The sequence below is a fragment of the Rhinatrema bivittatum genome, chromosome 2 (assembly GCF_901001135.1).
Source record: "Rhinatrema bivittatum chromosome 2, aRhiBiv1.1, whole genome shotgun sequence".
NCBI classification, from domain to species: Eukaryota; Metazoa; Chordata; class Amphibia; order Gymnophiona; family Rhinatrematidae; genus Rhinatrema; species Rhinatrema bivittatum.
Window position 1 is genome coordinate 738,311,894 of NC_042616.1, and position 144,179 is coordinate 738,456,072.

Sequence of the window (144,179 nt, forward strand, 5' to 3'; positions counted from 1 at the left end):
GTGAATTCTACATTTTATAAACAGGTAAAATAAGTAAGTCTTAAACTGGAGATAACAGCAACAGGGCAGCCTATGCAACAGCAACAAGTATGGTAAAAAAAAACAAAGTTATTCTGTAGGGCTGGCCAGATTAGCTGCTGAAGCTGGACAGAGCTAACTGAAAACACATAAGTAAAAACACTCACTAACTCCTGCTTTGAAGTCAGAGTTTAACCCTTTAGAGCCAGCTGCACTCATTACAGCAGCCCATGAGTTGGCAGTATAACAGTAAATAAAGAAACTTTATGCAGAATGAAAGCTTGAACAATAGTATTAGCAAACAGAAACAGAAAAGCTGCTGTGAAAGCAGAACAACAGTGAACAAACAAGAAAACACCTGTTGAGACAGTAGCTTACAATATCACTATGCAAACATCTTAAGAGCATAAGAACAAAAGATATGCCATACTGCGTCAGACCAAGGGTCCATCAAGCCCAGTATCCTGTGTCCAACAGTGGCCAATCTAAGTCAAAAGCACCTGGCAAGTACTCAAACATTAAATAGATCCCAAGCTACTATTTCTTATTGATTAATAGTAGTTTATGGACTTCTCCTCTAGGAACTTATCCAAACTGTTTTTAAACCCAGTTACACTAACTGTTGTAACCACATTCTCTGGCAATGTTTTCCAGTGCTTAACTGTGCATTAAGTGATTAAGAATGTTCTCTGATCAGTTTTAAATGAGCTACTTGCTAACTTCATGGAGTGCCCCCAGTCCTTTTATTATTTGAGAAAGTAAATAACTGATTTACATTAACCCATTCAAGTCTTTTCATGATTTTGTAAACCTCTGTGATATCCCCCCTAAGCCATCTCTTCTCCAAGCTGAACAGCCCTGACCTCTTTAGCCTTTCTTCATGGTGGACCCATTCCATCACCCTTATCATTTTGGTCACGCTTCTCTGTACGTTCTCCAGTGCAACTATGTCTTTTTTGAGATCAGTTACCAGAATTGCACACAATATTCAAGACGTGGGCTCACCATGGAGCAATACAGAGGCATTATGACATCCACCATTTTATTTGCCATTCCCTTCCTAATAATTCCTAACATTCTGTTTGCTTTTTTGTCTGCCACAGCACACTGATCTGACAATGTCAATGTATTAACCATTATAACCCCTATATCTCTCTCCTGGATGTAACTCGTAAGATGGAACCTAACATCATGTAAATACAGTAAGGGTTATTTTTCCCTATATGCATCACCTTACACTTGTCCACATTAAATTCCGTCGGCCATTTGGAAGCCCAGTCCTCCAGTCTCACTAGGTATTCCTGCAATTTATCACAAGCCACTTGAGATTTAACTACTCTGCATAATATTCCCATCATCTCCCAGGAGAGGACTCCAGAGGTCACAGTGAGCGATCCAGGCCTCGAAATCCACAACCCCAGCTTCCAGATGCCTGAAACCTTTGCAGTAGAAGAGGACCGGAAGGCTCACCTGCATACTGTTCCCAGCATCCCCCAGGAGAGGACTCCAGAGGTCATAGTGAGCAATCTAGGCTTCAAAATCTACAGCCCCAGCTTCCAGAAGCCCCAAGCTCTTTGCAGTAGAAGAGGACCGGAAATCTCATCTGCATACCATTCCCAGCATCCACTGGGAGAGGACTACAGCAAACGACCAGACTTCAAACTCCACAGCCCCAGCTTCCAGAGGCCCCGAACCCTTTGCAGTAGAAGAGGACTGGAAGGCTCATCTACATACTGTTCCCAGCATCCCCTGGGAGAGAACTCCAGAGGTCACAGTGAGTGATCCAGGCTTCAAACTTCACAGCCACAGCTTTCAGTGACCCTGAACCCTTTGCGGTAGAAGAGGACTGGAATGCTGATCTGCATACTGTTCTCAGCATCCTCTGGGAGAGGACTCGAGAGGTCACAGTGAGCGTTCCAGGCTTTGAACTCCACAGCCCCAGCTTCCAGAGGCCATGAACCTTTTGCAGTAGAAGAGGACTGAAGGGCTCTTATGGATACTATTCCCAGCATCCCCTGGGAGAGGACTCCAGTGGTCACAGTGAGTGATCCAGGCTTCGAATTCCCCAGCCCCGTCTTCCAGAGGCCCTGACCTCTTCGCAGTAGAAGAGGATTGGAATAACGTGCCATTAGGTGCATAAATCTCAAACCTCTTATTCCTTTGAATGCATATCAACTTATTGGTATTTGAAGAGGATTGGTAATTATAACTTTGGGAAATCTTAGGACTTAAGAAAGTTTGGAGAGAGGTGAAAAAGTGGGATATATTCTGTAGAGTTTGTGTATGTTTGACATAATAAGCAAGCCAGAAGGAGTTAATTTTAGTGTTTGTCTTTCCCTCCCACCCAACCCTATCTCAACCCTTGATTTTTAGGCAAGAGACACTTTCTCATGAAAAATCAATCAGGCTCTTATCTAAATTATACTATTGTACCAGCCCTTATTGAGAGTTTAATCATCCCCTTGTAGGTCACTAGCAGATTAATTAGTGAATACACCTATAAAATTACAGTACTCTAATTCAGACTCCCTTAGCAACCCAAACTTAACTAGGAATGCAACAAAATTAAGAGGAAGGCAGAAGTCCAGCAGTAAGAGGGGGACTTTCCAGTCTTTTACATTGAGTGTCACATGTATGATTTTTTTTATCTGCCAGTGAGAGATTGTATGTCTGCAAGTGGTGGAAAGTGCTCCTGGCTGTCAGAGAATGAATCCCATCTCTGGAGGCTACATTGGCAGACCTGGAGTGTTGCGTCCATCGGTCGCAGATGGCTGTGACCGCTCTGCCTTACTTCTTTTTCTCCCCTTTCACTCTCTTTGGGCAAGATGGCTGCTTCCGGTGCTGAGTGCCAAGGGCCTCGGCGTTTCCAAACCAGCATGGGCTTCCCCATCTGCCATGCTCACTCCCGTGGCCTCCCAGGGCGCGAGCATGCACATCTCCTATGCTCAAATACATGTCATGGTGGGAACCTCGGGGGTGGCCCCACCGCATGACGTCAGTACCTCCAGGTATATCTAGCCTCCGCCTCCGCTACCACTTTGAGTTAGCAAAGACTTCGCTTTGCTACTCTGACTGCTCTAAGCTGCATGCTTAGATGCCACTTTCATGCTAAGGACCTCGCTCCAGTAAGAAGCTCTAGACACCCACTCCTTGGGTGTCTCTTGCTTCCAACTTCCCTTCGGGGTTCCTCACTAAGACAACTGCTCCTCGGGGTTCTTTCTCTCTATTCTTCTTTCAGGATATTGGACCATTGGGTACTCACTCCTCGAGGGCCTATCCACCTTTATATGCTGCACCACGGACCTTCGGTACCACCATTCTACCACCAGGAAGATGCCTTCATTCTGTGAGTACCTCTACGATCCGGCGCTCCAACTCCACCCACCAGCCGCGGCATTACCAGCACTGTGGGCTCCCGCCTATCGTGAACATCTGGGTGAGACTATACTTCCGAGCCTGTTGAGCATACTGGCACTTCGTGGATCAGTGCCTTACCTTCCTGCTTTCACCATCTATCTACAGCAGTACAGTAAAGACTCTATCCATTCTGTGTCTGCTAACTATGTCAGCCTATCGCAGTGGTTCCCCATGGGGCTCCTCCCCGTGGGTGGAGTCATCTCCATTGTGACCAAGGATCAACAATGCCTCAAACACAACATGGATGAGCTGAGGCAGATAGAGAATTACATTGATGACACCTTCAGGGACACAGTAGCCAAGACCCAAATCCAGTCTGGCAGCCCTGGTGCTCCCTTGGATCAGAAAGGTCTCCTGATTGGAGAGAATCACCCTGGTGTAGCGGGAAGTGAGCTTGTAGCAAGGACCTGCTCTCCAGGTGATGTGTTGTCCTCTCACACTGAGGACAAGTCACCCAGGGCTACTTCCCAGGAGGGAGGGTTAAGCTGGCCATCATAGTTGGTTATTTGATTATTAGAAATGTAGATAGCTGGGTGGCTGGTGGACATGAGGGCTGCTTAGTAACTCGCCTACCTGGTGCAAAGGTGGTGGACCTCATGTTTCACCTAGATAGGATTATAGAGAATGCTGGGGAGAAGCCAGCTGTCATGGTACATGTGGACAGCAACAACATAGGAAAATGTGGGAGGGAGGTCCTGGAAGCCAAATTTAGAATTTTAGATAAAAAGCTGAAATCCAGAACCTCTGGGGTGGCATTCTCTGAAATGCTCCCTGTTCCACATGCAGGTTCCAGAGGCAGGTAGAGCTCCAGAGTCTCAATGGGACAGTACTATATCAGGGTACAAATTATACTGCAATGATAAGGGGATCAAGTTGGTGGGGGGTGTGACACTTTATGTCTGGGATGGTATACAGTCCAACAGGATAAAGATCATACAAGAAACTAAATGCTCAGTAGAATCTATATGGGTAGAAATCCCAAGTGTGTTGGGTAAGGGTATATTGATAGACATATTCTACCATCCATCTGGCCAAAATGGTCAGACAGATGATGAAATACTAAGTGAAATCAGTGAAGCTAACCAATTTGGCAGTGCAGTAATAATGGAAGATTTCAATTATCCCAATATTGACTGGGTAAATGAAACATCAGGACATGCTGGAGACTTTAAGTTCCTGGATGGAATAAATGACTGCCTCATGGAGCAATTGGTTTAGGGACAAATGAGAAAGGGAACTATTTTAGATTTAATTTTTAGTGGAACGTAGGATTTGGTGAGAGAGGTAACAGTGGTGGGGCCACTTGGCAATAGTTATCATAACATGATCAAATTTGAACTAATGACTGCAAGAGGGACAATATGTACATCTACAGCTCTAACACTAAATTTAAAAAAAGGGAAACTTTGATAAAATTAGGAAAATAGTTAGAAAAAAAACTGAAAGGTGCAGCTGCAAAGGTTAAAAGTGTGCAACAGGCTTGGACATTGTTTAAAAATACAATCTTAGAAGCTTAGCACAGTCCAAATTTATTCCATGCAGGAAGAAAGATGGGAGGAAGGCAAAACAATTATTGGCATGATTAATAGGTGAGGTGAAAGAGGCTATTTTAGCCAGAAAAAAAATCCTTTATGATGAAGGATCCATCTGAAGAAAGTAGGAAAAAGCATTGTCAAGTTAAGTGTAAAACATTGATAAGGCAGACTAAGAGAGAATTTGAAATAAATTTGGTCATAGAAGCAAAAACTCATAATAAAAACTTTTAAAAATATTTATTTAGATTTTTAGATTCTGCTTTTTGCACTTCAAAGTGTATATCAAAGCAGATTACATTCAGGTTCTATAGGTATTTCTCTATCCCCACAGGATTTACAATCTAATTTTGTACCTGAGTTAATAGAGGGTAAAGTGACTTGCCCAAGGTCATAAGGAGTGACTGTGGGATTTGATCCCTTGTTTCCCTGGATCATAGTGGGCTGCTCTAACCACTAAGTTATTCCTACAAAGCAAGAAACCTATGAGGGAGTCGGTTGGACCATTAGATGACTGAGGGGTTAAAGGGGCTCTTAGGGAAAATAAGGTCATTGCAGAAAGACTAAATTCTTTGCTTCTGTGTTTACTAATGAGGATGTTGGGGAGATAACAGTTCCAGAAATGGTTTTCAAGGATGATGAGTCAGGTGAACTGAACTAAATCACTGTGAACCTGAAGATGACAAACTAAATAGTAGCAAATCACCTGGACCGGATGATATGTACCCCAGAGTTCTGAAGGAACTAAAAAATGAAATGTCAGATCTATTAGTTAAAATTTGTAACCTATAATTAAAATCATACATTGTACCTGAAGACTGGAGGATGGCCAATGTAACCCCAATATTTTAAAAGTGCTCCAGGGGTGATCCAGGAAACTATAGACCAGTGAGCCTGAGTTCAGTGCCAGGAAAAATAGTGGAAAATATTCTAAAGATAAAAATCACAGACATATAGAAAGACATTTATTTATTTTTCTATACCGACATTTGATTTGACATATCACTTCGGTTTACATATAACAGGTTGTCTAAGGCTGGCCTTATAATGACATGATACAGTATAACAGCTTAATTGATTAACTAGCTAAGTATATAAAACTGTTTTATAAGATATTATTACAGTATAACATGCTTATTAGACATGGTTTAATGGAACACAATCAGCATGGATTTACCCAAGGGAAGACTTGTCTCACAAATCTGCTTCATGTTTTGAAAGGGTTAATAAACATGTGAATAAAGGTGAACCAGTAGATGTAGTGTATTTGGATTTTCAGAAAGTGTTTGACAAAGTCCCTCATGAGAGGCTTCTAAGAAAACTAAAATGTCATGGGATAGGAGGCGATGTCCTTTCATGGATTACAAACTGGTTGAAAGACAGGAAACAGAGAGTAGAATTAAATGGCAATTTTCTCAGTGGAAAAGTGTAAATAGTGGAGTGCCTCAGGGATCTGTACTTGGACTGGTGCTTTTCAATATATTTATAAATGATCTACAAAGGAATATGATGAGTGAGATAAAAAAATTTGCAGATGATTCAAAATTATTCAGAGTAGTTAAATCACAGGCGGATTGTGATAAATTGCAGGAGACCTTACGAGACTGGAAGATTGGGCATCCAAAATGGCAGATGAAATTTCATGTGGACAAGTGCAAGGTGATGCAAATAGGGAAAAATAACCCATGCTCTAGTTACACGATGTTAGGTTCCATATTAGCAGCTCCCAGCCAGGAAAAAGATCTAGGCATCATAGTGGACAAAACATTGAAATCGGCTTTTTTGACTCCCATTGTGCTGCAGCAGTCAAAAAAAGAAACAGAATGTTAGGAATTATAAAGAAGAGAATGGTGAATAAAATAGAAAATGTCATAATGCCTCTTTATCACTCCATGGTGAGACCACACCTTGAGTACTGTGTACAATTCTGGTCGCCATATCTCAAAGAAGATATAGTTGCTCTGGAGAAGGTACAGAGAAAGGTGACCAAAATGGTAAAGGGGATAGAACAGCTACCCTATGAGGAAAGGCTAAAGAGGATAGAGCTGCTGAGCTTGAAGAAGAGATGGCTGAGGGGGGATATGATAGAGGTCTTTAAAATCATGAGAGGTCTAGAACAGGTAATAATTCCTAATGTTCTGTTTGCTTTTTTGATCGTCTCAGCACACTGAGCCAATGATTTCAATGTATTATCCATTATGACGCCTAGATCTCTTTCCTGGGTGGTAACTCCTAAGATAGACCCTAACATTGTGTAATTACAGCAAGGGTTATTTTTATTTCTATGCATCACTTTGCACTTGTCCACATTAAATTTTATCTGCCATTTGGATGCCCAATCTTCCAGTCTTGCAAGGTCCTCCTGTAATGTATCACAATCTGCTTGAGATTTAACTACTCTGCATAATTTTGTGTCATTCGCAAATTTAATCACCTAACTTGTCATGCCCCTTTCCAGATCATTTATAAATATATTAAAAAGCACCAATCCAAGTACAGATCCCTGAGGCACTCCACTGTTTACCTTTTTCCAATGTGAAAACTGACCTTTTAATCCTACTCTCTGTTTCATGTCTTTTAACCAGCTTGCAATCTACAAAAGGACATCGCCTCCTATCCCATGACTTTTTAGTTTTCTTAGAAGCCTCTCAAGTGGGACTTTGTCGAGCACCTTCTGAAAATCTAACTTCACCATATCTATTGTTTCACCTTTGTTTTCGAAGGGGTTTATTCACCCCTTCGAAAACATGTAGGAGATTTGTGAGACAAGAGTTCCCTTGGGAAAATTCATGTTGGCTGAGTCCGATCAAACCATGTCTATCTAAATGTTTTGAAATTTTATTCTTTATAACAGTTTCCACGATTTTTCCCAGTACTGAAGTCAGGCTCACTGTCTATAGTTTCCCGGATCACCCCTGGATTCCTTTTTAAATATAGGGATTACATTGGCCATCTTCCATTCTTCAGGTACACCAGATGATTTTAATGATAGGTTACAAACTAATTGAAATAGGTCTGAAATTTCATTTTTTTTGTTCTTTCAGAACCCTGGGGTATATACCATCTGGGCCAGGTGATTTTCTACTCTTCAGTTTGTCAATCAGACCTACCACATTTTCCAGGTTCACTGTGAATTGGGTCAGTTATCTGAATCATCACCCTTGAAAACTTTCTCCGGAATGGATATCTCTCCAACATCCTCTTCAGTAAACACCAAAGCAAAGAAATTGTTTAATCTTTCCATAATGGCCTTATCTTCTCTAAGTGTCCCTTTAACCCCTTGATCATCCAACAGTTCAACTGATTTCCTCACAGGCTTTCTGCTTCGGATATTTTTTAAAACGTTTTTATTGTGAGTTTTTACCTCTATGGCCAACTTTTCAAATTCTCTCTTAGCCTGTCTTATCAATGTCTTACATTTAACTTGTCAATGCTTATGTTTTATCTTCTTCTTCTGATGAATCCTACTTCCAATTTTTGAATGAAGATCTTTAGGTTAAAATAGCCTCTTTTACCTCACCTTTTAACCACACCGGTAATCATTTTGCCTTCCTTCCACATTTCTTAATGCATGGAATACATCTAGACTGTGGTTCTAGGATGGTATTTTTTTTTAAACAATGTCCATACCTGTTGCACACTTTTTACCTTTTGTAGCTGCACCTTTCAATTTTGTTTTTTTAACTATTTTTCTCATTTTATTAAAGTTTTCCTTTTGAAAGTTTAGTGCTACAGCCATGGATCTACTTACTGTCCATCTTCCAGTCATTAATTCAAATTTGATCATGTTATGTTCACTATTGCCAAGCGGCCCCATCACCATTACCTCTCTCACCAAAGCCTGCGCTCCACTGAGATTTAGATCTAAACTTTCTCCCTTTCTCGTCAATTCCTGAGCCAATTGCTTCATAAAACTGTCATAAGAACATAAGAAATTGCCATATTGGGTCAGACCAAGGGTCCATCAAGCCCAGCATCCTGTTTCCAACGGAGGCCAAACCAGGCTACAAGAACCTGGCAATTACCCAAACACTAAGAAGATCCCATGCTACTGATGCAATTAATAGCAGTGGCTATTCCCTAAGTAAACTTGATTAATATTAGTTAATGGACTTCTCCTCCAAGGAACTTATCCAAACCTTTTTTGAACCCAGCTACACTAACTGCACTAACCACATCCTCTGGCAACAAATTCCAGAGCTTTATTGTGCATTGAGTGAAAAAGAATTTTCTCTGATTAGTCTTAAATGTGGAATGTCCCCTAGTCCTTCTATTATTCAAAAGTGTAAATAATCGATTCACATCTACTCGTTCAAGACCTCTCATGATTTTAAAGACCTCTATCATATACCCCCTCATTTTTTTTAATTTTATTTATTTATTTAGAGTTTTTATATACCGGCAATCATGAAACATATCTTGCTGGTTTACATAGAACGGGGGTGCAATAAATACATAGAACTTAAAAACATAGAACCAGAACTGAGGTGACAGAAGGTACAGTTACATTTAACAATGGAGGCCAAACTTGGAGAAGGAAAAAGAGAAGAGAGGATAGAAATGGTTAAACAATGTAAAATTTAAATGTAGTATACAAAATAAATGTTATATACAAATGGTAAGGTGTTTTGGGAGTCATTGGGTTGTGTCCGGAAAAGCTTGCTTGAATAACCAAGTCTTAAGTTTTTTCCTAAAAGTTGGGAGGCAGGGCTCCTGTCTGAGGTCTGTAGGAATGGAATTCCACAGTAGAGGGCCAGCTGTGGAGGTGGCACGATCTCTTAGGGTAATGTGTTTGGTCGTTTTCACTGGGGGAACCAGGAGGGAACCTCTGTAAGCATCTCTGGTAGGTCTAGTAGAGTTATGTACTTGGAGAGGGAATTGGAGATCGAGAGTGGTGAGTTGATGAATAGTTTTATAGGTGATAGTTATGGCTTTATACATGATGCGGAAGTATACGGGTAACCAATGAAGCTCTTTCAGGACTGGTGAAATGTGGTCTCTTTTCCTTGCGCCTGTCAGAATACGGGCAGCTGAATTTTGAACCATCTGTAGTGGTTTGGAGTAGGATGAAGGTAGACCTAGCAATAGGGAATTGCAGTAGTCCAGTTTCGAAAATATGACTGCTTGGATGATCGTTCTGAAATCTTGAGCGTGGAAAAGAGGTCTTATCCTTTTCAGGACCTGGAGTTTATAGAAGCAGTCTTTGGTTGTTTTGTTGATGTGGGCCTTGAAGTTTAGCCGATTATCTATTATCACTCCTAGGTCTCTGGTTTGTGTGGTAGGAAGATTGGTAGGAAGTATACTGTTGTTGGTGTTGTTTTCAGGCGAGATGAGCAGGATCTCAATCTTGGAGGAATTTAAGATGAGGTGTAGACTGTTGAGTAGTTGTTTGATTTTTTGGTGGCATGATTCCCAGTAGACAAGAGTATTAGAGTATGTGTCTTTGATAGGGATGATGATTTGAATATCATCTGCGTATAGGAAAAACTTTAGATTGAGGTCGGTGAGAAGTTGGCATAGAGGGAGAAGGTAAATATTGAATAGAGTCGGAGATAATGAGGAGCCTTGAGGGACTCCTATGGCAGAGTCAAATCTTGAGGATTCCTTGTTTTGGAGTTTGACTTTGTAACCTCTATTGTTGAGAAAGGTTTTAAACCAGGAAAGGACGGTGCCGCAGATTCCTATGGATGACAACTGGTTTAGGAGGATGGCGTGGTTGACAGTGTCGAACGCTGCAGATAGGTCTAGCAAGATCAATAGGAATGAGTTTCCTTTGTCGAGGCCCAATAGGAGATGGTCTGTCAAAGAGATAAGGAGAGATTCTGTGCCTCGATTTTTTCGGAATCCGTGTTGTGGGGCAAAGAGGAGGTTATTGTCTTCGATGTAGTTTGAAAGTTGAGAGTTGACTAGTTTTTCCATGATCTTAGCGATGAATGGGAGGTTAGCTATGGGGCGGAAGTTGTTGGGGTCCTTCGGGTCAAGGTTTGGTTTCTTTAGGAGTGGTGAGATTGAGGCCATTTTGAGATCATCTGGGAAGGATCCTTGGGCTAGAGAGCAGTTGATGATGTTTGTCAATGATGTGGCTATTGAGTCTGGAATAGATAGGAGTAGTTTGGTGGGGATGTGGTCTGCAGGATGAGAAGAAGGTTTCATTCTTCTCAGGATGGTTTGTATCTCAGTGGAAGAGACGGGCTCAAAAGTGTTTAGGCTGGAGTTTGTGATGGACGGGTGTTGATATGTCGGGAGGGCATCCGTTGAATTGGAAGGCAGTTGAGTTAAAAGATTGTTGATTTTATTTTGGAAAAACTGGGCGAGTTCTTCAGCTTTGGATTGTGCCATGTCGCCGGGGATTTGTCGCGGTATGGTTTGAGTGAGGCTGGATACATAAGCGAAGAGGGCTTTAGCATCAAAGACCAGGTTGTGAATCTTAGATGCAAAATAATCTTTTTTTGATTTTGATGTGAGGGCTTTGTATTGGTATAGTGTGGATTTGTATGGTGAAGTCACAAGGAGTTTTACGCCAAGTCGCTTCTTTCTTTCTTAAGCTTTGTTTTAGTTTTCTGAGCTCGTTGGTGAACCAAGGTTGTCTGTTGGAGGCATTGGTGTGAGATTTTTTTGTAGTTGAAGGGCAGAGCTTATTTGCTATATTTTCTGTTATATTGTTCCAGGAGCGAATGGCAGTGTTTGGGTCGGTGAGATCTAATAGAGGGAGCTGTGACTCCAACAGGTTGTTAAGATCATCTGGGGAGCATCGCCTCCTGTAATGGAATGAAGGTGAAGGGATGTTAGGAGTGGTGGTTTCTTTCAAAGCGAAAGAGGTAGAGATAAGAGAGTGGTCCGACCACATCTACTCGTTCAAGACCTCTCATGATTTTAAAGACCTCTATCATATACCCCCTCATGCTAGAGAGATAAAGTTCTATCCAGGAACTTTATCTCTCTAGCATGCCATGATGGTTCACTTACACAGTCAATATTTGGGTAATTGAAATCTCCCATTATTACTACACTACCAGTTTGGTTAGCTTTCCTAATTTCTCTTAGCATTTCACTGTCTGTCTCACCATTTTGGCCAGGTGGACAGTAGTATACTGCTATCACTATAGTCTTCCCCAACACACAAGGGATTTCTACCCATAAAGGTTTGATTGTACATTTAGTCTCATGCAGGATCTTAATCCTGTTGGATTCTATACCATCCTGGACATAATTTGCAGGAAAATTAAAATACAAATGGTAAGGGAATGCAGGGGTGGAAAAATAATTAGAAAGTTTGGCCACTAGCTCAAATTTTTATGAATTAGAATAAAACAATGTTTTCCCTTTATAATTCACATTTTTGCTCTTTTTTTCTATTTCATGTTTTTTGTTTTTTTTTTACCTTTCTTTACTTGCTTCACTTCCTGGATGAACAGAAAAATAGCAACAATCAAAACATTTGTCAGAGTGTCAGCACTGTATTCAATCAATTCCAACTTCTGAGCAATGAAGAAAAGGACACCTGGTAACATTTCAAAGAAAACAGACACATTCTTCACTTTCATTTCATTTATTAGTATTTATTTATTGCCACTAGGGGTGATCTACAATTATAAAATCAACACAATTGCATAATTACAAACAAAATAATCAAATTCTTCACACAAAACCTTGAACAAATTTAACATAAATCCATCTTATAACACTTATCATTACTCTGCTTCTTGCTGGGGTTGGGATGGCTTCCTCAGTCCATTTTCCTCTGCAGGATGTCAGTCATTTATACCCACAGATAAATCAAAAGAAATGGCCAAATGTCCTAACTATGTGCAACAAATGAAATCACCGTGTTATGGATTTTTTTTATCTCATTTTGATGGGCCTCATATGTGGGCATGGATATCAATGCATATTAGCATTCGTCATTTGTGTTCTGACAAATCTGAATTTCTACTTCAAGCTCAACTTCTTACATCCAGATTATTACACCGTGGATATCCAGTATCAATTTTGAAAAAAGCTATGAAATGTGCTTCCAATGCACAACGTGAATGGCTCTTATTAGACAGTTCTCATACTACAGAAGATTTTCCTTTAGTATGTACATTAAGACATTCTTCCAAATCATCTGCAATTGCGTCGAGCATTCGTAACAATTGGCATGTTTTGAAAATTCATTCAGTGTTTGCCGATCCCCCTATAATCGCCTACAGCCATGGCAAAAATTTGAGGGATATGCTCACCCATTCTTTTTTACACCCGGAAGTTTCATCTCAAAGTGATCTACCAGTTGGACATTGACCGTGTAACAAATGTTCATTTTGTGTCAATACCCTATCAGGTCCTACATGGATTGATAATACCGGAAAAATTCATACGGCAAGATCGCATTCAAACTATTCTACCTCTCATGTAATTTACATCATAACTTGCCCTTGCCATAAGATATATGTGGGCAGAACCAAACGTCTGATTCGTATCCGTTTGACTGAACATCAGAGCTGTTTATACACTGGAAAAATTCAAGCACCTGTTGTTCAACACTGCTTACAATATCAGCATTAATTTGTGGATCTGAAATGGCGGGTGATTGATAAAATCTTTATGTCATCACGGGGGGGGGGGGGGGGGAGATCCACAAAACATTCTCAATTTACATGAACAATGATGGATTTTTTATTTAAACAGTATGCAGCCCAATGGTCTTAACATGTACATTGAATGGTACTCAGTCATTTGACCGATGTAATCATATTGCAATTAGAAACTGTAAGACATATGATGTACTGATAAACTATATTTCATTCAACATCATATACACAAGCTGAAAACTATTGTGAAATTGTTTTGGGAAAGAAAGTAGTACCTCATATATCAATTGAGCTTCTCAATATTATCAGAGAATGCTCACAACGGATGTGCAAGCTTGCACAAGTACTATTCACCAGTTAGTTTGTTGACTGTGTGACTGAATCAACCTTGATTTTAATCATTGGTAATTAACCACATTCTATACTTTGCATTTTTTTCTTTTTTCTTTTTTATATATTTTAAGAGACAAGACACTTATTGTTTATGTTGCGTGAGTGGTGACAGCTTTTCACAACACTGGCCTGACCTATATTTTAAGAGACAAGACACATCGTTTATGTAGCGTGCTTGCCATCCATTGGCTGACCTTTAAAAATGGTGCTTGTGCGGTGCCTTTGGTAGAGGAAACACATTACTAGCTGGAAGAAATGCTGCTGACATCACGATACGTTAGTACCACACTCTGTTGACTTGTGATTTATCGTATAATATTGTTTTATCAACATGGGTATTTCAATAATTGCAGATAAATTCGGCCCCTTGAAGAAGGCAGCTGCCGAAACATGGTCTGTGTCGGGATCTGACACCTACAGCCTCTTGACATTGAAAAACAGCGTTTCTTTGCTACAATACAGCTAAGAGCTAAGTAACATCCACTTGAATATGTTACTGCTATATTCTTAAATGTAAAAAATTGATTAACAGTATATCACTAATCGATGGTGAATTCACAAGCACATAAAAATCATTTTTGGTCCTATGATTACATTATTGGCATTAACAGTCTCTGCTAATATGCAGTGATATCCATGCCCACATATGAGGCCCATCAAAATGAGATAAAATATCCGTAACACGGTGATTTCATTTGTTGCACATAATTGGGATGTTTGGCCATTTCTTTTGATTTATCTATGCTTATATGGCTATTATCCCGTTTTAAAACATTTCTGTGAAAGATTTTTTGATTTCTGTGTTTGAATCATTTATACCCACCAGGCTCCCACTTCTTATAAAAAGTGTAGTAATTGTGGGCCCTCAATTTGGCTTCAGTCTGGGCACCTACAGAATGGAAAGTATGAATAATGGAAACCGTGAATGAAAATGAACACAGTCCAAGTAAACTCAGAGAAAATACATTGTCCAAAATTTTATTTATGTATTTATTAACTTTTTTATACCGACATTCGTGGGGCACATCATGCCGGTTTACAATATGACTGCAGGAGGAAAATACAAAAAAACAGGGTGGGGAGAGGGAATAAGCTAAGAAGAGAGAAGAACGAGCGAAGGGGGAAAAGAAGGACAGGAGGAAAATAAATATAGGAACAGAACCAGAGGGGAAGGTACAGTGAAGGGAAGCATCCAATAAGTACTATAACTAATATTGCAAACTATACACTCAGAAAAGACAATATATACACTCAGGGGACAATATATATAGTACTCAGAGAAAACCATATATATAACAATGGAATTTTACAATTGAAGAGGATTAAAAACAACAATTTTTGATATCGATGGGGGAAAGGGTCTAAAAAAGGGGTGGATAATGGAAAATAATACTAAGCTGAGGGATAGGGAAGGTAACAAAGCTGATGGCAAGGGAAGAGAGGGGGGAGAAGGAAAGGGGGGATAAAAAAGGGCATTAAGTACAGCATAGCTGACATAAGAGTCATCAACAGGGGGGGAAAGAGGGGTGGAGTAAGAGGATCTCAGTACAGACATGACAGGGCTCTTGCTCTGGGGGAGAGAGGGTAGTAGAAAAGAATAAGTTGGGTCCGAGTCAGGGTAAGCCAGTTTAAAGAGTCATGTCTTGACCCCTTTCTTGAATTTTCTAGAACATGGTTCTGATCGGAACTCTATTGGCATGGTATTCCAGAGGGTGGGGCCTGCAATAGAAAGGGCTCTTTCTCTGGTGGTGTGCGACTTTGAGGGTGGGGGTGTAGAGAGTTCCTGAAAAAGCGGTTCTAATGGGATGAGTGGAGGAACGAAAGCGTAGCGCATCCTCGAGCCAGGAGTGATTGTGGTTGTGCAAGGAGTTATGAATAATGGTGAGGGTTTTGTATCTGATGCGGGAAGAGATGGGGAGTCAATGGAGGTCCCTGAGAATAGGGGTGATCTGGTTGGCTTTCCGGGTATTTGTTAAGATTCTGGCCATATCATTCTGCAAATTTGTAAGGGTTTAATAGTAGAGAAGGGGAGGCCTAGAAGTAGAGAGTTGCAGTAATCCAATTTTGAAAGTAATGTCGCTTGCAGGACTGTACGGATGTCTTGGGTATGGAGTAAAGGTTTAAGATTTTTGAGGATGTGGAGTTTGAAGAAACCTCCCTTTATAATTGTATTAATGCGATTTTTGAAATTTAATTGGTGGTCTAGTGAGACACACAGATCTCGGACAGAGTAAGGAAGAGCATTTGAAGGGAGGGTAAGGTCGCAGATGGGGGAGGGCTTGTGGTCAGGGTGGTTAGAAATGATGATGAGTTCAGTTTTAGAGGAGTTTAAGGCAAGGTGGAGGTTGGAAAGGAGGGTGTTAATGGAGGCGAGGCAAGTTTCCCAGAACTGGAGGGATTTGTTGAGGGATTCTTGAATGGGGATGAGGATTTGGACGTCATCAGCATATAAGAAAAACTTAAGACCAAGGTCAGAGAAGAGATGACAGAGCGGCAACAGGTAAATATTAAAGAGCGTGGAGGATAGGGAAGAGCCCTGGGGGAACACCCTGGGGGAGGGGGATGTGTGAGGATTCAGAATTTGCAATTCTTACAATGTAGTCTCTATTATTGAGGTAGGAGGTAAACCAGTGAAGGGCTGTGCCTGAGATACCAATCTCAGTTAGGCGAGTAAGAAGGATTTTTTGACTGACGGTGTCAAAGGCAGATGAGATGTCAAGGAGGGCGAGGATAAAGGATTGTCCGTGGTCCATGCCCTTGAGGAGTGAGAGTAAGAGGCCTTCCGTGTTGCGAGACTTACGGAAGCCAAATTGGGAGGGGTGTAGAATATTATGGTCTTCCAAATAGTCGGAGAGTTGGGAGTGGACTACCTTTTCCATAATTTTAGAATGAAGGGGAGATTAGATATAGGACAGTAGTTTGCGGGGTCGTTGGGATCAAGGGTGGGTTTTTTAAGGAGGGGCTTGACAACTGCAAGTTTGAGCAGGCCTGGGACTTTGCCATGGGAGAGGGAGCTGTTAATTATATCGGCAAGGGGTTTCGCAATGGTAGAAGGAATAGAGAGGAGTGTTTTCGTGGGGATGGTGTCAGAGGTGTGGGTAGCGGGTTGGTTTTTTTTTTTTTTTTTTAAATAGTTTCGATTTCCTTGGCAGAAGTTAAATTGAGGGACTCAACTTTGGAGTAGGGGGTTTTTGGGGAGCGGATTGGCTGGAGAGGGGTCAGTGGGGAAGCGTTGTAGGATGTTTGATATTTTATTTTTTAAGTATAGTGCGAGTTCTTCGCATTTACTGTTTGCTTGTTCATCTGTGGCAGGAGGGGGGGGGGTTAGATTTAGTGAGTTCTGCCACATACGAGAATAGTGCTTTTGCATTGAATTGGTAGTCATGGATTTTTGTCGAATAATAGTCACATTTGGCTTGGAGGGTGGAGAGTGTGTAGGCATGCAGCGTGGACTTGTAGACAGCTGTGTGCTTAGGGGAGAGATGTTTGCGCCAGGTTCTCTCTTTGTTTCTAAGGTCATTTTAAAGATTTTTTAAATCAGTGGTGTACCAGGGTTGTTTTTGCTGTTTGAGTGTGGTATATTTCTTTATTGAAGATAGGGCAAAATTCATTGGCTATAGTGGTGAGGAGCTTGTTTCAGGAGGAAAGAGTGGAATCTGGGTTGGTAAGGTCTAGATAGTTAATGGAATTGTCGAAAGAGGTGATAAGATCTTCTGTGGGGCAGGGCTTGCGAAAGGAGAATTTGTTACTATGGGTGGGGGAGGGGGGTAGTGGAAGGGGTTTTTATAGAGAGGAGTACATTGATGAGGAAGTGGTCAGACCATGGGACAGGGATTGTGTCAGGTGAGTCATGGGAGTGTATACAGGAATTGATAAAGATGAGGTCGAGGGTATGACCTGCCTTATGTGTAGGAGCGGTGATAAGTTGCCTGAAACCTAGGGCAAGTAGGGAAGTTAGGAAAATCTCACATGAGGATGTGGTGGGGATAGCATCCACATGGATGTTGAAATCTCCTAGTATGACTGCAGGGATGTCTATATTGAGACTGTCAGATATAAATTCAATAAGAACAGATGGGTCATGTTCCAGTAGGAGGGGCGGCATATATAAGGTAGATTTGAAGCTCTTTGGCTTTGAAAAGGCCAATTTCTAGTTTGTGGGGGGCAATGATGTTTTGTAGTTTGAGTTTGAGGTGTTTTTTAGTGGCAAGGAGGAGGCCACCACCTCTTTTTTTGGGTCTTGGGATGGAGAAAATGTCGTAGGAGTTGGTTTATGAAAACATGGTCTGTGTTCTTGAGCCAAGACTCAGTGACAGCACAGATATCAGGATTGGAGTCAATAAGTAAGTCATGGAGTATGGGAGCTTTTTTTTTTTTTTTAAGAGGGATTGAACATTAAAGAGGGATATGGCTAGGGTAGTGAGGCCCAGAAATTGTGTAAATGGAGAAATCATGATTGGAAGCAGAGATTTTCGCTGAGCAAGGGGGCGGGAGGTAATGTGTATGGGGTTTCTGTAGGAGGGACAGTATATGCGGGGGATGGTATGGGTGTTCATGGGGGTCACTAAAGGGGGCAGATAATGAAGGGGGAGAAAATGAGTAGCTGAGACACTAATGGGCGACATTAAGGGGCACAACAAGGGGCAGGCTCCTTGGTCGCGCCCCTTAGGCGCGCGACACGTGCACATACCAGGGTTTACAGGCATGGCTGGGCCTATTTTAAAATGCGTGCAGCGCGCGCAAGGCCCAGCCACGCGCAAAACCCCAGGTTTTTATGTGCGCGGGCCTTTTAAAATTCAGGCTTAAGTTTAAGAGTTCCATTGGGTAGGGACTTATACCTGAATATTTCTTACCATTGTGCAGTACATATGTGTCCAGCAGTGCTATAAAAATTCCAAATACCAATATATGAACAATAAGGAATGGTATAATTTTTCCTATGTATGAACTGAATTGCTTCTCTTTTCATGTACAAGGTAGTAAACAACATGTATACGTGGGGACTTGGGATATTTTTTGGGTTAAACCAGTCTCAACCTTAGAGAAATACTGATTCAGTAATTTTTATAGGGAAAAACATTTAATTAATTAAAACCAGTCAACATATAGTCAATCTGTTATATTAACTCTTTACAAACATTTTAATTCTAGTCAAGTATTGTGATGTTATTAATGCTAGTCTTTCAAGACAGTGATATATAGTCAGAAATTAAGTTCTCTGCAAAAATGGCCATGACACAACTTTCTGTAGAGGTTGACAATAATAATGCATAACTTGAGCACAAGAGAATGAGGTCAAACATCATTAACCTGAATGTGTGTGAAAAGCGGGAATATGAATTCTTGTTAAATAAAAGATGACATGCTGACATGTTTTGAAAACTAGAGATAATTTGAGGGAAGATAGATGCATTTTGCTCTGGGTCCCCTTTATAATGACATTTGCCTTTGTGCAAAAATGGTTGGATTTTCAAACTTGTGGATTAAAGCATCATATTGCATTGTTGATGCTGCTTAGTGTGTTGAGATGCTGCAATCTAATCTTTTTGGACAGTGACATTCAATAATAGTAACTAAGACAGACTTTGTAATGCAATATGATTCCCTAAAATAAATATCAGCGCCGGTGTTTTATTATCTAGAGTAGACTGACCTCCTTTCTTTAAGAAAGTATCTTACAGAAAATATGTGTACTGATTCCCCATTTTTCTTCTCTAAGAAATCCTTTGGTATAATTCAAACATAATATAACATAGTGATTTAAATTTAAAAAAAAGTAAAGTGATTGCAGAAATGAATAGCCCATCCAGCCTACCCAGTTTAGGGTTGTAACTGCACCTCTGTCTAGGTTACCCCCACACTTTCTGTTTAGGATTGTAGCTCCCTCTCCATGCATGTTACCCTCATTTTCATCCTCGAGATCCTTTGTGTTTATCCCATGTCTTTTTGAATTCTGGTAGTGTTTTTTTCCCACCACCTCCAGTGGGAGGGCATTACAGGTATCCACCACCCTTTCCAGAAAAAAGATTTAATGATGTTGATCCTGAATCTATCCCCCGGGAGCTTCATATCATGCAAGTAACTTGCCTTGAGCTACATTGAAAAGGCATGAGCTAAATACACTAAATAATAATAATAATTCCCTCTTGTTCCAGAACTTACTTTCCATTGAAAATGGTTTGCATCGTATGCATTACTAATATCTTTCAGGTATTTACAAGTCTGTATCATATCCTGTCCTCTCTCCTCTCCTCCATGATATACATTTATAGGTCAGCAAATCTCATTTCATATAGCTTCTGATGTAGGTCCCACCCCATTTTAGTTGCCTTTTTTTTTTGATTACTTCTTATCCTCTGTTTATTCTTTTTGAGATGTGGTATCCAGAACTGAACACAGTATTCCAGGTGAGGCCTCACCAATAACCTGTACAATGGCATGATCACTTCTGTTTTCCATCTATGCAATCCAGCATTCTTCTGGCTCTAGCCACCACCTTGTCAAACTATTTTACTATGTTGAGATCATCTGACTATCATCCCCAGGTTTCTCTCCTGGTCGGTTCACATCAGCTTCTTACCCACCATTTCACAAATGGGCCGATACAGTACAGTGCACTCCGATGGAGCGCACTGTTAACCCGCCATTGGACGCGCATTTTCCCTTACCCCTTATTCAGTAAGGGGCCGAAAACGCGTGTCCAACCCGCCGAACCTAATAGCACCCTCAGCATGCAAATGCATGTTGATGGCCCTAGTAGGTATTCCGTTGCAATTCAGAAAACAAAATGTGCAGCCAAGCCGCACATTCTGCTTTCAGAAATTAGCGCCTACCCAAAGGTAGGCGCTAATTTCTTCGGGCACCGGGAAAGTGCACAGAAAAACAGTAAAAACTGCTTTTCTGTGCACCCTCCGACTTAATATCATGGCGATATTAAGTTGGAGGTCCCGAAGGGTGAAAAAAGGAAAAAAAAATGAAAAAAAATTGAAGTCGGCCCGCGGCTGTCGGGTCGAGAACCGGACGCTCAATTTTGCCGGCGTCCAGTTTCCGAGTCCGTGGCTATCAGCGGGCTCGAGAACCGATGCCGGCAAAATTGAGCGTTGGCTGTCAAACTCGCTGACAGCTGCCTCCTTTTGCCTGTTTCTACCGCCGGGCCTCATTTAAATACAAAATCGCGCTCACAGGCGAGTGGCCCGTGCACGCGCCGGGAGAGTGGGCGTTCGCCCGCTCTCCCACGGACTTTACTCTCCCACGGACTTTACTGTCCTGCGGACTTTACTGAATCGGCCCGATAACTCCTTTGGATTTCTACACCCTAAATGCAAGGCTTAGTATGCTTTGAATCTCAACTGCCAAGCATGCGACCACACCTCATTTTGGCTACTCCCTAAGGTGTGCCCACTTTATTACAGAGTTTAGTACCATCCACAGAAAGACAAGAATTTTCCTTCTATCCCTTCCGCAATATTGCTCACAAAAATATTGGCTTATGCACAAACAAAAGGTTTGTGTACCACAAACAGTGTGTTTGATACTATGATTATTGAACTGCTATTTTCATGCTTTTGACCTCTATACTTTGATATGCAAACTCCTGTATTTTCCTCATGATGCAGCAACTGTGCAAAACACGGCCGTGTTGAGGAAATATATACCTGGAAATTATTTGTGGAATTAAACCTTCATGAATTTTTCTCCAATAAATGGAACATTGTGAAGGACAGTCCAAAAGTCTAAGCACACATTCTTTTTCCTTAGCGATGTCACAAAAATATTGAACAGAACCAGCCCCAGGACTCATCCCTGAGGCACTCCACTAATCACCACTCTTTCCTCAGAACAAATTCCATTTACCAGCACTCTCTGTCATCTATTATTCAACCAGTTTTTAATCCAGTTCTCCACTTTAGAACATATGCCCAGGCTGCTCAGTTTATTCATGAGCCTCCTAGATATAACTGTAGCAAAAACTTTGTTGAAATCCAAGAAAACCACATCCAGTGTGTATCCTTGATCTAATTCCTTTGTCACCCAAATGGAGAAATCAACAGGTTCATTTGTCACAATCCGCCTCTGGTAAAACCATGATGCCTTAAATCCTGCAACCCATTGCATTCTAGATAGTTCACTATTCTTTCCTTCAGAAAAGTCTTCACTCATTTTCCCAGCACCGAGGTAAGACTAAGCAGCCTATAGTTTCCATCCTCCTGTCTACTTCACTTTTATGAACCTTCTCCAGTCCATGGAACCATTGCTATCTCCAAAGATCTAGTAAACAGGTCTTTCAGTGGATCCACCAGACTCTCTCTTGAATTCCTTTCATAATCTAGGATACATACCAGCCAGCCTCATGGCTTTGTCCACTTTCAGTTGTGCTAGTTCCACGCAAACACAATCTTCTGTAAATGGGGTTGTATGCACCCTACTTCTATGTGCACTCTTGCCAAAAACTTGTGGTCCTTGCCTAAAGTCTTCCTCAGCAAATATTGGACAGAAATATTTGTTTAACATTTCTGCTTTATCCTTTTCTCTCTCCTCATATTGTTTCTTGTTATCTTTCATTCTTACTATTTCACCTGTTGTCTTCCTCCTTTTCCTGATATACCTTAAAAATGTCTTGACACTTCTTTATTTCCTTAGCTATATTTTCTTCTGTTTCTGTTTTTGCCATCCTGATTTCTTTCTTTGTTTCTTTCAACATTATCAAATATTCTTCTTGGTGTTGTTCTTTTTGAAAACATTTGTACTGTTTGAATGCTAATCTTTTGCCTTTATTTTTTTTCAGTCACATATTTAGAGAACTAGAAAGGTTTCCTTTTCCTCTTATTTTTTTTTTTTTTTTTTTTTTTTTAGCATTTATTTGTTGCCATTTACATGGCTCCTTTTAGTTTGACTCAGTGTTCTTCCACTACAGACATTCTGGGCTTAATTCTCCCAAATATGGATGTTTGAAAAATGATTGGCTATGGTTATTTGTCTGTGATAATAGCTTTATACTAGCATAAGGGAAAAATGAATGAGCAATGGGGGTAGAAGAGATATGAACGGGGCTTAAGAGGAGGAAGGAGATTAGGTGTAAAAAACAATGACGCATGCTAATGTTTTTATACATTACTGCCATTGTACAATCTGCTGCTTCTCCAACAGAAAAAAGCAAGAACAGGAACAAGGAGTAGAAAATGAGAGCAGTCACAACCCACTTAGCAGCAGCAGCAGAGATAAAATGAGGACTCTTGCTTTATTTTACCTCATCCCCCTCCCAAGTCCCATAGCATACCATAGATGAGAAATGTTTAAACAAACTTGCAAAATTGTTGTCAATTTTCATTTTTAGAATATGTTGCTCTTTGTGATGTGACTGATGAATACATGATTGAACCGAAGATGTGAGCAAGCCCGGATTTAGGCTTAATAATAGAAGAATTAGGGGGCACTCCATGACGTTAGCAAGTAGCACATTTAAAACAAATTGGAGAAAGTTCTTTTTCATGCAATGAACAATTAAGCTCTGGAATTCATTGCCGGAGGACGTGGATAGAGAAGTTATTGTAGCTGGGTTTAAAAAAGGTTTGGATAAGTCCATAAACTACTATTAATCAAGCTGGCTTAGAGAACAGCAACTTTTATTACTGGCATTAGTAGCATGGAAGCTATTTAATGTTTGGGTATGTGCCAAGTAATTGTAAATTGGATTGGCCACTGTTGGAAACAGGATGCTGGACTTGATGGATGGTCAGTTTGACCCAATATGACAACTTTTTATGTTCTTAGGCATAGGTAATGTAGACCACTGACTCTGGAACCACATTTTTGTAGGTGCTGGATTGTTGCTGCTTCTGTCATGCCTTCATCCAGGCTAGCTGCTGCAGCACCATTTGTCTCCTCTATTAGGGGGTCAGCTCCATGGCAGCAGTGGCAGCAGCAACTGGAAATTTAAAAACATTTAGTATGCTGACATGCCCCATAGCACCTTGCCCTCCTCCTTATACACAGGCTAACTGTTACCTTGGAAACCCATGCGAGAGGTGAGGCACCATGAGGCCTTACAGCACATGAGGGAAGCAGGAGACCTCATGCTATATTTTTTTTAAATTTCCAGTTGCTGCTGCTGCTGTCACTGCCATGGAGATGCTATGACTTGAGGTGAGGATGTCCCGAGGAAAGAGGATTTGGGAAGAGGGGATCATCCCCTTCTTCTCTCCTCGCCTCCCATTGTCCTTAGGTGCATGCTATTGTAATCTATCTCTGAATGTAGGAATGAAATAATCAATATGAAAGTGTTCAAGTGTGAAAAACAGTGATTGGAAGGTCAAGGGTGAAAGCAAAATGTAAGGAAAGGAAAGAAAGGCAGAACAGGAAGCAGTGATAATTGTGAGGTAGGGAACATTTAAAGGACAAGAAAGAAGTAGCATTAGGGTGGGAAACATAGAAAAAGTGTAAAGAACACAAGAAAATTACAAGAGGATATTAGTGGTTATGTAAAAAATCGGGGGAAGAAAACAAAAGAATGTAGGGTGAATGGAGCTGATGAGTGAAGGTTGTTTGAGTGAGCAAAGGAGAGGGGAAAAGGAGGGCAGATAAGGTAGAAGAGGTTAACTAATAGGGAGTAGATTAAAGTAGGTATAGGGGAAAGAGGAGGGATGAGAGAAGGACAGTGCCTAGTGTAACCCCTCACCAAGGATGGGAAGGGCCAAATAACACCACCTCTCAGCTGCTTGATTTTGAATGTGCACAACTAAAGGCTCTCCCAGGGATGGGGAGGAGAGCCTGGAGCAGAAAGCAATCAATCAATCAATCAATCAATAAATAAAGGAAACAGAATGTCAAATGATGAGCCATGCATTCAAGGAGTAGGTAGAGAGATGATAGGAATTCTAAAGGAATTCAGGTAGCACAGACACTCAGACAGAGGGAGAATATATAGATAGGGATGGGAACGTCTTCCTGTTTCCTGGTGACTGAGTAATCATTCAGTTTACACCTAGTTCCTTCCTATGATGTCTAAGAGCAGCCCCTGCTCTCCTGGCTCTTCCATGACAAATGGCGATTAAGTTCCAAAGTCAATCATTTTAGATAGTGAAAGAGAACAAGGAGGGCTTGGGCAAGAAAGGGTAAGAGGGAACTATCAAAAAAAAAATATTAGCAGACTCCAAAAAGTTCCTATAGAAATCAAGGAAACTGTGCGTCAGCATTGGCTAACTGAACCAAATTTCCTTCTGCCTGACAACATAAGTTAATCTTCAAAGCATCCTGGAGCCACATAATTTGGAAGATTAATTTTAAGCTTTCCAGCCTAGTGATGGAGTTGACGCTATCCATGAAATCCATACCTATTAAATGGCTGGGACTATTTTTGTGAAACCCATGCACATATCTTGAAATTTCAGTCATATCTGTTATTTGGAAACAGCTGCTTCCTGTAAAAAAAAAAAATGCCCACTGATATTTGTCTCCTTCAGTACAACATTAATTTGGCAGTGGAGATGTAAGTGGTGTGTATTGTTTGGAATTCAACAAATAAAATCCCAAAGTACCTTCATTGTATTTCTGGAATAGGCTACCTAGATGGTTCAATTAACACAAGCACATTTTCCTGGTCTGAGTTTTTATATTTCATTCCAAAACACTGGATGACTAGATGAAAGAGAAATTATCCAAAAAATCTCTCCTTCCTTGCAGCATCTAGAATATCTCCCAACTCCCACAGAGGAGTCAAAAAACCCAGGCATAAATGGTTTACAGTGGGCTCTGATAGAATAAGACCTGTGATTCTGAAACAACCAATTTCCCCACCTTTGAAGGATTCTGTATATACTCCCCAACTCCCACAAAGAAGTCAAACATCCAGTATTCAGAAACCCTGGAATAATTGGATAAGAGTGGGCTCTGGCAGCATAAGGCCTGTTATGAAAAGACACCCTTTCTCCCTGCTGTTACCTTACATAATGCCTTTTTTGCAAAGGAAAATGAAGCAGCCTCAGCAAAAGAATTTAAAGTGATGTCTGAAAAGGAAACAGTCACCCAATGCATCCAGAAACCCTCCTGCAGGATCAAATGTCATAAAAGAAAGCTTCTCATCCTGGCTCAGTCATCAGAGGAACTAATTTGGGAACTCACTTTGATGGAGGGACAACAGTTACATGCCTTCCAAGCTCCTCAGCCAGTAGAATATCAATGAGGTAGTCAAAGCTATTATGAAAGAAAGTAGGGATTCTGATGCCAATGTTCTCATCCATCTGGGGACCAATGACCTCACTAGAAAGAGTATCCATAAAGAACGGAAGGACTTCCAAAATCTAGGGAAAAAGATTAGACACATGGCAATGACTATTACCTATTCATGGAAAGGGAAAGGAAAGGCTATACCATATAGATAATTTCAATTCTTGGATCAAAACCTGGTGTAAATAAAGTGGTTTTGGATACATTGAAGGCTGAGTCCATGTCTGGAACAGTAAAAGGTTATATGGTAGTGAAGGCTTACATTTGTCTGTGACAGGAAGGAAGATGGAAAGTGACAAATTAAGATCCTATGTTATCAGGCATTTAACTAAGAGAGTGGGGGTGACAGGAAGTGGCAAGAGAAATTGACAGATTATCCCCATGAAATACAGGAAGTGGGAAGAAAGAGTAACAAAATCAATCATTTCAAAAAAGCAGAATCAAGGATGTGGTTAGTGCAGTTAGTGTAGCTGGGTTTGGAAAAAGTTTGGATAAGTTCATGGAGGAGAAGTCCTTTTATTTATTTATTTATTTATTTATTTATTTATTTAAACAAATTTATATACCGTTTTCCAGTAAAAATACTGACCAAAGCGGTTTACAACAATAAATAACCTTAAAATTAAAAGGTTAAAAATTTGAGATAAAATAAAACTTAAGGAAATAAATAGGTAGGAATAAAAATACAGGATATTTCATAATCAATAAAAATAATAATGACTAAAACAGAGATTGGCCAGTTTCCGTTAAAAATAAAAAGCAGGAATAAGTAAAAGTAATACTATATAAATCAAACATAATTAGTCTTATTTACTTCAACTAAGATATTTCTAAATCTTTAAAAGCTTCCTGAAAGAGGTAGGTTTTCAAAGCCTTCTTAAAGTCTTTTCGACTGCTTATTAACCTAAGCGGGTCTGGCAATGCGTTCCACAGTATAGGGCCAGCGACCGAGAAAGCTCTGTTCCTAGTCATGCACAACGCCGCATTCTTTACTGAAGGGATTTCCAGCAGATTTTTCCCTGTAGATCTTAATTCTCGTTGTGGTTTGTAGATGTGTAGTGTGAAACACATCCAAGTAGAATCAGTATTATTCAGGAGGGAATGAATTAGCATAATGATTTTATAACAGATTCTTTGTTTGACGGGGAGCCAATGTAATTTGTGTATGACAGGTGAAATGTGTTGTTTCAGTGGGGTACCGGTCAGAAGTCTAGCTGCTGAGTTCAATATCAGTTGCAGAGGCTTAATAGTAGAGTCTGGCAATCCCAGGTATAGACCGTTACAATAGTCTAGACCAGACAGAATCAGTGCTTGAAGCACCGAACGATAATCATGAGAAAAAAGAAGGAGACGTAGTCGTTTGAGGACGTGTAGTTTAAAAAATGAGGTTTTCACCACTTTCGAAATGTGTTGTTTTAGAGATAAGTTAGCATCTACCCACACACCGAGATTACGTGCAAGTTTGGTAACATGAATGGTTTCCTTGCCAACAGATAAACTAGCAGGCGGAGCATCGGTAGGGTTAGATATAAAACTTAAGCATAGAAGTTCTGTTTTCTTTTTATTGAGCTTTAGACGGTTATGAGCCATCCATTGCTCAAGTGTGCTAATGTAGACTTGGATCAAAGAAAAAGTGTCTGCCCAAGAGGACTTATAAGGGACAAATAACTGAATATTGTCAGCGTAAAGTTTGAACTGGACATTCAATGCAGAAAGAATTTGACACAAAGGTAAAAGATAAATATTAAACAATATTGGAGACAGCGAGGAGCCCTGAGGGACGCCTGTTGATTGATCATATTTTTGGGAAGAGAAGGTACCTATGTTAATTTGACAGATACGGTTTGAAAGAAAACTACTGAACCAGCTCAGAACTGTCGATTTAATACCTATAAGTTGTAAAGCAGACAAAAGTAGTTTGTGGTCTAACGTATCAAACGCTGCTGAGATATCTAATAAAATTACCACATAATCCGTATAAGAGTCAAAACCTCTCAAAAAGGTGTCAAAAGAAGATAGTAATAAGGTCTCGGTGGAGTGTCCTTTCCTAAATCCATGCTGATTTGGATGGAGTATGTCATGCTCAGATAGGTACTCTTTAAGTTGGTATAAAGCGACCGATTCCAAAATTTTTGCTAACGAACATAGTGAAGCAATGGGTCTCAGATTAGAAAAATCCATAAATGGGAGTTTTTTATTTTTTAAAATGGGCAATATTGAAGTTTGTTTTAGTAGGTCAGGAAACTTGCCAGTATCCAGAGATTGGTTAATAAGTAAGCATAAGTAGTCCGGATACTTTTCCACAATACTTTTTAGTAAAGTGCCTGAGCAAGGATTTAATGGCGAGTTAGAGACTTTTTGTTTGCCGATGATGTTTTGTATAGATTTTGAAGTGATTGGGTGAAACTCTGACCATTCTGAGATTACTAATTGTTGTTTGTAACTAGGATAAGGTAACATAGCGAATTCCTTGGATATAGATTCTGTTTTGTTTTGAAAAAATTTTGATATTTGATCACATATTTCGTTTGTAATTTTAGGGAGTACATTAGCATGATCAGCAGTTAAGGATTGTACTATATTAAACAGTATAGTTGGGTTGTTATTTGCAGTTGCAATTTGATCAGCATAATATCTTTTCCTTGCTAAATTAACTTCTTTTTGTAACTTTTTAGTGCATTATGAAAGACCCAAAGTGTTTCGGAATTTTTCTGTTTTGACCAGAGACGCTCTTTCTTCCTCAGGGCGGTTTTCATCAACCGTAAGGTATTATTATACCAGGGGAAATTTGCTTTATTGTGAGATTTCTTAAGAGTTATAGTTCTAAAAGGAGCTACAATATCTAACGTCTTTAAGATAGCTGAGTTCCATACTTCAAGAGATTTATCTACATTTTCAGCAAGATCGTGAGGTATGTTCTCAGCAAATGTGTTTAAAAAGGAATCTATTATTATAGGCTTCCTTTTTTTTAAGTTGGTGAACTGTCTCATTCAATGGCTTTTTTTGTAAAATAGTGGTCAAAAAAGAAATAAGATAATGATCTGACCAAGGAACCGGTTGAATAGTTAAGTCTGCCAAAGGTACGTTCAAAAAGGAAGGATTGTAAAAAATTAAATCTAATGTATTACCTTTTTTATGAGTAGGGTCAGTAATAAGTTGGGTCCAACCTAAACCAGCCATAGCATCTAAAAAGGTTGTAGTTGTAGAAGTTATAGAAGAAGGGTCGTTATTTATCTGTAAGTTAAAATCACCTATCAGAATAGTTTCTGTTAGGTTAAGTGACAAAGACGAAATCAATTCTAAAAATTTAGATAGGTATGTGTATAAAGTTTTAGGAGGACAATAAACTAAAATCACATTTAAACTGTTGGTAGATATTATTAAAAATTCAAAGGGATCACTCTCAGATATTAGTTTCCTGATCGGTTTATGAGAGGTTTTAATGAAAGCTAGCACACCCCCACCTCTGCGTTTAGCATGCACTGTTGAAAATGCACAATAATTTGCAGGACAAATACTGTTTACTATAACCGAATCTGATTCTGTAAGCCAAGACTCTGTAATAAGTAAGCAGTCTGGGTTTTTTTCATTCAAGAGGTCCATAAAAATAGGAGACTTCTGCCTAATAGATTGAGCGTTGCAATACAGAAAAGTTAACATTGGCAGTACTACAGTGGGCAATATCGTACTTAAAGAAATGCGTATTAAGGATGATATATAACTGTGTACTTGCCTAGTGTGGCGTTCGTTTTGAAGAGAGGCGTATCTGCCATAGCCTATTACTGTTGGTATCTCCATTCTCCTTCCTCAGTTCACGCACTAACTACGGAACAGGGTAACGGAGCTAACTTAGGAGCTAACGAAGGGGCTAACAAAAGTGCCCCTTTGTTAGCCCCTTCGTCGCGCGACGCCACGGCACGCGACGCTGGAGGTGTCGCCGCGCGTTTATGCAGCACAGGCGTCCCCAGTAGATGACGTAGTGGGTGGGCGGAGCCAACGGGGCTGGCGGCTGTGCAACGCGGGGTCTCTCTTCTCACACTCTCTCTCAGCTTCTCTCGCCTTCGGTGGAGTCGTCAGCTGGATTCCTCGCAGGTAGTCACAGTTCAAAGTATTCCAGAGGTCCTGGCGTGCACCTTCACCCCTCCGGCGTCGCCGCGCGTTTATGCAGCACAGGCGTCCCCAGTAGATGACGTAGTGGGTGGGCGGAGCCAACGGGGCTGGCGGCTGTGCAACGCGGGGTCTCTCTTCTCACACTCTCTCTCGCTTCTCTCGCCTTCGGTGGAGTCGTCAGCTGGATTCCTCGCAGGTAGTCACAGTTCAAAGTATTCCAGAGGTCCTGGCGTGCACCTTCACCCCTCCGGCGGCGCGGGAGTCCTTTAACTGCTATTAATCAAGGTGTCATAGAGAATAGCCACTGCTATTACTGGCATCAGTAGCATGGGATCTATTTAGTGTTTGGGTACTTGCCAGGTACTTGTAGCCTGGATTGGCCACTGTTGGAAACAGGATGCTGGGCTTGATGGACCCTTGGTCTGACCCAGTATAGCAATTTGTAAACCAAGATTGCAGCTGCACCAAGCTGGAACTGAAGAGGAGCTGAGCTGGTGATGCAGGACTAGGATCAAGGCTGAAGACCATAGCAGGCTGGAAACAGAGGTCCAGGCGAAGATGAGGAACCAGACGAAGACTGAAGACAAGGCCCAAACAATGACGAGGAGACAAACGAAGACTGAAGACAAGGTCCAGGATGGAACAAGCTCTCCGAAGACCAGAAACAGGACTCAGGAACAAGGAACTCAGGAATTCTGAACTCTGGAACAAGACTCTAAAACCAAGAGGACTCCAAAGACTTAATCCAGCTAAGATGGACTCAGGATAGACAAGACAACAGGAGACCTGGAACAGATCAAGGACCACAGAAGACCATAAACTGATGACCACAGAAGACCAGGATAAAAGACCAAGAGACCTTGCGAAGGAGGCCCTGAAGAGCCCTTTTATAGGGCAACAGGAGATAACATCATCTAAGGGCATTGCAGACCTTTTCCTCCATGGGCCTAAAGAACAGCACAAGGGAGGAATGTTGGCAGCATTCAGCCACATGGATGACCAGTGGCAACTTACCGTGCCACGGGAGGTGGTAGCATGGGTCTGGTGACATTGTGCCGTTTGCAGGCCTGTCCTGCGAGCGGCACAGCTGACACACAGGATTGCTTCTATGGCCATGTCCCAAAGCAAAGAACATGAAGAAACACTTTCTGAATTATCAAGAAGGCTCTCACATGTTATGTTACTTTGTAGATTGTAAGTTCCAAATAGCAGAGACTGTTAGTCATGTTGTTTATCTGTATAGTGCTGTGTTTGTTTAGTATTGATATAGAAATAATTTGCAGTAGTAATAGGTTTTGTAGTCAATCAGGATAGTAAGACTATAAATCTTTGAGTACTCAGGGGATTTAAAAATAAGACTGAATGAATCAAACCCAGTGTTAAAGAAAGCATCTAATTATTTTAGTTTAGGAGATTCCAAATCTATCTAAATTTCAGAAGAATGTTATGATAATCTTGTAAACTAAAAAACCATCTACTTTTGGAGATCAGGGAAATGTTTTAACTGTTAACCACAACATGGATTAGAATTTGAAGTTCTGCTTTCCTGTGGACCCACATGCAGTCCATTGAATAGATTGACACAATTGTATTGAGGTTGAACTGGAGGAATGTATGGTATAGCCTTCTTTTAGATTTCCTTTGATTGATCTTTAAATGTATTCCATATGAATTTCAACACAATTGCTTTAATAAGTATGCATGAAACTAGAGGTCAATAAACATAAAAAGATGTAATGTGAGATCTTTTTATTGCAGTAACTTAAAATGTTTCTTGACAAACATATGGGAACAAGCAAACCTTGCATCGGGTCAAAACAAATTGAGCAGGTAAGGGCAAAATGAATCATTGATTTAGTCCTGGAGGAATTCTGCGCTCCTGTGGAGCGCAGAATTTGAGCAGAATTAACCCCCCTGCTCAGATTTGCCATTTTCTGAGAGCTCCAATCACCGCCATGACTAAGAAGGGATGTGACCTCTGGGTGTGGAGTCCCAAAGCCCAGTCCACATTCCAGGCACTTAAGGAGGCCTTCTGAACTGGCCCATGTCTCCGCATCCAGACCCGAACCGTCTTTTCATCGTCGAGGTTGAACCGTCCGCCATTGGTGCCAGGGCGGTCCTCAGTCAATACTCCACCAAGGGAACCCTTGTTCCATGTTCCTTCTATTCCCACAAGTTTTCACCTGCAGAATGAAACTACATAATTGGTGATCGTGAACTCCTGGCCGTGAATTTGGCCCTCCAGGAGTGGTGCCCCTGGCTCGAGGGAGCCCAACACAAGTTCACCAGCTACACCGATCATAAGAATTTGGAACATCTGAAAGAGGTTCATCTACTGAACGCAAGACAGGCCCGCTGGGCCCTCTTCTTCTCACGGTTCAACTTTGAACTACGCTACCGCCCGGCCGAGAAGAATCGGATACCCCCGAAACTCCAGCTCATATCATAGATTCTGCTTGCATCTCCATCACAGTTACAATCAACATGCCTGCTGGGAAGACTGTGGTGCCTCGCTGCCTCTGAGAGCGAGTGCTTCACTGTGCCCATTACTCCCGTCTTGCTGACCATCCTGGCTGGGCCCAAACCCTCGAGATGCTCCACAGACACTACTGGTGGGCTACCATGACTAAGGACTCCCGAAACGACGTAGACTCTTGCCCTGTCTATGCTCAACAACAACTGCCTACTGGATGTCCGTGGTGGCTTCTCCATACCCTTCCAGCACCCACAGAACCTTGGACCAGTCTTTCTACAGACTTCATTGTAGAGTTGCCCCCCTCCAAGGGGCATATTGTAATCTGGGTCATAATAGACCGTTTCTCCAAAATGGCCCATTTTGTGCCTTTACCCAGCCTACCCTCGGCTCCTGAACTCACCCGACTCTTCTTTAACTATGTCTTCCATCTCCACGGATTGCCACAAGAGATTATCTCGGACCGTCCTCAGTTCGTGGCAAAGTAGTGGAGATCCCTCTGCATAAAATTCAGTATTACTTTGAAATTGACCTCCACCTACCATCCGCAGGCCAACAGCCAGGCTGAGAGAGCCAATCGCTCCCTGAAGGCCTTCTTCTGGTCCTATGTTAATGACTAAGACAATTGGGTCGATCTCCTCCTATGGGCAGAGTTGTCACAAAACACCCACGTCGCATCTGTCACTTGGACTTCTCTGTTTGTGGTGGTTTTTGGTCGGCAGCCCTGCCTGCCTCTTCCAGTCCCACTCAGCGTACCATCTCCTGCAGCACAGTCCATAGCCCAGACCATCCGCCGGCTATAGGATCAGGTGAAAGAACGCCTCTGTCAGGCAGACGATCGTGCCAAAAGAGTGACCGACACCTACCATCAGGCTGTCCCAGTATTTTTGCCAGGTCAGAAGGTTTGGCTCAGCACACGGCACATCCACCTCTGGTTGCCTTCTCAACGATTGGCCCTGAAGTATGTGGGACCTTTTTCTATCTTACGCTGAGTGGGGGCTGTAACATACCAGCTAAAGCTACCAGCAAGCCTTGGAATTCACAATACATTCCATATATCCCTGCTCAAACCCCTAGTCCTATCTTGGCGGTCTCGGAGACTGCCACCACCCACTCATCTCTCAGCTGAGCCTGAGGCCACCCTCCAGGTCCGGGAGGTCCTGGGCGTTCGCTGCTGAAGAGGTTGTTGGAAGTACCTCCTTTTGTGGGAGGGCTTCGGACCAGAGGAAAACTCATGGGAGCCTTCCCACCACATCCTGGACAACACTCTTCACCAAGCCTTCCATCAACAACACCCTGAGAAGCCTAAGCCGGTAAGGGGGAGGCCTAGTACTGTTGCGTGACCCAGCCACGCTGGTGTCGTGACCGGACCTGCTCACTTCGCGCTTCCCTCCATGAGCTCTGGGCACTCCTCTCTCACCACTGCAGCCAGCTCATGGCGTCCTCTGCACCTTCTCGACTCACCTCCGTCATCGCAGGCCTCATAGTGGAGCTCCCATCGGGGATCTGTGTCCTCGGCGTCCTCAGCCCTACCCCTAGGTGTGCGCGTGGGCCATGCTCCCTCCTTTAAAGGGCCCAGAGTGAGAACCTCAGGCCGGATGCCTCCTGATGATGTCACCTGAGCACCACTTAAAAGGCAAGGTCCTTCCCACAGTTCCTCACCTTGGCAATCGGGTCATCACGTATCGTGAAGCTTGTTGCCATCCTGGATTCCTGCGTTCCTTGATCCTGTGCTTGTTCCAGTGTTCCTGCGTTCCTTGTTACTGTGCTTGTTCCAGTGTTCCTGCGTTCCTGTGCTTCCACTGCTCCTGCGTTTCTGTGGTCCTTCCTGTGTTCCAGTGTCTACATTTCGCTACCCAGGTTGTACTTCCTCAGATTGATACCCGGTACTGACCTCGGCTTGCCTTTGTCCATGTTTGGACCGCTGCCTGGATCTGACCTCTGCTTGATACTGACCATGCTTGGTAGAGATGTGAATCGTGTCCTCGATCGTCTTAACGATCGATTTCGGCTGGGAGTGGGAGGGAATCGTATCGTTGCCGTTTGGGTGTTTAGAATATCGTGAAAATCGTTAAAATCGTGAACCGGCACACTAAAACCCCCTAAAACCCACCCCCGACCCTTTAAATTAAATCCCCCACCCCCAAATGCCTTAAATTACCCTGGGATCCAGCGGCGGTCCATAGCTAAATCGGGGGAAGGGGGAGGGCAGGAAAACCGGCACACTAAATCCCCCTAAAACCCACCCCCGACCCTTTAAATTAAATCCCCCCCCTCCCGAACCCCCCCAAATGCCTTAAAGTACCCTGGGGTCCAGCGGCGGTCCGAAACGGGCTCCTGCTGTTGAAGTGTGTTGTCTTCAGCCGGCGCCATTTTGCAAAATGGCCACTGCAAAATGGCGGCGGCCATAGACCAACACGATTCGACCGCAGGAGGTCGCTTCCGGACCCCCGCTGGACTTTTGGCAAGTCTTGTGGGGGTCAGGAGGCCCCCCCAAGCTGGCCAAAAGTCTCTGGGGGTCCAGCGGGCATCCGGGAGCGATCTCCTGCCGCGAATCGTTTTCCGTACAGATAATGGCGCCGGCCATACGAGTATGGCCGGCGCCATTTTCCGTACGGAAAATGGCGCCGGCAGGAGATCGACTGCAGGAGGTCGTTCAGCGGAGGTCCGGAACCCTCGGCGCCGGCCATACGCGTATGGCCAGCGCCATTATCCGTACGGAAAATGATTTGCGGCAGGAGATCGCTCCCGGACGCCCGCTGGACCCCCAGAGACTTTTGGCCAGCTTGGGGGGGCTTCCTGACCCCCACAAGACTTGCCAAAAGTCCAGCGGGGGTCCGGAAGCGACCTCCTGCGGTCGAATCGTGTTGGTCTATGGCCGCCGCCATTTTGCGGCGGCCATTTTGCAAAATGGCGCCGGCTGAAGACAACACGCTTCAACAGCAGGAGCCCGTTTCGGACCGCCGCTGGACCCCAGGGTACTTTAAGGCATTTGGGGGGGTTCGGGAGGGGGGGGATTTAATTTAAAGGGTCGGGGGTGGGTTTTAGGGGGATTTAGTGTGCCAGTTTTCCTGCCCTCCCCCTTCCCCCGATTTAGCTATGGACCGCCGCTGGATCCCAGGGTAATTTAAGGCATTTGGGGGTGGGGGATTTAATTTAAAGGGTCGGGGGTGGGTTTTAGGGGGTTTTAGTGTGCCGGTTTTCTTGCCCTCCCCCTTCCCCCGATTTACGATTTTTTGACGATAAATCGGGGGAATTGGTATTGTATCGTGGCCCTAACGATTTTTGACAATTTAAAATATATCGGACGATATTTTAAATCATCAAAAAATGATTCACATCCCTAATGCTTGGACTGATACCTGGAACTGACCTCTGCTTGATACTGACCATGCTCGGACTGATACCTGGAACTGACCCTTGCTTTGGCTGACCACCCTCAGATGGATACCCTGGCTTTGACCCTTGCACTCTGCTCAGACATTCTCTTTGCTTCTCCTATGACCACCAGGCCTGCTTGGAGAAGGCCCGGTCACTCATGGCCTTCTCCAAGCTAGACCACTAGGTGCTGCCTATCTTGACCGGAGGACCTTCAGCTCCTGTTCCGTTCCAGTGGTCTCTGGTACTCTCAGTTCCGGTTTAACTTGTCTGTTCTCCACTAGCCACGTACCTTTGCTCTTGGTGGACACACCTCTCCGGGAGACCCTCTGAGGCCCACCTAAGCCCAGGTGGCTGGGAATCCAAGGGCTCAACCCAAGGAGCCCCCGGACTGTTATTGGTGAAGCTCCGGCTAGCCTCGGTCTCCTCGTGTGCTCCGCCTCCTGGTGGCAGGTGCCCTCTGGGAACCCTCAGAGAGCCGTACCAATCCTGCGCCAGGCCAAGGGTCCACCTCCAGCGCAACACTCTCAGGGCAGTGTTGTGGTTGGGATAAGGAAACAATCTACACATGGTAGTTACCAGCCAGATGTAGCCTGCACAAAAAGCATTTGAAAAGTCTGCATCCCCCCTCTTTTTCATGGTCACTTTTGGAAAGGAAAGTATGTTTAAACTGCCTTTGAAAATCTGCAAAACACCCATGGAGTTGACATCTGGGTGGGCTGTTTTGAAAATTACACCCTTTACATCTACTCTGAAAGCTTTAATCATTCTAATTTCAAATGAGTTTAAAATTCAAACTGAATGCATTTCAGAGAAAGTAAAAAGATATGCTGTTATTATATGCCTATACAACATTCCACTGGAGGTTTCAACAGGATCTGTCTGTTTGCCTGTGATGCTCAAAGAAAAGCTGCCTCCCCCTGAGGAGTGGGGCAGTTATAAGAGCCAGTCAGGCAGTCTTCCCATAAAGGGGGTAGAGCAGTGACAACAGCCTCTCGAATGGGGGGCAGAGAGCTGGACAGTTCTAAGAGCCTCTTGGACAGTCATTTGCCTTTCTGCGTCTGGGCCTTCTGCTAGTCTTTAAGAGCCTCTAAGTAGCAAAAGCAGCCTACTGTGAGTGCGCTAGCACGAGACTAGCCAACAGACAAAAAAAAAAAAATATATATTTATTTGGAATTTAAAAAGTTGCAAATTTAATTTTTAATGAACAAATTACAACCCATCATTATTAATGGGCATTTGTGTGAGCATATTAATAAAGAAGAAGAATGGAAACCATGTCAAATTGCTCAGTTCTCTGGTTTTATAGGTCATAAACATTAGCCGGCTATACTAGATGGAATAATTAAATTCAGTTTTCAGAAGTATATTTCCCAAAAATGCACCGGTTCTCTCATAAACTCTGGATGTTTGAAGAAATCTGGCACTGGTTAGTATGAATTCACAAGCATAAAACACAATATTTTATGCATAGGAGCAGAGGAATCAAAATGAAAAAAAGCCAAACAACTTACAGCAAAATGAATATAATATAAATGCAATTATCAGCTATAAAAATATATTGTTTTTTAAACCTTTTTTTAAATTTTTTTTTTACTATTTTTCATGCTATTTTAACATATTGATGTCCCATTGTTTATCGTATGTTTCTTTCTATTGCAACCTTTAGATGAATTGAATTAGTTCTATTGTTAAAGGTTACTCACTTATTTCTTAGTTCTATCATTCCTCTCTTGTATCAGTCTTCCCTCCTCCTTCACTTTCCCTCATGGCCAGCTTATAAATAGCAATTCATTTACCTTGCAGTTTAAGAACAGAAATCACCACAGGCACCTTCGAGATTTGCATCAATCATATGTTTGCCTCACAAAAAGAATCCTTCTGGACAGTAATAGGAGAGAATGGACCAGTGAGGGGAGAATATATTGTACACATTAAGGAAAATACAGAGGTGCTGTATTCTGTCTTTGGATGTACCTTTTTAGTTTATGAAACTATCATCCTATTGGTTATCGGCTTCCTTTTCTAGTTCAGTTTGAGAGTATTTTGGAAGATAGAGACAGTGTCAGAGAGGATTGTTCTATAATCCTAGTGGAATTCTGTGCCAAAAAATTGAAAATGCTGCACATATATTCTGTAAATTCTGCAAATTTATTTAACAAATCATCATCCTAAATTTCAATGCAATCCAGTATTTTCACTTAAATAACAGTACAGAAAACAAAAAGCCTTCACATTTTTCTCACTTAGGGGTAGATTTTAAAAGGCGCGCACGTGCGTCCACGTGAGTGTGGTTCCCAGCACGTGCACATGGACGCATGGATTTTATAACATGCATGTCCGTGTCGATTTTTATGCACATGGACATTTTAAAATTCATCTGTTATTGTTTTCCTTCTGGCAGAAAGCATCAAACTGTATAGAGAATGTTTACATTCTTCATTTGAGAATCAATTAGTCATTTTGTGAGCCCAGCACCACTCACCTTCAGCAACACTAGACTCATCTGCCAGCAGTGGCAGCAGCTGTTGCTGCTGACAGAATAACCACGTTGGTAGATTCTGCTGCAGTTGCTGCACCCATCCAAATTCTTCCCCCTCCCTCTTCCCCATCTTTCCCTCCCTCTCCCTCTCCCTTCCCTCTTCCCCTTACTCCTTCCCTCTCCTCTTTCCTCCCTCTCCCCGACTTCATCCCTCTCTTCTTCTTCCCCTCCCTCTACTCCTTATTCCTCTCACCACTTTCTCCTCCCTCTACTCCTTACCCCTCTTCCCACTTCCCCTCCCTCTCCCCAACTCATTCTACCTCTCCTCACTTCCCTCCCTCCCCTTCACTCTCCCCTCTTTCTTCCCCATCCCTTCCCCCTCTTCTTCCTTTCTCTTTTCCCTTCTCCCTCTCTTCCTCCTCCTTCTTTCCCCTCCTCCCTCTGTCTACCACCCTCTCTCCCCTATGACTATTTCTATTTATTTTCCTTTTCCTTTTGACCATCTCATACATTTACAGTCATTTATTTATGTAAATAAGTGAAAACAAATACTTGCATTCTCTATGCCTGGCTGAAAGAAATCCCAGAAACATTGCAATGGTTAAAAACAGGGAAAGACAGGCTGAGAGAGCTAGCCTCTGTTTTTATTTCATCCATACTTGATTACCTTCTATGGTTCTGAAAGGACAGCAAAAAACAGGTTTCAGCCATGTCAGAAGTCAAAAGAGAAAGGATTTAGCTCCTGTTATTACAGAGGAAGCAGGACCCATAGAAAAAAACAAACAAACCACAAAGAGAGTGCACTGAGAAAGTTGCAGTTGTACCTTTTGAATCAGCTGGGTTTGTAGGGAAGGGAAAAAGGAAGTGACATCAGTACAGAACTCCAATAATATAAATTATTCTGAGAAAAACAGAAACAAGTATTCAAACCAGTGCCAGCCTAGTTGTGAGCAAACATTAAGCAATCCCTTCATATAATTTTTATTTGAAAATGAAGCTTTAAAAAAGTTTTAGAAGATAAAATTGGATGGTGTTTCACAGGAAGCAGTTGGAGACAATACAAATCTATGGGAGGTCAAGGAGCTGCACCATTCAGCTAGCACCACAAGGTTCCGCGTGTCAATAGTTCCCCTGTGACAGACCAATTTGCATAGATGCTGATGTTAGCTGAAGCAGGGGCGGATTGGCCTATCAGGAGATCGGGGATCCCCCGGTGGGCCGGCCGTGCGCGGCCGTGACAGAGACGCGCTCGGCAGACCACATGATGTGTTCTGGGCCAGCCTGGGCGGTGAATACCCAGGCCGGTCGTCCTTGGGAATCCGCCGCTGGTTGCAAGAAAGCTTCATGCTTAGTTTTTTTTGTAAAAAGGCTGTGGAAGAATCAAGGAGCTGTGAGCTGACTGTGATTCAAAAAAGTTTAGTACTATGTTTAACAAAAGTTCTAACTGGATGGTATTAATTGTCAGACTTCTGCCAACTTAAGGAGGTTATAAAGGAATCCAGTAAGAAGTGTTTAAGGATATATTAGCACTATGTGAGGAACTATTTTCTGTTTTGTGACCTCATCCAGGGCAGTAATCCTCCTTGTGGAAATAAAGCCACATACAGAAAGAGACTGGTCTTGTGCAGTGGCAAGTGTTTTTAGCTGGAGCTCTGCCTTGGAACCACAGAAAAAGAAGAAAACCCTGTTTGTTTGAGACAGAAATAGTGGGAACAGAGAGAGAAAAATCTCTCATTGTTAAAGCCCGAGCAAGTCAAAGAGTGGAGGAGATTGTGAAAATAAGAAAATCCACTGTCAAGGAAGAGAAAGGACCAGTAGTTAAGGACAATTGCTTATGCTTTTATTTTATTAGTTAGAATTTCAGTACATGGTAGGTTCCTGTTGCAGACATAATAATGCCATATTGTTAGATTGCCAGAAGATATACAGTGAAAGGCAGATAGTTTCTCTTTTTGATTTTCTTAGTCAGGCCAATAGGTTGTTCCTGCAGTTCCTGGAAGACAACCAAAGAGAAGAGGACCAGAGCCAAACCAGGAGTGCTTCTCTCTCAATCAGCACCACAAGCACCTATTTGGAGCATCAGGGACAATGCACTCTGCATCCTACAGCTCTCACAACAGCCTAGGTCTGACCAGACACTAGTGACATTCACTCAAAAACAAAAGAAATACATAACAGAATTACAGGAAGAAAATGATACTTAATAAGAAAAAATGTTCACAGATACTGCAAGTAGAGAGCAGACCAAAGCCTCAAGTTCAGAGAATACATTGGTGTTAAGTAAAATACAGTATAAAGAACAAGAGTGGATGATATTGTAACTTGCCCAAATAACTGTTTTGAATGCATCTTGCTTTTTTTGAGAGATACTTAGAAGAAAATGCTAATTACTATAGTGACTGGTAAAGATTGTTTTAATGACAGTTCTGATATCTCAATTCCAAAAGATTTAAAGTGAATTGCTTTTACTGATAGAACACAATAGCTGTTGAACCTGGTTTTAACATCATTACCATCTGGTTAAACTTTTTATTTGCATTTCATAATTGTTATCACAATAAAGCTTTTGTTAATTTTAAGCAATTCTTTCCTACATAACATCTTTCTTACTGCCTGCTTCCCCTCCCAACCTCCATGAGCTCCACTGGCTGGGTTGGATTGTCCATTTCTTCTAAATTACCAGGCAGGAAGAGGGCAACGAGTGGAACCCCTTCGACTCCAGTATCATCGACCTACCCCATCACCACTCGGAAACTCGAACCACCGAAGCAGAAGATAGTCTCCTTTTCCATCAGTTGCAGCTAGGAGGCGCTACATTTATTTACCTTTTTCTCACAGTGCAGGAATAATATGCACTGATTGCACTCTACTATTTGTTTCCCAGGCTTCAAGCTGCCTGGTTGTGCCATGTTTGCAAAAGCCCCAGCCCAACTCTTCAGGCAGAGTTTGGTTATAATCAGTGTTGCGCTACCTCCAGCGAGCTTGCCCTGTGCTGCACTGCCTCCTGCAAGCCTGGCCCATTGTTCCAGGGATCGGGGAGCCCTGCAGTTAAGGCCTCTCCTCTTCTGGCAGGCTCGTGGAGCCATTATTGCCACCATCCTGTCTGCGTTTGAGGTCATAGTAACGGTGTGGCCTGGAAGTGAAACCGGTGAAAATCTGAGTGAAGGGGAAAGTGGTGACAGTAAAAATCTGCATGAATGGGGAAATCAGCAGAATTTCTGCATTCTGCAGTAGCACAGAGTTCCCCAGAAGTAATATTTATTATTCTGGTTGAATTTTGGGGCCAGGTTTTTACATTCTTTTGCCACAGTTTTAAACCTTGTTTGTTTGCTAACCTGCTGAGCACAGCTGCAAAAGGTTTTCTTGATTGGCGAATGCTTTAGATGTGTACTTTCTAGCAAAGATTTAGAGGCTGCATGGAGCATGGAGAAAACCAGAATATGATTTGTTTTTAATGTCTATGATGCATTATGTAACTGTTCTAAGAAACCTCACAGAGCTATATTGATGAGTTACCTCATACTCCTGTCTTGCAAAGAAAAGTGTTTTCAAATTGTTTGTTAGGGAAGGATTTTTAGTAGGGGTGTGCATAGATAAACTTTCGGTTTGTTTCATTTTGTTATATTTTCCCCCATTTTTTTGGTTTATTAGATTTTTTTAAAAATGTTCATTTAGTGCACACAATTTTGGTTTAGTGCAACATTTTTTTATTTAGTACACATTATTTGAGTTAGTGCACACAATTTGAGTGGTAGTAGTTCACACTAAATCAAAGTTGTCTGCACTAAACAATATATTTAAAAAAGCACTAAATTTTGTGAATTTTTTAATGGTTTCATTAAGAATTGATATGCAATGAAATAGGCAATGTCATTAAAAATGAAAGCACATCCTTAATTTTCACTTGCTGGAAGCAGAGAGACTTTGGTGCCTTATTTTGAATTGTTTGCAAGCTTGGAGTTAGGGACTCAGACTGACCGGTTTTCCAGCAGATAGTGGGTGGGAGAGAGAGATTCATAGGAGTTCCATTTTATTTGTTCCAAGCTTTAATTTTGGGCTAGTTTTTTATAAGCTTGAAGATCAAGCTTTGTTAATAATAGAAGTCCTCTTCTATAGTCTGCGGGGGAGGGGAACTGCATGTCGGTCAAAATGTCAAGAGGTGCTGAGCTGGCACTATGCTTTTGGTTAAGTAAATTTTCTCCTGCTCCTTCATACATCCAACTCAGTTGGAATCAGGGCTGGGATCTGGCACCGTGAGCCCTCCTTCACAACTACCTAGGGCTTTTTTTTCCCCATAGTTTATGTCCCCTCCACACATTGAAGAGCAATGTGTGGAGGGGAAGGGGGATGAGTAGGTCATTTCCCTCCCACCCCTGATGCAGGGAGGGAGGTGATTGCCTCTCTGTACCTGTAGAATCTGCCAGCCCTCCAGAAGTGATGTCAAAGGTAGTTACACCAATTCACCTGCTCCCCCCAACAAGGACAGCCCTGATCCCCCATAGCTGGGAACTCTCCACTTTTGGCCTGGAGACTGGAATTCTGAAGGAATTGCTGGGTCTCCAGGCCAACACCACAAAACTCTGGGTGAGGCAGAGAAGTGGCATTGCAGGCCCCAGATGAGGAAATCATCTAGGGTCATGCAGGCAGAAAGGAGGAGGAATGTCAGCTGCAAGCAGGTGAGAAGAATAAAGAAGAATCATATAAGTCCGTGTGGCCAGAAGGAAGTGGAGAGGCAGCACTGGCCCACACGGTTGGAGAAAGAGGAGGACTCCTATTGGCAACGCTGGCCTGAAGAAAGAAGATGGTTGATTTGGGTCAGAAGAGAGAGAATGAATGGGCATGTGAGTGTGAAAGAGAGTGAGAGAGTGTTAGAGTGTGCAAGAGGAGTGAATGAGTAAGTGACCATATGTGTGTATGAGAATGGACATGTATGTGTGTGAGACAGTGGAGATGAACATGTGAATATGTTAAAGTGTGTGTGAGTGAAAGAGGAGAAAGTATGTGTGCATACTGTCTGGTGCCCCCTCCCCCCCAACTAATTAATGAAAATTTCAGGGTGATTCAATATCAAATATTCCTAGATATGCTGATCTTCAAAATCAACCCTCTTTCTCTACTTTACTTTAGGCATGTAAAAATTAAAAAAATTGATTTTGTTCATTCATTCATTCATTCATTTTATAGGTTGCAATCATTCATTTGGTTCATTTAAAATGAAAAAATAATTGTAATTTTTTTATTTGTTCATTTGTTTACCATTATAGTAAATGGGTGATGAAATTTGGGCTCCCAAATTGGGATTAACTAATCATTTCTAATGAAGATGGTGGATAACATCATGACAAGGATGAAGGCATGCCATCACATCAAGACTAAGTCAACGTGTTAACAAACCTGCAAACCTGTTGTGTGCCCCGGCTGTGCTAGGGCTGCGACCTGCCCTGCTCACCTACCAGACCCAGCCTCGACTGCTCCCCCGGTCTCTCCCGTGATCATAGCTAGCCATCTGCGCACTCAGGTTCCTAGCTCCTCGGCCTCCTCAACTCTGGACCCAGTTCCCTCCTGCTCCGGTGCTCCGCGTCCCTCATGGCGTGGAGAGGCCCGCGCCATGCTTTCCTGCAGGCGGCCCCTAAGCGCAAGCACAGGGCCGACCTTTAAAGGTACCGTGGTGGGAAACCGCTCTGTGGCGCCCAGCGATGAAGTCACCTGAGCCCTGCATAAAAGGCAGGGCTCAGCCCTCCATTCCTTGCCTTGGCAAGGGTCGTCACATTGTGTGAGCTAGTTGCTGTCCTTGTTCCTGAGTTCCTGTGCTTGTTCCAGTGTTCCCGCATCTGTTCCTGTGTTCCTGTTCTCGTTCCAGTGTTCCTGCGTTGCTCCTGTGTTCCCGTGGCCCTTCCTGTGTTCCAGCGCCTGTTCCTGTGTTCCTTCGTTCCTGAGTTTGTTCCACATTCTGCAATCCAAGTTGTACCTTCTCGGACTGATACTCGGTACTGACGTCTGCTTGCCTCTGACCACGCTTGGACCACTACCTGGAACTGACCTCTGCTTGCCCCTGACCATGCTTGGACTGATACCTGGAACTGACCTCTGCTTGCCATTGACCACGCTCAGACTGATACCTGGAACTGACCCTTACTGTGGCTGATCATCCTCGGATGGATATCCTGGCTTTGACCCTTGCTCTCCATTTGGACACTCTCTTTGCTTCTCCTGAGACCACCAGGCTCACCTGCCTTGACGCTCTCTGCGGCCTTCCTCGAGCTAGATCACTAGGTGCGGTCTACCCTACCCGGAGGACCTTCAGTTTCTGCCTTGTACCCATGGTCTCCGGTACTCTCTGTTCCGGTCTAGCCCGTCTATTCACCGTCAGCCGCGCACCTCTACTTGTGGGCACACCTCTCCATCATCTCTCCGGGAGACCCCCAGAGGCCCATCTAACCCCAGGCAGCCCGGGAATCCAAGGGCTCAACTCGCGGAGCTCCCAGGCCGTTATTGGTGAAGCTCCAGCTTGCCTCTGTCTCCTTGTGTGCTCCGCCGCCTGGCAGCAGGCGCCCTCTGGCCTGCGCCAGGCCAAGGTCAACCTCCAGCGCAACAGGACCCACAATGGGGCAAAACAATAAGAGCAGTGGCAAGAATTCTCCAATACATTGTCAGAGGAGAAAAACAGCAGCAGGAGATCAATTAAGACTACTTACTTAAAAAATGCCTTTTAAGTGATTATTATTTTATATGTTTATGTTGTCTATTGTTCTTTGTACATTCATTATTTTATGAATGTACTTTATTGTAATTTGCATCAAACATTTATTCTGAAGGATGCAGAATATAAGGTCTTTTAAATCAGTGGTTCTCAACCTTTTTTCTGTCAGGACACACCTGAGAGATGACACTCACATGTGTGACATATTGAACACATGACCATCATGGGACTAAATATAAGCATATGCTCTGCACCCACAGGAGTCTCCCGCTTCCTAACAATGGGCGGAGAACAGAACTAAGACATTTCCCTGTACAACTCACCATACAAAAAAGATATTCTGATTCTGGTGTCATCTCAATAACAGCATCACAGATTTCCTTTACTACCAGGTGCACTGTAAAATAATACAAACAAACCCCACTCTGTATGACTATCAAATCTGTCATACCTTAGCAGCACTAACTCCAAGAAATGAAACAACAATAGCCCTACCCATGAAAAGGCAGCAGTTCACCACCAGTGCAATATCATATTGAGAAAATACAACAAATAAGACTGATATAAATACCTACATGCTAGTAAAGTACCTAGTCTGTCACACACATACAGAATACAGACAGTTCTACCTTCACCTAATATGGAATAAAATACCACACTTTACAAATGTGGAAACAAAAAATGGAATGGAAACACCAGGACCTTCTGCATGCAGTGCAAACCTGGAGAATTAGAAACAGAAGTTTCGGACAGTTAAGACAGCCTCAACACCAGGCGTCGCGTGTGGGAATCCAGATAACATCAAGCAGCGCTTCTCACCCCACAGTCATGGGAGGGGAAGTGAAGGAAACAGCTTGATCTTCACCTGGAACTGGAAAGAAGCAGCGGTGTAAGTGCTGCGATCATTAGACCCGCCCCCCCCATGACTTCACTAACATCGGACAGTTAAGACAGCCTCAACACCAGGCGTCGCGTGTGGGAAGCCAGATAACATCAAGCAGCGCTTCTCACCCCACAGTCATGGGAGGGGAAGTGAAGGAAACAGCTTGATCGTCACCTGGAACTGGAAAGAAGCAGCGGTGTAAGTGCTGCGATCATTAGACCCGCCCCCCCATGACGTCACTAACATCGGACAGTTAAGACAGCCTCAACACCAGATGTCGCGCGCCGAAGGGGCGCGACAAAGGGGCTCTCCCTTTTGTGCACCCGTTCGTGCAAACCTTTGTGTATATGTAAAAATTTATTTTTATGTTTCCTTTGTTAACTAAGCTGTTTATTGTATTCGACTAAGGAATTTTTTCCTGCTTTTTCTGTTTCACTGTAAACCGGCATGATTTGCATTTAATGCAAGAATGTCGGTATATAAAAGTTAAAAATAAAATAAATAAATAAATATATTTCCTCCTACACTAAGCAAAGTTCAAATATAGAACAAATGTATATTCTCAAAACTGACATTATGACTCTTATACCCTGTCACTCTCCTTCATGCCCCCATTACCCCTCACTTCTCCCAGCTACTCAATTGTCCCTTCACATGCTCATATCCTTGTCCAACATTTCCAACACCCCCTATCTCTGCAGCCTCTTCCCTGTGCCATCTCTCTCCCCTTCTCAACAGTCCCTGCCCTTCCCTCTCTTTTCCTACCAAGCAGACTCTCCCAAGGCCTTCCTGCCCAGCACATTTCCTTCTTCTCCTGGTTCCCAGCCAGCATAAGCCTTCAGTCCAATCCAAAGTCTCCCTCCTGCTTTACCAACAGCAGATGAGAGCAAGAAGCACTGAGGAGAGGAAGAAGATGAGGCAGCAGCAGTGGAAGTCGGCAATCAATCTATAGAGCACACACATCTCTCCCTCATGATCCTGCTTTCATGTCCAGGCCCCATGTGGTTAGGAGAGCATCAGCAGCAGGAAGATAAAGTTGGTGTCTTGCCGGGCCCATATGAACAGGATTTGGTGATATCTCACTCTGAACTGGGTGAAAGAGAAGGGATTAACATCCCACTGGGCTAGGAAAAGGATAAGGAAGCAAGAGCAGCTTCCTCTCATACTGCTATTAATCAAGTTTACTTAGGGAATAGCCTGTTAGGGCGTCTGGCCGCGAGTGGCCAGCCCCCCCTACCTTATCTACTCCACCGGTGCGGCAGCCTCCTTCCTGCGCTGGGCCGCAGGCGCCGGGCCGCTTGGCGACTGCAGCATCGCTCTCCTGGCCGGCATTGGGGCCTCCCTTGACGCACATGTGCGGGAGGCCACGCTTCTTAAAGGGGCCGTGGCGGAAGAGATAAGCCGGCCCCGGATGATGACGTCTCTGCAGGAGTGGTATTTAAACCCTGCAGCTGCTTCCTTTCTTCACTTTCTCAACAGACTCCCTCTGTTGCTCCTAGGCTGTGTTCCCTGTGCTTCGGTGCTGCTCCTCCGGTGACTCCAGTGTCTCCTGTGTTTCCATGCCTTCAGCGTCTCCGTGCCTCCAGTGCCTCCTGTGTCTCCGTGCCTTCAGGGTCTCCATGCCTCCAGTGCCACCTGCGTCCCCGGGCCTCCAGTCTCTCCTGTGTCTCCGTGCCTTCAGCATCTTCGTGCTTCCAGTGTCTCTGTGTTCCTGTGACCGTCTGTTCATCTCCCCAGGTAGTACCTTCAGACTGTCTCTCTGGTACTGACCTCGGCCTGCCTCTTGACCTCTCTGTTTGCTGCCTGTCCCAATCCTTCTGCCTGGACTTCACTTCATCTCTTTGCTGCCTGCCCCGGACCTTCTGCCTGGACTTCACTTCATCTCTTCGTTGCCTGCCCTGGACATTCGGCCTGGACTCCACGTCGTCTCTTCAAGGAGGTTGGTTCCTATCTTGCTGGGTGAACGCTCCGAGTTCACCCAGCTCTTATGCGTTCATAGGCTATCCGCTCCTCAGAGGGCCGTCCTGCTTGAATTCTCGGAACCAGTCCTTGTGTGTCCTCCTCTCGCCTACGCCACCTCCTGGAGATGAGCCCCCACTGAGGGGATCCTTCGGCGATCAACACCTCTCGCTCCGGCTCAAGGGTCCACAACGATAACAGTTTGCAAAGGCCATGGATCCGGTGGACTTGTCTAGCCTTCAGGCCATTCCAGGCCTGGCTCAATGGCTGCTGCAGCAAAGCAATCCCTGGAGACTTTATCCGTCACAGTAGAACGTCTGGTATCTCGCCTGGATTCCACTGCTGGACACAGGGCAACTGCCCCTCCCCCGGCGGCTGCAGTAGCTTCGACCTCCATGACCCATATGCCTGCTCCATCTCGATTCTCCAGTGAATCTAAGCAGTGCCGAGGCTTTCTGAACCACTGCTTTATAAGGTTCTCACTGCAAGAACAGAAGTTTCCTACTGACCTAGTGAAGGCATCCTTCATCATCTCCCTTCTGGATGGTAAAGCCCTGGCCTGGGCATCTCTGCTTTGGAAACGTGGAGATTTAGGAGACCTACTTCGGTTTGTTCGGACATTCCGTCAAGTGTTCGATGAACTGAGTCGCCAGTCTACTTCCACTTCTAAGCTGCTTAACCTCCGCCAGGGTTCACGCACCCTGGCTGAATTTCGCACCCTGGCATCCGAGCTAGGGTGGCGTGAGGACCTCCTGTGTGGCATCTTCTTGGAGGGCTTATCTCCCCATATAAAGGATGAGTTGGCCACTCGAGAACTCCCAGATGAACTCGAGGAACTCATTAAACTGGCATTAATCATCGACTACAGCAACGTGCTAAAGAATATAAGCCAGGTCATCGCCCTGTTTCCCTGGCTCCCACCTTTTCTCGTCCAGTGGTTGCACCCACAATGTCTGGAGCTTCGCCGGAGTGTCAGGAGGAGCCTATGCAGCTAGGCCGCAGCCAACTGACAATTGAAGAAAAACAGCATCGACGCAGACTCGGCTTATGCCTCTATTGCGGAGACAAAGAACACCTGTTGGCCCAATGTCCTGAATGTCCAGAAAATGGAACAACTCCCCTATGAGGAAAGACTATGAGGAAAGACTATGAGGAAAGACTAAAGAGGTTAGGACTTTTCAGCTTGGAGAGGAGACGACTGAGGGGGGATATGATAGAGGTGTTTAAAATCATGAGAGGTCTAGAACGGGTAGATGTGAATCGGTTATTTACTCTTTCGGATAGTAGAAAGACTAGGGGGCACTCCATGAAGTTAGCATGGGGCACATTTAAAACTAATCAGAGAAAGTTCTTTTTTACTCAACGCACAATTAAACTCTGGAATTTGTTGCCAGAGGATGTGGTTAGTGCAGTTAGTATAGCTGTGTTTAAAAAAAGATTAGATACGTTCTTGGAGGAGAAGTCCATTACCTGCTATTAAGTTCACTTAGAGAATAGCCACTGCCATTAGCAATGGTAACATGGAATAGACTTAGTTTTTGGGTACTTGCCAGGTTCTTATGGCCTGGATTGGCCACTGTTGGAAACAGGATGCTGGGCTTGATGGACCCTTGGTCTGACCCAGTATGGCATTTTCTCATGTTCTTATGTTCTTAAATGCTCGGGCCTAGGTGTCGCAGGAGGGCTGATCCTAGGCTGTATCAATCCCACTCCTTCAATCACCGTTCCCGTTACACTACAATATTTGGGGGGCTCCTTTACCACACTCGCTCTCGTCGTCTCAGGTTCCGGCGGGAACTTTATTCTATTCGAGCTAGTCCACCAATTGCAACTACCCGTGATACCCCATACACCACCGTTATGGATTTCCTCAATCCAAGGAGACCCTCTCCCAGGAAGGGTAAATTACCACACGGCTCCTGTAATACTTTGGACCGGGGTTCTTCACCAAGAGGAAGTATCCTTCTTGATTCTCCAGAAATCCATTCATCCCGTGGTACTAAGGCTTCCCTGGCTACAAAAGCATTCACCCACCATTGACTGGAAAACCCTGCAAATTACAGCCTGGGGGAAGGAATGCTTTTCCACCTGCCTTCGGCCTAGACTGCAACCACAGTTGGTGTTGGCTAGCACCTCACTATCGTTACCACCTCAATATAGTAGCTTCACAGATGTGTTCTCCAAGAAGGAGGCAGAGACCCTTCTGGAGCATCGGTCCTTCGACTGCGCCATCAACTTACTACCCGGTACAACTCTGCCCCGGGGATGGGTGTATCCATTGTCCCTGTCCGAGATGCAGGCAATGTCTAAGTACATAAAGGAAAACCTCGGCCGGGGTTTCATTCGCCCCTCTTCTTCTCCAGCAGGAGCAGGCTTCTTTTTCGTAGCCAAGAAGGACGGTTCTTTAAGACCCTGTATTGATTACAGGGGACTCAACGCTATCACTCGAAAAGACCGTTATCCGCTTCCTCTGATTCCCGAGTTATTGGATCGCCTTCATGGAGCCAAAGTCTTTTCCAACTTGGACCTCCGGGAGGCCTACAATCTTGTCCGAATAAAACTGGGCGATGAAACAGCATTTAATATGCGCGACGGCCATTATGAATATCTCGTAATGCCCTTTGGCCTATGCAATGCACCCGCAGTGTTCCAAAATTTAATGAATGAGATATTCTGGGACATGTTACACAAGGGGGTGATTGTCTACTTCAACGACATCATAATTTTTTCCAAAGACTTGAAGACATATCACATGGACGTTCACTGGGTTCTCCAACGTCTAAGAGAATGTCGTCTATTCGCCAAACTAGAAAAATGCCTCTTTGAACAGGAGTCCTTGCCGTTTTTGGGCTTCATGGTATCTACCTCAGGGTTTCGCATGGACCCAGACAAGTTAACCATCATTCGGGAGTGGCCGCAGCCGGTGGGACTCCGTTCATTGCAAAGGTTTCTTGGCTTTGCCAACTTCTATAGGAATTTCATTCCCCACTATTCACGCATAGTAGCACCCCTAACAGCATTAACCAAGAAGGGGGCCAATTCTAAACAGTGGCCGGAGGAAGCCATCCATGCTTTTCACGAATTGAAAGAGGAATTCCTACAAGAGCCATGTCTTCACCACCCCAGTCCAGCTCGTCCATTCATCGTGGAGGTAGACACCTCGGATCTCACTGTAGGAGCGGTACTCAGCCAATGCTCCCCTCAAGGGACCCTCTTGCCCTGCTCCTGCAAGTTTTCCTCTGCGGAGAACTATGGAATTGGAGATAAGGAGCTGTTAGCCATTAAGATGACCTTTGAAGAATGGAGACAATGGCTTGAGGGGGCACAACACCCTGTGACGGTATATACCGACCATAAGAACCTTGAGTTCCTAAGTTGGGCTCAACGGCTAAATCCGCGCCAGGCCCGGTGGTCACTCTTCTTCAGTCGATTCGACTTTGTGTTATGCTACCGCCCTGCGGATAAGAATACATGGGCAGACGCACTTTCCAGGCTATACGAGGCTGATGATGTACCTGAAACTATCCACTACTTGGATCCTGCCAAGATCCAACTAGCGGCTACCGACATGGTACCACAGGGGAAGACAGTGGTTTCCCTTTGTCAACGATCTAAAGTACTGGCATGGGCGCACAACTCCCTTACTGCTGGGCACCCGGGCAGAGCCCGAACCCTGAACCTACTATCCCGATATTATTGGTGGCCTCGGATGGCTCAAGATGTAAGATCCTACTTGGATTTCTGCCCGACATGCGCATAGCAAAAGCCATTGTCTAGTCGGCCTTAGGGGTTACTCCAACCTCTCCCAGCCCCTCGGGAGCCCTGGATGCACATCTCTACGGATTTTGTGGTCGATCTACCCACCTTCTCTGGTAATCACGTGATCTGGGTTGTGATCGACAGATTTTCCAAGATGGCGCACTTTATTCCCTTATCAAATTTACCTTCAGCCCCAGAGTTGGCAGAACTCTTTACGACACACATATTCTGAAAGCATGGTCTTCCCTTACATATCACTTCTGATCTTGGCCACCAGTTTACGGCCAAGTTCTGGTGGGCCCTCTGCAAGACATTTGGAGTGCATTTGAATTTCACCACGGCCTTCCACCCGCAGGGTAACGGGCAAGCTGAGTGACTTAACCGGGGATTGAAGACCTTCCTTCGTTCTTTTGTAGGAAACCGCCAAGATGATTGGTCTTCCCTCTTGCCTTGGGCGGAGTTTTCCCGTATCTCCCACGTTCATTCTGCTAGGAGTCATCTCCATTTCAGGTGGTTTACGGAAGGCATCCTAAACCTCCACTACCATTATCTCTGTCTGTGCCTTCTCCCACAGCCCAACTTATGGGTGAACAGATGGACAACCTATGGGAGACCACCAATGCCAACTTGATTAAAGCTGCTGACACCACCAAGCGCACATCTGATAAACGCCTCCAGCCAGCCCCTCTCTTTAACTTGGGGGATCAGGTCTGGCTCAGCACCCGCCACATAGCCTTTGGGTTCCATCTATGCTGCTGGCACCAAAATACATCAGTCCTTTTTCAATTTCTGAAAGCTTAGGCCCGATGAACTATCGCCTAAGACTACCCTCCAACCTCCGAATACACAATTCCTTCCACGTGTCTCTGTTAAAACCGTTAGTGCTGTCTTCCTACCATACGGCACCATCTAACCCTCCAGAGATAGCTTCAGATGACGACCCAGTCTACCAAGTCCGGGAGGTCCTGGATATCCAACGACATCATAGATGTTGGGAGTATATAATTTCCTGGGAGGTTTCGGTGATGAGGAGAATTCGTGGGAACCCTCCTCGAACATCTTGGACAAATCTTTGCTTCAGCACTTCCATGGTACACAACCTGAAAAACCTGGCCCTTCTAAGAGGGGGGGGGGGGGGGGTACTGTTAGGGTGTCTGGCCGCAACCGGCCAGCCCCTCTACCTTATCTGCTCCACCGGTGCGGTGGCCTCCTTCCCACACTGGACAATGGGCACCGGGCCACATGGCGACTGCAGCGTCGCTCTCCCGGTTGGCCTCGGGGCCTCCCTTGACATGCGTGTGCGGTGTTGCGTTTGGGCCTGCTCTTCACCCTCGCCCACCCTCTCTACCTCTGTGGTGACTCCCCTCCGGGCCTGATGGACAGCTTGCTGCTGCGGCATCTCCATGCTGCTTCTTTCCGGCGTCCTCAGTACGGCTCAACGCTGCGGATCCGCCATGTTCTTGATGACGTAGGGCACCCGCACATGCTCTGAAGTATGTACCAGCAAGGGCGCGAACCTCAGGGGCATCCCCCAATATTGACGTCATCCGCTTCCAACATAAAAGGTCTTCACTTGCGCTTACGATTTGAGTTAGCAAGGTGGATTGATTGCGGAGATTCATCTGGACCCGCTTCTCTCTACGCAACTCTGCCTCCTCGTACTTACCGGGATACTCGCTCCTCGGGGGCCTTGCTCTCTTTTCTCTATTTCAGATTGCAGATAGGAACCGGTACTCGCTCCTCGAGGGTCCATGTTCCTGAAGACTGAAGATTCTCTACTGCCTAGAAGCTATTACAGATACAGACAATCATGAGTTGCCACCGTTCTCTCAGAGCTTTCCCTGGGACCAGGTACTTGCTCCTCGAGGGCCCAACTCTTTCCAGCTACTGAGCCTCCTTAAGATTCTATGTGACATTATCATCTACTACTGGCTATGTATACAGCATACACTGTCTATTCACTATCTATAGTCTCTCTACAGCTCAGCAACCCTGGGATCACAGTTCCAGTATCTGAGGGACGTTAGCCCTGTCGGGCATACCAGCTCACTACTGCCACCTCTGGTGGTTCTACTACCCTGTCTAATAAAAGAACTATCTGTGTCTGTCTCCATACTCAAGCCTAGCCAGTGGTCCCTCTCAGGATATCCTCTTGGGAGCGCTGTCATCTGCCATCAGCCCAAGGATTCACCTATTTACTACAGTGTGCTCACTCCTTCCATTTCAGGAGCTGAGCATAACAGAGTGCTAGCTCTCATCTATGTCTCCGCCCATCAGAATCAGAACCATAACAGATTGCAACTCAGCATGGAGATTATACAGATTGCCAACTCCTCCCCTCTGGAGGAGCAAACCTCTAACAGATCGCTAACGCCTCCCTCCAGGGGAGCTCACTCATAACAGATTGCTAACTCCTCCCCTCTTGGGGAGAAAACCATAACACGTGGGACTCTCCACCTCTTAAAGGGGCCGTGGCGGAAGAGCTAAGCCAGCCCCGGATGATGACGTCTCTGCAGGAGGGGTATTTAAAACCTGCAGCTGCTTCCTTTCTTTGCTTTTGCAACAGACTCCCTCTGTTGCTCCTAGGCTGCGTTCTCTGTGCTTCGGTGCTGCTCCTCTGGTGCCTCCAGTGTCTCCTGTGTCTCCGTGCCTTCAGCGTCTCTGTGTCTCCAGTGTCTCCTGCGTCTCTGGGGCTCCAGTGTCTCCTGTGTTTCTGTGCCTCCAGCATCTTTGTGCCTCCAGATTCTCTGTGTTCCTGTGACCGTCTGTTTGTCTCTCCAGGTAGTACCTTCAGACTGTCTCTCTGGTACTGACCTCGGCCTGCCTCTTGACCTCTCTGTTCACTGTCTGCCCCCGACCTTCTGCCTGGACTTCATGTCGTCTCTTCGCTGCCTGCCCCGGACCTTCAGCCTGGACTCCACGCCGTCTCTTCGAGGAAGTTGGTTCCTATCTTGCTGAGTGAACGCTCCGAATACCCGGTCCTAGGGGGCTCTTCTGCATTCATAGGCTATACGCTCCTTGGAGGGCCGTCCTGCTTGATTCTTCGGAACCAGTCCTTGTGTGTCCTCTCACCTACGCCAACTCCCGGAGATGAGCCCCACTGAGGGGATCTCTCGGTGATCAACACCTCTCGCTCCGGCTCAAGGGTCCACAATGAAGGTGAAGGAGCTAGCTGTTCATGTTTACTGGATGCTAATATGCTACTAACTAGAGGCACCAAATGCTCTTTAGTAAGTAGTAGTTTAATATTCTGTGATTCAGGGAATCCAGGAGATGATTCTTCTTCTGAATTAGTTTTTGTAAATACAGGCTCTATCTCCTGAGAAGCAATAATAATGAAAAAATCTGGTTTTGGAATCTGCACTCCTGCTCCCTGTGCCTTTTGCTGTTGAAGGGGTAAATAGCAGAAGAAACCAATAACCATAAGAACAGTAAGGGAAGGCAGTTTGATGACAAAATTTAAGAGGGCATGAAACCATTAAAGATAACTGGGTAGGTAAAGCTTGTGTAAAGCATCAGATGTTCAGGGCAAGACCAAGAGTTGGCAAGTATCATAGTGGGAGAGAATTTGGAAAGAAACTCAAAGACAGCTGAAGCAGAGAAGGAAGCACCCTAAGGTACCAAGACTGGCTTGAAGCAGTGGCAGCAGCAGTGAGGCTGAACAATGAAAAACAGAAATGGTAGGAGTAGAGCAATACAGCAAGAAGAGTAACTGAAAACCCTCCAAGGTGTCCTTCAAGGGCTGAGGTAGGAGGAAGAATGACATAAAAAACCCAAGGTACTAGAAGGGGCAAAGCAGTACCTGGAATGGCATGAAGGACCTGATGTGTGGTGCAGCAAGTGTGCAGTGCAATGGATGTCCAGGGCAAGACCAAGAATTAGCAAATACTATAAGGGAAGATGATTTGGAAAGAACCTTCAAGATAGCTGGATCAGCGGAGGAAGCACCCTAATGTACTTCTTTGGCTGAGCTGCTGCATTTTAAGGCACTAAGATTGGCTTGTAGCAGTGGCAGCAGCAGTAGCACTGGAAATTAAAAACAGAAATGGTAGAAGTAGAGCAATGCAGCAAGAAGAATAGTTGAAAATCCCTCAAGGTATACTTTGAGGGCTGAGGCATGAGGAAGAATGGTATCAAAAGCCCAAGGCACTGGGAAGGGAAAAGCAGTACCAGGAGTGGCATGAAGGCCCAATGAGTGGTGCAATAAGCATGCAAAGCAATGGAGGGCCATGGCAAGACCAAACATTGGTAAGTATTAGGGGTGTGCATTCGGATTGACCGCATTAGTAAAACGCAACTCATATTTTTTTTTTACTTAAAAAATTGATTCGACATAAACGATCGGATCGCGATTGTTGAGCCAAAATAAAAATATAAACCCCCTCACCCTCCTTAATCCCCCCCCCCCCCGACTTACCACAACTCCCTGGTGATGGAGCGAGGAGTGAGGACGCCATTTCTGCAATCCTTGGCGAGAAGCATGTGACGTCGGCGGCACGTCGAGTGACGCCGGCGTCACGTGATTCCCGGCTCGTTCGCGCCGGACGGCTCGTTCGGCCCAAAAAGAACTTTTGGCCAGCTTGGGGGGGCCTCCTGACCCCCCCAAGCTGGCCAAAAGTTCTTTTTGGGCCGAACGAGCCGTCCGGCGCGAACGAGCCGGGAATCACGTGGCGCCGCGTCACTCAGACGCGACGTCACGTGATTCCCGGCAAGTTCGCGCCGGACGGCTCGTTCGGCGCGAACAAGCCGGGAATCACGTGACGCCGACGTCACGTGATTCCCGGCAAGTTCGCGCCGGACGGCTCGTTCGGCCCAAAAAGAACTTTTGGCCAGCTTGAGGGGGTCAGGAGGCCCCCCCAAGCTGGCCAAAAGTTCTTTTTGGGCCGAACGAGCCGTCCGGCGCGAACTTGCCGGGAATCACGTGACGTCGCGTCTGAGTGACGCGGCGCCACGTGATTCCCGGCTCGTTCGCGCCGGACGGCTCGTTCGGCCCAAAAAGAACTTTTGGCCAGCTTGGGGGGGTCAGGAGGCCCCCCCAAGCTGGCCAAAAGTTCTTTTTGGGCCGAACGAGCCGTCCGGCGCGAACTTGCCGGGAATCACGTGACGTCGCGTCTGAGTGACGCGGCGCCACGTGATTCCCGGCTCGTTCGCGCCGGACGGCTCGTTCGGCCCAAAAAGAACTTTTGGCCAGCTTGAGGGGGTCAGGAGGCCCCCCCAAGCTGGCCAAAAGTTCTTTTTGGGCCGAACGAGCCGTCCGGCGCGAACTTGCCGGGAATCACGTGACGTCGCGTCTGAGTGACGCGGCGCCACGTGATTCCCGGCTCGTTCGCGCCGGACGGCTCGTTCGGCCCAAAAAGAACTTTTGGCCAGCTTGGGGGGGTCAGGAGGCCCCCCAAGCTGGCCAAAAGTTCTTTTTGGGCCGAACGAGCCGTCCGGCGCGAACTTGCCGGGAATCACGTGACGTCGCGTCTGAGTGACGCGGCGCCACGTGATTCCCGGCTCGTTCGCGCCGGACGGCTCGTTCGGCCCAAAAAGAACTTTTGGCCAGCTTGGGGGGGTCAGGAGGCCCCCCCAAGCTGGCCAAAAGTTCTTTTTGGGCCGAACGAGCCGTCCGGCGCGAACGAGCCGGGAATCACGTGACGCCGCGTCACTCGACGTGCCACCGACGTCACATGCTTCTCGCCAAGGATTGCAGAAATGACGTCCTCACTCCTCGCTCGATCACCAGGGAGTTGTGGTAAGTCTGGGGGGGGGGATTAAGGAGGGTGAGGGGGTTTAATTTTTTTTTTTGCACATATGTACATATACCCAACTCATTGGATTTTTTTTATGTCCATATTGGCCGCAAGTGGGACCCCCTTTCGGACATAAAAAATATGAACATAAAATTTTGCTCTGCACATCCCTAGTAAGTATCATAGGGGAAGGAGAGAACCTCGAAGATAGCAAAAGCAGAGAAGGAAGCACCCTAAGGTATCAAGAATGGCAAATTTATCCAGCACCTCTGCCAGGGGCTCAAGCACAAATGGGGACCAGCCTCATCTCCCAGCAGATGGGATGAGTACAAGGTTGGTGCCTGGCATGCACATGCTCTGGCTTTTGTGACTGTGCTGTCTTCAAAGCATGGGATTATCTCTCTCTTCAACCTGAGGGAGGCCAGGAGGCCCTCAATTTTGTTCTCAGCTGCACTGAGGCCCCCCCTTCCACTGGAGAACAGAGGGTGGACCCCTACCCAGTGCATGGCAACCTGCAGCAGTGTGGGGTACCTGTCCTAGTTGGAGGCATGACTACCTAATTTATCCTACCATTGGCATATGCTTCTGTCAAAGAATAAAGATTGAGCCAGACACATGTTAAGTACATATGGTCGGCACAGTGAAACTGTAAATAGCTCATTAAATCACATTTTTCCATGTGTTACTTAGATAATTGTGGTAATTTCAGAGATAATGCATGCTGATGAATGCTGACTACTAAGACATAGCACAGGCAGTCGAAATCCCAAGGCATAGAGTGTAGAAATGAAAAATAGCACAAAGGCCTAGAGAGGCCAAGACAATAAAGTGGATAACCAGAAAAGAAGTGGTTTGGAGGAAAAACATTTACCTTTTTATTTTTTCACATATTTATTTTAGGCAAAAAATACCCTTGTATAACCAAGAAAGAAACAGAATAGGAGAACTAGGCTAGGATCCTAACTACAAACAACATGGAGGCATCACAACTCCAAAAGTGTCAGATAGGCAGAGTGGCAGCAAGACTCCCAAGGTGGTACTTTGGGACATGGCAGCTAGACATAGTGCAACAAGACCTCCAGTCATTTGCTACTTGCACAGAAATTCTGGAAAGCCCAGCAAAGATAGATTGATTTTCAAAAAGACCAGCTTTTCTTTTAACTCTAGCACCATTGAGACGACATGTTCACTAGGTATGCTGGTTGGTGGGCAGGAAAGATAATGCTTAGCCACCTTTCCTAAATCAGGCCAGACCATAGATTTGTGTGCCCTACATGCCAGTGCATCTGTGTGCATGTCCTTAATAGGCTTTTTGAGATAGCATGTCACATAAACTTTTGATTGGGTCTCCTTTGCTGTGGTGAGGTGAGGGTCTTTCTCGCCAGCTGCTTTAGCTATGGCCTGAGCCAGGAAAGATGGTTCTCTAGGGGCAACATAGGTTTGGTATATTTAGGTAGGAGAGGAAGTATTATCTAACAGGGTGCTTCTCATACCTACACTTCTCTCTAGGGTACCCACTCTTTCCTGAGCTACATCCTTTGCTCTGGTGCTCCTGTTTGCATACCTTGCATGCCAGTTTCTCCTTGGGGCTGGAGGGCAATACTTCCTTTTACCTATGGATCACAAAGTGTGGTAAGCATTTATATTCTTGTTTTCTGTTAGAGGTTTCAGTCTCACTTGCACCTCCTGCTGCATGGAATCCACAAACTGTAGCACATCTGCTTCTCCTCTTGCTCATGGAAATCCTTTAACGTTTCCTCTAGAATAGTTACTATATTATTTATTTGATTTGATTTACATTATATTTTTCTGGTGGTTTCTATAGTATAAATCTGGAAACATTTGAGTATTGTATTGCTTTGCAAATGAAAGGAACAATAGAAAATATCTAACTTTCTTTGGTTTTATTTAAATATGAATTATTTATTCCAACATGAAAAATCATAGGTATTTCCCCCACTTTCCTCATCACCATTCTAGGTCCTCTCCACCCCACAGCTCCATCCTAGATCCTTTACTAGTAACAGATTTTATATGACAAGTGTAAGTGAAGTGGACTCTTGTACTGGGGTTTGGTGCAGCCTAGAGGGTGAACTCCCTAGGCACATGCCACCAGCTCACAGACATGTTCTGGACTGGAACTGGGCTGGAGCTTCACCTATACCAACCCCTTTCCCTGATGGTTGAGCCTTTGGGTCCCAGGGGCCAGCTGGACTTAGGCAATAGCCCCACAGGAAGGGCTGAGGTCTGGGCAGGCAGCAATCAGAGGGTTATCAGGTACAAGCCAAAGGTCAGGCAGGCAGTGAGCAGAGCATATTCCAGGTCACAGAGCAAGGCTCAGAGGCAGGTGGCAAGCAAACAAGTGATCTGTGTCCATAGTGAAGGAATAAGGCAGGCAGCAGGCAAGAGTATAGTCAGTGTCCATAGTGAAGGTCCAAGGTAGGCAGCAGACAAGAGAATGATCATAATCTGAAGCAATGCCAAAGGCAGGAATCAAGCCGAGATGAACAAGGAGACAGAACACAGAAGACCACAGAAAAACTGAATAGACATGATGGGACTACGGGAGCAAGGCAATAGAAGCAGAACCACAATCAAGACAATGGGCAGAAAAAGGGCAGGGCAACTAGCAAGTCAAGGAGAAATGAGGAACAGGGAGCAACATCACTGCTAGGCAGGGGATCCTGATAGTAAGGCATCCATTGTTCTGGGACACAAGTTTAAATAAGGAAGTCATCAGGAGGTGCTGAGGCTGGATTTCTGCCTCGGGACCTTTAACTATCAGCATGGTGCATGCATTCATGCACCTAGGAGGTTCCTTAGCAGGAGCAGCATGGCCACAAGCCCGACATCTTTCTGGCATGCGGAGGTGGAGTTGGTGAGTGCGGCCAGTTGTGGGTCGGCCCTGCGACCAGCCAAATGTTACAAAAAGGACATCAAAATGCAGTCTTATGCTATAAAAACATCACTTACAACAACCAGAAAACTCTGTAAAAAAGAAATTTGTATCCCATATGGTTTTAAGTCTATTGTAATGCATGTTGGGTGTGGGCTTGATCCTCAGAAAGCCATGGGTAAACTAAATTACAATTGCAATATAGAAAACCTCCCATACCTAAATAGAACTAACTGCCAGCAATCAAACAGTAACAGCTCTATGAAAAGGTAATACTGAAAATATTAAACCAGGCCCAAATACACCAATATACTTTCTATTAGTAATACAGAACAATCCAGGATGCTATAGATTTCCTCTGAAAAAACTACTCAGTAGCAAAACAATTTACCTTGATCAGATCTGCAGAACACAGAAAGACCATCACCATATACAGAATAAAGACACCATAAAGTATAAATAGAAATGTGAAGACAAAAACTGAACTGAAAACCGCACCAAGCCAGACTCTGCATGCAGTGCAACAATGGAAAAACAGAAATATCATCAAACAATAAAAGTAAGAAATATAAAACAATCATAATAATAAAACCACACTAATTAAAAGAATATGTCAAAACAGCTGATGAATAGAACATCCAATAAAAAATTTCCCAAACATCAATAAAATATTTGAAAGCAGCAGACACATCAAATAACTTCCAACTATTAAAACTAATAAGGATTTTAAAAAGCCCCCAATCGCCATACTTGTGAACTTTTGTTTTGCAGTCAACCTGTGACTGTCATGGATTAATGGGGGCACAGAAACTTTCTCATCGCTCTCTCTTATATCCACACACTCTAATACACACATTTTCATGCTCTCATATACATATACTCCCTTTCTCACTTGAATACATAATCTTACCCACATACACATGCTTCCTCTCGCACACATATGTGTTCACACATGATCTCTTTCTCAAACACAGATACTTCCTCTCATTCACATGCTCACTCACACATACACATGCTCCCTTTCTCTCTTTCACACACACACACACACACACACACATGCTCTCTCACACATGCTGCCTTTTTCACACATATGCTCTCAAATACATACTCTCTCTGTCACACTCCCTCTCTTTCTCTTTGATCATGTCAGGTTATTCCTCTATTTTCTTCTTGTCTCCATGTCCCTCCATGCATCCTGTGCCATCCCTTCTTGGGCTTACTTACCTTCAAGCTGTATCACAGTCTTTGACTCTGTTTGGCCTGCACAGGCTGAATCTTGGCCTGCCCAACACTGATGAAGACACAGTGTTCATCTCCATTTGTCCTGCACAGGCCAAGTCACACCATCCTCTTGGCCAGTAAAAGCTGATGATGTCAGTCTTACCCTGTGTTAGGCCTATGCAGGTCAAGTGACATAAGAACATAAGGTAATAAGAAATTGCCATGCTGGGTCAGACCAAGGGTCCATCAGGCCCATCATCCTGTCTCCAACAGAGGCCAAACCAGGCCACAAAAACCTGGCAATTACCCAAACACCAAGAAGATCCCATGCTACTGATGCAATTAATAACAGTAGCTTTTCCCTAAGTAAACTTGATTAATAGCAGTTAATGGACTTCTTCTCCAAGAACTTATCCAAACCTTTTTTTGAACCCAGCCATACTAACTGCACTAACCACATCCTCTGGCAACAAATTCCAGAGCTTAATTGTTCATTGAGTGAAAAAGAGTTTTCTCCGATTAGTCTTAAATGTGCTACTTGCTAACTTCATCTTGTTGGCTTGTGTGTGCTGATGACATGGCCACTATAAACAAAAGGAAAAAAAAAACGATTAGTGCTGGTGATTTGCTGAATCCCTTGAGGGCTCTGACCACACCACTGCTTGCTTCTAACCTGAACAATCAGTGAAATTATATTAGAAACTGATTATAGCCTCCAGCATGATTTTTACTAAACCTTATTATTAATAGACTTTCAACAATACCCAGGGCATTGGAAAGAAATTTCCCCCACCTACAGGGAATCCTGGGAGGAGTTATAGTTTCTTGAATAACTGGGTCTTGGACTACAGATTAAATTCCATTATGTGAGGAGTGCCCTGAGATTCTGAAGGAGGATGCCAGCCTACCTACTTTAAACCAATAACCTCCCCCAGAGTTAGGAGTGATCCCAATCACTCCTGTCCCACTGGTGCCATTGATTATAATGGTACCGGCTATTTTCCTTATAACAAAATGATGTGGGGGTACGGGGACTCTCAGGGGACCATGGGGATTTTCACAAAAGTCTGGGGGCCTATAGGGGGTGACAAAAGGGTCTTGGGGGAGGAGGGTTTACAAAATGGGGACCCACTATATTATTTTTAGTAGCAGAAGCATCAAACAAAACAAAAGAAACATGAACATCCATTCATTTTTCTTTTATCTAGGTCTAAAAATGAAAGAAAACAAAATGGAAAATGTTGACATTTCCTATTTCATTTCAAAGGACAGCACATCCCAACTTTATAGAAAATACAGGAAGGATAACTTTCAAACAAATGCGCATGGCAACATATACACGTATATATTACTATGGCGCAAGTATTATATAACCTGCGAATATGATATACTCGAGTTTTTTAAAACACATGTATCTCTACCCTGCAACCTACTTACAGATGTAGGCTTACATGTGAATATATGCAATGCATTGACACCACATATATCAATGCATTGAGTGGATGTACGTTTCTTACCTATTTAAAAATATACGTATGTATATTTTACACACAAAAGTAAAGTAGCACTTACTTGTGTAAGTCCCAATTTACACATGCAAATTGGCCAATTTTAAAACATGTAGGCAGAAATGAAATAAACTAGTTTACCAATTAGCTCACCAGTTCAGTCCTTCATTAGGTCTTTGAGATCTTCCTGGTTCTTCAGCCTGAATTCCCCCAGTTCATACAGATCTCCCACCCAGTCAGTATTACACAATAAACATATTTAATATCACTTAAGACAGATAATTAACAGGTGTAATAAAAAATGAGAGTAAGATGGCAAAGGTATGTGCATAACATCTTTTAAAATAGCAACTTACATGCATAAGTATTGGCCCTGCGCCAAATTGCTCTGACTATCCTTTTTTATGTGCAGATATGGGCATGTGAAAATGAAAATATGCATGCATTTTTTACTTTTATAAAATATGGAATATGCGAGTAGAAGCTACTTACATGCATAGGGGTAGATTTTCAAACCAGCGCACAGGCGTACATGTGCGCGTGCTAGCCGGCGCACACACATGTACGCCTGATTTTATAAAATCGGGGGTAGGTGCAAGCAAGGGGGTGCACACTAGTGCACCTTGTGCGCGCCAATGCCCGCGGGCTTCCCCTAATTCCCTTCTCCCTAACCTAACCTTCCCACCTGTTCCCCTAACCTTTCCCCCCCTAGCCCTACTCTAACCCCCCAAATTTTTATCAAACCTTTTGCACCTACCGGCAGCCTGCCAGCGCACAATCCTCCGACACAGCGGCAAATGGCCGCTGTGTTGGAGGCCTCTGGCCCTGCCTCTGCCCCACCCCCAGACCACCCCGCCCCACCCATGCCTCGCCTCTGGACCACTCCTTTTTGTAAGCCCCAGGACTTAGACACGTCCCGGTGCTTTACGAGCGTTGCCGGGCCTTTATAAAATAGACCCGGCGACGCGCGTAAGGCACTCTACGTGCGTAAAGCTTTTAAAATCCGGCCCATACTGTAAATGCTACTTTTTACATGTGTAAAAGTTCCGAAAATTCACCAAAGGGAGTAAAAATACTAGAGTCCACCTGAATGAGAAACTTAGGAAGCGACCTTTGGCTACAGACGTGAAAACAATCTGCTATCATTTCTTCAAATTACCTATAGGAGAGCAAACCATCGATATAATGGTGCATTCCTTACAGAGTGATAAGATGAAAAGTTTGCCACATTTACACTGTGTATATTTCAATTTTAAACTTCTGTGTTTCCAACAGGAATCAAACTGCAAGGCAAAACTGTAGAGTATTAAGTAAGGCATGCGAATATCTATCCATAGCATGCAAAATAATTATGCTGTCTTCATTGGGAAATATCCTGTTAATTCCCAGTCTCTCTAAGAATGACTTTCTTTGTACCACGCTGGGACAGAACATTTTACAGCTGACAATGGGCTGCAGATGGCTCATCCTCCTACATAATGATGACTTAAATGCTGTGGCACCGAGGTGTTTACATCTCTCTGACAAATTGTCCTAGCTGGAGTTCCTCTTAGCAGACTATCCTTGTGATTGCAGCATAATTTCTAGCTTTTTGAGAATGATTGGTACAGCACTTTGTAACCAGAAGTACAGCAAATGGAACAGAGTGATTATTTTTCTGAAGCATTTCAATCTAACTTCTGAAGAAATTTGGACAGCCATGGGATTTCAAGCACTTGGGGGAACCATTTAGTCTGTCTGAATGTGTTCAGAATGGCTGCCTTGTAAAGAATCTGGCAAGTGGGTTTGTGAAAATGGAACGGAGGTACCAAATTTCAGGTAAAATTGCTTTTGGCTTATCTATTGTATAGATAAGAAGCAATATTCAGTGATGTGCTGGCATTTTTTTTAAGCAAGGGGCTAGGTTTTACTTGGTGAAATATTTTGTTTTCCTAAGTTAATTTAACAACATATCATAACATTTATACTTATATATTGCCTTCCGTCATAAAAAATGAACCCAAAACAGTTTCTAAGAGGCAAAAATTGTAATAAAAATATAATAATCAATATAAAACACCCTCAATATATGGTCTGATCCTATCCCCTCTCTTACTAGTGAATAGGCCAATCACCATTGCAGAAGTAAACGAATAAATACAAGGAGCTACTGAAAGACTCCAAGAATTCCATCTGGCACATCTCTGGTTGTATTACACAATGCCACTTATTTATCTCATGGCGTGCTTTGTTAAGACTATTTGGGCTCTGCGGGGTTTGTGTAAAAAATGCACATAGCTCAGAAGCCTTATGTCTCTCAGGAATGCTAAATAAACCCCCACTACAAGGGATGTTTTAGAATAGATCCTGTTCATAATTGCATAATACATTATCAATTTCTTACAGTATGCATTAGTTTCATTATCCCTCTTTGGAAATACAGTCTCTCTCTCTCTCTTTAAATAATGCTACCAATATTTGAAAGCAGATGGAAGAAGCCTACTGAACATGCTCATATCATAACGTTAACTTGAAAACAGGAAAAATAAAAAAAAACAGGGATTTGCACAGGCAAAAATGTGTGCTTCAGTTTATTTGTTTTGTGGGTAACAATCATTTGTAGAATTTGTTTCAGATGAAAACAATTTCATTTGTTTGTTCGATTTGTTCATTCATTTCCTATTAAAGTCAGTAGGGGAAGCAATGCAGCATATTTTGGCATCCAAAATTGAGGATTTTAAATCATTTCTAATGAAACTTGTGGATATACACCATCAGAAGGGTAAAGAGCACTCTGACATACCAAAATATGTGTCAATGTGGCACCAAAAGTGGCATGAATAGCCCAAGATACCATAAAGGGGCATGGAGCGGAGGAGGAACTTAATGGTTAGAGTAGTGGGCTGCGAACCAGGGAAGTGCAAATTCCACTGCCACCCCTTGTGATACTTGAGCGTGTCACTTCACCCTCCATTGTCTCAGGTACAAAACTTAGATTATAAGCACTCTGGGGACACAAAAATACCAGCAGTGGTAGGAGTTCTCCAAGGCATTGGGAGAGGAGAAAAGCAGCAGTAAGAGTGGCCAGATCACTCCAGGACTCCAAACTAGGGGCAAAGAGCACCAACAACAGTAGCATGAGAGAAGCAAATTGGTACGAAGTGTGGCATGAACAACTCAAGACCCCATGAAAGAGGAAGAAAGCACCAAAATGGACAAGAAAGATGCCAAGGCTGTGAGAGAGGGTCAATGCAGCAGAAGACATGAGGACTCCAAAGCACCACGAGAAACACAAAGCAGCCACCCACAGTGGCAAGAACACCTCGAGGCTCCCAATGAGGGACAAAGTGCACTAAAGAAATTGTTACAAATCCCTAAGCAGGGAGAAGCCTGAGGAAATCTCTATAGAAGACCTGGTATAGTTTTCATATTACATCTTTTGGGCAAGGGGCTGGTGGTTCAGGCTTGGATTTTGCCTTCACCTTTGCTGTGGTATAACCTCAGCCCTGTTGGTATCATTTGCCTTATCTACCTCCTCACTGGAGACTAAAATGCTACTGACTAGAGACCCCAAATTTTCATTGGCTATTAGCTCTTTTATATCCTCTGATTCAGGGAATCTGAGAAACAATTTTTCCTTAGAATCAGTTTTTGAAAATACTTCCTTCATTACCTCAGAAACAGAAATCATGGAGGAATACATTGATGGTTTTGGGTGTTGCACTTCTGCTGCACCTATTCTTGCCCCTACATTGTTAATGCCAAATTCCAATGACTCTGCCACCTTCAGCCCCTGCTTCAAAGCAAGAGGAAGAGAAACATGTGGCAGTGGCAAATGTTCTCCCAAATTTAATTTCTTATGGATTATGCTGGCTTCCACTCCTGGCTTTCTGTGCCATAAAAAGTCTTTTTCAAGTTAAAGGGCAGGACTCCCTTTTTTCTCTCTGCTACTATTTTTTATTTAATATTGTGCATTTACAGTTACATTTTAAATCCCCATGTGCAAGGGGAAAACGGAAGTTACGCGCACAAGAGCCAGGCTTCTATCAAGGGGCAGTCCCAGGGGAGGGGAGAGGTGTCCCAGGGGCAGGAAGGGGCGGAGCTGGAGGTCGCCGGTACAGTGGCCATTTGCCGCTGTGCTAGGGGATCGCGCGCCAGCAGCCTGCTGGCGTGCACAACTTACACCAGCTCAGGAGCTGTTGTAAGTTCCAAAATAAAGAAAAGAAGCAAAGGTAGGGACTTAAAAGGGGTCAGGGAAGAGAGGGGAAGAGGGAAGGAGGGTAGGTATGGGGTAGGAAAGTTCCCTCCCAGTCTGCTCCTTAATTGGAGTGGACTGGGAGGAAACTGGGGGAGGCCCGATCTCATTGCCGTGCCAGGTAGCATGCACACATGGAGGCGTGCATGTATTTTTTTCAAATCTACCCTTTAGTTCATGCTTTTTCATTGGTAGCTCAAAGCAAGTTAGATTCAGGTACAGTAAGTATTTTCACTGTCCCCAGAGGGCTTTCAATCTAATATGTTATTTATTTTATTTATTTATTTATAGAAAAGTGTTAAATAAATAAATAAATAAATAAATATGTTGTGGGCGGTGGCATCGTAGCTCGGTGAGGCTCTGTACTCTCTGGAGCTTACCCTGGTAATTATCATGTTTTTGACTCCTACAGATCAAAAATTGACCTTGTGGTACCCTGTTAGTCTGGTTTCTAACCCATAGGCTCAGATTAACAGTCAGTTAGATTGGGACGAAAGGAAGGATGACACAAGACGTCAGTTAGGCATACCGGCAGTACCGTAGAGAGGCCCATTACTGACTTTTACAGAGAGGCAGTTGAGTCAGAGGTGACTCCTGCCGCAGTAAGGGAGAATGTGGACTGGGAGGAAGGTTCAACAGAGCCTCCCAAGCAGACCATTATGGCAACGGTATTGAAGGAGTTAAGAGGGCTGCGTGCTGAGGTTAATCAGGACATGGGCCAGATGAAAGCCTCAATGGAGGAAATAATGACTCAAATGGACTCCATGTTTTCCCATGTAGAAGAGCTTGAAGAGTGGGTATCTGCAGTGGAGGACTGGGAGTCTTCCACTGTGAATTCCATAGCCAGGCTGAAAAAACAAATCAAGCAACTTGAAGACAAATTTGTAGATTTAGAGAACCATTCGCACCGCTCTAATGTGCACATCGTGGGAATCCCCCCCAAAAAAGGAAGGGCAGAACATAAAGGAGTTCCTGGAAAGATTCTTCTGTGAAGCACTCAGACTGAGGGCAAAAGACCCGCAAATGGACAGAGACAGGGGGAATCAGCTTCCTGGTGGGAATTGGTCGAACAACCACACCCCGTGGACCATTATTGTGAAATTTCACAAGTATCAGGCCAAAGAGTGGGTACTTCAAAAAGCACAGGAACTAGGCCCAATAAACTATTATGGCTACCATGTGGCGACATTCCCCAATTACAGAGAGGCTATGGTGAAAAAGTAGGCCGAATATGCACACATGAAAAAGCAGCTCTGTGAAAAAGAAGCTCCATGGAAAGCAAATGCGGTTCTATCTCCTGTACCCTGCTATCGGTCTAGGTGGACGATGCATGGAGATATTTTGACTTACTCGCGGCTGTGTTGGTCTTTGTGGAAGCACAGGAAAAAGGAGAACCACCTTTTCCCCAGTCAGAGAGAATCAGCAAAAAATAGTAAAAATAATAATCTGGTGGATGGCAGTGGCCAATTGAATGGGAATAAATCAGAGAAAGCTCCAAGAGTACATTGAAGTCCTGGACTTTGGATCCCTTCACTCACCAATTAGGAGGAGTGGCCTAGTCCCTGCATGGGGTCACTGACAGAGAAGTTCAGCATGACAGGTGGACAAAACTTAAACGATGCAGGAGCTCGCGGCAGTGAGACATTGGACCAAAGGAGAAAAAGCCCAGCAGGGAATGCTATGAGCGATGTGGAATGAAAGAGAAGGCAAGGACTGGCACTGACTACAGGTTGAACAAGGAGGAAAATGATCATAGTGGATACATGCTGCAGATATCCTTTTTTTCGGTTGAATGATTGATAAATTGGAGAATAGGACTGGGGCAAGTGAAAAACCAAATATAGGTTAAGTAGGGCCTGAAGTGGGGTAAGCTCCTGGGAGGGAGTAGTGAGAAGGTCTTGGAAACTGATGATGGGGTTGTGGGGTGGGGAGTTTGGGGAGGTGAAAGGGGGGAGGAGAAGTGGGTTACAAAATCTATAATATTTTCCTTGCCTGTACCATTTTATATGCCAATGGGGAAGATATGGCATGATTGGAGAAGATTGGGAGCTCTATCAACCATGATTAAACTGGATAGTGATACTTTGTGTGGAGAACCTGCTGCTGACTTGATCCAGAGTTGTGTTTGTTCCAATTCAGGAGTTTGATGATGAAGCAGAAGCAGAGGACCTTGGCAAGATGACTCTTGAAAGGCACAAAGACAGGATTATGATGCCATTTAGTGACTGTACCAGAAGGGGAGGAAGGGAGGGTGGGTGGGGAAGGTGTGGAATAGGAAAAGATTATGGGACAGGGAGGAGGGAGGCAGGTAGGTAAGGAGGATGACAATTTTATCAGGAGATGAATAGCAAAGTAGAGGCTTCTGGGTCCAGACATCTGTCCAACCCAGGAGATCCTTGTTGGCAATTAGGATGGGTTGGGGTGTTAGGGCTAGACCACCCTAGTGGTTTAGTTATTTTTAAGGAACAATGGTATGTTGTGTTAGCTGGAGGGGTTGGATTTACACATTTTGGGGGATGGGGGAAACTTTAGGGTAGGAGTTGTGGGGAGTTGGGATGTGGGAGTTATATCTTTGTAAAATCACACAGTTGCATATCACAGTTTGCTAGACAGGAAGATCAAGCAATAGTGGTCATTATGAGAGGACTAGAATCATTTTTTTTCTAGTAGTTTGCTATGAGTCAAATTAAAATAGTCTCTTTGAATATTTGGGGCATTTCATATCCTATACAAAGGAAAAGGTTGCTACAGTTCCTTAAAGGGATTGTAATGCTAAAAGAGACCCATTTAAATAGAATTGAACATGAGAAGCTTAAAAGGGATTGTGTGGGATAGGTATGGGTGGCTCCTTAGACATTACAGAGCAGGGGTGTGTGCATTTTAATACACAAGAATTTGCTGCTCCAAGTGTTAAGACATAAAACTGATGGGGAGGGAAGGTATCTCATTCAGCATTGTCATCTTAACTCCTGGGAGTTTGGGCTGTTAACTGTTTATGGGCTTAATGTGGATCCACAACCCTTTTATGCTGATTTGGCTGCAAAACTGGGTGATTTCTCAGGGTTGCTACTGGTGGCAGTGGAGATTGGAATGCATACCTTAATCCTGGCCTGGATTGTTCAAATAGAAATATACTTCGGAAAATGCCTGGATCCCTACAATCCTTGGTCTCCATGTTTCATCTGATAGATAGTTGGCAAAGTTTTTATCCTTCATCTAGAGTTTAGTCTTGCTTTTCTCCAAGGCAAGGTTCATACAGTCATATAGGCTATTTCTTAGGTTCAGACCAAATAGCTTTTCCAGCTACTGAATGTGATATTCTGAGCTGCCATCTCTCGGACCATCATCCGGTGACTATTAGCTTGATGGTGATGGGGCACCAGGGGAGAGTGGGGCAATGGAAACTAAATCTTTATTTCTTGGGGAGAAGAGAATTTAGGGTGTTAGTAGAGAGGGTCCTCGATGATTTTGATTATTATCACCATCCTGAAGATTATGGCCCAGCTTTAAGGTGGAAAATTTTGAAGGTGGTGATGAGAGGGGCTATAACTGGATATGCGAGTTTTCTAAAAAAGACAAATTATGCAGAGCAGGCCCTGTAGAAGAAGGAAATACTGGAGCTAGCAAAGGAACACAAACATACTTGCTCGAAAAAAAAAGTTTTTACCAATTATAAGGCCTCAGGGATAACCTTAAGGCATTCCAAGTGGGAGAAATAGAGATGGCACTTCAATACACAAAACAAAAATATACAAGCATGGTAATAAAACAGGCACTTTACTAGCAAGGACAGTTTGGAAGAGACAATCACGTACTAAAATTTTGAACTCTGGTTGGGGCAAGGACGAATTGTATCTGATAATAAAGGGATGGAAAAGATCGTGCGGGAGTTTTTATCTAATCTATATGATGAGTCCAGGCCCATTAGAGGGGAGAGAATAGAGGAATTGCTTATCAAACTGGGCCTCCATTCCCAGTCCCATGAATTGGTGGAGGAGTTAGAGGTCCCTATATCTATAGGGGGGCTTCAGAAAGTATTCAGTGGGCTATCCGTGGGAAAATGTCTGGGCCCACATGGCTATTATATGGACTTTTTAAAGGCGTTCAGTGACTTATTTCTCTCAAGACTGAGGGACCTCTTTAATTTTCTCAAAGATTCTCCAACGTCTGTAGTGGATTTAAATGATGCCCATGTCACACTATTATATAAACTAAAAGGGAACGAGTTAGATATGGGATCATACAGACCAATATCACTTATTAATCAGCAACTTACTGAAGATATAGTACCACTGATAATTGGGGGGGACCAAACTGGTTTGATAAAAGGGAGAAGCTTGACACACAACACTCATAGGTCATCTAACATCATACATTTAATGTGAACGCAAAATATGTCTGGGGCTATTCTAACCCTCGATGCAAAAAAAGCGTTTGACAAGATTCAATGGCCTTATCTGTTTCATACATAAGTTTGGATTCAAGAGATGGGTTACTGCCTTATATGTTACAATTCCCGGTCTCAAGAAGCCTGTTCCCTCTTCCCAGCACTGGATCCGGGCTGCGGCCCTTCTCCCTCTGGCCACACCTATCGGCCGCCGCCGCAGTCCTGCCGCTTCTTGGCTCGGCTTAGGACTGCTCCTCGCCTCCCCCTCCGTGGTGGAGGTGTGCCGCCACCTCATCCTCCACATGGGCCGCCTCCCCGCTGCGGCGAAGGAATGACGCGCACTGCCGGTCAGGATTTAAAGGGGCCGTGGCAGGAAAAGTTCCCACAGCCCCTAGTGATGATGTTGACAGCCCTGAGTATATAAGGCAAGGTCTGACAGTCAGAGCTTGCCTTGGCAATGGGTCTTCTCGCTTTCATTTGCCCGACTTCCTGAGTTGCTGTTCCAGTTCCTGCGTTGCTGTTCCTGCATCAGTCTCTGACCTCTGGACCAGACTTGACCATTCAGTCTGCTGCCTGCCTCTGACCGCTGGACCGGACCTGACTACACCTCGTGCCTCTGATCGTCTGGACCAGGCCTGGCCACGCCCTCCACCTCTCGCCTGGCTCACTGGACTGGATCTGATACTGCTCTTGGCTTCGGCCTCGGGCCTCTCTCCTGGTTGCCACCGTGCTCCCTCGCCAACTTCCTGGGATCATCCACCCAGAGGCCCATCTAAGACCAGCTGGCCCTGGTAACCAAGGGCTCAACCTGTGGGGAACGTGGCCTGGTAGTGACAAAGCTCCAGCTGGCCTCTGCTTCCCATCCAGCCTCGCCAACACCACCTCAGGCCAAGGATCCATGTATGCCACATTATATACATCTCCTAAGGCATATTTTATGATATATGGCCAATTGAGTGAGCCTATTGTGGTAGCTAGTGATACACAACAGGGATGTCACTTTCTCCCAATTTATTTGCTATTGCACAGGCAGTACGCGAGCACACAGATATGCGAGGGATCAAAATAGACGGGATACATCATAAAATATCTTTGTGCACAGATGATATTTTAATTTATTTGTCCCTGGTGGATAGCTCAGGTTCTCATTTAATGAAACTGTTGGAAGAATGCAGGACATTATCAAGATATCAGTTTAACCCTGTGAAGTCAGAGTTGACTTTCATAGGGGGAGGGGTGGCTGACTATGGGTTCACATATCTGTGAATTAGGACCTCAACCAACTTGAAGGATTTATTGAAAATGAATTATGCCCCTCTTTTTGGGGTTATTCATAAGAACCTCATGAATGGGTGAATTTAAAGTTATCCTGGTTGGGACGCATAAATGTAATTAAGATATGTGTACTTCCTAAGCTGATGTATCTCTTTCAGCATGTTCCCTACCTTATTCCACAGCCTATATTTGACTCATTAAATAGGCAGGTAGGAAGCTTCATTTGAGGTAATAAAGTAGCTTGCATTAGCAGGTCTATACTGTGTATGTTCAAGCCTCAGGGAGGAGGTATGGGCTTGCAGAGATATTATTGGGTGGCCAGGTTGACATGCCTATGAGATTAGTTCAACCCAAAGGTAAATTATGGATGGCTGTCTGTGGAGAGGGTACAGATGGAGGGTATTGAGCTACCATCATTGCTAATGCTACCTGCTACATCTTTAGCTGTGAGAAGGGTTTTGCATAGCAATTCTATCATAGCTCACATGGGTTCAGGTCTGGAGGAGGGTGAGAAAAGACATGGGTGGGGTACAGGAGGAGATATCTCTTATAATACCTCTGGCCAAGAACCTGCATTTGCCTTACTGCTCTGCCCTGCGCGCGTAAATCCGGCCGGATTTACGCGTGCAGGGCACTCGCACGCCGGCACGCCTATTTTGCATAGGCCGCTGGCGCGCGCATAGCCCCGGGCTGCACGTAAGTCCCGGGTCTTCGTAAAAGGGGCGGGAGGGGGCGTGTCCGGGGGTCAGGGGGTGGTTCGGGGCGAGACCGGGGGCGTGGTGCCGGCCTGGGGGCGTGGTCAAGGCCTCCGGACCAGCCCCCAGGTCGGCAGGCGTAAATCTGCCAACAAAGCTGGGGGGGGGGGGTTTAGATAGGGCCGGGGGGGTCAGTTAGGTAGGGGAAGGGAGGGGAAGGTGAGTGGAGGTGGAAGGAAAGTTCCTTCCGAGGCCGCTCCGGAGGGAACAGGCAGCGCGCACCAGGCTCGTCTTTTATAAGATACGCGCGACATGTACAGTGTATGTGTGTTCACTGCCGATTGACTCCTTCTGCATGCACAAAAATGGACTCAGTGAGAGGGGGTACCACTGCAGCAGGCTACTCTGGAACAAGCGGAGCCGGATCAGCCCCATCAGCCGAGGGTACCTCCTCCAACATTAGGACCACAACCAGGCCCTCATCCTCAACTCCCAGCAGCTCGATGGAGTGCCTATGGGGAGTGATGGGGGCATCATGATAGAGTGGATTCAGTCTGGCCCCTGGGGGATATGGTGGTAGGGCATTAGGTGGTGGTGGTCCCTGCTCCTGCACCACTGTTGGTGTTGTCCGGTGGAGTCTGGGCAGGGCCTCTTCTTCTTCTCTTCTGAGGAGAATGATGTGTTGATTCTATTTGCAAAGACAGATATAAAAGTGTCAGATTGTGGCAAACTGTCTGGAAGGCTTGTGATGCTAGCCACAACTGCACACGGGGCATCGCTTGTGTAGCCTTATATTGAGTCATTGAGTGGACTGAGAGCGAAGTGGGCACCTCTTTGCTTCCCTAGTACCCTGTCTCCATCAGAGACATCCTCCGTCATCTCATGTCCATTTTCATGGGGCCAAATGCAGTCAGAAAGAACTGCTAGTGAAATGTACTTACCTTCCTGCTCTCCAAGTTCTTCCTGCAACTAGTACAGCCACTGTCACTCCTGTTGTCGCAGCTGCCTTGCTCTCTTCTTTAAATTCTCTTTCTTTAAAGAATAAAACGTGAAAGAAAAACACTTGCAGATATGAAAGCAAACACCATTCTGTCATGTTTGAGTCCCCTGCTACAACTGTTTTCTTCTCTCCCCCCCACCTGTCAATAAAACTAACCCCTGTCCTGCCCTTCCCATTCCCAGTCTGTGTGGCAGCAGAGGTTAATCTGACCAGCAGTAAATAAGAATATTGTGCGGCTTTCACATGCTCAATCCTGCCTTTACCGCTCAGGGGTAGGAGGCCTGGGCATTAAACTAATAGTGGTGAACCCCCACTATGCCTCATTCATTTCCTCCTGATTCCTTTTCCTCCCTGGTTAAGGGTAAAGCCATGGCTCACTGGCCACAATGAGCTAACCCAGAAAATGAACATTTATTTCCATGAAGTTAGGTTTTCAGCCCCACTGCATAACTGCATAAGGGGATGAGATGACATCAAACCAGAAGACGCACGTACAGAATAAGATGCATGCACAAAATGAATATCCACATTTCTTCTAGATGCAGATTGTGCACATTTGCTGTGTGCGCCCATTCGTGACAGACTGAATGCTCAGATTGAACGTATAACAAATTTAGACATTTGTTTTGTGCGTTCATCTTATGCTCTGTAACCATCTTCCAGGACACGAAAGGACAGGCACAAATCATTGTTACACATTTATCTGGAGGGGAGGGGTCTGAGGGATAGAAAGTGTTTGCAAAGGAGATAGCAGAGGAGGGAGTGGGAGCAGGGCGGAGAGATAGCCAGAGGATGAAAGGAGGGGCACAAAGTAGAAGAGTGGAGGGGGAGAGTTGTTAATGCTGGTGACCACCCCAGTTAATATTGTGGGCATTAGGAATGTTATGATGGGCTCAGACATCAGACTTAGCATAGGGGCAGGAATAGAAAGCAGTTGCAATTTAGATAGGCAGGGACAGGGTAGATTCAGATTTCTTGGCTCTAGATGCAGGAAAAATTATACATACACCCTTGTTTTGTGTGCTAATGCTGTATGCAGATGCACAGAGTGGGGTTTTTGCTGGGGCAGGGCAGAGGGGCAGGCTAGTGGGGTAAAAGGCGTAGCTCTATACAGTTTGCACTTGATCAGCAGCTGCTGAAAATGTGTCTACATTAAGCAGCTGCTACTTATCCATATAAGTCCCTTATATAGCTAAAAGTTACATGCATCAAAGGTAGGCATATACTGAGTGGATTGGAGGTGGAGTGAGGTAGCCATATAACTTATACTGCTAACTATGATTATTTGGAGTTAGCCGCATAAGTATATGTGTACATTAAGATGCGCCATAGAGCAGGTCTAAACTTAGCCAGGTAGACTTATCCAGGGACTGACCGGTGCCATTGGTCAGCCCCTGTCACATGGTAGGAGCAATGGATGGCCCTATACGTTGTCTTGTGGCTCCTTGCTGGTTAGTGGTGGGGGTCCACCGGGTTGGCTTCTTGCTGAGAGGTGGCGGGGGTCTGAACTCGGTGTAAGGGCTGGAGGGACGAGCCGGGTGGCTGGTGCCGACCGTCTTGCTGGGGAAGTGCTGGATGGTCAGGGGACTTTGTCACTGGAAAATTGGTGCATGTTATTTGCGAGGCTCGGACCTCCCTGGTGTTATTAAAGCTGCGGCCCTGTTAACCCAAACTATGGTCTGTGTTGTTATTGATTTATAAAAGGGAGGATGTGAGCGAGTGAGGTACTGGTTGCCCATATTACCACCAATCCTCAGACATTAAACAATAAAATCAGGAATTATAATAAATGCATTAATCATAATAGAATAAACATACTACTAATACCTCTGTACAAATTCTGTAAAGCTGGAAGACCAAAAAAAAGAATTGATTGAATTAGATAAACGTGTTTTACAAATTGAAAAAATTCAAAATCATCAAATAAATGTTGAAGGGGAGGTATATAGAAGAATGGAAGATTTGGAAAATTCTATAAGATCTTTAAACTTAAGAGCAAATAATTTTCCAATTATCAAAAAGCTGAATCCTATATAATCCTATAGAATTATTTAGAAATTATCTAATGCAAATGTTGAGTATTCATGATAAATGCCTGCCTGTTAAAGTAAGAGCTTTCTATTTGGGAATAAAAAAAAAGGATTTAGATAAAGAGCATTTGATAAGGGATGTTAAGGAAAAAGAAAGTGAAACTTTAGACTTGAAATCAATCAAAGAAAGTTCTATAGATATATCTGACTTATTGCAAAAGTCTCGAGAAGAGTTAGAAGTTAAAACAAGAGGGACCTTATTGATTCAGTGTGCTTTTATCACCGATAGAGATAATATAATGACATTTTTCTTTCGCAATCAGTTAAAAACCTTTTATGGGCAAAGAGTTTGGATTTTTCCAGATTTTGTAAAGTCCACGCAATTGCGAAGGAAAAAAAATTCTTATTTCTAAGGAAGGATGTACCAGATAAGGGAGGTTACTACATGCTAAGGTATCCATGTCGATGTTTTGTCAAATTAGATGGAAAGAATTACATATTTACAGATCCGGAAGATCTCAGGGGTCTCCTTGCTGCATAGATTCCGGGATATGGAAAAAGAAAAAGAAAGGGTCATATATAATGTAAATTTTCCTAATATAATTATATGGATATGAACCGCTTAAAATGGAAGATTATCACTTTGTTTTACCTTATTAAGAAATAATGACTGTCTAGTAAAGAATTGATATTTATGTTGATTTTTTTCCCTTGGATAAATGATTGTGATAAGAGTCAGTCATTATAATATTACTAAGTGTAACTTTTATTTGTTGTACTTATTTGTTAAAGCAATAAATAAAGAATTAAAAAAAACCATACTAATAAAAAGAATATTTCAAAACAACTGTTGAATGGAAGATACAATAATTAAAAACTCATAAACAATTTGTTTTAAATTTCTCAAACACCAATAAAATATTTCTAAACAGCAGACACATCAAACAGCATCCAAAAATTAAAACTAATAAGGATAAAAGAATTCATGCTTTCCATACCTGGAAACTTTTGATTTCCAGTCACTTTGAGAGTGTAGTGGACATACACATATATACATATGCTCTGTCTCCCATACGCGCACATGCTCCCTCTTACATACACACGCTCACATGCATGTGCTCCCTCTCACTCACACACATTCTCAGACTCACACAGTGGGTTGCGCCGGCCCTGTCAGTGCTCCCTCACACACACACACACACACACACACACACACACACACACACACACTCGGACACCCACACACAATCTGCTTCTGTTCAGACATACGCACAAACACACATACATGCTCAGACACACACAGTGGGTTGCGCCGGCCCTGTCAGTGCTCCCTCACACACACACACACACACACACACACACACACACACACACACACACACAATCTGCTTCTGTTCAGACATACGCACAAACACACATACATGCTCAGACACACACAGTGGGTTGCGCCGGCCCTGTCAGTGCTCCCTCACACACACACACACACACACACACACACACACACACACACACACACACTCGGACACCCACACACAATCTGCTTCTGTTCAGACATACGCACAAACACACATACATGCTCAGACAACACACATGCTTACACCAAGGCCTCTCCCAGCAGCTCCGGCCCTCCATGTCTGCTGAGAGACAGGTTGGGATCTGTCTCGCTGCTTTTTTTCCTTCTGGTCATCTGGGAACCATGTGGTCCTGCAGACTGTAGCACTTCATCTTGGCCGCGTGACTCTCCTCCTCATCTGCGCCGCGGGCATTTGGAGAATTGCCGCTTGGCCGGCAGCCCTGCAACGTTCTTATTTTTGCCGCACAGCGAGTTGTGAACCAAAACGCAGCCCTATGGCTCCTCCTCTTCTGCGCCGTGCGTAGCCCTACAGCTCTTCATCTTCGTCATGTTTCTATGCGGCCTCCTCCTCTTCATTGCGGGACCTTGTGGCAATGCCAGCTGCTCAGTCAATTCGGTGATTGCATAAGGATTTTGTGGGATATTGTTCTATAAGTTTGATTGAAACAACTTACTGTATGAAACTTTGTGCAGGCTAATCTTCCTAAAGCTATTAAAGGGGAGAAAAAAGGGCCTATTTGGAGAGGATGCGGTCCTTTTGCTATAGGCAGGGCTTGTATAAGGCTATTAAGCATCCTAGATGAATCTTATGCTTTGTAAGCCTCTATAATTAACTTTCAGGCCTATAGTTCCCTCCCCCAGGCCAAGATTTTGATAATCTCAACAACCATTATGACCACAACACCACCCATTGCAAAATAATCTTGTAAAAAACACATAATTGGGCATCATACTTAAATTAAGAGGCCAATATTCAAACAACCCTAAAATGAATGACTTATATGGCTAATGTTATCTAGTTAAGTTATCCAGGATATTCAGAAGGATAAACCTACTGCTGAATATCTACGATTGAATTTATCTGGCTAACCTTGGCCAGACAACTTTAAAACCTAATCAGCTATAATTGCACATAGCCAGTCAGATTAAAAGTTAGCTGGTGTCATGAGGCAGGATATCTTTAAGCTTATCTGGTTATATTCAAAAGAATATAGTAGTCTAAGAGGACAAACACTTAAAAAAAAATCCCTGTGGACATGTGGCCTAATTCCTTGACCCCCCCTCCCCCCACCCAGCCATTATGTTAAAAATCTGCATTGCTGGGCCAAATTGCCTCCAGAATCTCTCTAAGTCATATATATATTTATGTATACACATATATATATACCATATATAATTATGTTTCAGAAATGATGTCACAGTTTCTGAATGCAATTTCTAAGTGTGTAAATGCACTTTACCCGAGAAAGTAAACTTTTGAAAATTGCTACAATATATGCCATTTAATTGTTCATAGATTTACCCACATAAGTACACTTTATGCAGGTAAATGTCGTTTGAAAATTCCCCCTTAAAGGTGAATTGTAAAGTACCAGCATGGGCCAAAACCTGGAGACATGATCAAATTGGGCTAGTGCGTGCCAAGCTGATTTTAAAAGTCATCCATGTACACATGTATCTCCCGCTATACGCACATATGAAAAGTTCTAAGAAATGGATGGGAGGTGCGGGCATGTTCTGGGTGGAGCATGGGCGTTCCTGGAATTCACCTTGAAATTAGCACATAAATACTTAAGCACACAGGCGTGTGCCAGGGTCCCTTGCCACATAACTTTACTTCTGCTGTGGATGGCGAGTAAGTTATAAAATAAAGATAGGCAGATGGGCGGGATTTTAAAACTTGGGGTTAACAGAGGAGAAGGAAGGCATTTAAACTAGGAGGGGATTTGGAAGTCCTATTCCTTACCTCGGCAAACTGGGAATGAAACTTGGAAAATTGGTAATGACATTGTTAGTGTTTGAGGTAGTTGTGGGTGGATCCTTGGGCCGGTAGCAGATGACCACATCCCCGGGGGAAGATCCCGAGAGGGACCACTGGTCAGGCTCAGAGTATGGAGACAGACACACACTAGTTCTTTTATTAAACAGCATATTGAACCACCAGAGGTGGCAGTAGTAAGCTGAAGTGCCCGGCTGGGTTGCAGTCCCTCAGATACTGGAACAGCGATCCTGGATAACTGAGCTGTAGAGAAACTGAATATAGTGAGTAGGCAGGGTATGCAGAGTTCAGGAACAGAATCTTGATGGTAACACTCACACAATAGTTCTTGGAAGCAGCCCAGGAGCTGGAAAGAAGTAGGCCCTCGAGGAGCGAGTACCTGGTTCCAAGGAACGCTCTGAGAGAGAGAAGGTAACTCACAGATGTTGTAGGCAGCGATGACTTCCTGGCAGAAATGGTATTTAGTAGCAAGACCGGGAACGAGGGCCCTTGAGGAGCGAGTACCGGTTCCAGACTGTGATCTGAAAAGCAAAGAGAAAGCGAGGCCCCCGAGGAGTGGGTACCCCTGGTAAGTCCGAGGAGGCAGAGTAGCTTAGGTAGAGTAACCCATCCCCTGCTAATTCGATTCGTTAGCGATTTAAGAGACCTTAAATATCCGGTGCGGATGACGTCATCTCAGGGGGACGCCCCTGAGTTTCGCGCCACTGCTGGTACTTCAGTTGGGGGCGTGCCCTTACACTCCAGGGAAACATGGCAGTGTGCAGCGTCTAGCCAGTCCAGGGACGCCGGAGGAGGACGGGAAGAGGATGCCACAGCAGCCAAACTTCCAACAGGCAAAGAGGGAGTCGCCAAAGCGGTAAGGTGGGCATAGTGGAGACGTTGGGCAGCGACGGTCGCAACAGTACCCCCCTTCAAAGGGCAATTTCCTCTGCGGATACCAGGCTTGGGTATTGAAGGATGCGCAAGGTTGAACTGACGAAGCATCTCTTTGTCCAGAATATTGGTCTGAGGCTCCCAAGAGATTTCTTCGGGGCCGAAACCTTCCCACTTCAGAAGGTATTCAAAAGTATTGCCTCTTTTATGAACATCCAGGACCTCTTCGACTTTGAATTCTAAGTCGTCTTCTCCATTGATGACAGGTAGATCTTGAGGTTTGGAAGAAACGTGGAAAGCGTTACGAATATCAGCAGTAGTGGAATGAGCTGCTGGGATGTCACTGAACTTCAGTGGAAGTGGCAGTGTTGGGGACCGTCCATAGCCCACTTCAAATGATGACACAATAGTGGATGGATCTTTCAGCTTGATGAGGGGGCTCCTTAAGTCTTCCACTAGACATCTGAGAATGAAGTTGCCTTCTGCCCCTGAGTCCACCGGGGCAGGAGCCTGAACCATGACTGCTCCATAAGTCAATGAGACTGGAAGAGACAGCAGAGGAGAGGAAGCAGTATGGCCTAAGAACAGTCCTCCTGCAGGGCTTAGGCCCGTCTGTTTTCCAGATGAATGGAGCATGTAGAGACATTATGGCCGGGCTGACCACAGTACATGAAAAGGCCGCACTTCTTCCGAAGTCTTCTTTCTTTGGAAGTCAAATGTCCATGACCAAGTTGCATCGGTTCATCTTTATCAGCAGCAAGAATTACTGGAACCATCCGAGGTGTGGATATAGAACTAGCCTGTTTCAACCCAGGTAACATCTTAGGCTGGAGTTCCTTCACTTTGTCCCAGAGCCGGTGATCAATCCGAGTGGCCAAAGCTACTAATTCGTCCAGCGAGTCAGGTGTTTCACGAGCAGCCAGCTTGTCCTTTAAATGGGTAACCAGGTCTCTGCAAAACAGTATCTTGAAACATTTGGGGTCCCAGCGGAGTTCTGCCGCAAGAGTTTTGAACTCGATTGCAAATTCAGCCAATGATCTGTTGCCTTGCTTCAATTTCACCAAAGCAGAACCGGCTACAGCAGTTCGAGCAGGGTCATTGAAAACGGATTTAAACAAGTCCATAAATCCTTCTATGTCCTGCAAAACGCGGTCTTTGTGCTCCCACAAGGTAGATGGCCAAGACAAGGCCTTACCATCCAGGTAAGAAAGGATGTAGGTTGTCTTGGAAAAAGCCATAGGAAATAAAGATGGCTGTAGGGCAAAATGCATGCAGCACTGGTTTAAAAAGCCCCGGGTCTTCTGGATTTCACCGGGAAAGCGGATTGGAGCCACCAGTGGTACAGCAGTTTTTAAAGTTACCTCCTGTAACTGACCATCATGGTTGGAAGCTGTGCCTTGAACCTTCTGTGTGTGTAGCTGATGAAACGCTGAAGTAAGTTTCTCCAAGGCGTCTTGCTGCTCCACAATGCACTGGGCCAGGCTCGGTATGGCCTGCAAGGCATTGAGTTGTGCCGGATCCATGGAGTTAGCAATCTGTTAGTGTTTGAGATAGTTGTGGGTGGAACCTTGGGCTGGTAGCAGATGACCACGCCCCTGGGGGAAGATCCCGAGAGGGACCACCAGTCAGGCTCAGAGTATGGAGACAGGCACACACTAGTTCTTTTATTAAACAGTATATTGAACCACCAGAGGTGGCAGTAGTGAGCTGAACTGCCCGGCTGGGCTGTAGTCCCTCAGATACTGGAACAGTGATCCTGGATAACTGAGCTATAGAGAAACTGAATATAGTAAGTAGGCAGAGTATGCAGAGTTCAGGAACAGAACCTTGATGGTAACACTCACACAATAGTTCTTGGAAGCAGCCCAGGAGCTGGAAAGAAGTAGGCCCTCGAGGAGTGAGTACCTGGTTCCAGGGAACGCTCTGAGAGAGAAGGTAACTCACAGATGTTGTAGGCAGCGATGACTTCCTGGCAGAAATGGTATTCAGTAGCAAGTCCGGGAACGAGGGCCCTCGAGGAGCAAGTACCGGTTCCACACTGCGATCTGAAAAGCAAAGAGAAAGCGAGGCCCCCGAGGAGAGGGTACCCCTGGTAAGTCCGAGGAGGCAGAGTAGCTTGGGTAGAGTTACCCATCCCCCGCTAACTCGATTCGTTAGCGATTTCAGAGACCTTAAATATCCGGTGCAGATGACGTCATCTCAGGGGGATGCCTCTGAGGTTCCCGCCACTGCTGGTACTTCAGTCGGGGCCACGCTGCGCACGCGCCCTTAGGCTCCCGGGAAACATGGCAGTGTGCAGCGTCTAGCGAGTCCAGGGATGCCGGAGGAGGATGGCAAGAGGACGCCACAGCAGCCAAACTTCCAACAGGCAAAGAGGGAGTCGCCAAAGCGGTAAGGTGGGCGTAGTGAAGACGTTGTGCAGCGACGGTCGCAACAGACGTCGGCAAGCGTGCCTTTTAAAAACCCTTCACTTACATGGTAGAAGCGGCATTTGCATGTATAGGCGTACATCCATTTAAAATTGCATGCACATTTACGCACGCTCAAGCTATTTTATATCATGCGCAAATATACACATGTATGTAATAAAATGGCACATCCTTGGGCGCGGGCCAACAAATGTGTGCACATGTGTGCCAGCGCGCCAGCTTAAAAGTTACCATCCCTATGTTTAGTCAGATATGTGCCTATGCATGTTTTAAGATCAGCTTATGATTCTTCATTAAGGGATTACATTAATCAGAACTAGATAGAGAGTATGTACATGTGCTATATCTGTTACCTGAAATGCATTACCAAAAGTCCTAAAGCAGCCTTCAGATTGCAGTCTTTTTTGTCAAGCCTTAAAACCTTGGCTGTTTGCAGAAGCTTTTGGTGAACATATGTAAATTTAGTCTTGTATCATTTTAGATAGTTGACAAGGAAATGGGGCATTCTGATTATTATAAAATGACTATGAAGGTGAAAAACAACAAGACAAGAAAATTCAATTTAATACCTCCTGAAATGTTAGTGTCCGTAGAGTTTCTAACCTTTGAAACAGGAACATCAATAAACTCTAATTCCTTTTGAGTGGTTGACCTTTTCCTGCCTTCTCTTGAACATCTGTGCAACATCAGAGTTAAATTGTAAACTAGAGAACAAAAAGTCCTTAAGCACTATGTTTTATATGCATTTGCTAAGCTCTCTTAATAAATAGAAGATTTTGGAGAAAGAAAGAGAATAATAAAACATGAGTCAGCCACCTGATCTCAAACTATGGTTAGGACAGCTGGGGCCAAATGTGTTATGCCCACAGGGCAAAGGAATATAAACCAGGTTTGATGGTGTTGGACTATAATTAGAAATTAGGAATATCAGCATTTACTTACCTAAAAAATGTTTTTCTCCAGTCGTAAGTCATGCAAAGAATGTAGTCATTTCAGAATAATATATAATAAATCTCACTTGTGAATGAACGTTCAAGGAGAAGAGAAAAAGGAAAACAACAGAAATGTTGAATTAATTGTTAAATGACCATCATGTAGTACTAGGGCTGCATGTCATAATTCGCTTTCCCATCAATGTCATTTGACCGATGTATATAATTCATAGTACGTTGATGGGAAAGCGACATGCAGCCCTAGTACTACATGATGGTCATATAACAATTAATTCAACATTGCTGTTGTTTTCCTTTTTCTCTTCTCCTTGAACGTTCATTCACAAGTGAGATTCATTATATGTTGTTGGGTTTATTCATACACTTAGAGGGTTCTCGTCTGGTTCCATGTCAGAATATGGTACCAAACCAAGAGAGAAGATATTAGATCCCCTGGTTATATTACCAATCATACATCATAATGGGAATCATGAAAAACTATAACCTTATGTATCAACCCCACAAGTTTCAACCCACAGTGTACATAAGAACATGCCATACTGGGTCAGACCAAGGGTCCATCAAGCCCAGCATCCTGTTTCCAACAGAGGCCAAACCAGGCCACAAGAACCTGGCAAGTGCCCAAAAACTAAGGGGCGGATTTTAAAAGGAGCGCGAATAGCCTACTTTTGTTTGCGCTCCAGGCGCAAACAAAAGTACGCTGGATTTTAGTAGATACGCGCGGAGCCGCGCGTATCTGCTAAAAACCTGGATCGGCGCGCGCAAGGCTATGGATTTTGTATAGCCGGCGCGCGCCGAGCCGCGCAGCCTACCCCCGTTCCCTCCAAGGCCGCTCCGAAATCGGAGCGGCCTCGGAGGGAACTTTCCTATGCCCTCCCCTCACCTTCCCCTCCCTTCCCCTACCTAACCCACCCGCCCGGCCCTGTCTAAACCCCCCCCTTACCTTTGTCGGGGGATTTACGCCTCCCTCTGGGAGGCGTAAATCCCCGCGCGACAGCGGGCCTCCTGCGCGCCGGGACGCGACCTGGGGGCGGGTCTGGAGGGCGCGGCCACGCCCCCGGGCCGCCCGGGCCGTAGCCACGCCCCAGGCCCGCCCCGGAACGCTCCCGACACGCCCCGAAAACGCCGCGCGGTTCGGGCCCGCCCCCCGACACGCCCCCTCCGAAAACCCCGGGACTTACGCGAGTCCTGGGGCTCTGCGCGCGCCGGTAAGCCTATGTAAAATAGGCTTACCGGCGCGCGGGGCCCTGCTCGCGTAAATCCGCCCGGTTTTGGGCGGATTTACGCGAGCAGGGCTCTGAAAATCCGCCCCTAAGTCTATTCCATGTTACCATCACCAAAACATTTTTTTCAAAAAAAGCTTTTTAACCACATACATCATATATTTTACAAAATGTAGTATTAAGTTTATTGCACTTCTACCATTGTAAACATCATATATACTTATTACAAAAATATCATTAGATACATTTCATACCCAAATGATCATCACAGAATTTATTGCACATTAACTTAATAATGCATACCAGTTAAATCTAGAGTGAATATGTCAATGTAATCATTACATAATGATTAAACACATTTTTTTAAAATGTGTCCAGTAGTGTTTAAAAAAAATTTGTAAAATATATGATGTTTGTGGTTAAAAAGCTTTTTTTTGAAAAAATGTTTTGGGGATAATTGTACACTGTGGGTTGAAACTTGTGGGGTTGATATATAAGGTTATAGTTTTCCATTTAAGAATAGCTATCTGTTGGGGAAGGGGGTAATTCTTATATTGGTTCAATGAAAGGTATAATATGTTTTACAGAGTTCACTTGTTCTAACATACTCTAGAACAAGCTATAAAAGGAATCTTAAATAGCACTTTATTTATTATAGAGGGCTTTTCATCATGTTACAGTCTGAGACAGGGATAAGTAATATCAGTAATGTTATACTCGCCAACCGCGGGGGCTCCGTGGCTGGCTCCATACACCTCCCGCCACCCTGCAGCCGTGGCAGCGGGCCCTGGCTCTTTGGCAGTGTCGTGGAACTGCTGCCAAAGCAAACTGTCCCTTCCTGGGGCCGCTGGAGTCTTTCCTACGTCTCCTATGGCCGGGACGCCGCCGACTGCCGCTCCTCCATGGGCTCCTCCTATGCGCGTGCGTCTCTTCCCAGGCCTTAAAGGGCCGGCGGTGTGAAATTGCTGCTGGCCCTCCCTGATAACATCACAGCTCCAGCCTATTTAAGACTGCATCTGGCTCCCAGCAGGCGGCTTGGCAACAGGTCTCCTCGCTGTCTTGGACCAGTGATCTCAAGTTGCTGTTCCTGCGTTGCAGTTCCTGTTATTGCATTCCAGCTCCTGGTCCTGCGTCCCAGCTCTTGTTCCTGCATTCCAGTTCCTGTTCTTGTCCTGGTTCCTTCCTCCTCTCTCCTCAGACAGACCTTAGCTCTTGACCCGGCTTGCATCTTGACCACGTCTTCTGCCGCCTGTCTCTGACCTCTGGACCGGACCTGACCACGTCTTCTGCCGCCTGCCACTGACCTCTGGGCTGGACCTGCCCACGCCTTCTACTGCCTGCTTGAGACCATCAGTTCTTAGTTGCTGCCCACCTCATCTGGCCATGCTTTATGGGATCATCTGCGCAAGGGTCCACCTAAAACCAGCCGGCCCCAGTACCCAAGGGCTCAACCTGGAGGGAACGAGGGCTGGTAGTGGCAAAGCTCCTGCTGGCCTCTGCTTCCCATCCGGCCTTGCCTCCCAAGGGTGGGGACCTGCGGGGTCTCCCGCACAGGTAGTGCCAACACCACCTCGGGCCAAGGGTCCACACCCGTAACAGATTGCCAAGCCCATGGACCCGGCAGAGGCATCCGCCTTGCAGGCCATCCTGGCCTAGTCCAGAATATCCTCGAACAGCAGAAGGGCTTAGAAGCTCTTGCAGTATCCATGGAACATCTTGGTGCCCGTCTGGATTTCACTGTCTTGGCAGCTCCATCGGTCCTGCTCCAGTCTATCTGGTGCCTGCTAGTGCTCTCATCCATCCATGGTGAACCCCTACCTGGCAGGATTACTCACACCACCATTCCTGTGAAGCTCCGCAAGGGCTCCTTCCACATGGAGCATTTGTTGTTCCAAATTATCAACAAGTCCATTCATCCCGTGGTCCTTGGCCTGCCATGGCTCCAGCAGCACTCCCACCAATTTGATTGGGCTTCCCTGCAGCTGTCCCACTGGGGCCCAGCCTGCCGTACCTCCTGTTTGGAGAAGGTCACCACCCAGCACAGCCTCGCGACCTCGCTCCTCTCCACTGGTCTTCTGCCCCAGTATGCGTCCCTTGCGGATGTCTTCTCAAAAAAGGGGAGCGGACGTACTGCTACCTCACCGTCAGTTTGATTGTGCCATCAACCTTCTACCCAACACTGAGCCTCCACGAGGTAGGGTCTACCCTCTGTCTCTTACCGAGACCCGGGCAAAGCAAGAAAACCTGGCCAAAGCTTTATATGGCAATCCACCTCCTCTGGAGAGGCAGAGTTCTTCTTTGTGGGTAAGAAGGATGGGACGCTTCGCCCATGCATTGATTACCGGGGGTTGAATGCCACCACCAAAAAAGACCGCTATCCCTTGCTGCGTATTGTGGAACTTTTTAACCGCTTGCAAGGGGCTAGAGTGTTCTCTAAGCTGGACCTTCGGAGAGCCTATAACTTGATCCTTATCTGGGAAGATGGCCTTCAACACCAGAGATAGCCATTACGAGTACTTGGTGATGCTGTTCGGACTCTGTAATGCGCCGGCCATCTTCCAAAATATGATGAACGAAGTATTCCAAGATATGCTGTATGAGTGTGCGTTGTCGTATATATCTAGACGACATTCTTGTATTTTCCAAAGACCTAAATACCCATCACTGAGATGTCTTTCGTGTCCTTCAATGCCTTCGGGATAACCAGTTTTTTACCAAACTACAGAAATGTTCCTTCGAGAAGGAGAGTCTGCCATTCCTGGGCTACATAGTTTCCAGACGAGGTTTCCAAATGGATCCAGAAAAGCTCAGGAGTATTCAAGATTGGCAACAACTGACTGGCCTGCGGGCATTGCAAAGATTCCTTGGCTTTGCCAATTATTATCATACCTTCATTCACAACTACGCAAAGCTGGCAGCTCCACTCACGGCCTTGACATGAAAAGGGGTGAATCCTAAGCAGTGGCCTCCCGAGGTGGTAGCAGTTTTTTAGAACTTAAAGGCAGCTGTTACGCATGCCGCCTGTGGCAGTCCTGCAGCATGGCCCTCTCACCTTTTCAGACGGACTCCAGCTCCTGGCTCCTCTTCACTGGCGGTGGTGGGCCTTCAGCTTCGACCTCGGGTTCCCTCCAGTGCCTACAACCCTGCCACGCTACCCAGTGTTGCCAGCCAAGATGTCCCTGTTCATCAGGCCTCTCCGCGTGGCCCATGGAGAGATTCTATCATCAGCGCTGTGCCCCTTCCTGGGGGTGCAGGCATTTTTAGTTCTTTTAAAGGGCCTGTGGCGGGAACCTGGCCACAGACCCAGATGCTGATGTCAGACTCTTCAGTGTATAAAAGCTCAGGCCTCACTCCATAGCATTGCCTTTGCAACAGGTCTCCTCGTACTCCGAATACTCGTTGCTGATCCGAGATTCATCTCTTCATTGTGTTCCTGTTTCCTGTGGTTCCTGTTTCGTCTATGTGTTGGACTGACTCTTTGGATTTGACCTCCGCTACGACTGACTACTCTTCAGCTTCTCTCCAGCCCTGGACCTCTGCTAATCCTGACCATGCCTGCCTTCTCCGTGTTCTGACCCTTCCTTTGAACGTCTACGCTACAGACTTTCCTGTGTCCAGAGTTCTACATTGCTTGCCACAGCTTCCACTTGCCACTGGCTCTGATCCTCGCCTGTTAGTGACGCCTCCCCTCACCTATCCTCTGGACGTGGACTTATAAGGCTTAGGCCTTCTTTTGCTTGAGCACCTCCAGTTACCTATTATTCCTTTGGCACCTGAGTTCCAGTACCGAATCCTGTCCAGGATAGGACTACGCCATCTACTGACTGCTGTCTCTGGGCTGAATCACCTTCCATCCCTAGTTAACCATGAGGCCCACCTAAGTCCTGCCGGCCCCGGCACCCAAAGGCTCAACCCAAAGGCTGGTATAGGTGAAGCTCCAGTGGCCTCTAGCTTCAGCCCACTCCATCTGCTGAAGGTGGGGACTCATAGGTCTTTGCCTGTGGGTTGCATCAACACCCACCTCAGCCCAAGGATCCACCTCTGAAGTAACAGCAGCCTTCCTTTGGAAGCCATGTCTCCAGCATTCCAACCCACAATGCCCTTTCACCGTGGAGGTTGATGCCTCCTCCGAAGGGTTAGGGGCTATCTTAAGCCAGCACTCTTCCACAGACACTCTCCACCCATGCTCCTTCAGTAGAGGAGGACCGGAAGGCTCATCTGCATACTGCTTCCAGTATCCCCCGGGAGAGGAGTCCAGAAGTCACTGCAAACATTCCAGGGATTGACTTCCACAGCCCCAGCTCCCAGAGGCCCCACACTCTTTGCAGTAGAGGAGGACCAGAAGGCTCACCTGCATACTGCTCCCAGCATCCCCCGGAAGAGTCCAGAAGTCACTGCAAGTGATCCAGGGATTGACTTCCACAGCCCCAGCTCCCAGAGGCCCCACACTCTTTGCAGTAGAGGAGGACCAGAAGGCTCACCTGCATACTGCTCCCAGCATCCCCCGGAAGAGTCCAGAAGTCACTGCAAGTGATCCAGGGATTGACGTCCACAGCCTCAGTTTCCAGAGGCCCCACACCCTTTGCAGTAGAGGAGGACCAGAAGGCTCATCTGCATACTGCTCCCAGCATCCCCTGGGAGAGGAGTCCAGAAGTCACCGCAAGCGATCCAGGGATTGACATCCACAGCCCCAGCTTCCAGGGGCCCCGCACCCTTTGCAGTAGAGGAGGACCGGAAGGCTCATCTGCATACTGCTCCCAGCATCCCCTGGGAGAGGAGTCCAGAAGTCACCTCAAGCGATCCAGGGATTGACGTCCACAGCCCCAGCTTCCAAAGGCTCTGCACCCTTTGCAGTAGAGGAGGACTGGAAGGCTCATCTGCATACTGCTCCCAGCATCCCCCGGGAGAGTAGTCCAGAAGTCACCGCAAGCGATCCAGGGATTGACGTCCACAGCCCCAGCTTCCAGAGGCCCCGCACCCTTTGCAGTAGAGGAGGACCGGAAGGCTCATCTACATACTGCTCCCAGCATCCCCCATTAACTGAGTGAAGATTAATTTATAGGTGGTTAAATAAGAATGGTAAGTATAGTTTTCAGAAATTTTTGGGCTTATAAAACTTTGGTGAAAGGTGAAATTAAGGGATATATTCTTTAGAGTTTGTGTGTGTCTGAGGTAATAAGCAAGCCTTAGATAGTTAATTCTAGGGTCTGTCTTTCCCACCCACTCAACCCTTGATTTTTAGGCACGAGACACTTTCTGATTAAAAATCAATCAGGGTCTTATCTAAATCTTATTATTGTACCAGCCTTTATTGAAAGTTTAATCATCCCCTTGTAGGATACTAGCTGATTAATTAGTTAATTCACCTGTACATTTAAAGTACTCTCATTCCAACTCCCTTAGTATCCTAAACTTAACTAGGAACTCAATAAAACTAAGATGAAGGCAGCAGTCCAGCAGCAAGAGGGGGGCTTTCCAGTCTTTTGCATTGAGTGTCACATGCATGATTTTTTACCCGCCGGTGAGAGATTGTATGTGTGCACTTGGTGCAAAGAGCTCCTGGCTCTCAGAGAACGAGTCCAATCCCTGGAGGCTAGAGTAGCAGACTTGGAGGAGCTGAGGCAGACAGAGAGGTACATTGATGAGACCTTCAGGGACATAGTAGCCAAGTCCCAAATCCAGTCTGGCAGCCTCAGTGCTGCCTTGGATCAGAAAGGTCTCCCAGTAGGAGAACATCACCCTGGTGTAGCAGGAAGAGATCCTGTAGCAAGGACCTGCTCTCCAGGTGATGTATTGTCCTCTTGCACTGAGGACAAGTCTCCCAGGGCTACTGCCCAGGAGGGAAGGGTTAGGCAGGCCACCATAGTTGGTGATTCGATTATTAGAAATGTAGAAAGCAGGGTGGCTGGTGGATGTGAGGATCGCCTGGTAACTTAACTGCCTGCTGCGAAGGTGGCAGACCTCACACGTCACCTAGATAGGATTATAGATAGTGCTGGGGAGGAGCCAGCTGTCGTGGTACATGTGGGCACCAACGACATAGGAAAATGTTGGAGAGAGGTACTGGCAGCCAAATTTAGGATTTTAGGTAGGAAGCTGAAATCCAGAACCTCTAGGGTGGCATTCTCTGAAATGCTTCCTGTTCCACGTGCAGGTCCCCAGAGGCAGGCAGAGCTCCAGAGTTTCAATGCGTGGATGAGATGATGGTGCAGGGAAGAGGGATTCAGCTTTATTAGGAACTGGGGAAACTTTTGGGAAAAGGGGAGACTTTTCCGAAAGGATGGTCTCCACCTTAACCAGAATGGAACCAAGCTGCTGGCACTAACTTTCAAAAAGGAGATAGAGCAACTTTTAAACTAGTACAAGGGGGAAAGCTGACAGTCACTCAGCAGTGCATGGTTCGGAGAAATGGATCCTTGAAGAATACTAATGAAACAGGAGAGTTAGGGCATCCCCAACAGAGAGGTTCCATTAAAAGCAAACATAGTCCTTGTGCCTATATGTGAAAAATCACCGAAGCTAATGATTTCCGAATTATTACTAACAACTGAAAAGCAGGTTGTTAATACAAACAAAAACCAAACTTTGAAATGTCTGTATGCCAATGCCAGAAGTCTAAGAAATAAGATGGGAGAGTTAGAGTGTATAGCAGCAAATGATGAGATTGACATAATTGGCATTACAGATGTTAGGAACGCCGGTCACGGTGGCCCGCGGCCGGGTGTCATGGCCGCTGGCTGTGGCGGGCCACGACCAGGGTCGGGCCAGTGGCCACAGTGTCAATAAACTCACTTGAAGCATCGGGAGTATCGGAGGCTCCTACTGTGGCAGGCAGCCTGCTTCTTCAACTTCCTCATGGCCGCTGCCGCTGCCAAGCCCGGCCGCATGGTTCTCTGGCAGCCCAGCTCCTCCCCCTCAGCCTGCTAGGAGCTGCGCGTGTGGCTGATGAGAGAATTTAAAGGAGCCATGCCAGGAAATTGTCATGGCTCCTCCTGGGACTCCTCCCTCCAGTTCCTGTATTTAAGGCAAGGTCTGATACTCAGACCTTGCCTTGGTATTGAGGTTCTGTGCTTGGTTCCTGTGTTCCTGGATCCGCTCTCCGTCCTGCTTCTGCTTCTTCTTCTTCTTCTTGTTGGACTGACTCTTTGGCTCCTGACCTCCCGGACCGGTGGTGGTGATCTTCTGTTATTGACTTGGACTGGCTCTGGACCCTTCTGTTGGTTTCTCCTGGATTGGCTTCTGACCATTCTCCCGTCTGCTCCTGGACCATCTCTCGACCTCTCTCTGGACTTCGACCCTCGGACCGGACTTGGACTTTCCTACGAGGTATACTCCCTGACTGATCATGACCTGCTGGAGGCGCCAGCCCTCTGGAACCCATGACCTGCAGGAGGCACCTGCATCCAGACTATCTTCACCCTTCACGGAGTCTCCTAAGTCCCAGTGACCGTGTCCCTTCGGGCTCCTCCTGGGGGGATCACGAGCTTCCAGGGCGAAGCCTTCATCCAAACATCTTCATCAACAGGCCTTGCCATCCGACGGTAGAAACCGAAGAGGGTTGACCTACCTTTTGGCAGTGCTAACTCTACCTCGGAACAGGGGTCCGCTTTCCAATTCATAACAGAATACCAAGGCCATGGACTCAGCAGAGGCCTCAGCTCGCCAGGCTGTTCCTGGACTAGCCCAGAAGGTCATGGAGCAGCAACGCATACAAGAATCCATGGCGGCTTCCTTGGAACGACTTAACGCCCATCTGGATTCTATAGCTACAGCTCAAGCAACCCCTCCACCATTACCATCGGGGATGCAGAGTAATACCCGGTCCGTGATTCCATTACCGACTCCTCCACGTTACGCCGGTGAACCTCGCTTATGTCAAGGATTTCTCGATCAGTGCAGTATGCACTTTCATCTTCAAGCCTCCCCCTTTCCAGAAGATTTTACAAAAACTACATATATCATGTCACTGTTAGAGGGTAAGGCCCTGGCCTGGGCTTCTCCCTTCTGGCGACGGTCGGATCCAGTCCTACAGAATCTTCCTAAGTTCTTGGAATTGTTTCAAGCAGTGTTTGATGATCCAGGGAAACAAGTGGTTGCTGGTTCCAAGTTTCTACAACTCCGGCAAGGAGGGCGACCAATGGCTGATTATACCATTGAATTTAGGACCCATGCATCTGAACTCCATTGGGAGGAGAACTGTCTCTGGTCCATATTCTTGGAGGGTCTGTCACCCAGAATAAAGGATGAAATGGCAGCCCGGGAGTTACCTCAATCCTTGGACTCCATCGTGGACTTGGTAACCCGAATCGATCGACAACTACAGGAAAGAGCTCGGGAAGGATCAAGCACGAGAAGGCACATGGTGGGTGCCACTCCTTCTTGCTCTGTTCCTGCCTCCCAAACCCTGAAGGAACTACAGAAGAACCTATGCATTGGGTCGGGGTCCTCTTTCTCCTGAAGAATGGCAAAGACGCCGCAAGGCAGGCCTCTGTCTCTATTGCAAAGGAGCAGGTCATCTCATTGCCCGTTGTCCAACACGTCCGGGAAACTTCAAAGCCTAGGCTCCATCGGGGGAGTAACCCTAGGCATCACCTCTCCAGCTCCCCCACTAACTCTGCATGTCACCCTGTGTTTCGAAGATCATCATTTCTCCACTCTGGCTTTAGTAGATTCTGGAGCTGGTGGAAATTTTATTCTACAAGATGTGGTAGAGCAACTACACATTCCTACTTGCTTGTGTCCAAAGCCGTTAATTATATCCTCCATTTATGGAGATCCCCTGCAGGGAAGGATAACTCATCATACAGTTCTGATGGAGTGTCACATTTCACTGAACCACACTGAAAGTATCTCCTTCTATATCATCCAGAGAGCCATCCATCCTATAGTTCTTGGTATTCTGTGGTTACAACAACACAACCCACAGTTCGACTGGACATCTTTAAAACTTATCCACTGGGGCCTAGCATGCTAGGAGACCTGCATTAACGGATCAAGCCCCTCCTGTAGCTTCATCTGCACTTCACAGCTTGAGGGTCTGCCACCATAGTACAATCAGTTTTCGGATGTTTTTTCCAAAAAGGCTGCTGACATTTTGCCTCCACATCGAGAATTTGATTGTAGCATCAATCTGATTCCTGACGCTACTCCGCCACGGGGTAGGGTCTATCTGTTGTCTGCCTTGGAGACCCATGCTATGTCAGAATATATTCAAGACAACTCACAGAAAGGATTCATTAGGCTCTCTAAATCTCCAGCCGGGGCTGGCTTCTTCTTTGTTGGAAAAAAAGATGGGACCCTGCGTCCATGTATAGACTTCCGTGGGCTAAATGCCATTACCATCAAGGACCGGTACCTGTTACCGTTTATAGCTGAACTCTTCGACTGTCTACAGGGGGCCAAGGTGTTTTCGAAGTTGGATCTCTGAGGAGCATATAATTTAGTCAGGATTCGTGAGGGAGATGAGTGGAAGACGGCTTTTAACACCAGAGATGGACACTATGAATATCTTGTCATGCCATTCGGACTGACCAATGCTCCTGCCGTCTTTCAGCACTTTATTAATGAAATATTTAGAGACCTGCTCTATGTCTGCGTGTTAGTCTACCTAGATGACATTTTAGTTTTTTTTCTGCGATTTACAGACACATCGTCTACACGTTATTCAAGTACTACAACGTCTGAGTGAATATCAACTCTATGCTAAACTAGAAAAATGTATTTTTGAAAGAGAATCTTTACCTTTTTTGGGGTATATCATTTCTAAGCAAGGATTTCAAATGGACCCCGCTAAATTAAAATGCATCCAAGAATGGCCCCAGTCTAGTGGTCTACGTGCACTCCAGCGATTCCTCGGATTTGTAAACTACTATCGTAGTTTTATACAGAACTTTTCCAAGCTGGCTGCACCCCTTACTGCACTCACTCGTAAGGGGGCAAACATCAAGGCCTGGCCCTTAGAGGCCGTAGAAGCCTTTCAGGCTTTCAAAGAATCCTTTCTACAACAACCTTGTCTCCGACATCCTGATCCCAGACGTCCGTTTACAGTGGAGGTTGATGCCTCCGCTGAAGGAGTAGGAGCTGTCCTGATCCAAAACAATGCATCAGGAAAGTTTCATCCGTGCTCCTATTTCTCTAGAAAATTTTCTCAGCGGAATGCAATTATTCCAATGGCGACAAAGAACTTCTAGCTATCAAGCTCGCATTTGAAGAGTTGCGACAATGGTTGGAGGGGGCACAACACCGTATCACTGTCTTCACGGACCACAAGAACTTGGTACATCTCCAACAAGCTCAACGCCTGAACCCGCTTCAGGCTTGCTGGGCGCTTTTCTTCACACATTTCGATTTTGAACTATGATATCGACCTGCTAATAAGAACATCAAGGCTGTTGCACTGTCCCGATCTTTCTCCAATGTTGACATTGAGGAGCCAATTCAAAATATTATTGACCCATCTCGCATTATCCTCTCCGCAACGTTCACGGTCCCACCGTGCAAGACTGTGGTACCTAAGAGGCTTTGTACTAAAGTATTAAAATGGGGACATGATTCTCAGTTAGCCGGACATCCAGGTAGAGTTCGGACTCAAATGCTCTTGCAACAATATTATTGGTGGCCCGACATGCACAAAGATATTCGTGCATATGTAGATTCTTGCCCAACTTGTGCACAACACAAGATTCCTACTGGGAAGATTTGGGGACTTTTACAGCCACTACCTATTCCCCAGAAACCCTGGACACATATTTCCATGGATTTTACTGTGGATCTTCTGCCATCTGAGGGCAATACGGTAATATGGGTGATTGTGGATCGATTCTCCAAAATGGCCCACTTTATCCTGCTTCCCTCCCTCCCATCTGCTCCTCGCCTGGCCCAACTGTTTATGCTCCATATTTTCCACCTCCATGGTCTCCCACAGCATATGGTATCTGATCGAGGCCCTCTATTCACGGCCCGTTACTGGCTCAGTCTTTGCAAGAAGTTTAACATTTCTCTGGACTACACCACTGCATTCCATCCACAGGCAAACGGACAGGCGGAACGTACAAATCGTACGTTAAAGCAATTTCTTCGGATGCATATCATCTCCCGCCAGGACGATTGGGCATCGCTTCTCTCATGGGCCGAGTTCTCTCATAACTCGCATGTCTGCTCCTCAATAGGGACTTCTCCATTCCAGATTATATTTGGACGACACCCCAAGCCACTTCTACCTTTGCCCTTACCGGTACCATCACCGGTAAGGGCAGTAAGGGCAGTGCAGTTGTGGCGGCTCTGGATTCACACCCAGCACATGCTCTGGAAAGCTGCCCACACCACCAAGACATTCGCTGACAAGCATCGGCGATCAGCTGCATGGTTTCGTCCAGGAGAGAAAGTGTGGCTTAGCACCCGGCACATCCGGTTGCGAATTCCTTCCATGCGATTGGCCCCATATTATATTGGACCTGTTCCTGTACTGCGACAGATTGGTCCTATGACTTATCAACTCCGTTTGCCGGCCACCTTGAAGATTCATAACTCTTTCCATGTGTCCCTTCTGAAACCATTGGTCCTCACTTGGCCTTCCCGGAAAGCTCCTGAAGTACCACAACATAGGGCTGAGGATGAGACCATATACCAAGTACAGGAGGTTCTGGACATCTGGAAAAGAAGCAAAACATGGGAATATCTTCTAGCATGGGAAAGATTCGGACCTGAGGAGAATTCTTGGGAGCCTGCTGAGAATATACTGGACTGAAGCATCGGGAGTATTGGAGGCTCCTGCTGTGGCAGGCAGCCTGCTTCTTCAACTTCCTCGCGGCCGCTGCCAAGCCTGGCCACATGGTTCTTGGGCGGCCCAGCTCCTCCCCTTCTAGGAGCCGTGCACGCGGCTGATGAGAGAATTTAAAGGCGCCATGACAAGAAATTGTCATGGCTCCTCCTGGGACTCCTCCCTCCTGTTCCTGTATGTAAGGCAAGGTCTGATACTCAGACCTTGCCTTGGTATTGAGGCTCTGTGCTTGGTTCCTGTATTCCTGGATCCGCTCTCCGTCACACTTCTGCTTCTTCTCCTCATTGGACTGAGTCTTTGGCTCCTGAGCCTCGGACAGGTGGTGGTGATCTTCTGTTATTGACTTGGACTGGCTCTGGACCCTTCTGTTGGTTGCTCCTGGATTGGCTTCGGACCATTCTCCCGTCTGCTCCTGGCCTGTCTCTCGACCTCTCTCTGGACTTCGACCCTCGGACCGGACTTGGACTTTTCTATGAGGTATACTCCCTGACTGATCACGACCTGCTGGAGGCGCCAGCCATCTGGAACCCATGACCTGCAGGAGGTGCCTGCATCCAGACTATCTTCACCATTCAGGGAGTCTCCTATGTCCCAGTGGTCGTGTCCCTATGGGCTCCTCCTGGGGGGATCACGAGCTTCCAGGGCAAAGCCTTCATCCAAACATCTTCATCAACAGGCCTTGCCATCTGACAGTAGAGACCGAAGAGGTTTGACCTACCTTTTGGCACTGCTAACTCTACCTCGGAACAGAGGTTCACTTTCCAATTCATAACAACAGAGACTTGGTGGAAGGAGGATAACCAATGGGACAGTGCTATATCAGGGTACAAATTTTATCGCAATGATAGGGAGGATCAACTTGGTGGGGGTATGGCACTTTATGTCCAAGAGGATATAGAGTCCAACAGGATAAAGATCATACAAGAGACTAAATGCTCAGTAGAATCTATATGGGTAGAAATCCCATGTGTGTTGGGTAAGAGTATAATGATAGGAGTATACTACCGTCCACCTGGACAAAATGGTCAGACAGATGATGAAATACTTAGAGAAATCAGGGAAGTTAACCAATTTGGCAGTGTAATATTAATGGGAGATTTCAATTACCCCAATATTGACTGGGTAAATGTAACTTCAGGCTTGCTAGAGACATAAAGTTCCTGGATGCAATAAATGACTGCTTCATGGAGCAATTGGTTCAGGAACCAACAAGAGAGGGAGCTATTTTAGATTTAATTCTTAGTGGAACACAGGCTTTGGTAAGAGAGGTAATGGTGGTGGGGCCACTTGGCAACAGTGATCATAACATCATCAAATTTAAACTAATAATTGGAAGGGAGACAATAAGTAAATCTGCAGCTCTAACACTAAACTTTCAAAAAGGAAACTTTGATAAAATGAAGAAAATAGTTAGAAAAAAACTGAAAGGTGCGGCTGCAAAGGTTAAAAGTGTTCAACAGGCATGGACATTGTTTAAAAATACAATCCTAGAGGCGCAGTCCATATGTATTCCACACATTAAGAAAGGTGGAAGGAAGGCAAAACGATTACCATCATGGTTAAAAGGTGAGGTGAAAGAGGCTATTTTAGCCCAAAAAAATCCTTCAAAAATTGGAAGAAGGATCCATCTGAAGAAAATAGGATAAAACATAAGCATTGTCAAGTTAAGTGTAAAACATTGAGAAGACAGGCGAAGAGAGAATTTGAATTGAAGTTTGGCCATAGAGGCAAAAACTCATAATAAAACCTTTTAAAAATATATCTGAAGCAAGAAACCTGCGAGGGCGTTGGTTGGACCATTAGATGACAGAGGGGTTAAAGGGGCTCTTAGGGAAGATAAGGACATTGCAGAAAGACTAAGTGAATTCTTTGCTTCCGTGTTTACTGTTCAGTGCTGCTCCCCCAAAGGGAGGGGCTAGCACTTGATGACACTCCGTAGGCGGAGTTAGTGATCTGCTGTGGTAGTTCCCACAGAGTGGCAGTTGATAATACCGTTCTATTATTGTAAAAATGAATACTTAGTAATATGGTGAATCTCTGGGCTGATGGCAGATGACAGCGCCCTCAAATGGAGATCTTGAGAGGAACCACCGGTTAGGCTGGAGTATGAAATAAACAGAAATAGTTCTTTATTAGGCTGGAAGCTGAACCACCAGTGGTGGCAGTAGTGAGTCAATGTGTCCAGTAAGGCTGAAGTCCTGATACTGGAATATAATCTCTGGGTCGCTGAGTTTAGAGAGAGACTAGAAGTAGTGAGTAGACAGGGTATACTAGATACAAGATGATTCACTCACAATAGTAGATGTCTGCAATGGTCTCTATGTCACAGAGAGTCTTCCGTATATATTCAGGAACAGGAGCCGGAGGCGGCCACTGGTTCCTCTAAACAGTCTTTAATAACAACTCACAATAACTGTATATGAAATGGCTTCTAGAGTAAAAGGGAGTCTGAAAAGGATTCTAGGAACATAGGCCCTCGTGGAGCGAGTACCGGTTCCTATCTGCAATCTTGCCAATATAACTCTCGATCTCCGTACCTGCGAAATCGTCTTGGACAGAAAGGAGTCTTCAGAGATATAGGAATGTGGGCCCTCGTGGAGTGAGTACCGATTTCTAGCTACAATAGAACTCACTGTGTGCACATTCGCGATTGCTTCCAGGCAATGAGGAGTCTTCTGAGTATTCCGGCAATCTAAAATAAAGAAGAGAGAGAGCGGAGCCCCCCAGGAGCGGGTACTCCTGATAATACGATAGCAGAGTAGCTTGGTTGAATCGTAACTGGCAGAGATAGATTCGAGTCCTTGCTAACTCGTTGGAGGTTAGCAAACAAAAACCTTTTAAAGTGAAAATGGATGATGTCACTGTGGGGGAATGCCTCCGACGTTCGCGCCCTTGCCGGTACAAAGTCTGGAGCGCGCACGCGCGCCCTTACGTCATTAGGAACATGGCGGGTCCGTAACGTCAAGCCAGCTCGAGGTTTCAACGAGATGTAGCAGGAGAACTCCGTGTTAGCAACTGTCTGTCAGACCTGGAGGGAGTCGCCACCGAAGTAGAGAGAATGGAGTGAGGGCGAGAAGCAGGCACGAACGCAACATTTATTAATGAGGATGTTGGGGAGATACCAGTTCCGGAGATGGTTTTCAGGGATGATGAGTCAGACAAACTGAACGAAATCACTGTGACCCTGGAAGATGTAGTAGGCCAGATTGACAAACTAAAGAGTAGCAAATCACCTGGACCGGATGGTATGCATCCTAGGGTACTGAAGGAACTCAAAAATGAAATTTCTGATCTATTAGTTAAAATTTGTAACCTATCATTAAAATCATCCATTGTACCTGAAGACTGGAGGGTGGCCAATGTAACCCCAATATTTAAAAAAGGCTCCAGGGGCGATCGGGTAACTATAGACCAGTGAGCCTGATTTCAGTGCCAGGAAAAATAGTAGAAACTAATCACAAGATCAAAATCGTAGAGCATATAGAAAGACATGGTTTAATGGAACACAGTCAACATGGATTTACCCAAGGAAAGACTTGCCTAACAAATCTGCTTCATTTTTTGGAAGGGGTTAATAAACATGTGGATAAAGGTGAACCAGTAGACGTAGTGTATTTGGATTTTCAGTAGGCGTTTGACAAAGTCCCTCATGAGAGGCTTCTAAGAAAACTGAAAAGTCATGGGATAGGAGGCGATGTCCTTTTGTGGATTACAAACTGATTAAAAGACAGGAAACAGAGAGTAGGATTAAATAGTCAATTTTCTCATTGGAAAAGGGTAAACAGTGGAGTGCCTCAGGGATCTGTACTTGGACCGGTGCTTTTCAATATATATATAAATGATCTGGAAAGAAATACGATGAGTGAGGTTATCAAATTTGCGGATGATACGAAATTATTCAGAGTAGTTAAATTACAAGCGGATTGTGAAACATTGCAGGAGGACCTTGCAAGACTAGAAGATTGGGCATCCAAATGGCAGATGAAATTTAATGTGGACAAATGCAAGGTATTGCATATAGGGAAAATTAACCCTTGCTGTAGTTACACGATGTTAGGTTCCATATTAGGAGCTACCACCCAGGAAAAAGATCTAGGCATCATAGTGGATAATACTTTAAAATCGTCAGCTCAGTGTGCTGCAGCAGTCAAAAAAGCAAACAGAATGTTAGGAATTATTAGGAAGGGAATGGTTAATAAAATGGTTCGTTCCATGGTGAGACCGCACCTGGAATACTGTGTACAATTCTGGTCGCCGCATCTCAAAAAAGATATAATTGCGATAGAGAAGGTACAGGGAAGGGCAACCAAAATGATAAAGAGGATGGAACAGCTCCCCTATGAGGAAAGGCTGAAGAGGTTAGGGCTGTTCAGCTTGGAGAAGAGACAGCTGAGGGGGGATATGATAGAGGTCTTTAATGTCATGAGAGGTCTTGAACGAGTAGATGTGAATTAGTTATTTACACTTTCAAATAATAGAAGGACTAGGGGGCAGTTCATGAAGTTAGCAAGTAGCACATTTAAGACTAATCGGGGAAAATTCTTTTTCACTCAACGCACAATAAAGCTCTGGAATTTGTTGCCAGAGGATGTGGTTGGTGCAGTTAGTGTAGCTGGGTTCAAAAAAGGTTTGGATAAGTTCTTGGAGGAGAAGGCCATTAACGGCTATTAATCAAATTTACTTAGGGAATAGCCACTGCTATTAATTGCATCAGTGGCATGGGATCTTCTTAGTGTTTGGGTAATTGACATGTTCTTGTGGCCTGGTTTGGCCTCTGTTGGAAACAGGATGCTGGGCTTGATGGACCCTTGGTCTGACCCAGCATGACAATTTCTTATGTCCTTATGTTCTTTTCTAAGAAATTTTCCCCAGCGGAGCGGAATTATGGGATTGGAGACAAAGAACTCTTGGCTATTAAACTCACCTTCAAGGAATGGCATCAGTGGCTGGAGGGAGCCCAACACCGGATCACTGTCTACACGGATCATAAAAACCTAGAATACTTATACCAGGCTCAGCGTCTGAACCCACATCAAGCCTGATGGGCTCTCTTTTTTGCCCGCTCAGACTTTGAGCTCTGATATCGACCCGCAGTCAAGAACCTCTGAGCAGATACCCTTTTCCAGTCCTTTATTTCCGAAGATACCATCGAACCACCCCGGCATATTATAGACCCCACACGAGTCCTGCTCTACGCCACCGCGACCATCCCACTTGGGAAAACGGTTGGTCCACAGAAGTTCCACAACAAAGTGTTATTCTGGTCCCACGATTCCCGCTTTGCTGGCCACCCCGGACGAGCTCGAACCATCACCTCCCTCCAGCGATTCTATTGGTGGCCCAATATGCAAAAAGACGTCCGGGCCTACGTGAACTCTTTTCCCATCTGCGCACAGCAAAAACTCCTGATGGGTCGGCCATGAGGGCTGTTATAGCCATTGCTGGTCTCCAAGGAACCTTGGACCCACATTTCCACAGACTTCGTCGTGGACCTCTCGCTCTCAAACAGTAATAGGGCGATCTGGGTGGTAGTTGACCACTTCTCCAAGATGTCACATTTCATCGTCCTGCCTGATCGCCCTTTGGTGCCTCATCTGGTTCAACTCTTCGTCCAACATGTATTCCGTCTCCATGGACTCCCCAAGCATATTCTATCCTATCGCGGAACCCGATTCATAGCCAAGTACTGGAGAGCCCTTTGTGGAAAATTCAACATCACATTGGACTTCACGACTACCTATCATCCGCAAGCGAATGGGCAAGCAGAGAAGACGAATTGCACGCTGAAGCAATTCCTCCGCACCTACGTCAATGCACGTCAGAACGATTGGGCAGTTCTACTCCCCTGCGCGGAGTTCGCTCTCAACTCCCATCCTTGTTCTGCCACTGGATCCTCATCCTTCCAGATCGTCTATGGAAGACAAAGGCTTCCCCCCTGCCTCTACCACTGACCGTTCCCTCGTCCGTGGCTCAGTTGACGGCCCAAGAGTTACATTTCCTTTGGAACCATGCACAGCAGATGCTGCGCAAAGCAGAACCAAGAGGTTCACAGATGCTCACCGTATACCGGCCCCGCGGTTCAAACCCGACGAGAGGGTCTGGCTCAGTATGCGATTGGCACCATTATATATCAGCCCTTTCCTGGTGCTCCGTCAATTAGGTCCCATAATCTACCAGATCCGCCTGCCTTCATCCTTAAGGATTTACGACTCCTGCTACACCTCACTCCTAAAGCCTCTGGTTCTATCCTGGCCTTCTAGGAGATTACTCAAACCGCAACAGCTCACCTCTGAGACCTATATCACCTATCAGGTGTGCGATGTACTGGACGTGAGGAGATGAGGGCGAAGGTGAGTGTACTTTCTTATCTGGCAAGGATTTGGCCCAGAAGAAAACACTTGGGAACCAACCTCCAACATAATAGATAAAGACCTGATTAAGCAGTTTCATGCCTCCCACCCTGGGAGGCCAAAACCCCCTGGAGGGGGGGTCTTGAAGGGGAGGTACTGTTACACTTGCCGACTGCGGGGCTCCGCGGCCAGCTCCACTCACCTCCTGCCACCCTGAAGCAGCGGCAACAGGCCCTGGCTCTCTGGCAGCATTGGTGAACCACTGCCAATGCAAGCCGTCCCTTCCTGGGGCCGCTGGAGCCTCTCCTCTGTCTCTTATGGCCGGAACGCCACCAACTGCTGCTCCTCCAAGGGCCCCTCCTACACGCGTGCATCTCTTCCTATTTAAGGCTGCATCTGTCTCCCAGCAGGCAGCTTGGCAACAGGTCTCCTGACTGTCTTCTTCCAACGTTCTCGAGTTGCTGTTCCTGCGTTCTAGTTCCTGTTCCTGCATTCCAGCTCCTGTTCCTGCATTCTAGTTCCTGTTCCTATCCTGGTTCCTTCCTCCTCTCTCCTCAGATGGACCCTGGATCTTGACCTGGCTTTCTTCTTGACCATGTCTTTGCCGCCTGCCTCTGACTTCTGGACCGGACCTGACCATGTCTTCTGCCACTTGCTTCTGACCTCTGGACCGGTTTGGGAAACTATGTAAGTGGATGACTTGTATGGTGCAGCAGATGCTACCATAAGCTTGCTGGGAAGACTGGATGGATCGTTTGGTCCTTTTCTGCCATCCTTTTCTATGTTTCTATTGCTTACTGATCATCTTCAGCCACCAGCAAGCTGATCCTCTCCTCTTATTGCTCCCACTGGATTGAAGTGGAGCACTGAGAGGAGAGTGAAGATAACAATTAAGAGAGACGAAGGAGAGAGGACCATGCAGTCCAGGCTGAAGGCATGATGTGGAGACCCTGCATGCAGCATACATTTCAGCCATGGAAAACACTCCTCTGATTTCCAGAGACTGATGTGTTCCAAAGGTATTGTTTGAGCTGAAAGACAATTTTGTATCTTTATAAAGACCTTCATAGTGATACAGACCCTCTCACAACTTGCAGCCATTCTCATGGTTAGTGAAACTGCTCAATGCTTTACATTTTCTAGCCAGTGGAAGCATCCAAAATACGGTTGGCCTAATGGGTTGAATAGACCATTCCTTTCTTTTGAGACATTTCAGCCAAATATTATGGGCAATGATGAAATGAATGAAGGATTATGTTACATGTCCAGATCAGAAAGCACAACTACATGAATTACTGGCACAACTACACTGGCTCCCAGTATCATCACGTATACTCTTCAAAACCCTAACCATTACTCACAAAGCCATTTTCACACACAATTCAGATTGGCTTGATGAACCTCTCCGTCACTCATGCCCTAATCGACCTACCAGAGCCTCCAACAAAGGGACCCTCCTTGTGCCCTCCCTCAAGAAGGCACACCTATCATCTACGAGAGATTGGGCCTTGTCCATTGCCGGGCCTATGCACTGGAACTCTCTCCCGACCAACCTCAGGCTTGAATCATGCCCTTTGAAATTCAGATCCTAACTAAAGACTTGGTTATTCAAACAAGCCTACCCTCCGGACCATTAAGAACTCCCCCCCTAATCGTGCCCCCATGCTCTCAGACACTAACCAATCCTTGTATTTAGTTTGGACATAGTTATGTTATAATTGCTATGCATTTATTTCCAAGTTGCCTTTGCGCCTTGTTTTTTGCTCTTTCCATGCTTCTCCTATCGGTTCTTTGTACCCCCTCCCCTCTCCCCTGTTCATTGTATTTTCCATTCTATTGTTCCACTGTAAACCGATATGATGTTTCAACTAATACTGGTATAAAAAATTCTTAAATAAATAAATAAATAAGGTATGGGTTTTATGATATTGCTGGAATTCCAAATGTGATGGGTGCGATAGATTGTACCCATGTTGCCCTCACCCCTTCGTTCAAGCATGAAATTACATTCCATAATAGAAAGCACTTCCACTCTTTGAATGTCCAGGTCATGTACAATGCACATCTTAAGATTCCAAATTGTTTCAAGATTTCCTGGGAGCTACCATGATTCTTATATTCTTTCTGGTCTGTGCCTAGGTACAATTTTGCCAATAGAAAATATGGTACAGCTGGTTAAGTCCATAGCTCAGGCAACAAATCTCAGTTCTTCTGGGGCGGCACTTATTAATGCTGACAGAGGAAGTGGAGAGGCCAACTATGCAGTAGTGAGCTCATGGGGGGCAGGGAGTGAGGTTGATGTGGTGAGGAGATGCAGGGAAGAGTGCCAAAACCTAGTTACATTGGTGACCCAGTGGACACAGGCATCAGAAAACTCCTTTTTTATGGGGGGGGGGGGGGGGGGGGGGGGGGAAGAGGTGAAATGTATATAAAGGAAAAAATGATGGATGTTTTGTACCTTGGAGAGAGGTATGATGTTAGCCACTTGATTGTTATTATATAGAGGTCCTCTTTAAAGCTTAAAGAGAGGAGAAAAGCCAGAAAAATAGTTGTCACTGATGTCACCAGTAGTACATTTCTGCTTATTAGTGATGAAATTTTTATTTTCATTTCGTAGGAGATGCAAATTTTAGATTTAAGCCATGGCTGCTTATCCCCTCCAAACCCCACATTCTGCTGCAGATACAATGAGGCACATACAAGCATGAGGTCATTCACTGAATGGACATTTGGCAAGATGAAAATTGTTTTCAATGTTTGAACAGTTTTGGAGGAGTGCTTCAGAAAGTGCCGGAGAAAGTGGCATCTATACTTATTGCATGTTGTATGCTCCACAACATATGTCTGTGGTTCAGCATTCAGGAGGAATGTTTTCCTTACCTGGACCTGTATCCACCTGTGCCTCTGGCTGCAGAGGTGGACAATAGTGTAAATTTTATGTGTGTCCCCTAGTCTTTGTAATTTTTGAAAGAGTAAACAATTAATGCATGTTTACTCATATCCTCACTTGGATGTAGATCCACCTGTGCCTCTGGCTGCATTTGTAGACAATATTGTAAACTTTATGTGTGTTTCCTTGTCTTTGTAATTTTTGAAACAGTAAACAATTGATGCATGTTTACTTGTACCACTTCCCTCATTATTTTATTGACCTCTATCATATCTCCCCTTAGCTGTCTCTTCTCTAAGCTGAAATTCAGCCAAGGGCTGCATCTGATGCATAACCCTATTCTGCAGAAGAATAAAGAAGCATGGATACAAATACATGAGGTTGCATGCCTGGACTATAAAATAATGCCTAACTATGATTTAGAGACATCAACATTTAAAAGTTAATTAACAACCAATATAATAGAAAGCCTGGAAGAATGCATCGTTAAATCTTGCAAACAATTCCATTCATCTATAGAACTGCAAAATAGAGCATGAAGAAAAAATAAATCACAATTCTTTGTAAACTTACATTTTGGTATTTCAATATAGTGTTGGATATAACATACCCAGTTATTGAAACAAATCAAACTGAAAGAAGGGTGGGAATTGGAACTAAATGAAGAAATACATGAGGAACAGCCAAATTACATATTCAGAATCACTAAGAACAATACTAGAGAGGAAAAAACAAATTAAATTGAAAATAATTAACAGATGGCATTGGACTTCAGAAAAATATTTAAAGCAGGCCTTAGTCTACATAAGAAATATTGGCATTGTAAAAAAAAAATAAAAGAGGTCTGGCACACATTGTTTGGACTTGCTCACAACTAATTTCTGCAATGAAATATGACAGGTAATAAAATACACATTGCCAACAGTTATCACTAAATGACCTAAATATAAAAGGGTTATCAATTGCACTTGTGACTGAAAAACACTTGATTATTAACATTTTACATATCAACAAATTTACTTGCATTGTCATATTGTTTTAAGAATGTCAACAATTGCTTTATATAATTCTATTATTTACAAGGAAGTTGATACATAAGGATTAATAAAATAAAAACACCACAAACCTTAGGGATGTGCATTCCTTTGAAATGGATGGGTAAAACATAATGAATGTGATCACATTTGTTTCATTTGTAGCTCCCCAAAATAAATGAAGGGGTCTCACAAATGAAACAAATAATTTTGTCCCATTTGTTTATGTTTCTTTAATATAACAGTTTTTTTTTTGTATTTGGAGTCAATTAGTCCTATTTCACACAACACAGCACATATACACTATATACTCGTATATCTGTGTTTGTGTTTATGAGACACGGTTCTTCATACTGTTAGTGAGTGGGTTACAGTTACAGTACTAATAAATGTATTTGTAATTTCCAAACCTCGGTAGTGTACTTCAGCAAATTCTACCATGTCAGGAAAAGAGAGAGGAGGCAATTTTGGCAGGATTGGTGACTTTGGCAGGGGCAGCAATAAAAACAGCAATCCAGCACCTAAACTAAAGCAGGACTATTTTAGATCAAGAATGGACTTAGAGGAAGGCAGCTCAATGCAGAAGAAATTAAATTTGGATAGCATGTTCCACCTGTTCCTCTCCCTCTTCTTTTGGAGCAGAGAGAAAAGATGGGATAATCATCCAAGACTGGCATTAGCAGGCAGGAATAGCAGACATGCAGTGCCCAATAGGGATGTGCATTCGTTTTAGATGAAATAGGTAATATAGACGATATTTCCTATTTCGTCGCAGTTCGGGGGGGCCCGAAAATAATAGGAAAACCCCATGAAATTTCATGTGGTTTTCTTATCATTTTGGGGGGGGGTGGGGGTGGTGTGAGAAAGGGCACACAGAAAAAAATAACCCCCAAACCCACCCAACCCTTCAGATCTAATTATTTACAATCCCCCACGCTCCTGACCCCCCAAAAACTTGCCTAAAGTCTCTGGTGGTCCAGTGGGGGTCCCGGTAGCGATGTCCCCCTCTCGGGCCATTGGCTGCCACTAATCAAAATGGCACCGATGGCCCTTTGCCCTTACCATGTGACAGGGGCTAGCAGTGCTATTGGCCGGCTCCTGTCACATGGTAGGAGCAATGGATGGCCCATGCCATTTTTTAAGATGGCGCTGGCTGTCCATTGCTCCTACCATGTGACAGGGGCTGGCCAATGGCACTGATATCCCCTGTCACATGGTAAGGGCAAAGGGCCACCAGCGCCATTTTGTTTACTGGCAGCCGACGGCCCGAAAGCAGGAAATTTCTCCTGGGACCCCCGCTGGACCACCAGGGACTTTAGGCAAGTTTTGGGGGGGGTTGGGAGGGTAGGGGATTGTAAATAATTAAATCTGAAGGATTGGCGTGCTTTTTTTTTTCGGATTGGGACAGCTGAAAAAAAAATGATCAGAACTATGGGAAACGAAATTTCCCGCGGTTCTACGAAAATGAAACCAGAAACAATTACTGGTACGATACACATCTCTAGTGCCCAAAACAGCAGTGTGCTTCTCTTTGGTTCTTGCTCCTAAGGCAGTAAAAGTAGTATTGTCACCAACTGATTTAGAGGAAAAATGTTAACTGTGAATCTCTGATAGTAGCTGATGAAAATTTGGGAAGTTTAGTCAGTAGTATCTTAGCCTCCAGTTCGGTGAAGGAGAGAAAAATGATACCGAGGATGTTGAGATCAAACCCCAGAAAAAGCAGTCAGCATAAGTAGAGAGCATGAGCAATGCCCCTGGCATTTTTCCTCAGTTTCTACCCTCAATCTCAACTCCATTGCCAGCATCAACCTCCAAACAAAGAGAAGAGATCATGAAAGACATTCCTGATCTGCATTGGTATCTGGGTGGGGATGGGGTTGGGGTGGTAGTAGTGGCCTAAGGACCCATTATGCAACTCAAAGTAAAAGTCAGAGGAAAGGGTTGAAAAGGGGAAGACTTTTCCCCCATACTAATCTTACAGCCCCTTCCACAGGTCAATTGGCAGGCCAGCAATCCCCAGCCATGCATCTGAAGCAGCAACCCACCATAGAGGAAGTGGAGTAGTGTTCCATAGCACTGTCACTGGGAAAGAGGCAGGCAGCATCTAAAATATAAATGAAGAGATCATTTTCACCTGGTTGGTGAACATTACCTTGATGAAACAGGAAGTGATTCTTTAATAAGGACCTGCTCTCTAGGTGATGCATTATCCTCTCATACTGTGGGTCAGTCTCCAAGGGTTAGTGTCCAGGAGGGAAGGGATAGGTCAGCCATCATAGTAGGTGATTTGATTATTAGGAATAGATAGCTGGGTGGCTAGTGGACATGAAGATAATTTCATCACTTGCCTGTCTGTGCGAAGGTAATGGCCCTTATCTATGTAAGATTTTAGACAGTGCTGGGGGGAGCTGGCTGTTATGGTACATATAGGAACCAATGACATAGGAAGGTGTGGGAGGGAGGTTCAGGAAGTAAAATTTAGGCTTTTAAGTAGAAAGTGGAAAACCAGAAACTGCAGGGTAGCATTCTCTGAAATGCTTCCTGTTCTACACACAGGAACTCAGAGGCAGGCAGTACTCCAAAGTCTCAATGTGTGGATGAGACAATGGGGCAGAGAAGAGAACTTTAGTTTAATTAGAAAGTGTTCAACATTTTGGGCAGGGGGAGACTATTCAGAAGGGATGGGCTCCACCTCAACCAGGATTGAACCAGGATGCTGGTGCTAATCTTCAAAAAGGAGATTGAGCAGCTTTTAAATTAGAATATCGGGGAAAGCTGACAGTGGCTCAGCAGCACATTGTTCAGAGGCAGGTATCTTCAATGGATACTAAAATAATAGGGTATCCCAATAGAGAGGTTTCAATAAAATCAATAGTAGCCCAAGTGCCTATAAATAAAGAACCACCTGAGTTAAATTATTCCAAAATAACCCCAGTCAAGTGGTAAGCAGATTGTTAATACCAACAAAAAACATACTTTGAAATGTATGTATGCTAATGCTAGAAGTCTAAAAATTAAGATGGGAGAGTTAGAATGTATAGCACTGAATGAAGCAGAAGACCTAATTGGCATCTCAGAGACTAATGGGAAGGAGGATAACTAATGGGACACTACTATATCAGGGTACAAATTATATCGCACTGATAGAATGGATCAACCTGGTGGGGGCAGGGGGAGATTTATGTTAGGGATGGCATAGAGTCCAACAGGATAAAGATCCTACAAGAGATAAAACTAAAGACATGGCTGTTCAGCCAAGCCTTCCCCACTACAAACTCCATTGCCTGATCTAGAATTGTACACCACACATCTCTGTAAACAAAACTCTCCAAATTTTTCATGCATAATATCCATTAAAGAGAGGTTGGCCCCTTGCCCCCTCTTCTGTATATAGTATTTATTCTATTTTAATTCACTTTATTTATATATTTATTGCTCCGTTCACCCCTTCTTTAATTTCCTACTCCAAGTTAAGGCTTCCTTGTTATAATGTAACTGTATGCTCCGTATCTCTTGTTGATTGGTTAATTGTATATTCTGCTTAGTTCATTGTAAACCGAATTGATTTGATTTGTATCAAGAAAGTCTGTATATAAAAGCCTTAATAAATAAATAAAATAAATAAAATGCACAGTAGGATCATTATGGGTGAAAATTCCATGTGTGATGGGGAAGAGTGTAGCGGTGGGAGTATACTACTGTTCATCTGGCCAAAGTGAAATGCTAACAAAGATTAGGGAAGCTAACAAATTTGGCAGAAATAATGGGAGATTTCAATTATCCCAATATGGCTCCACTATTACCCTGCCACTCAACAATAACCTTTTTCAACCAATAGCTAGAAGTATCTTGCATGAACATAAAACTTTTTCCTTCTAGAGGCCATAGGTGTGCTACCAGTTGTATGATGCACATGACATAACCTGCCATCTCATGAAGCACTATTTTAAGTGCACTGATAGGCCAACTATAGTAAGTAGGGTGTTAGAACCTGCACAAAATACCCTTGTCTTATGGCAGCATCATAGCCATTGATGGACTGGAATCCAAGGCACACTCTTAAAACAATCCATCCAGCCATTGGGCCTACCTCACTAGCTAGGCACTATGCTGTAAAAGAAGCCTAAGTTTCTGAGCAAACCTATATATGGCCTTGTAATCCCCTACAACAGATGGGTGTTCCAATGCTAGGATCATATCCCATTGCCTCCACCCTTTCATTAAATGGAATGCATTCCTACAGTTTGCATTGTGGTAAACATCACACCCCCTATACACACCAGCTGATGGCTTACCACACACTTTTTTTCTCTGTTTACAGATACCACCAACTCTGACAAGGAAAAGGAAGAACCATAAGAGGAGTTGGAAGCTCTGGACCCAGTCCCTCATGCTGGAGCAGCTGCTATATCAGCTGCAGATGCACAGCAGTCAGACCCCTCCCCCAAGCAGGCCATCATGGGCCACTGCTAATCAGTTTCCCCTTCCCCTCCTCACCTTGGTAGGGCCTCCATCCCTTTTTCACTTAGGGATCTCATGATGCAGGTCCTAATAGTGGCCAGGCATTGCTGGTACAGAGAGGTGAGCATCTCACTAGGCAGCTTCCCTTTGAATCTGGCCAGCTCCCCATCTGTGGTAGTAGCTGTCCAGATGATGGGGAAGTTGTTTAAGACATGCATGTTGACCTCAGGAAGCTGGTGATATGGTGAGCCTTTGGACTGCTCTTGAGCTGGTGGGGAAGAGGTGACCACCACAATCCCCAGCCACCTAAGCCTAGCAGGATCAGTCCTCCTGAGATTCCTGAGTCTTTTAATTTATGTAAATAGGTATCGCCCTAGATTTTACCATCTCTACCCCATTTTAGTTTTATAAAAGTTTGTAAAATATTTATAAAAGTTTTTATATATTTATAAAAGTTTAAATGAATAACCTTATGCATGCTACATTCCATGTCATCCCCAAGTCTAGGCCCATTCAGGACAGTGTACTATACTTACTCTAACACACATACTCATGCCCACACACTGGCCTGCATGAACCTAGGCATGCAGCCCTTTCCTGTAACCTCTATCCTCCACTCATATATCCTTATGGTTACCTCAGTTAGCTCCAGTTTATTAGGATCAGCGTTCTAGATCTAGCTTCCCTGAATGTCCTTGATATAATGAGCATAACACTACAAAGCTTTAAGTCATCACTTAGGTCTTAGCGCCTCAAAATTCCAGAGGTATGAGTGCAGCTATTCTAATCTCGTGATAAACTGGATTAGCACAGTTGGCCTGTGAGCTTTGAAAATGCTTGCCCAGTGCCAGCAAGCAGACTTTGGCTGGCTGCTGGGCTCAGACCTGTCTTTGGTAGTGTATCCTGTGGGCTGCACAGAAATGTTTAACTGGCTAGATTCTAGCCCATAAGCTATATGTTAGACAACTCCATTTTAAGGAATGGCATAAAAGGGTTAAGTACTTTTCAGACTTCTGGTACAGTAATAACTAGAAGCCCAAGAAGAAATGCAGGAGCTTCAATAGCTGGGTCTGTCTAGGAGGCTACATGCATTTCAAGTCATCCAGATCAGTGTAGTAGGTTGACGGTGGCCACGGGGATCTAGGAGTCTGGATATTCAGGCAACAGCCTTTTTATTATTGCTAGCTATTTAGATTTATTTATAGGGAATGTTAATTTACCCAAGAGGGTAGAATAAAAAAGGAGGAAAACAACAAAAACTATCCTGGATAAGGAATGTCCTACAAGTCATCACGGTCTTTGACTGTCAGCTGAAATATATCCTTGGTAGCACAGATAGGTATAAATAGATGAACCAGACTGCATGGATCAGCTGATTCTTTTCCGTTATCATCTACTGTTACTATGTTATGTTTTTGGTGATGATGTGTAGTTTCTTCTTCAGCCATACAATATCATGCTCCTGCTGTGTTTGGTGGAGGAGAGAAAAAGAGAGGCCTCAATTCCCCTCAAACAACAATCCAGCAGGAGGCTGGAGGAAAGAACTAAGCCATAGCCTGCTATGTGATCCTACCCTGAAACCAGCAGGAAAATAGCCACATTTAATTGTTTAATTTTAAATTTGAATTTGTATGCTACTATAATGACTATACTATTATTATTATTATTACTACTATAACAAACCAAAAATTAAGGACAAGAATCCATCTTTATAGAAATAACATAAAGCATAAAAGAGAAAAACAGAGTAATAGCTCAGAGGTTGAGCATTTCTCAAAAGAAGATCATTCCCTTAATGACCTTGCAATCAGGGTACTTTAGGGGTCCACAAAAAATGGAAAACATTTGAAATTAGAATGATTAAACACAAAAGGCTTCTAAGAAAACTAAAAAGTTATGGGATAGGAGGCGATGTCCTTTCGTGGATTACAAACTGGTTAAAAGACAGGAAACAGAGAGTAGGATTAAATGGTCAATTTTCTCAGTGGAAAAGGGTAAACAGTGGAGTGCCTCAGGGATCTGTACTTGGACCAGTGCTTTTCAATCTACCTTATAAATGGCCTGTGACCGACGGCCCGCAAATGCGCAGTAGAGCGCAGCTCTACTGCGCATGTGCGGGCAAGGACGTCGGTCAGAAAAAAAAAATGGCGGTGGGGCCGCAGGAGCGGGAGGAGAAGCAGCGGCGCCGCGCGCAGCGCGGTGCCGCTACTTCTCCTCCCCAGATCTGCCGGCAGATCTCGGGGGGGGGGGGGGGTCACTGCCGCGTGCGGCGCCGCTGCTTTCTCCTCCCGCTCCTGCCGGCAGATCTCGGGGGGGGGGGGGGGGGGTGTCACTCCCGCGCGCGCGTGCGCGCGCGGTGCCGCTACTTCTCCTCCCCAGATCTGCCGGCAGATCTCGGGGGGGTCACTGCCGCGCGCCGCGCGGGAGTGACACCCCCCCCCCCGAGATCTGCCGGCAGGAGCGGGAGGAGTTAATGGAGCCGGGTGAGGGTTGTGGGAAGTCGCGCTTACGGCGCCGGGAGGAAATGGAGGCGGGTGAAGGGAGGGACTGAGTGGGAGGGAGAGAGAGGGGGACTGAGTGGGAGGGAGGGAGGGAGAGGGGGACTGAGTGAGTGGGAGGGAGGGAGAGGGGGGGACTGAGTGGGAGGGAGAGGGGGGAGGGAGGGAGGGACTGAGTGAGAGGAGAGGAGTGGGTGGGGGGAGGGGGGTGGTGAAGAGTGAGGAGAGAGAATGAGGGGGAGGTGAGAGACAGAGGGATGTAGCCCGTTTTAACGGGCTTAACGGCTTGTATATATATAAATGATCTGGAAAGGAATACGATGAGTAAGGTTATCAAATTTGCAGATGATACAAAATTATTCAGAGTAGTTAAATCACAAGTGGATTTTGATACATTACAGGAGGACCTTGCAAGACTGGAAGATTGGTCATCCAAATGGCAGATGAAATTTAATGTGGACAAGTGCAAGGTGTTGCATATAGGGAAAAATAACCCTTGCTGTAGTTACACGATGTTAGGTTCCATATTAGGAGCTACCACCCAGGAATAAGATCAAGGCATCATAGTGGATAATACTTTAAAATCGTCGGTTCAGTATGCTGAAGCAATCAAAAAAGCAAACAGAATGTTAGGAATTATTAGGAAGGGAATGGTTAATAAAACGGAAAATGTCATAATGCCTCTGTATCACTCCACGGTGAGACCGCACCTTGAATACTGTGTATAATTCTGGTTGCCGCACCTCAAAAAAGATATAGTTGCAATGGAGAAGGTACAGAGAAGGTCAACCAAAATGATAAAGGGGATGGAACAGCTCCCCTATGAGGAAAGGCTGAAGAGGTTAGGGCTGTTCAGCTTGGAGAAGAGACGGCTGAGGGGAGATATGATAGAGGTCTTTAAGATCATGAGAGGGCTTGATCGAGTAGATGTGAATTGGTTATTTACATTTTTGAATAATAGAAGGACTAGGGGCATTCCATGAAGTTAGCAAGTAGCACATTTAAGACTAATCAGAGAAAATTCTTTTTCACTCAACGCACAATAAAGCTCTGGAATTTGTTGCCAGAGGATGTGGTTAGTGCAGTTAGTGTAGCTGGGTTCAAAAAAGGTTTGGATAAGTTCTTGGTGGAGAAATCCATTAACGGCTATTAATCAAGTTTACTTAGGGAATAGCCATTGCTATTAATTGCATCAGTAGCATGGGATCTTCTTAGTGGTTGGGTAATTGCCAGGTTCTTGTGGCCTGGTTTTGGCCTCTGTTGGAAAGAGGATGCTGGGCTTGATGGACCCTTGGTCTGACCCAGCATGGCAATTTCTTATGTTCTTATGTAAAAGGACTTAATAAGGACAATTGGTTTTCTCAGAATGGCTTTTTCAGAATGGCATGGGTACGAAAAGAGAGGAAAGATTACAAAATGATAATAAGTCGAGTAAAGGTACAGGTTACAGAAAATACAGCATCAAGGGAGGGACAAGTCTCAGGTTTTGGTGCTGGTTTGGGTTGTCCCTGGTCAGGTTTCATTTCTGGCCTGCTGGCAGGATACCACATATTTTGCTGTCATAGCTGCTGTTTCTCCTCTTTCCACTAGGATTACAAAACTTTTTCCTGGTCATTCTTTTGTGGGAAAGTCTGTGATTTTCTCTGCCTGCAGCTTTGAGAAATGCGCATCTTTGAGGTCAATATTCAAAGTCATTTAGCCAGATAACTGAGATTTTTATCCATCTACATGGCAAGTTTTGAATATCCCCTTGCTTAGCCAGCTAGGATTGAGCTGTATAAGGAAGTGGCAAGTTGGGGCATTCCGGATCGAGGCTGTGTGAGAAGGCTAGGGGAGGGCCTGACCTTCAGACCGCTAGGTCTGCGAAGTAGGGTTGTTATTTTACTACATCCGGTAAAGGCTAAAGTTATCCGGCCATGTGATAACCTAACAGCAACATATTCAAAAGATAGCCAGTTAGGTTTATATGTTATCTGGCTAAAGGTAGCTGAATAACATTAATCAGGGATATCCCGCAGGACATTTATCCCACTGAATATCAATGATAACTTATCTGGCTAAATTTAGCTGGGTAAATTAGTCGTTCTAGATATTTTGAATATTGGCCTCTTTTTATTTTCCACAGCACATGAGAAAATGCATTTCTGTTTTTAATTCTTCCGTGTTGCATTGCCTGCAGACTCTGGCTTCCTGGGGTTTTCCATTTAGTTTTTGTCTGCATCATTCTATTTCTAGTCTGATCATTTATTCCGTATTTGTGAGGAGCTGCCTGTTTTTTGCATTTGTGACTGAGCTGAGGTATTCTGCTAGTGTGTGTATTTTCTGTGTAGGGATCAGTAGTAGTCCAGCTTGTTCCTTTTTCCAATTTGCACCTCCCAATATGAGGTGTATTGGTGTTCTAAAGCACATTGCAATATTTACTTTGCTGTCTTTTTGTAGGCTGGGTTGTTGTTTGAGTTGTGGGTGTTAGTGCTGAATTTGCTAAATAGATGCTATGATTTTTTTTCCCCAGGGTTTTGTATTAATTCATAAAGCTCCTGGAGTTTATGTTGCTCTTTCTGAGATGACACCAGAATTTCAATATTCTTTTCTGCATGGTGAGTAATAAGGGAAAACATCCTAATTCTGTTCTGTACCCATTATTAGGGATGTTTCTGGAGTTATTTTGTTTGTAGGATTAAGTATGTTGATTGTAATCTGCCGAGATTTGTAGACCGACAGACTCCGGACTATAAATTGGTTAAATAAATAAAAAATAAATATGGGCATGCAGCATCTATAGAACAGGAAATGTAGGATTTCTAATGGGATTCTGCCCCTTCTGTATAAAAGAGGAATGGTTGAATGCTGCTATCAAATAATTTTAATAGTAATTTTACTGGGGGGAAGGGGTTTGATTGTCTAGAAGTTTCTTTGTGATATAAAGAGCTTTTCCTTGTACTGTGCTTATTGCCAATTTGAAACTTCCAGATGCCCAGGTAGGCTATGCTCTACTTCTTGTTTAGGAAGGATTTGAATTTGTGTTGGAGAATTTTTGGAAAATCATAATTTTTTCCCAGGTTTACTTGTCAGGCTCATGATTTGCAGCTGGTCTCTAGCAGGTTTCGATTTTCTTGTAGACCTCCTGTGGTGGGGAGAGAATAACCAAATAATCTGCATGTAGAAGGTATTTCATTCCTGAGCTATATCATTTTACTGCAAAGGTATACGACATCATCACCTCTGGCATTTTCCACCCTACCTTTCATTTAGTGATATGCAGGCAGTTTAATAGTTAGATGACTTTGTACTATTCATTTATTTATTTTATTTTATTTAAGAGTTTTTATATACCGTCATTAAGTTATTTACCATTCATGATTCAGATATAGTAACTTTATTGGCATGACAATTTCATATGTGTTGCCAAAGTAATATACAGAATGATTACAATAAAATGAGTAGGGCAAGAAAGGGAAAATTATAAAATGGTAATAAGTCAAGTAAAGGTACAGGTTACGGAAAGAACAACAGAAGGGACATGTCTCAAGTTTTGGTACCGTAGTGTAATTACACTATTTCTTCATTGATTAAAGAAAGAATAACTCTCAAAAGTTTATCACAGATATATTAAGTTAGTCCAGAAGAAAAGGTTTGTTGACTCTTAAAACCATATATTCAAGTGGACTAACATGGCAACCATGATTCTGTACTATTTTAATAATTATTCAATGTAGCTGTTATTTCATGTATGAACTGGGTTGCATGGTGATATGTATGCAGATGCTTATTTTAGTATTTATTTAAAACATTCATATTTTGTCTTATGCAAAATATTTCAAAGGCGGATAACAAATTAAAACATATACAGCTATAAAAAATATGACATACAACATAAGCAGAATACAAATGTAACATTACAAAGTAAAGCCGAAAAACATACTAATCAGGTTTTACAATTTAAAAAAAGGGGTGTTAGAGTGTGTATGTGTGTGTGTGTGTGTGTGAGAGAGAAAGAATTCAAGAAAAAGGAGAAGCAAATATATGCGTAGGTAAGATTGTGGTCGTGATGGGAAAGGTATTGTAGGTATTATGGTCAGGACCCAACTGTTTTTGAAAGATGAAGTCAGCAATCTTCTGTAGAGAGAGTGGTATCCTTTTATTAAAAGCATCTTTTGCCATGGGAATGTTTTTTTAAAGCAGCTTTTTAAACATAATTTCTTCTAAAGACAAAATGATAGAGCAGCATCAGGGGTTGTTGTAAGTAACCTTTTTTTGTGTCATGACTGGAGACAGGCAGAAATCGAAGCAGGGACTACTCAGGGAATCAGGCCTGTGCACTGCCCACTGAACTAAAGTTTTAGCACAGGGAAAGCTGAGGCACCAAAGGGAATGAGGTTAATGCAAGGGACAATAATCTTATTCCCAGGGAACCTGAATGAGCCTTCTAATTCACTCTGAAGGCTTCCTGACCCTATGCCTGGAAGCCAATTCCTGCCTGTGCTCAGAGGTGGCTTATAGCAAATCCGAAATGACACATTCATTTACTTATATGCTACTGTGGACTGGGCCTGTTACTACTAAAATAATCTGCTACTCCTTATTACTATTACATTTACACATTTATGTGCCCCAAACTTCTTTACTGGAGCCTTGATGAATATGTTTCTGATCGCCTCGAATATCTCCTGAATATCCTCTTTTATGACAATCGTTATTCTACAAAACACAAAGGAAACACCTCTAGAAAGAGAAACAGAGTCTGTTCTGAGTATGGTGCTGTACAAAACTCATGGAGATGAAAAAGTTGATTAAAGACTGAGGCGGTGGAATGTAAAGCTTTGATGGAGCGTGTGTGAGTACATTGCATTTTCTTGGAAAGAGATTGGAAGCCAGGATTCTAGAAGGGAAGATGAATGGTCTAGTATTCAGGCTCCAGAACTAGACACAGTTCTTTGGGTAAGGCCTCATTTAATGACCTGCACAGTGACATTATTACCTCCTTTTTTTTCTACTAGCTATGCTTTTTTTTATGTACTGCAGTCATTCATCTGACACTGGCTCTAGCTATCAGTGTAGAGGTTTTATGTAACATGATAGTAGTGCTGTGTACTCATTCCTGCTCATCGGTATATTCTATGTTTGATACATGCTGAATTCTAATGCTTTGTTACATGCTAGATCTAATTCAGGAGATGAGCATTAACACATGGTGCTTGCCTTTTTACAGTGTCCAACATCACTACTAGGATGACATTTCTGAACCATGTCTCATTGTACATCCCTGGGGGAGAGAAAGGGAAAAAGAGAAGAGATGTGGGAAGACAAAGAGGGCAGAGTAAGAAAGGCAGAAGGGTAAGAGGGGAAAGAGAATGAAAATGGAACCCCAATGAGATTCTCCTTAAGGTGTAAGGGAACACCCACTGTACCTTGGGCTAAGTTTTCTCTCTATCTGCCATAACTGTAGGTCTTCCAGTGAGGGAGGGAGGAGAGGGGAAGTAAAAACCACCAAGGGCCTGCTATATTCTGAACTTTCACATGCCAATAAAGAAACTGGATGCTGTGTTGGTGTTCCAACTAAAACTTTACTGAAGTAGTAGTTTAACATGAATAAGATACTTAGTGCAAGTCTTTCAGGTTATCACCATTAGGCAAATGAAAGCAATAAATCTGTGAATGTGTAGTCCCTTAATTTCTCCCTCAGAGTCCCTTCTTTCTTTTGGGATTGAAGTGAAGCTACCCTGGGCAAACTGGAAAGGGTCCTCAAGAATAGCATAATTAGGGCTGAGTGGTATCAGGGATAATAAAGGCTTGCACTTTTTTTTTATTATGGTATGTTGTGTTTTATTTTGCTATTATTTTAATATTTCATTTTGTTATTTTTTAATATTTTTGGATTTTATGGGGTAGATTTTATAAAGTTCTGCACGGGTGTCTATGTGCGTGCACTACCGGTACGCACGTGGATGCCCGATTTTAATACATGCATGTGCAGGTCCGTGCATGTTATAAAATCGGGGATCGGAGTGCACAAGGGGGTGTACAATTGTGTACCCTGTGCACGCCGATGCCTGCGGCCTTCCTCAGTTCCCTCCCAGGCCGCTCCGATTTCAGAGCGGCCTGGAAGGGAACTTCCCAACCCCATACTCTAACCTCCCTTCCTCTTCCCCTAACCAACCTGCCCCCTTTCTCTGTCCTAATCCCCCCCAAAAAAATAATTTTACCTGCTGTGCCTGCCTAGCAGCAGGCGCAGGTTGCAAGCGCCGGTACCCAGCTGGCATGCGATCCTCCAACACAGTGGCAAATGGCTGTTGTGCTGGAGGCCTCTGGCCCCGACCCTGGTCCACCCTGCCCCAGCCCCTCCCCGCCCCTTTCCCGAAGCCCCGGGACTTAGACGTGTCCCAGGGCTTTACGCATGTCGCCAGGCCTTTGTAAAATAGGCACGGTGCACGTAACCAGAACAAGTCCTATGGATTTACACATGTAGGGCTTTTAAAATCTACCCCTATGTGTGTTGAATTGATACCTGTAGAATTTTGTAGATCAGCAGACAATACATTTTTTAAATAAATAAATGTAGCCAGTACCCTTTTTTGGTGCTTTATCCTAGATTAGGGGCACTACAGGTTTGGGTTTAGGTCCGGATGGAGAGGAAGACTTCTCTTCCGGTGTCCCTCGCACTGTCGATCACTGTCTCCGTGAACACGTCACACTTTATATCAAATAGTTCCAAAAGGTGCCAGATAGTGAAAAATAAGGGCAGGGAAGTCAAAATTACAACCAGAGGGGTGGATTTTCAAAGGGTTATGCGTGTATATTAAGCGCGTAACTGTGAAAACTCGTTCCTGTGCGCATCGAGCCTATTTTGCATAGGCCCAGCAACGTGCGCAAGCCCCGGGACACGCGTATGTCCTGGGGCTTGAAAAAAGGGGCGGGGATTGGGTGGGGTGGGGCGGTCCGGAGGCGGGGCAGGGCAGGACCGAGGCCTCCGGCACAGTGGCTGTGCCGGGGGATCACACGCCGGCACTTGGCCAGCACGCGCAACCTATGCCTGCCCGGAGGCAGGTGCAACTTATTTAACAAAGGTAGGGGGGGTTAGATAGGGCTGGGGGGCAGGCTAGGTAGGGGAAGGGAGGGGAGGGGAAGGTGGAGGGGTGGAAGGAAAGTTACCTCCGAGACCGCTCCGATTTCAGAGCGGCCTCAGAGGGAATGGGGAAAGCCATCGGGGCTCCCCTAGGGCTCAGTGCGCGCAAGGTGCACAAGTGTGCACCCCCTTGCGCACACCGACCCCGGATTTTATAACGTGTGTGGCTGCGCGCAAATATTATAAAATTGGGCGTAGATTTGTGCGCACCGGGTTGCGCGCACAAATCTACGCCTGCGCGTAGATACTAAAATCTGGCTCAAAGGGAAAAACTGGGAATCATAGAAGGGTCCATCCATTCCTCAGTAAGTCCACAATTGGGTAAAACACAATAAAAACATGAGAGTCTGTGGTTGGTGTTCAAATAAAAGATAGTCTTTACTGTAACAAAGAAGAGGATCCAGGTCAGGAAAACAAAAATAAGAATCAACATGCATCCAATGATCAAGAAAAAAACAAATGGTTTCTCTGTCCATCCTTATTCTGCTTACTTCCCTTCTTGCTCTTACACCTTCATCCTGATTGAAAATGTCCTCACCTATGAATATCCTGGGATGGCTGGAAGGTAGTTCCAGTTCTGGCTTGAACTGGGCTGAAAGAAGAAAAAATATCCCCATACAAAAATTTTCAAAAGAAGGTTCCAATAAGTCAAAACTCTTCAACTGTAATTCAACTATCAAAAATACAAACCTCAGAGTTAGTGGTTCAAAAGTATACATCCTTCTCTTCACTCAATCTGTTAACTGGTCAAATGGGTCAAAAGATCTATGACTCTAGCCCTTTGGAATACTGGGGGTTTGCCCTTGCCTCTGGCAGTGGTCAGTCAAATTCCAAAAATCGTCTCAAAACCTCTTCCTCAGTTTATCTTTGCCAAATGCTTGAATTACCTCTGTGAGATCCAGGGAGAATCTTCAGGTCTCCAATCACCTTGCTTTGAGATCTTGGGGAAATCTCTTATTCTTCAACACTCTCTCACTCTCTCTCTTGAAATCCTGGGAAGAGTTTTAGCTTCTCACTCTCCTATCTCTTGTCCCGTTGCCATGAGATCCTGGAGGAATTTCTAGCCTCGTTCCTTCTCCTTAGCTCCTGACCCACTCTTACTCTCATCAACCCTGTAGCTCACCCACTGAAGCACTGGGCATGCTCCAACATAATATGCCCCAAAAAGCCTAACTCCCAAAAAGGTGGGACCATAGCAATGGGAGGAATCAAAAATTTCAAAACCCCTCCTTCTGCCCCTAGAAAGAAAAATCACATAAGGGTAATGTTAGTGATTAACATAGCCTGTCACATAAATACATACATTCGTGGGATCCACTGCTTGCTCTTGAACTCTTTCTCTAATTTTCTCTTCTCCTCTTCTTTTATACACTCTGGGCACTTCCTTAGCTCATTGCTTTTAGGGAGCATCAGTGTGGGTAGCTCAGTTCTTCCTCTCTTTTCCTGGTTATTGTACCAACTGGGTATCCACTCTTTCTAAAACCGATTGCCAGACTGACAAACAAATCTCTTGAACCGAGGGACATCTACCTAGATGACTTGAAAAAATTCAAATTTTCATTCTTCTTTCTTTTTCTAGGGTAGGAAGGGTGGGTAAAACTTCTGACCAACAAAAAATACACTTTGTGTGAACACGTAAAAGGTGAGAAAAATTATCCGCCACTGACTGTGAATTGTAAATAAACCTCTTAACAGTCTAATACTTCACAATCAAGTCTTTGGACCTGTTTTATAAAATTGTAAGGGAACTGAAAGGAAAGGCTCCTATTCTTTCAACTCCAAACTAAAAGCCCTTCATTGACACTAGGGGATCACTCTATTATATAGAACCAAGAATAAACCATTTCAGCAGCCTCCAATGGGGGTGCAGTGGCAATGATAGTCTATTCTTCTAATCTTCTCTATACTGCATGACCTAGCTACTATGCCACACTCCTTAGTAGGGATTCCAAAAATATAGAGCAAGTGATAAAAATGAGAGTGTGTGTTTAGTGGGGAGAGGGGGTGAGGAAAGAATTCAGGAAGGAAAAAGAGGGTAAAAAGGTTTTGCATATTAGCACTGATACCTTAAGTTAGTAAAACCTGAGCTGCCACTTACAGGTTTTTGGTAGAATTCTTGAGAATTGACTTTCATAAGTCTTATTTGGTTTTACATATATTTGCACTATATTTTTCTAGTGAATTTTGCTGTTCATGAAAGATTCCACTGTGTACAGTGGAGACTGAAATTCTTCAGTCATCCACAGAAGATGTGCAGTGTGTACAGTGGTAGTACAAGTTCCCTATGCTACCTTGCCAATGTGCCTCTACCCTGCAGTGGCAGGCCCACCCCTTAATGTGAAAGGGTAATTTATTCTCCATGTCCATTCATTTCTCAGGCTTTTTGATGAGAATGGCAACAGTTGCACCTATTATTCTCAGTTTGTGATGTTAGTTTTAATGAAGTTGACATCAATCCATTAGATCAGCAACCTAATTAATGTAAATCACCATGCCACTTTCAGATGCTAATGGGTTTTGATCATTACTGACCAGAGTCAGATTTTGATCTACAGTCTGGAGGTGAAAGGTTTTGACTTATCTAGCACTCCCTGGTTGTACATTGACTTGCATGGTTTGCAGGAGTTAATGCTACAAAAAAACATCCCGAAGTACGTCCACTTTCTCTTTATTTTGCAATATTTTATTCTTCCTGCTTTAGTAGACATTTCCTTTATAAATGCTCATATACACCCATATTTTGGCTACAACTTTAGGTCTTCGATGTCTAGATTTTCATTTATTTGAATGCAGGCACATGGACCATTCATTAGTTCCAATCACTGTCTTTGAAAATAAATTTTTGAATAAAGTTGCCCTGTTAACCAGTCTGAATTTGCTGAGGCTTTTCCCCCACTTTGTGTCTGTGGGAATAAAGGTTAGAAAATCAGGCCCTCGCATACATAGGAAGAAAGATCAACAAACAAGTTGTTGGTGATATCCTTTATTGGACGGACTTACTAAATTTATCATTTATTTACTTATATTTATTAAATGCCTTTCTGAGAATACCCAAGACAATGTTCATTACAAAACATTAAATGAAAATACAGCACAATTCATCAATCATAAAAAATGTATGCAGCACAATAAAATACACAAAACACAAAGCACCCCTCCCTGCCCCCTCTTCTTATTCAATAAATAAATCATCAATCAAACTATAGTTTAATCTACTGTGCCCCATAACCCTATAACAGCATCAATGGGTCTATAATACAAATGAAATAACCAGGTCTTTATAATTTTCCTGAACAAATACAAATCATTTTGTGTGCGATATTCTCTAGGACATTTTTTCAAAAGGTATTGATAACTAGTTTGTTGTGCTTTGTGCTTTTTTTCCAAAGTAGATTTTAACAAATTTGGCAGCATGATGGAAGCCATCAGTGTAGGACATTTGCCCTGCATCTGATTAGTAAATCTGCCCTAAATTTAATGTACTAGCAAAAAATGGTTGGCATTGCTCAGGTAGTCTGGTCCATAACAGATATACATTTTAAAACTGAACAAAAGTGAAACCGATATAAGTTGTTTTATTTTATTAAGTAATTAACAGAAAGTATAAAGAAAGCTAGAAAACCTCTCTATAAAGAAAAGTGACAGTATGTTACACCTCTCCTGTTGCTGGCCACCAGGGGACTCCATCCCGCAGCTGCTGAAGAGGCCTATAGGATATCCACCATAAATCCCATCCTGTGGTGGGCAAAAGAGAGGGCTGCCACAAAACCTATCCTGTGTCAGATGAAGTAGGGGTCTAGCAATGATTGAAGAAGAGGTCCTGTGTTTGTATGTGTGAGTGGGAATGTGAATATGTGTCTGCATATGTGAGGCCGCTCTGTGCAAGTTACCCCCATGTTTCTGTTGCTCTGTTCATGTTACCGCCAAGCCTTATGTTAAGGGTATTAATATTTATAATCAAAATCAAGCAACTGTCAAACCTATACCAAAATTACTACTAGCAACACTTTTACGGGGTGAGCAGCCTTCTTGATAATTCAGACAATGCTGCTTGAATGTGCTTTGCTTTTGGATTTGGCTGTAGGCCTGTTATTTTTCTCCTAATGATTTCATATCAGTATCCCAGACTGTAAAAGTTGGGGCCCAGCATTGGCTATCGACTGAATCCAATTACCCTTTTTCTCCCTGCCATTGAAGCAGAGAACTATGTTACAGTTGTGTCAAAAGAAAGAATACTAGGTGGTTAAGGGTGGTAATCCCTATGCCTTCTGTTAAGGGTAGTAATGCTTCTCCATGCAGGTTACCCCCATTTACCCTTTTCATAATGTCCAATCTCTACCATTTAGGGATAGACAGTGTCGGTCCCTGTCACATGGTAGGAGCAATGGACGGCCGGCACCATCTTGTGCTCCTACCATGTGACAGGGGCCGACCAATGGCACCGGTAGCCCCTGTGACATAGTGAGGGCAAAGGCTTTCGGCTCCATTTTGAATACTGGCAGCCGACAGCCCGAGTGCAGGAGATTGTGCCAGGACCTCCGCTGGACCACCAGGGACTTTTGGTAAGTCTTGGGGGGGTCAGGAGGATGGGGGGTTGTAGTTAATTAAATTTAAAGGGTTGGGATGGGTTTTTTTGGGGGGGAAACGAATATATAAGTAACTAATGAATGGATCGGGGTCCCCCGAGAACAGATGCAATGGATTTGGCTCCCCACAAATACGAATTCCGAATGGGACAAATCTGTCCCTGCTGCACATCCCTAATGATTACTCCAAGGTTCCTCTCCCGGTCTATGCACATTAGTCTTTCAGCCCTCCTCTTTTGGATTATTCCACCCAAATGCATAACTCTGCACTTTTTGGTATTGAATCGCAGTTACCAAATCTTTGACCACTCTTCAAGCTTTCCTAATTCTCTTTTCATTCTTTCTACTCCGTCAGGCATATCCATTCTGTTGCAGATCTTAATATCATCTACAAATAGACAAACACCTTCTTTCCATTCTGCAATATCACTCACATAGATATTGCACAGAACTGTTCCCAAAACTGATCCCTGTGGCACTTCACTTAACACTGTTCTCTCTTCAGAGTAGGTTCCATTTAATATTATCCATGGTCACCTGTAAGTTAACCAGTTTTTAATCCATGCCACCGCTCCCAAGCTTCTCATTTTATTAACGAGCCTCCTATTCAGGACTATATCAAAAGCTCTGCTGAAATCCAAGTAAATCAGATTGAGCAAAGCTTTGGATATGGTTCCACATAGGAAGCTGTGGGTTTGTATGAGTCTGTGTGTGTGAAAGCCTGAGAGTCAGGGCTTCAGTGACAGAGCATATTGTCTTTGCACAGTGCATCTTCCACTGTTCAGGTTGCCACAGACAGACACAACAGTGTGATCGACACAGCCTTTTATATTTATAGATATAAAAGGGGCAGTCCATTTTCAATTGCTGGCTGTTCATTAATCTTGGCACACGGGATAACTGTCAAACAACTCTGCGCCACCTCATATACACATGTATTTGACCATGTAGAGCTCTACAATAGAATTTTATCACACAGGCATCTCAGATACGTGTAGGTCTGCCTACTTGTGAATACATGAAATTTCAATATATTGAATGCACATACTTTTCCTACTAATTTTAAAAATACATGCTCATATATTACCTCTCAAAAAAAAATAGGACTTGTTCATGTAAAACACAATTTACATGTAGAAGTCAGTATATTTTAAAACATGCACAACTAATTGAAATTAACAATTTTCTGGTTCCTCCACCAGTTTATTCATTCCTTCTCCAGGTCCTTCTCCTGGTTCTTCAGCATGAGCTATTCCCCAGTTCACCTAGGCCTCCTACTTAGCCAATAGTACACCATGAAGAAGTCTGATATCAATTATGCAAGATACTTAGCGGTTATAAAATTATGTAAGGTGCCACATGTATGTGCATTAGTATCTTACAAAATATTATGCATGTGTGTTTGCCCCGCCCTGGAATGCCCCTAGACTGCCCCTTTATTTGTGTGTATATGTGCATGCGAAATGTAAAGTACGCACATAATTTCAGTGTTTATAATATAATGATTACACATATACAAGCTATTTATGCATATATTTGATAAATTTTATCAAAGTTACTCTATGAAAATTCTCCCTGATATGTTCAATATTTGGCTTTGAACAACGATTAGTAGTCATGTATTTTAACTCATTATCATGTTTACTCCTAGGCATTTTAATTAATTATTATTTTGTGATTTAATTTACACAAGTTAGTAACTTAATAGCAATTATTACATTTTGTGTTTGTCTATCATCTTTTGGACTTTTTTCCCATAGTTATTTGAGTATTAGGAAGAACAAATTCTTATTTTAATGCCATCCATGTGCATGCATTTCTTTTTATTTATTTTCAATGTTATTATTTTAACGGTGATGCAATTATATATGGCATGACATGCTTTTTAAATGACCTCCGGTTGGTAAATAATAATGTCACCAATTTTTTTAATGCATAACATTATGAAATGCATTAGAGAGGGACATTTAACTCTTCATTTGGAATGTGAGAGCACTCGATAGACCTTAAAAAAAGATACAATTACTTATTAAGTGTCTGCTATGAGCCACTCACTGGGGCTTTATTCTCTGTAAATAGTTCGATAGTCCATCAAAATATCCAGTTCAGATTTTTGCAGCTTTATGAATAGTTATATAAAAAGTTTGAACCCGAGTCAATGTGATTAACATTTGTAGCCTTAAAAAATGCTAAATTGCCTCTAGATTCATCAAAGTGCTATAATTTCTCATGAATAATGCCTGTGATAAGAAAAAGGTGTGTGTCTATGATAATTTTATAATTATTGCCTCATGTGCTATGTTAGTGCTTTGCATAGGTAGTATTGTGGGGTATGTTAAATGTTTTGTACCCAGTGATACTTGTACTTTACTACTTGTGGGGTGGCCAGATAGGGGGAGGGGGCGAGGGAGAGAGAAACCCTCTGGGGAGGCCTTCACAGTATTCAACTATTTATATCACTATAGGAGGACCAGCTAATAACTTGAGGTGAGGTTTTGGTAGTGGTTTAGGGTTTGGGGGCCAGTTTTACACAGTACATCTCAGTGAAGATTTGATGTCATTTGGAGTGAGGAAAGTCTTAGAAAGATAAGATTTCTACAGTGTTCTCTCGCCCTAGCTTGATGGACTCAATGCCAGGGTACTATCAAACTAGGGCGAGAGAACATTGTAGAAATCTCATCTTTGAGAGACTTTCCTCACTCCACAAATAAATGTAAAAAAAAGTAGACCCAAAACACTGTAGCTCAGACTAAAGACCTGAAAGGTATGCTTCATCAACTCCCCCCACTTTGGCCAAGAGATGTCACTGTCCCTGTATAGAGCATTCTATTAAGGAACCATCCATCCCCCCTCAGTCCCTCCAACCTGGATGCTTCAACACTATTTAGCCCAGCCATTTTAGAACACCTGGAAAGCCTTTGAACAGTAAGGGGTAGATTTTCAAAGGATTGCGCACGTAAGATACGTGCACAACCCCAGAAAACCTACCCCTGCCTCCCCCTGCGCATGCCAAGCCTATCTTGCATAGGCTCGGCGGCGCGCGCAAGCTCCGGGACGCACGTAAGTCCAGGGGCTTGAAAAAATGGGCGTTCTGGGGGCGGGGCCGTGGGCGGGGTGCCAGCCCAGGGGGCGGGACTGAGGCCTCCGGAACAGCCACTGGGCCGGGGGATGGAGAGCCGGCGCGTGCAAGTTACGCCTGCCCGGAAGCAGGCGTAACTTCTTTGATAAGAGGCAGGGTGCTCGGCTCGGCGCGCGCAGGTTGCACAATTGTGCACCCCCTGCACGTGCCGACCCTGGATTTTATAACATGCGCGTGGCAGTGCGCGTATGTTATAAAATCAGGTGTAGATTTGTTTGCGCCGAGTTGCCCCACTGTGAAGCAAGACACCAATGTCAGGGCCATAAGGGAGACCTTCCCCCCAGGATTAAGAATAAGCATGGGATGAAATTTGCTAGCTGGAGCAGCCCTTAAAGAGAAATAAATAAGTTTGCGTGCCCTTGGGCTTAAAACCCCTCTAAGGGTTACATATTTTTATTGGAAACTGAAAAACCTTTTAACGTGTCACAATACAGTCACGCACTATTTCATTCATAGACTCTATGTATTCCTAAGGAGCTAAAACTAAGAGACATGGGGGTAGCAATAAAAAATTAATGACACTGGGTAAGAAAATGTAACCCTAATGATAAATTAAGGGCCCAGACTAAAGGTTTATGAATCCAATTCATATAAGAGTGCAGGGCAGACTGGATGGGCCATCTGGTCTTTTTCTGCCATCAACTTCTATGTTTCTATGTATCAATTGTTTTTTTTGTTAATTGGAACATTACCAGTCCTTTAACATTTCTCTTTTTGTTTTCAGATTCAAAATCTGGGTGTTTAGTGTGCTGAGGTTCATTACCTGTCTGCTAACTCTCCTTGCTGCACACTCTCCTTTTCTTCTATTCATAACCCCCTCCTTTTCCATGTCTCTCTTCCATTCCATCCTCTTCTCTTCCCTCTTCTTCTGAGGAACAGTCTCATGCTCACTCTCAATTCTACTTGCACTTCTTTCATGCTACATTCCGTATACATACTTCATAAAAGCTCTACACATATAGGGGTAGATTTTATAAATTTACGCGCGCGCGTCCTTTTGTTCGTGCACCAGGCGCGAACAAAAGTACTCTGGATTTTATAAGATACACGCGTAGCTGCGTGTATCTTATAAAATCCGGGGTCGGCGTGTACAAGGAGGTGCACATTTGTGCAACCTGTGCGTGCCGAGCCCGGCGTGCGCTGTCTGTTCCCTCCAAGGCCGCTCCGAAATCGGAGCGGCCTCGGAGGCAACTTTCCTTCTGCCTCCCCTCCCCTTCCCCTCCCTAACCCACCCCCCGGCCCTATCTAACCCCCCCTACCTTTGTTGGCTGATTTACGCCTGCCGAAAGCAGGTGTAAATCTGTAAATACGGCCGGATTTACGTGCGCAGGGCTTTTAAAATCCGGCCCATAGAGCTTTAAGATTAAGACAAACTAACAATTAATTCTTTACAGAAATGACACAAAAGAAGGGGCAATAGAAAAAGGAAACAGAAATAGAAAGCCACCATATTTAACAGTTGAAAATACCTGAAAAACAAAAGAAAACAAAGTACCTGCAGGCCTGCAATCACAATGGGGAGTATGAATATTGCCATCTAAACTGCTCTTCCATAGTAATGCTCCAATTTGTAGGGGTTTCTGGGTAAAATGTCTGTACAGGAGAAAGAACTTTTACCTACCCCCAGCGGGGGTCCGGGAGCGACCTCCTGCACTCCGGCTGCCTGCTGCCAGTATTCAAAATGGCGCTGATAGCCTTTGCCCTCACTATGTCACAGGGGCAAAAGTATCAATCAAATGCTTGGTAAAATAAAACTTTATGCATTTTTCAGAATTGTGGGTAATCATCAGTATTTTAACGACATTTAGAAGCAGGCATTAGCAGGAAAGGAACAGTAACCCAGGACACCAAGAGTTGGGCAAAGTGGCACCAAGAGTGGCCTGAATGGAGAGCAAAGTACAGTGGCAGTTACAAAACAGTGCCAACAATCGCAAGACTACGCCATGGCCCGAAAAAAGGGGTAACATAGGAGCTCTGGCATTAAAACCCCAAAGCAAAAGGGCTGTGCTAGAAATGGCTGTCTAGTTTCTTTCTCCCCTGTTTTCCAGGATGTTTTTATTTATTTATTTGATTATTTATTTAGAAATCTTCTATTTGGCAACTTCCAGAAATACCTTGTCTAGAGTAAATTACAGGTAAATTTCCTATTCCGATTTTTTAATGGCCAACCCCTGCTTGAAAGCTCTTAATGAAATCATTTTGAACCCTCCCTCACAAGAGACATAGGGTTTGAGCATGTTACCATTTAAGTAAACTGCAACAGGAAAAAAAACAAGGACAATGCACCTAAGTAACTTGAGCTGCCAGCCCAGGAAATTGAAAAAGATTGCCAGACTCCTTACTGTGAAGGTACTTAAATGACCATTAAATAGATTAGTTAGAGATTCAGGTAGGGGATTTGCATGTCCCAGCCCCATAGTCTACTGCAGGTAATTTTGCAGTGAAATATCACTAAAAAAAATAAAAGGATTCAAACTCCTAAATTACAGTACTATGACTGGGAAAGGGATTCATGAGAGAAATGCACTGAAGGAAGCAAACATATTCTCACCCTGACTAACAAGGGTATTCAGGTACTCAGTTCCCAAACAACAGTGGGAGATAGCCAGCCAGTATGGAGGGTTATGCACATGGTCTATTTCTGTGATCCTGCCTGGGTCTTGGCCTTTTGGCTGAGAGAAGATGACCCAGATAGAGTCAGACAACAGAGAAAGCAAAAGCTAACTTCAGAGAAGGTGACTTATCCAGGCTGGGTAACAGCAAATGATAGGCCATGAGCTTAGTTAAAATCACTGAATGCTAAACAGCCATTAGCCTAGTGGAGCTGTAAAACCCAAGCCATGGAAAACCCTCCTATACAGCAGATCTGGAGATCAAGTGGTCCCCCCTTAAGCAAGAAGACCCCAGCAGCAGACCTGGAGGTGGAACGGTCCTCTAGGAGGGTGTGGACCCCAGTGGCAGGTCCAGTGATGCAGTCAGCTCTCCCAGGACCATAGCAGCAGACCAGGAGGCAGAGTCAGGTCCCCTAGGAGAGTATGGACCCTAGCAGCAGTCCAGAAGGTGGAGTTGGGGCCCCCAGGAGGATGTCGAGCTCAGTGGCAGTCCAGAAGGCAGATTTGGGTCCCCCAGGAGGGCATGGACCCCAGCAGCAGCCAAGTCAAATAAATTGGCAAGTGGTGTACAAAGCAAGTCAATTTTGAATAGGAAGTCATTGTAAGCAATCAGAAACCTACCCCCACCTCCACACACACACACAGGTATCTTAAGCATACATCTGAAGGACAAACCAAAATTTGACATTTCCACATATCATGCCACCCCCCACAGGAGCATGCCCTCCACAGTAGGGCATGCTCCTTTAAACTGGATTTAAAAGGCACTAAGGGAAGTTGTTGTATGGGCCTTCTATGTAATAAAGAAAACGCTGGCCAGTTTTCACCACCCAGTAAAAGTACCATTAAAATAATTTAATAGCATCATTCAATCAATTCTTCTATATGTGTGAAATCTGGAGTCTGTACATGATGGATGGAATCTCAATATACTGTAATCCCTACACTTTCAGTTCTCTCATACAAACTCCATATCCACAGAAATTCTCCAAACAGATGCAAAGCACAACTAAAATATTTCACTTTACAGCTTAACATACAAAATAATATACATTTTCATAATTCTGGTGTCACCTTAGTAACACTACCACAAATTTCTCTACTACCAGGAATTCTATGCTGTAATACAAATCTCTGCAAAAAAAAAATATGCTTAGCACCTATGTAGCAAGCTTTCCATACCAGAATGCTCTAACTCCCAAGACTCAAATAACAACACTTACCTATGAAAAAGCAGCACTGCCAATATTACACCAGGCATTGGAGCAGCAATATACCTCCTATTAGGAAAACAGAACAGGCCAGGCTGCTATAGATCCCTACACAAAAATTACACACTATCAGAAAGAGTGACCTCACCATGATTATACATGCATGCAGAATAGACCTTCACCAAATACAGAACACACACCATCCGGGTCAGTGTATGAGTCAGGCAGCATGAATATATGAGCATGTGAGGCAGGGAGCATTTATGTCAATATGTGCAAGGGAGGTTGCAGACAAAAACTGAACTGGAGTGGAAATTACAAGTCAGACTCTGCATACAGTGCAACAGTGGAGAATCACTACAATTTCTCATTAAACATAAAACAAAAGAATCATGAAATATAGAACAAAAATCATAATCCTAAAATCATTTTAATAAAAAGAATATTTCATATAAAAATGTTAAATATTTTCTCAAACACCAATAAAATATTTGAAATCAGCAGGCATATCAAATTAAATCCAATAATTAATTAAGGAAAAAAATATCCCCCACTCCCCATACTTTTCATTCCAGTCAACCATGGGATTGTTGCGAATGAGGCAGGGGTGGGGGAAGTGTTGCGCACAAACTTTCTCCCCTCTCTTCTACTGTATATACATATACTTTCACACATATTCATTCTCATACACACACTCGTATGCTCATTCACAAGCACACACCATGTTCTCACATATGCTCCCTCACACACGTGTTCACACATGCACACACACATGGGTCTTCTCGCAGATACTCACAGAGATGCTCCCTGACTCACAGGCTCCCTCACACACTGACACTAGGGTAGCCAACTGCCCAGTTCTGGACCGGCCAAACTGGTTTTCAAACTAATTGTACAGTGTCCGGTCTGCTACATGGACCCATGCATTCAGAAGGAGAGGGGATGATCGGCAGACTCCAACCCCCCCCCCCCCCCCCATCAAAGTGGCCAAAGGAGGAAGACAACTGTTACTCAGCATTCCTGCCAATCATTTTACTCCCCTGGGGTGAGGGACAGATGTGTCAGCCAATCAGACATTGTGCCATGCAGCCAATGGCAGGAGGTGCAGACTGGACTGGGAGTTCATATGTCTGACAGACGATGAGATTAATGGAGCAGGGATCTCATGGAGGAACACCTGCAGACAGGCTGTAAAGATGCAGGGCAATGCTGCATTGGACTTGTACTCCATTTCTGATGGGGCCGGGTGCAAGTGAATTTCGTAGAGGGAGGCCCAGTCTAAATGAGAGGGAGAGAAAGATAGCATGTGTGTATGTGAGTAAGAAAGCATGAAGAGCAGGTAATGGGGGGTACTTGGTATGAATGTAGATTTAAGGGCATTGGGAGCAAATGTATGCAAATGAGGGGCCCCAACCCTCCCCCTCAAGTGTCCAGTTCAGGTCTGTGGAAACGTTAGCCACCCTAACTCACACATATGCTCCTTAACTCACACACATACACAGTCCCTGACTCACATGCTCCCTGATTCACACGTTCCTTCACACACACTGACACGCCTGCTCCCTAACTCACATGGTCACACACATGCTCCATGACTCACGCCTATGCTCTCTCTCACTCTGCTCCCCCTCGACCCTCTGTAGAAGTACAATTACAAAATACTTACATTGGTGATAAGGACATGGCACCAAAAGAAATTAATTTAAGTCGGCTCCCTGCTGCTGCTCCCAAACCTGAAGATAGTGTCTCTTGGTGTGGGATGAGGGTGGGGGGGAAGGTGCTGGTAGAGCCCAATACTGCTTTTTTAAAATATCTATTTTTATATTTTTTCAGCAGTCCTAGCATTAGGGGAGCCAGCAGCTGAAAGCAGCAGTGAGGCAGTAACAGGAGGTCTTTGCACAGCACAACCTTCTGCAGGCCCAGGCAAAGGCAGGGCACTGTGAAGGGAAGTAGTGGGAGTATTTTCAACTGCTGCAGGCCTACAGGAATAGGCGGAGAACACCCAGAGCAGGCCCATGAAGGCAGAGCCACGCTATTGCTGCTGTCACTGTGGGAGAGGCTTCTGCTTAAGGAAAATTTTCTGCAGGGCATGTTATTGGTCACAGCGGCTCCACAGGCATGGAGCCATTGCGACCACACCAGCCATGTGATTGCCTTGCTCCACTGGCAGCAGTAACATTTTTTAAAGCTCCTTTTGCTACCAAGGTGTTTGGGGGGGGGGGGGGGGGGGGTGGACAGCAATACACCTGGCAAGTTACCCCAATGCAAAGGAGATGACTATGCACTCCTCGTGCCTTTACTCCTTCCCAGACTGGCTGCTGATGGGAAAGGGGGGGGTGAGCATGCAACTTGAGATTGCAGAGACAATGAATATATGTGATAGGCTGCTGATTGCAGCCTACTAATAATAATGTCAGAGTGAAAGCACCACCATACCGGAGACATCAAACAAGGCACATGTTAGAGAGGACACCATCATATACCACACCAGTACCATGGGTCCACAATGCCCCCTAACTGAAGGCGCCCTATGCAGTTTCACGGATTACACACCCCAAAAGCTGGCTATGGCTGTACAATAGGGTATAGCAGGGGATCCTCTCCTATAATAATCTCTTCTGGCTTCCATTTCTGTGAATCATTAGGCAGGTGAGGATCCAGTGGAATGCAGGTCTTATAGACCTATCTCACTTTTAAACTATGACAACAAATCCTGACTAAGATGCTGACAAGCAGGGTAGAGTGTGTGTTCCATGGTTTAGTGAACAAGGCTTAAACTGGCTTCCTCACGTTTGAGGAAGATGTACTTTTCACCATGGAAGGACATTCTCAGTTTTAATGATGGGCATCTTAATGAACTCCTACCTGAAGAACCATTTTTTTAAGGATGATGATATATTCGAAGATTTTCTGAAAAAATGGGAGGATACCATCAATATTAGCAAAAGACTTGTTAGAAACAATCTTCACGCCGTCACCCTTCTGGATTACTGTCGATATAAGCGGATTCCTAGAGGCTTACAAGTGAATAAACCTCCAAGCATGTTTAGAGAGGACACGCAATTTATGAATTCCTGGGAAGCTATATTGAATAAATGCTCATTGGACTTAATAATTCTCATAATTAAGACATCCAAAAAAAGAGAAGAAGAACTGAAGAGCAATTTGGATGAACAATTGGACTTTCTCAAAAAGAATGATTTATGTTTTGGTATAATTTATAATGATTACAAAAAGAATTTAGAGAGTTTTACATAAGAACTAAAAGATAGCAAATTTAAAAAGTTTAAACGCGTTGAGACCGACTATAAGAATAATAAAATCTACACCTGGCACCTTCCCAATAAGTCAAAGGCCTCTGACAGACTTGCCAAAAGACCCTGGTGGTCCAGCGGGGATCCGGGAGCGATCTCCTGCACAAGATGGCGCCGATGGCCATGTGACAGGGGCTGATAAATGGCACCGGTAGCCCCTGTGACATATTAGGTCAAAGGCTATTGGTGCCATTTTGAATACGGCAGCAGAGGGTGTGAGTGCAGGAGATGGCTCCTGGACCCTCCGCTGGACCACCAGGGAGATTTGGTAAGTCTTGGGGGGGTCAGGAGGGTGGGGGGTTTGTTTTAAATGGGCTCCTTTAGGCAGCCGAATAATTCAGCGAAGATTCGTTGTATTCGTGGGGAATCGCGATACGTGTCGCTTCCCCACGAATACAACAAATATGTTGCGGATTCCTAATTCATAGGAAACAAATGCACACCCCTAATTTCTACCCATAAAGATTCAGTTGTGCATTTAGTCTCATGCAGGATGTTTATCCTGTTGGACTCTATGCCATCCCGAACATAAAGCACTACACCACCTCCCGGTTGCTCCTCTGTCTTTGCTATATAATTTGTACCCCAGTATAGCACTGTCCCATTGGTTGTCCTCCTTCCACCATGTCTCTGAGATGCCAATTAAGTCTATGTCATCATTCACTGCTATACATTCTAATTCTCCTATCTTACTTCTTAGACTCCTGGCATTAGCATACAAACATTTCAAAGTTTGTTTTTTGTTTGTATTTTCATTCTTCTTTTTAATTGATAGAGATAAGTTAGAAATTTTTTGCTCAGGTGAGTTTTTAATTACAGGCACTTGGTCTACTTTTCTTATTATTGGAACTTCACTGTCGGGATGCCCTAATTCTAATGCATCATTAGTATCCTTTGAAGATACCTCTCTCCGAACCATGTGATGCTGAGTGACTGTCGGCTTTCCCCTTTTAGTATAAAAAATGCTCTATCTCCTTTTTAAAGGATAGCGCCAGCAGTCTGGTTCCACCTTGGTTAAGATGGAGCCCATCCCTTTGGAAGAGACTCCCCCTTCCCCAAAAGGTTCCCCAGTTCCTTACAAAACTGAATCCCTCTTCCTTGCACCATCATCTCATCCACGCATTGAGACTCCAGAGCTCTGCCTGCCTCTGGGGACCTGCGCGTGGAACAGGGAGCATTTCAGAGCATGCTACCCTGGAGGTTCTGGATTTAAGCTTTCTACCTAAGAGCTTACATTTGGCTTCCAGAACCTCCCTCCCACATTTTCCTATGTTGTTGGTGCCCACATGTAGCACGACAGCCGGCTCCTAACCAGCACTGTCTAAAATCCTATCTAAGTGACGTGTGAGGTCCACCACCTTCGCACCAGGTAGGCATGTTACCAGGCGATCCTCATGCCCACCAGCCACCCAGCTGTCTACATTTCTAATAATCAAATCACCAACTATGACGGCCGACCTAACCCTTCCCTCCTGGGCAGTAGGCCTTGGGGAGATATCCTCTGTGTGAAAGGACAATGCACCACCTGGAGAGCAGGTCCTTGCTACAGGATCCTTTCTGCTGCATCAGGTTGATGCTCTCCAATCATGAGACCTTCTTCTTCCAAGGCAGCACCAGGGCTGCCAGTCTGAAGTTGGGACTTGGCTACTATGTCCCTGAAGGTCTCAACTATATACCTCTCTGTCTGTCTCAGCTCCTCCCGGTCTGCCACTTTAGCATCCAGAGATCGGACTCGTTCTCTGAGAGCCAAGAGCTCTTTGCATCACATGCACATGTACAATTTCTCACCGGCGGATAAAAAATCATACATGTGACACTTGATGCAAAAGACTGCTGCCTTCATCTCAAATATGTTCCGTTCCTATTTAGGTTTTAGGTTGCTATGGGAGCAGGAATGTGTCTAATTAATGTCTTTTAAATGTATTAGTAAATTCACTATATGTCTAGTAGTGGCCTACAGGGGAATGATCAAACTCTCAATAAGGTTTTTTTTTGGTTTTTTTTTTTAAGTGGCTCCTGCCTATAAATTAAAGGATGAGCTAGTGGTGGGTGGATGAGGGGTGGGAGGGTTGGGAAAAACAAACAGTCTGACTTCATTTAGTCAGCCACAGTGACTCACTGCTCTCTTGATTAACAAATGTTGGTACCTAATCAAACCAAATCACACTACCTTAACACCTTTCCAAGGTGAGTAACTGAACTAAACTTTTCAACCTTTTTACTTAGGTATACACTGCTCCTAGCTTATTTCTAGCTTCTGGCTATTTTTTTTTTTTTTGTTTTTAATATACAAACACTAACTACTGCTTTCTAGCTGCCTTACTGACTGACTATTTAAAAATACAAACAGTTTAACTTATGTTTATTCGCTGCCTTACTGACTATTAAAAGCACAAACACGCAAACACACTAAATAATATTCCCAAATAGTTAACTTTTCCCCAATACTTTTAAAAAAGAAAATGTCCCAAGCAAAAACTTACTGATTTCTTTCAGCCACCAGCAAGGTGATCCTCTCCTCTCAGTGCTCCCACTGGATTGTACACTGGATTTGTACACTGCTTTCTAGCCTCTGTGGGAGAGGTTGTTAATAGATTTGAAATAAAAATAATAATTAAAAATATAGGATAGAAAACACCAGTGTTAGAAACCAGAGTAGGATACATTGCTTCCCTCAATGGCTTTATTGGAAAATGAATGACACAAATTAAAAAATAAATTTTTGGCCTCAGATTGAACAAAATGAATCACTGAGCTGAAGAGAAAGAACAAACCAAACCAAACGTTTTTTCAATGTACATCCCTACTTCTCTGTTTTGAAAAAAGATGACTCTAAAATGTCAGTCTATACAAAAATACAACAAAAGATATGAAAATGCTAGGTCATCTAGGGGGTTATTTTCTAAACCCTTATTGCGTGCGTTAGGGCCTTTTTGCATGCAATATGATGCAAATTAGCGGGAGGGGAGGAGTCAGGGTGGGGAGGGGTGGAGTCAGCAGTGTTTTCGCTGCTGGCGATAATGTTATTAAGATTAACATCGGCAGTAGCACACCGAATAGCACCACCTTTCACGGTCGCGCTATTCGGTGCGAAAGCCGGTAGCCGGCCCCCCGCTGTGGCACGAAGGCTACGGGCTTTCATAGGCCCGCCCCCCTTTGCCCCCACCCCTATTTTCGCAGGATTCACCATTCTGCGAAAGAATGGTGAATCCATGCCTTAAATAGTAATATACTGCTCCTAAACTCTCAAATAGAAAAAAACATGAAGTATTATAAAAAAGATAATAGCTTAGATGAATAAGAGAAAGAGGATGGTATGGATGGAGGCAAGATGAAAAAGTAGCCAGATCTAATTTTGGCCAAACTCATATATTATCATAATTTGATATTATAAGCCATTTGCCAAAACTCATTTAAGTAGCCACTCAAAACCCAGATAAAAGAAATACGCTTATGAGTTTGGGATCACAATGTGTACAGAATAGTAAATTAATTCTTTTAATGTGATTTTCCTTCTTGGTGTTGATATGCTGAAATTCAGAGGTGAATGAGGTTCAGCTACAGTAGCATGGAGGAAATGCCAGTTAATATCACGGGAGCATCAATGGCAAAAGACAGTGCACAAAATGTCTTTTGTTGCTTACTCTGAAAGCATAAACACTTCTGTGATCTAGACATTGCTCCTAGCCTCATCAACAACACTTATAAATGTTTAATTGGCATAAAATTTAAGAGCAACAGATCATTATGAGTCCCTCAGATGAGCACCCAAACTTCCTTTTATATATGTAAAGATTCAATAATAAAGCATGGTTAGGAATATTTTAACCATGTATAAATTATTCAAGTGTTATCATGCAATATGCTAATTACTGGATAAACGTTATTTAAATGCCTTATTTAAATAGCAGAGCAAACACATACTGGTGATAGAAAAGGTGGTGCAAGAATGTATTTCTACCCAGTGCTACTTTTACCATCCAATAAATAGCATTTCCAATTGCATCACCATCAGTGATATTTTTCTTCATTAAAATAATCTGGCCAAGTTTATTTATGTTATGTTTCTTTGCTGATTTCTGGCTTGTTTGGCTATAAAAGAGGCAGATTCAAACTTTGAAAGCCATTGATTTAAATATAAGAGCAGATAAGAGAGAGAGTGTGGATTTCTTTCCTCCAATTTATGTGATGTTTCAGTATCGGTCACCACTAGTTGTTATGAGGTGTAGGCTAAAGAATTATGTTTTCCTATCTCAAGAGCTATTGGAAACCATGACAACAATAAAAACTATAAGATGGATCTTGGGTTGAGAGAGAAAGAGAGAGCTGAAAGGAGGTTTGAACTCCTAACTGGGAGCAAATTGAAACTTGCTCAGACGGAGCCCCAGACGCGGACTACCTGACCCTGCCCTTGACATCATCAGCTGGGGGCTATCAGAGGGGCCTTCATAAGCAGCCCTGCAGCGATGTGCAGCTGCCGCCAGTGCATTGCCGAAGCCGTGTGCGTCAAAGGGGCATGATGCTTTGCCTGGTAAACTGAAAAAAGAACATCAGTTTTTTACATCAGAGGGCTGTGATATCGGAATCATACCTCCACAAGTAACCTCCCTTGATCCTGGTAGGGGAGGAGATTAAAAGACGGCGTGCAAGCTGTGACTGTTCTGCTCCGGGTAAGTTTCTTTATCTTACTTTTGATAAGATATGCCCTCGAAAAGGAAAGGGAAACTTAGAGTGTATCCCTCAACACCAACAATCCCAGCGGGGCAGCGTACTATACCGCAGTTCACAGCCCTTTACCAACATATGGAGGGGGCGAATAACCCCGCTGGTGAGGCAGGAGAAGCAGCCTCAGTCTCACTTGGGGAGGTCTCTCTCAGCCCCCCAGTCCTGAGGAAACTTTCATTGACGCTCTTGCAGATCGCTCCAGAAACGGTGTTTGCACCCAACGAGCCAGTGAGCTCTGTTAGTATTGCAGAGGGAACAACCGTGAAGCCTGTGAGCCAAATTCCAGCAACAATTCAGGAGAATATGGTCTCTGCAGTTCAAGGTAGTTTGCCTCAATTAACTGTTGCTGAGAATTGTTATTCTCTAGAATCTAGACTCCCTATGGGAACTGATGGCACAGCTTGGGTCTGCGGTACAAAAATGTTCCCAAGAAATTGCTGCAAGTGTAGAAAAAGTGGACATTTTCTTACAAGAATGTAATACTCAATTAGAAGAGCAAAAAAATTGGATTCAAGGGCTGGAAGATGGAGCGAAAAAAGGGCTGGAAGTACAATCCACAATAATACAGGAACAGGTATCGTTGAATAAGAAAATTGAGTTCATGGAAAATCGTCTGGGACATCTGAATCGCAGACTACTGAACTTTCCCAAAGTTATTGGTGAACAGCCCAGGATTACATTAAAGAGATACATGACTGAGGTCTTGAAAATATCATTGGATAATTTGCCATCGTTTAATAGGGTATACTTTCTACCTTTTCGTAGTTTGAGAGGAAGAGATGAACAACAGCATCAATTGGATTTGCAAAATTTAACAGAGTTTCTGGAGTCCTCTACAACTGAAATTGTGGAAAGAGCTACCTTATTAATATCTTTTGTTTATGAACCAGACCTCAGTCTAGTCATGCGCAGCTATCTCCAGAATCTAGGGGTAAATTTCCATGATCATTTCATTCAGATATTCCCAGACCTAGCTAAAGCCACCCAGGAGAGGAGGAAAGGCTTCTTGTATTTACGACAAGAAGCCCAGTCATTAGGAGCTACATTTCAACTAAAGATTCCATGCAAATGTATATTGAAATTAAATAATGAAGATTATGTATATTTTTTTCCTGAACAATTAAAAATGTTTATAGATTCCCATAAAAGGTTGCTCCTTGCCTCCTCTCCTCAAGTAAGTCCCATAACCCAGGTATAAAAATAAATGGGTAGATAGCATGTTTGAAAAGAAGTTTGTTTCTTTTTTTGATTGCTTAGCTCCTTTATCTTTGTTGTCTCCTACCCCTCACTCTCAGCAATTTGTGGTCTAGGAACTGAATCGGAACTGAAATCCGAACCGATTCTGGTTCCGATTCACATCTCTAATAATGAATGTTTTCTGGTATGGAATTTATTATACTTAAATATCAAAAATAGTTTCTTTGTTTCTGTACAAAATATTATGGCTTTACAAATATTGAGAAAAAACTTAATAAATAATAATAAAAAAACCCCAAACCTATAGGATGTTTACATGCTAACTATACATTGTCTCTACTATACATTATCTCCACTCATCATGTTTACTTTAGTTTAAAGGGAGGAACAAGGTCAGAGAGGTAGGGTAGGAAAGCTAAGGAAAATTGGTAAAGGATAGCGATGGAGGGACCTAGATCACTTCACTCATAGAACATATGTTCAAATCAATTTATATCGGTAGTGATCAATAATTGTTATCTAAAAGTTGTTCAGTAACCTATATGGGGATAAGTTATTGTCCTCAATCTAGTTTTCAATGGCCAAGTTGCCAGACCACCAAAATCACCTGAAACTTACTGGCATCCTTGTCAGTTTCAAGCTGTCTTTATGCTCACATTTCTGTGCCTTGATTCATTAATTTGACACTGAAGGACCTATTCACCAAGCTGTGCTAATGCATTTGCATGCAGGAAATAGTGTTTATTATGCAATAAAGCACAGAACAACAAAGCTAGAAATAACACATGCAATTTGCATTTTCCACCCCTAAACCTGGCACAATGTAGGTATGCTAATGATCTGCATGAAATGCAAATACATGAAAAGCAATTTCTAAGTATGCTAAGGTACAGCATAACACATGTAAAATGTATATGGTGTGCTTTGTTCCAAATAAAGATCACAACGGTTTACAAAAGTAACATTCATACTTTACATGAACAGAACAGGGATTAATATAAATGTACTGAGATGTTCTAATATATTTTAGCTAAAGTTCTAAGAGAAAAGGCTATTAGATCAGGAATTATAATTTAACAGTTTTCACACATATGTTGTCTTACTCTACTTATATTCTTTCATTAGTTTATTACTCATTCTTCAATTATCTTTTGTTATAATTTTTATTGTAGTCCCTTTGATTTGTAGTTCCTTTGATTAGAGATTTTAGTGTTCACTGGGGTGAGTATGGTTGTAGTGGCACGCCTATCAGGCTGGGGTTACTGGAGTGGATTATTTTGAATATTAACATTAATACTTTATAATAGATTTGTGATTGTACCGGCAGCCAGGCAGTGATATTAGTGAGGATGTGATAAGATCAAATTTCCATGTTCCTAATAAAAGTCTTGCGGAGGCATTTCGCAATAACTGTAATAGTTTTAAGAGACAAGCAGGAAGGTCTAGTAGTAGGGAGTTACAGTAGTCAATGTTTGAGAAAATTTAAGTTTGCAAAACAGTACAGAAGTCCTCAGAAGTTAGTAAAGGTTTCAACTGATTTAATGTACACAGC